Here is a 114,581-nt window from a genome sequence, read left to right as displayed (position 1 = left end):
ATCATACCGAAGGGAAAAAGCCTTGTCACTTATGTATTTTGGTCAATCTAAATATCTAAAATGATCTTCAATATCCAAGTTTTAGAGAATGTACAAGGTAACAACAATATTGTCTATGCCCAAATAAGCAATGCATATTTTTTAAATGCAGAATACTTTTATTAAGAGATTTGTTAACTCTCGATAACTTTCCTGGATAGCAGTCTGAAAATTTCATGAACAATAACAAACGTGAATGTTACATCCCTGTGGTTTCCATAGTTACAATGCTTCAAAAACACCAGGGTCCAAGGGGTACTTAGTTCGACAGGTAGTGTCACTTACTCATCAAGCTTGCACTGGTCTATTCCAAGTCGCCGAGAATAAAACTAAACAAAATGAAAAGAGGACTTTTCTTTTTACAAGAACATCATCGAAAGACATTAGTGAACATTCCTTCACCCGTATACCAATGTTCATTTTGTTCAATTTAAGGGGTTTAGTCAGTTGTTGTTTGACATATTATCGAATAGTTTTCTTCCAGTTTCGGAGGAAGTAAAAGTCAAAGAGTCTTGAAGAAGGTTATGATCTATTGTTGTAATTAGCTGGAGTGACAGACGATGGTGTCGTCTGTTAGACAGGTGATTCACCTTTAAACAAACAGTTGGCCCCTCGGTGAGTAGCAATCACAGTTTGGTCATTAAAAATCATGCTAATCTCACTTAGTCATCATGGCTTCAGGTTAATTTTATAACGGAGAGAATTAATCCGATGGTTGATTTTAAGCACGTTGTGGGTAGCATAATGATATAAATAATATCAATTAAACGTAATAGTTTATGGTTAAAGGTAATACAAAGTTTTGGGAAATTGTGAAAATTGGGTGGATAGTGATTCTTTACAATTTTAATATATTCGGATGGCCCTGTGGATGTATTATGAGCACTGGAAAATTCAGTCCCTAAAACACTACTGCTTTCGAGAAAAATTGAATATAAAAATTTACCGGTGCTCCCGGTAAATTTTGATGAATTTCAAATAGGGCCTACGGCCGTACAATGCTAGCTGCGACCATGGAAATTTCAGAATATGTAGTTGTGATATATAATTTCCAAACGGGAATAGCTAATCGGTTTATTTTAGTCAAGAAACATTGTTTTATTGCCTAATTAATATATTGACCTTGAGAGGGAGCTATACAACATAAAGAGTTTATTATTTACAATTTCATAACTTTAGACTCGATTTCAACCGCGACAACGATCACTGAATGCTGTGGGATCGAACATGTTTCCAATATATTTGAACCAAATTCATGACCCCATACCAAAACTTTGTATTACCTTTAACAGGGTAGACTAAAATATATGTAAACAACACCAACCACTGTATTGCATGATAAAGTGGTTCTGATTGACAAATGATGTACAATGGAAATTGAAACATAAATAATGCTGCGATGAATAAGTGTGTAGTTTTACCCGATTTTTTGTAAAGCTGCTTTAATAAAAAGAAAAGACGTAAAGAGTGATAGGTTTCTACATCCAATCTAGGGTCCCCATTTTTCCTCAGTAATCGTCCCACGCTTACCTGAATGGATAATGAATTGATTAATAAGATCATTCAATTTACTATTTAAGCAGTCGGTAACAGCCCACTCACTTCATGTTGAATATAAGGTGGTGTACACGCAGTGCGAGAAATAAATCGAATTTGAGGGAAAATTTCGAAACTATCTCAAGAGTCGACTGTAACTCGAAATGTGAAAATAAGCTGGCTTAAAATAAACTGTAATAATAACGGAGAGTTTGACCCAAAATGCATGCATTATATAAAATCATCTTCTCTTATCATAATTTTGAAATAAAATAAACAAATAACAGATTAAATATATCCAAATTTTGAGAGAGAGAGAGAGAGAGAGAGAGAGAGAGAGATACACTGGTATGGCTTCTAGGCTGATGGAGGGGGAGACTGAGGGAGGGAAGGGAGAAATAGAAAGATAATTTTAAACAGCATGACATGGATAAGTTGCCCATTCTTGAAGGAATACTTATGCCACTGACCAAACAAGTTTGCCTTGAACACTTTGGAGAGAGGTTGTCTGTTGGGAAATGATAAGACGGGAATCTAGTGTCAAGGTTTTCAGGCTATCTGACTTCTGGACGAATCGATATGATATCATTGCAATAACGCCGATGATTTTCCTGAAAATATAAAGGATATTTTGATTAAGATTTCAACAGGATAGTTTGTCTAAAAATGCCGTTTTTATCATTTTGACTAGTCTTTTAAAAATGTTTGTCGATAATGTTATCTCCCATTTCATATACATCTCATGTTCAATCTTAAGTAAAAACGTCGAATATTAAGGAGTTAGAATGCACGATAGAGTTGCACTTTCATTATTGCTAATGCCAATGTATCACCCTCATCGTAACCGAGGTAAGAAAACGTGTGCATTTCCTTGCTTAAAATGATACTTTGCATCTTGCCCCAAAATATCAACGACACCATTGACCTAAAACAAGTGTGTTATGTTTCCTACACTACATTGGTTAATAATTCTTTGGACGGAGACAATTTAATGGATTCTCAACCGTTTCAAGTTTCTATAGTCTCCGAAAAGAAACATCAATGTCCTTCTTTCTCCTACTTCGCAGATACAATTTTACACTTTACCTCATGAAATTTACCTGACAAAAAGTACAAGGCGCATACTCGCTCCGCTAACCTTGGGTTGAAAAAGATTAAAGATGATGACCTAGGAATCCCTATCTCTCTGTTGATCAATAATACCTAGCAATGTTACACCCATCTCAGTGGGTCACACTAAATCGTGTCATTGTTATTCAGTAGTCTAGCAACAACAATGCTGTTTTGATGTCTTCCTCCAGCCCACGTAAAAGAAGTCGTATTCGTCTCGCCCTGTCAATAACACCTTATCGTATAAACGTCCAGGGACCTCACCAACTAACATATAATCGACCCCAGGGATTGCAACATGACGCTGGCAAGGTATTATGCTGTCATGCTTTCTTCATATTTCTTACGTTTCATAACTTAAATTTCACTGATGAATATGATAGATGGCCTTTACATTTATTTTGATTATTTGATTTATCTCTGTACTTTCATGTTTCTAATTACATTGTTTTTGTATTTCAGTTGTCACATGTTGTGAAGTGAAGAAAAAACAAAACATTAATTTAAATGGAATGGATGTTTTAAATTCTTTTTATCTTGAAAAAAGAAGATTCAACCTTTAAATAAAAACCACTCACGGGAGTCAAGAAAATTATATTATATTGATTTATTTCTGCCCCCCCCCCCCTCTTCCTCTCTCTTTCTCTCTCTGAATCCATACAGTCTGTAAAAGGGGGTTCATCAGATACAGAAACAACGTAACTGATCATAATAACATTTATAACATACATGTAACATCCACAGTTATTTGTCCTGATCGTTCCAAATATATAAACCTTTTCAGACCTGACTGATTGTCTGATGTGAGTAAGTATATTCTCCAGCGATTTGTATCTATTTATACCCCACCGGTAACCACAAATACCACTCAGTTGGATATGAAAGTGTTTCTTTTTGAGAAGATAATCCAATCAGATTATGATGACCTCCACTGCCATCCTCGTTTTCTTACCACCGTCTTTACATTTTACATATACTTATACAAAGGATAATCCTCATCGTTCGCATTAACTCGATGATTCACTATCGTCATTCATATTGGTCATATTCATATCATTTGGGTCTCAGACGTATAAAGCGAGTTCTTAATTGATTGATTTGCATATCATAATATGGTTTAATATAATATCTTTGTAGAAATATTAATAACTTTGGAATGAATATATATATATGTTGTAGGCGTTATTATTTTGTTGAGAAACATTCTTCATAGTAATCTTCAAATTAATTGTCATAGCGTCTTCGAAACATGCTACAGAAGACTTGCAGGAGATGTGCTCTCTGATTGCGAGTTTCTTAAAATCAAAGGCAAGTACTGTTAAGAGGAATACCACTTATGTTACGGAATGCAATTGAAAGACAATTAAGATTTATCTGGAAAGAATCATCCAATGGGTGATAAAAGTTGACCAAAATAAAGATAATATTAATAAAAGTGAAAATAGGTATTGCTAGCCGTTATGATGTACCTGGTATTGACCTATCCATAGACCTCTCTGGTATGAGCTTGCTTCTTGTTAAGGAAGATCAAATTTTAGGCTGACACATAAACAAGTGAGGCTAATATTAGGGATGACCTTACGAATGTATCAATTTCACGGCTAGTTTAAGGCTTCCTTAGAATATCATAAGTCACTGACACTTTACCTATAAGTGCCACGAGTCCACGACCTATAATTTTTTTAAAGATTAACTGGTGACGAATAAAGAATTTGAGTACGAGGTGGCAGTCATTTAAAATAAAATATTGTCCATAAATCAATGTATCTTGTCTTCAAGTGAAATAAGGCCATCAGCTATTTCTTACATGACTAAAAAAGGCAGGTCCTTCATAGAATATCAATTCTGGCAATGGAACAAGTTACATTGGAAAGGTCTTCTAAACATATGTGCAACAAAGGTTTTTAAATATCATTTCATCATCCTGGGATTTTGAAAAGAAAATATTGCAAAAACTCTGCAAACGCTTTGCAATGAATCAACTATCAGTAATAATTTCCATGGATACTTAAGTCAGGATATCCTATTGTCAGAAACGATACTCAAGAAAGCTGTCCCTGAGAGCATCTGACCTTTCTCATTCCGAAGGCAAACTTCCGAACATATTCAACAGCAGATCAAATTGGACCCAGCTCTATGATTTCTAACGCCCACATCAGTGAGTCCAATCACAGGAGGAAGAATAAAACAAATAGACATGCTAGCCCCCTTTTCAAAAGTAAAAAATTATATGAATAGTTAAGGTCGTTGATTACGTTCAACTTGTAGGCCATTATTATTATGATCATCGAATAAACTTGCCGCCATTGGCATTATTCATAATAAAATGCTTCGCAAAACAAAAAAGATGGATGAAAGAATAAAAACATGTCACCATATTCCTATCCGATACAATTCATGCTATATACTTATCTAAATGTGTTAGCATTATTGTGTTCATTATATATTTCTCCCTCTCCAGGTCTGTCCGATTACACGGTTTAAACAGCCATTGCTGTATTATTTGAACCTATTGAAAGAATACTTTAAAAAGAAATTATCCTTGAGATTATTACAATGTCTTTCACCTAACCCATCCAACAATCACTGATGCATTCAAACATGAAGAACATGATGACTGATGTTCGGTATTTATCTAAGTCACCAAACCTCTATTGACTTGCCTGTCATGTTCTCAGACACTTTCTGGTTTTGGGTCGTAGATTTTGGCGGGTCTTCAGACTCCCATGAGGAGTGATGCGGTGTTGATTGTTGGATGGATGGGGCGTGGTTCAAGCAGGGAAGCATTTCCTGTTACCAGATCACAAGAGTCTTTATCTCTCTCTCTCTCTACGATTGAAGCACGAGATAAGTCATGGTAAAGTGGGACATCGCAAACGATGTCAAGTGGCGTACATTGTAGCTTCGAGGGGCATGGAGGACACGTCCTCTTAAAAAGACAACAAGGTAGACTACAAAAAAGAGACATGCAGAGAAAGAGAGAGAGAGAGAGAGGGGGGGGAAGGGAGAAGGGAAAGTCAACTCTCCGACCTTGTTCTCTCGCATTAGAGCCACCTGACATTTGTATTGCCCCCTCCTCATAAAACCTTTGCCACTAAAGACTGGACACACGCCGATGTCTGTAAAAGTAAAAAGTGTAATTTAAATTCCATGCTTCTACAGAGATAGAATACACAAACGATCGAAAGAAAATAATTGTTAATGATCGAGAGGAAATTTATTGCAATGAGAATCCTTCTATTGAAAAAATGGGCCATTCTAGTTAATAGTCAATCGTATTTGTTACGTAAGATGACTATAAGAATCCCTTCACCTAGTTGCAAATTATATTATTTGCAAATTAATGTATATTCGCTTTGATTAAATATATATCACTTATTAATAGGAATCTCGTATTCAAGACAGAATTTAGTGATGCTAGAAGCATCGAACCAAGGCTAGGGCGTTGTTAAAGTATGAGTGCATTTCCCGTTATCTGCACAAGACTTCCTTTTCACAACTTTCAAGAAACTTGCTAGGGTATAACTACTATTTTAGAATGTCTCATCTTTACTTCAAGATATATTTTCTAAATCTTTATGCTTTATGATTATCAACATTACAAAATATTTGATTATCCCTCCAACAGAAATTAAAGGAGGATTACGAAATAATGGGCTTGTTTAAGGCATTTTACATGTTTTTTCATCGTGACCCCAAACTAGAAAAGCATTATGTTAACACAAAATAAGTACTGCGGCGTTTTGTTTTTGAAAAATATGATTAATCTTTGAAACACTAATAATTGAAGAAGACAATTCAAACACAAAATAAGAAGATGGGATAGACTGCAAAAAAATTCCGTGTGTCATTCATGCATTTTCCAGTTAACGAATTCCCATACTTTTTGTGATAACCTATACTTACGCAATATCGGGAAGCATATGCTCTAAAATCATTTTCAGAACTGGGGCAATTCTTAGGCCAATTTCTGGGAAACAATATTCCTAGGAAAGAAATAATGGCCGCTAAACCATACACTGAATCTAATTAAATTGGACGGGTTGAAAGCAAATTTCGCGCTTGAGATGATTTGAAGTATCAGAGGTTGGGTCATGAGGCATTCTTTAGAAATTCGACCAAATTGTGGCTGTCTGGAAGAGAAGTGCCCCATAACCGCTACGTCATACTTTTCTTAATTCGGTATGAAGGACTATGAAGGACAGTGCACTGTTTCTTTACAGTTTTTAAATCACCATAACGTGTCCGTCTGACGTTAACAATAAACAAAAGACACTTCGTTGACAGGAATGACAAGACAAACGTATGATTTTACTTGTCGTTGTATTAATTCAATTCTTGTATCCTTGTATCTTGTTTTATATTTATAATATTAACTGAAAAAGTGAAGGGTGTTTGTAGATATTATGTTTGATTTCAATTCGATTTTTTCGGTTGATCCTTGCCAATTGATAATTACCCATAATTATTATAATACCTTTCCCTTACGTTATAAAACTGAATGTTTAATACTAAAATGTAGAAATGGGTGTTTAATTATTCAAAAAGAAGATGAACCACTCTTGATTCGATAAAAACTGCTATGGCTTTGTTCCTCAATATCCAGTAGTATAAACCTTTAAAAAAAAAAAAAAAAAAAAATTGCTCACTTGATGTGTACCCTTGTCAGTCCTTAAATCAAGTTCTTGAATATTGTAAAGAAAAACTTCCGGCGGTTAACCTGCTGGTTGTCTCAAGGAGGGTGACCATTAATGCCCAGTCATTTCATCTTGATACGACTTGAAGGACTCCGTAGGACATGTCTCTGACCCCTCACATACTGTGGCTTTCCTCTTTTCAAAGGAAGTGTTTCATAACGTATGGTGATTGTTCTCAGTCAGTAGTGAACTTCTGAACTAAGGATTAGAATTCAACAACAAAAAAACTTGAGACAGCAGCAGACATTGGGATTTAGATGGTGGAGTTTTGCATATACAGTGCGTCCCAGAAAAAACGAAACCGAGATTTATCGATGCTATATCATAACTTAATCACAATTATTATTAAGAAATGACACGTATTTGGAAAGCTTAGATCCTCCTCTTTCATTTGATGTATCTCATATGATGCATATTACACGCATGGGCGATTAAATCAATTTCCATGCATGAAGTCTTTCGTCTATGGCTGATCGTCAACGAAACGGAGTTAAGTCTTTTGTCGATTCTGTTTGTTGCTACGGCAGGTAGCCAGTGAAAACGAATTTGTTTCATAAAATTATGGAAATGCAAGCATTACTTTAAACAAACAAAACGTTTTTCCTAGCTCATTTTTCCTAATTGAGGTGTCATATGAAAGGGCAGAAAATAAATTTTCTAGAAATGTGACTTTCTCTTTGAAATTCAGATACCGTCCGCCAAATGACTCTTTGGACCCTTTCTTCAAATTAATTTTAATCACTCATGCGTGGAATATACATCATTATGCATCAAATAAAAGAGGAGGATCTAAGCTTAACAAATATGTGTCATTTCTTAATTATAATTTGTGATTAGGTTATGATAAATAATAATAATATAATATTTAGCTTTATATAGCGCTTAATACAAATGTCTCTAAGCGCTTTACAAATATACATAGATGATTCGTTGTTTCTGGGACGCATTGTATAGTAACGATTAGTTGTAGCCGCTAATTGTCGAAAATGTATATTCAGAATTATTATTTTTAAAACCATTGTCATGTCGAGATACAGGCCACAAATATATATTTTAAAAATATTGATGTAACAAGATTCATCAAATTATACTATATACATTTATGGCGCCATCATTTCTCCTTCCTTTTTGTGTCGTCCGGATTTTTTGTTAATTGCTTGTCTTGCTGAAATGAAGCTTTTAATAGTTTTAGCCGTAGAAATGCAAGTAATCCCAAATGAAACTCTACAGCGCCAATCGTGGTTACCACTAAAAGAGATGCGGTTAATAATTAGTTACCTCAACTTGTTCGTGGCGTCTTGCGGCTTCCGTGAGTATTGTGGCCCTCGTATTACCATACCCTCTCTTTCTTTCCCTCTCAGTTTTTCTCCTTTCTTTTATTTTTCTCTCTCTCTTACTTTTTAATTCTCGTCATCTATCATTACTCACATCTATTTCATTTCCATGGTAAATAACAACACTAGTAGTTTGATGTGATCATTCCACTTTCATCATTAAACACAATCGCAAAAACAGGGCAATTTCAGTATTATCTATAGTACGTCATAGCAGCTTAAAGTGACTAGGTAACATTGGTGACACGACATTTGCTCCTGCGACAATTGCTCCGGGCTTTATTTCGTCTAAGATGTAGGGTTAGGGTTAGGGTTTCAATAGGGTTTTATGTTAGGTTTAGGGTTAGGTTTAGGGTAGGGTATAGTGTTGAATCCAGGGTTGAAGTTAGCCATTCGATTAGTGTATGAAATTTACAGCGGAGCAATTGTCGCCGGAGCAAATGTCATGGAATCGGTAACATTGCCTCAGATTCTGAATTAAAATCCTGGATTTAGCTCTTGCTGCAATTATAATTATAAACCTTTAGGTCAGTCAGGAATCCCATGACTTTTACAAGCCGATCACCTGCCTGATTATCAAGCTATTTATGATTGACACTACAGTCTATTGGGGGAAATGACTATGGTAAGACCGGTCACTCAAGGATTTTTACTTTTCGAGGCACTTTGTGATCATTTTGAAGCGCAATTTGTTTAGGGCTTCAATATTACACCATATCACATACACTGATAAAACGTAGGGCCATGCATCTCAGATTTAACATTGTTAAACGATGCCTTTAATGTTCGCATAATCAGCTGATGCACAAGTATTAGCTTAGTGGAATTTCCTCAGCTTTTTGTATGGCCTTTGTGATCGTGTAACAATTTTCTTTATCCACGTACCCCCCCCCCCCCCTCACCTAAATAAATATAATGCTGTCATTGTAGATAAAAGTCATAGGAACCAATTTTTTCCTCAACTCACATGATTTCTTAAATTGTGGAGAGAAAAAAAAGAAACAAAAACATATGTACTTCATAAGTAGAAAAGTATGTACAGCATTTTATTCAATACAAGTAATACCTGATTATGATACATTCATGAAAGACTAGTAAAATTGTAATAAAGATAATGAAAAAAACAGATCTCTCGCATGTCCCCCCCCCCCCCCATTTTCTATTACAGAAAACTATACCATCGGAGCCTTCGGAGGAGTAAACTAGACACAATTTAGGTAGCTGGCTTTGGGTTTGACTAGTAAATTGCTGTGGTCGAAATAGAAACATATTCTACATTTCACAATAACTGTAACATGCAAGTATAATTTTGGCATGGTTATGCAACAATGAAATATCGATCTATCGGGCTATGTATAATGCAATGTTTATGTTATCAACGATGACACGTTGAAATAAAGAAATATAAATAATTGTTCACAAGGTAATGTGGAAAGAGAATTCTTATTGGCATTATCAATTAATTGAGTAGTCACTCTTTGTGTTCATAAGAATGTAATATTTGGAAGTAAATAATACATTTCATTTGATAAAAAAAGACGAGATATGTTTTATATTTCATCTGATACCGCCTAAAAATACTAAATAACATAAATATATTTAAAGGTATAGATTGACGAGTATGGAATTATCATTATAAAGTAAAGTAAAGTTATACTTTCCAAGAGGGAGGAACTTTTAAAAACAGGGGTTGCACCCGCGGTTTTTACTCTCAGTGACATGTTCATATATCAACAAATTGTTATCTTTGACAACTGTGGTAGTTTATTTTTTATTTTTTTACCGTTTTCATCGTGTCAGTTAATCCACTGAGATAAATAGATTACACCATGAAAATAAATGCGGAAACATTGAAATGACTTATATTCTATTTAGAAATGCAAGATCGAAACTATTACAAGTGAAATGCAAACATATTACCACACATGTATAATCATATAGCGATAGGTTTATTTGCAATCGAATATAAACTTGTATTATATGATAACCAGTAATATACAAAACATTTAGAAATCGACTTTGTGTTGAATAACGACTCGACTCTACTATCAAAATTGACATAGTTGAAGATGGTCCCGTGACAGTAGTCCTCTTTCAGTCTTCTCAATATCCTTATCAGATCCGGCATTGTTGATTTAACTTGTAGATATTGTAGATATAGGGCCATAAAGGGATGAAATTCCTAGTCAAATTCTCCTTAAATGAAGGTAAGTCCGGTGACACTAATTTACATTTCCCTCCTGTTTTTATATTTAGCACGACCAATAAATGTCTCATCAAATGTTATTTTCAGAGAGTACGAGTGAGTTCGGCTGACTTCTGTTCCTTCTCCTGGAAGTTGAATCACCCTCAGTCGGGTGGAATTTCAGCTTTCCGCTGCCTGGATATAAGGAGGAAATCAGGAAAATAAGGCGGTGAGGCGAGTAAAACTTGACCTGAAAGAGACTCATGAGAGAAACAGGAGCCAAGGATGAAAATATCTTAGGATGTGCATCCGTTGCTTTAAGATAAAGAAGCAGATTTAGTTCTTCATCAAACCATGACCGTAGACTTTGGAGAAATCAACTAAATGGCAATTTCATAGCTATTTTTATATTCATATAGGAATCATGTACGGTTTACGTAATATGTCTTCAGAGTCATTGTAACGTCATCACATTCCAATAGGTGTCGGACAAGGCTACTTGAGCCTAAGGTTGATGTTTCGAAAGAATTTTCGATAGTTTTAATTAATGTTCGTGATTGTAACGGATATAATAATACCAAAGATTGAGAACACAAATGGTTAATACTAAATGAAGAGATAAAGTTACCTCCTAACGATGTATACCACTGCGGACACGACTCCGATGAGGATAAGGATGATAATGAAGAAAGCATACCAATGCCGCTGTCCCCATGACTGTTGAGATAGAAAAACAGCATCGATATATCAGTATACTGAAGAAAAAAAATCTTATAAATCAATAAATCCGTCGAAAATTATACATTGATTGCAAATTGAGACTTTTCAAAGATAAATGATATTTGCGCTGCATATATTGTGAATAACACAAGGACAAAATTTGTGTATATTGATTAACTCTAGTCGATAAATGATTGACGGATTCTCCCCTCCCCCCTCCCCAAATTCAAATAGTATGCTCTGGTAATAGGAAGTCTTTAATTGACAGGGCAGGTAGCTATGACGATTAATATTCCCAATGTTAATACTCATCATGGTTCATCACTATAACGTGCAAAGGAGCGAGGTAAAGGTCAATACCTTCTGAGAAAAACAAAATAAGAGAGAGAGAGAGAGAGAGGGAGGGAGGGAGACGAGGGATTTTCTGTGACTATCTGTGTCTCATCAGTAAATTAATCCCACCCCTGTATTAATCTTTATATGACTTGCATTGCAGGGGGTAATTCTCATTAGGGGAGCATAAGGGTGTCCCGTCAAATTTTGCTCTTTCTGGGGAGCTAGGGATCAAGAAACAAGGAAGTTTTGTCTTCCGTTTCTATGGCAATTTCCTATCCGCATGTTGTCAATTTGTCCATAATGGTTTTAATTTGTATCCCCTTCATCATCTCATGTTACGGATCTGTAATGTCTTATCCTCCCACGTTATCCTGCTAGGTTTAACTTTGACAAGAACTATCAACAGTGAAGAAGGCAGGGGGTGAGGCTTTAGTAAAGAGAGAGTTGAGGGGAACATTTTCGGCCATCTTGTCGGAAACTTTAGTTCTTCACCCCTTCTCCATTTATAATTGTCTGACGACATACATACGAATATGATGCAAATTAAGCAAGCGGTTGTTGACTCCACAGAAGAAAATGTATCGAATGAATCAAACCGGGTACAGTTGTAGGAAACAGGAACATGGTTGCGACATGAAGTGTGGACTAAGTTTTACGATATGTTCACTAATGTTGCCATAGTTCTCATAACAAGAATAGTAATGAATGGTGTACTACTCCTTACTAAAAGTGAAATTGTGCCTTATGCCCCTCAATCATTCGGGAACGCTTTTACCGAAGAAAACACAAGAAATTTCGTTTTATGCAACATAAAGTTGATGAATTTACACTTTCTTAAATTGTATCAGGAAAATTTGTGGTTAGTAGTCATTGAATTCAGAAGTGTCTTGCATTGCCTGATACCGTAAATTCTACTCAGTTAGATTCATGCAAAGGTATTGCGTTGGGGTGGGTGTATTTGGATAAGTATGACAGCAGAAATCTCATGCAACATCAACCATGATGAATCATCAACCTAACGTCAAAGGTCTTTCCGTCTATTTCCCAATAGAACAATTCACAGGTAGCAAACAAACATTGAAATTTCCGGGACAATTACGAAATCTACGCTCCGTTTCTATGAGTAAATACTGAAAACAGCAATAGCAACATACAGCCATTTCATTTAAAACGAAGGTTGATCGATCGTCTTACAGGCAAATGAAATGGTTTATTTTATAACATTAACAAAGGATAGTTGTATACGCTCAGTGCTTGAATGAGTGGTTACCTTCGGGAAACCATATAGTAAAACATTTCCATATTCATGACGTTCTTCTGATTTTCATTTCATGAAATTAATATTAAATTTTACAAGCATATATTTAACCTTCGTTTCATACCTTCTTCTTATTATTTTTATTAACACTGATTTCTATCTTCACATCAGGTGGCATCTGCTTGTCGACAAAGAGGCGATAAGGATGGATGAGTTTGTTGACATGGGCTTGAGGAAGAGCTCTCAGCATCAGTGATAGAGAATCGCGATCGGCAGGCTTATCATCCAGCATGGCGTAGATTGTTACGTTCGTAAATTCCATTCTGTAAAAAAAAATGAAAAAAATGACATAAATCAAAACGATGAGCTAAAGTCTCTAATAATTAGATCATAGGAATAGCCATCTGATTAAAACGATGCAACTTTCATAGCCATTGCAGCGATTTACGCCATTATTTAAATCTAGGTGGTCTAGGAGAGCAAGCAATACAAAAGAAAAATATGTAGTTTTCCGAAGATTGAAGGATTGAAAGTTATTTTTATAAGTAAATTGTATACATGGTAAACAGGGTCGTTCAAAGGTTTTTATTTCAAAGTGCGCTATTATATCTTATTCGACAGATTAAAATGTAGAAGTAGGATGATATCCATTTTCACTCATCTAATGGATAGACAGGTTTCAAACTTTATATAGATATATTATGTTTCTTATGTTTCTCTTAATACAAATGATATCTTCAGCGCATCAGCTAGTCAGCAGCACTACATGACTGAGTCGTGATTACCCTGATAAGGCTCCGTTGCCTGTCGTCGTGTCTATTATAGCGATGTCCACATTGGAACAATTATGGATGTCCTCAGTCTTCCCCATGGCTTCCATTAGTACTTCCTTCATCTTGTACTCCAGGCCGCTCAGTTGTGAGTGCTTTTCCTCAATCAGCAAGCTAGCTGTGATGTTCAGTAAATCTAGAGCAAACAAGGAAGAGATGGTTCAAATTAATATGTATCCTCCGTCACCATCGTTCCCATTGTGGTAACTTCCTTCCAATACCGTTTTTTAAAGGTACTATATTCCCATTTGCAGGCCAACGAAATGAAAAGGTTAAATTCCAACGGCATTCGAAATATGATACTAATTTAGAACTCCCCCAAGACAAAAAGGCTTGAAAATGTTTTTTTGTGGAAAAATAACGACCGTAATAGTTGTCGAATCTAATTTAGCGATCGCGGTCGTTTAATTAAATAGTCGGACCCTTGTACTAAATGGTTGTAGTTTTTTGCTGCGCAAAGAATCAATCAGTTTAAATTTGGCAATTAAAAAAAGTGGGTTATTGATGTAGACTTTTGAATAGACAGGATAGAGTTTTATTTTATCACTTCGCTTGGTATTACTTACATGTCTGGCATTCAGTTCCAATAAATCCACGGTTGCATTTACAGCTATATATGACGTCATCGTCAGTTACTCTATCGATCAAACACTGACCGTCGAAGCACTTGGTCGACCCACAACCGTCCTCATCATAGTCTTCACAACCCAGACCCGAATATCCAGGAGGACAGAGGCACCTTGGAATGTCAAACAAATTAGGCAACTATGTTAATTACCATGCAGACTATTTTTGTTTTTTCTCGCTCAAACATCGTAAGAACCAATCTGAAATAAAACAACCTTTAAGTGTCTTTAATACATTACCCTAAATAGATATGGATGTTAGATTTGATTACCTGATGATAATAACTTTTCAAGGCAAGCTTGATTTTTAAAGCGCCCCCTATCCCATTGACATTTTCTTCAGGGAAACATAATCCTCATCATCCAGTTTGAAATTTAATAGCCTTTAAATAATTTAAGTAGGATTATGATTACCTGAAATCGTCAGTTCTGGTGACGCATGTAGCATTTCCATAGCAAGGATTGAGCTTGCATTGATCAAGAACAGCCTCGCATCGGATACCCGAGAATCCTTCTTCACATTGACAGATGAATCCCGCAGTTAGATCAATACAACTCCCACCATGAAGACAAGGATCACTTTCGCATTCGTCTATTTGTATCTCACATAACCAACCTTCAAAGCCCGGTGGGCAATAGCAATAGAAACTGTTCACACCATTTAGGCAGGTTCCATCATTTTTGCATGGTTGGCTGTCACATTCGTTGATTTCAAATTCACAGTGCTCACCTTTATAACCAAGAACACATTGGCATTCGTAACTGTCGATTCCGTCGAGGCAAGTTGATCTATATTGACAAGGGTCACTAGCACAGTCGTTAATGTTTATTTCACAATTGATTCCTTCGAAGCCAAGAACGCATTCACATGTATATTCTTTAAATCCATCCACACAGGTTGCATTATTTTGACAAGGATCACTCTGACATTCATCGGTTATGATTTCACAGTGGTCTCCTTCATATCCTATGGGACATTGGCAGTTATAGCCATTGATTGCATCCTGGCAAGTAGCACCATTAAGACAGGGATCACTGATGCATTCGTCGCGATTTACTTCACAATTTCTTCCATAAAATCCCTTAATGCAATGACAGCGGTATCCATTTAATCTATCAAGGCAAAGGCCATTTATGCACGGGCTACTGATACATTCATCGACCTCATCTCGACAGCGCGACCCCTGGTAACCAGATCTGCATTGGCACGTGTATCCGTTCAGGCCATCAACACACCTGCTGCCGTGGTAACATGGATCACTCTGGCACTCATCAATATCAATCTCACAATGAGCACCCATGAACCCTGGACGACATCTGCATCGATACCTATTCACCCCATCTATGCATCTTCCATAGCTTGAACAAGGATTGCTTTCACATTCGTTGATATTCGTTTCGCAATGGGCACCTTCAAAACCCACTATGCAGGTACAGCTATATCCATTTATAAGGTCCTGACAGGTACCACCATGCTGGCATGGAATGCTCGCACATTCATCGATATCTATTTGACAGTCGTTACCACCAAAACCCTCGACACATTCGCAGTCGTATCCATTGATTCCATCAAAGCATGTTCCACCGTTCTGACAGGGTTGGCTGTTGCATTCATCTATGTCAACTTCACAAGTGACACCTTCATATCCCGCAGCACAGTCACAGGTGAATCCATTTACTTCGTTGATGCACTGTCCACCATGACCGCATGGTGCGCTCACACATTCGTCTAGCTCAAACTGGCAATGTACACCATAATAGCCTGGGAGACATTCACATCCATACCCGTCAATTTTGTCATAGCAGGTAGATGCAAACTTACATGGGTCACTTGCGCACTCGTCGATATTGATCTCGCAGAAGGTTCCTTCAAATCCTGCATCACACCGGCACATGAATGAATTGATCTGATCTATGCAGTACCCTCCATTGAGACAAGGAGAACTTTCGCATTCATCGATATTCACTTGACACTTAGATCCCTCAAACCCTGAATCACAAAAACAATTGTATCCATTTACTTTATCAAAGCATGTTCCGCCGTTCCTACAAGGATAGCTAGCACATTCGTTGATATCTACTTGGCAATTGGTTCCCATGAATCCGTCCAAACACTCGCATATGTATTGGTCGATGTTATCCAAACAGTTGGCTCCATTCTGACAAGGTGAGCTTTCACATTCATCTATATCATTTTCACAATGAATACCATCATATCCTAAAAGACAGCCACATATGTATCCATTAATCTGATCTCTACAGGTCCCTCCATTAGCACAAGGCTCACTTACACATTCGTTGATATTTATTTCACAATGTGTACCTGAAAATCCTGGTCTACAATCACAAGAGTATCCATCCACTAAATCTATACACGGTGCCATGTTTTGACAAGGAGAGCTCGCACACTCGTCTATGTCGACCTCGCAATGCATCCCGTCGTACCCGACAGCACATCGACATCTATATCCATTCATACCATCTTTGCATCGTGCCCCATTTTGGCATGGCTGACTTGAGCATTCATCGATATCAATCTCGCAATGAGTACCTTCAGTTCCGGGATTGCATATGCAACTATATCCATTGACATGATCTACGCATTCAGAGTCATATTGGCATGGGTTACTTAAACATTCATTGATATTTGTTTCACACCCTACACCGGTAAAACCGGCAATGCACTGGCACTCATATCCATTGACTCTGTCCAGGCAAAGTCCCCCATTGTAACAAGGAGAACTAGCACATTCGTCAATATCAACTTCGCATTGCGCTCCATCGAATCCAAAAGGGCAAAGACATACATATCCATTGATCTGGTCCTGACATCTGGCTCCGTTTTGGCAAGGTGAGCTCTGGCATTCATTTATATCTATTTCACACAACTCTCCTGCATATCCAGGAAGACAGGAACACCTAAACCGATTCACTTTATCTGTGCATGTAGCACCATTAAAACAAGGATTGCTCTCACATTCGTTGACGTCCGTTTCGCAGTGAATACCTTCATATCCAGGTTTACATTGACACTCATATCTGGATATGAAATCAAGACAGTCTGCTTTGTTTTGGCATGGTTCGCTACTACATTCGTCGATATCTATCTCGCAATGAACGCCCGTGAATCCCGGTTGGCAAAGACACTGATAGCTATTAACCTGGTCAAAACACACACCAGCATTCATGCAGGGATCACTTGCGCACTCATCGATATTAACTTCACAATGGACTCCTTCAAATCCATCTTGACACAAGCATTTGTATCGGTTGACTTTGTCCATGCAGATGCCATCATTAAAACATGGCTCGCTGATACATTCGTTAATATTATTCTCACAATTCGCACCATTGTATCCTGCTCGGCACAAACACTGGTATTCGTTAATCATGTCATGGCAAGTCGCTCCATGTAAGCATGGGTCACTCAAACATTCGTCAGTATTAATCTCACAATAGGTGCTTTCATAACCTGGTACGCATTCACAGTTGTAGCCGTTCACATGATCAAGGCAGCGGGCATCATTTTGGCAAGGATTGCTAGAACATTCATCAATTTCAATTTCGCATTGTACACCTTCAAATCCAGCAGCGCATCTGCAGAAATACATATTGATGTCGTCAATACACTCACCATTATTCAAACATGGGTTGCTTCTGCATTCATTTATGTTTTCTCCACATAGTGTCCCTTCGAACCCTGGTACGCAACTGCATTCAAATCGATTTACAAAGTCAGTGCAACTTCCGTTATTCAAACAAGGTTGACTGGAACATTCATTGATATCAGTTGAGCACAAGGTTCCATCATAACCATCCTCGCAGTCACAAGTAAACCCGTTGATTTGGTCAATACAGAGAGCGTCATTTTGACAAGGCGATGATTGGCATTCATCAATGTCAATTTCACACAAATCACCGGTATAGCCTGGTTGACAATGGCATACATAATCATTTACGCCATCCTCGCATTGCCCGTCGTTCAAACACGGATTGCTAGTGCATTCATCAAAGTTGGATTGGCATTCCTTACCACGAAAACCAGCAACACAAATGCATTTATATCTGTCGACTTTATCCACGCATGTAGCATTGTTGTGGCATGGATCACTGGCACATTCGTTTATATCGACTTCACAAAGGACACCTCGGTAACCTGGAACACATGAACAGGTGTATCCATTAACCTCATCCATGCAGGTAGCTCCATTTTCACAAGGAGAACTGGCACACTCATCAATGTCTGTTTCACAATGGATACCCGTATAACCAGGACTGCATTCACACTGGTATCCAGCAACAGAATCTACACAATTTGCTGAATTCATACATGGAGAACTGAAGCACTCGTCAATGTCATTTTCACAGTGCACTCCTTCAAATCCTTCTTGGCATTTACACATGTAACCGTTTACCTTGTCTTTACATTTGCCATCGTTGTAACAAGGTGCACTAGCACACTCATCTATGTTGTTCTCACAGAGGATGCCATCATACCCATCTGCACATTGGCACATGTATCCATTGATCTTATCGAGACAACTCGCACCATTCAAGCATGGGTTACTTCCACACTCGTCGATGTTAATTTCACAGAGAATGCCATCGTATCCAAGGTCACAACTACAAGAATATCCATTCACTTGATCCACACATGTAGCACCATTTTCACAAGGTCCGCTTTCACATTCGTCGATGTCCACCTCACAATGAATTCCTTCAAATCCAGCAGTACACTCACAAACGAATCCATTGATTTCGTCCCGGCAAGTTGCTCCATTACTACAAGGATCACTGCTGCATTCATTGATATCAACTTCACATTCGTTTCCTTCAAAGCCAGGTCGGCATTTGCACTTATATTTGTTCACTCGGTCGATACAAGTTCCCGCGTTTTGACAGGGATCACTATCGCATTCATCTGTATCTATCCCACAAAGGATTCCTTCATATCCAGGTAGGCATTCACATTCGTAGCCATTTATCATATCTACACAAGTAGCTCCATGTTCGCATGGTGATGAGGTACATTCATCGATGTCAATTCCGCAGTGAATACCTTCATAACCTGGCCAACATCGGCACACATATTCGTCCACTTGGTCGATGCAAGTTGCATTGTTCAAACACGGACTACTATCACATTCGTCTATGTCATTATTGCAGTGACGTCCATTGAATCCCTCAAGGCATTCGCATATGTATCCGGCAACCAAGTCTACACATCTTCCATCATTAAAACATGGCTCGCTTGTGCATTCGTTAATATTTGTTTCACAAGTCACTCCTGCAAATCCTGGAACACAAGTACACTCGAATGCATCTATCATGTCGATACACGGGGCACCATTAAAACACGGGTTGCTGCCACATTCATCTATGTTAACCTCGCAGTGAGTACCCTCAAAACCGTCCAAACACCGACATTTGTATCTGTTCACTCGATCAACACAAAGTGCCCCATTCTGGCATGGGTCACTTTCGCACTCATCAACGTCTGTTTCACAGAATGTTCCTATGTATCCTGGAACGCAGTTGCAGTAAAATCCATTGATGTTGTCTATACATGTTGCTCCATTCTCACATGGTGATGACGCACATTCATCAATATCCGTTTCACAGTGAATCCCTTTAAAGCCTGGAAGACACTCACAGGAATATCTATTAATTTCATCGAGACATGTGGCATTATTCTGGCAAGGCATGCTACTGCATTCATCTATATTTACTTCACAAAGGATACCTTGAAAGCCAGCAAGGCACTGGCATGTAAATTGATTTATTTCATCAACACAGACGCCGTTGTTTCGACATGGTGAGCTTTCACATTCATTAATGTTAGTTTCACAGTGGATTCCTTCAAATCCTGGGACACATTTGCATTTGTACCTATCCACACGGTCTATGCAAGTTGCGTTGTTCATGCAAGGGCCGCTCATGCATTCATCAATATCCACCTCGCAATGTACACCTGTAAAGCCAGGGTTGCAAATGCATTCATATTCGTTAACGAGGTTGGAACAGACAGCGTCGTTCTGACACGGATTGCTAGAGCATTCGTTGATTTCTGATTCACAATGTATTCCTTCATATCCTGCTAAGCAATGGCACGTGTATCCATTCACTTTGTCTTCACATGATGCGTCGTTCATGCAAGGTGAGCTTGCGCATTCATCAATGTCAACCTCACAGTGTGTTCCTTCATATCCCGGAGTGCATTCACAAACGTACTCATCGATCCTATCCAGACAGGTGGCATCATTCTGGCATGGGTCTGAATCGCATTCATTGATATCAATTTCGCAGTGGGTACCAGTATATCCTGGTAAGCATTTACACTTGTATTTGTTCACACGATCAATGCAGCTAGCACCATTTTGACAAGGTGAGCTTTCGCATTCATCAACTTCATGTTCGCAGTGAGTACCAACGTATCCTGGATCACAGTTACAGATATAGTGGTTTATCTTGTCAGAACAAGTGGCTCCATTTAGACAAGGATCAGATCCGCACTCGTCAATGTCTACATCACAGTGTGTTCCTTCAAAGCCGGGTTTGCAGTCGCATTGATATCCATCGATACCGTCAACACACGTGGCATTATTCAAACATGGATTGCTTTCACACTCTTGAATATTCATCTCACAAACCATCCCGTTGAATCCTGGTTGGCACTGGCAAACGAAATGGTTGACGTGGTCTTCACAAAATCCTCCATTTTCGCAAGGGTCGCTTTCACATTCTTCCACGTTTACTTCACAATAAACACCTGAGTAGCCAGGTAAGCAATTGCACCTATACTTGTTGATTCGGTCTATGCAGGTTGCACCGTTCAAACAGGGATCACTATGGCACTCGTCTATTTCAATTTCGCAATGAACTCCTTCATATCCGGGACGGCAGTGGCATTGATAACCATTGATCAGGTCCTCACAAGAGGATCCATGTTCACATGGATTACTTGAACATTCATCAATGTCTACATGGCAATGTGTGCTTTCGAACCCTGGCAAACAGTTACAGGTGTAGTGGTTGATGTGGTCCACACATGTAGCGTTATTCTGGCATGGAGAGCTAGAGCATTCATCTATGTCAGTTTCGCACGTGACTCCCTCAAATCCAGGGACACAAACACATTCAAACTGATTGATTTGATCTAGACACGAGGCCCCATTCAAACAAGGACCGCTAGCACATTCATCGATATCCACTAAACAATGTGTACCTGCATATCCGAGGAGACATCTACACTTGTATTTATTGACACGGTCAATACATTCGGCACCATGGAAACAAGGAGAGCTTCCACATTCATCAATGTCATTTTCACAGTGTACCCCATCAAAACCAGGAGCACATTTACATCTGTAACCATTGATACCATCCATACACAAGGCCCCATTGGAACAGGGGTCAGACTGGCATTCGTTAACGTTTGTTTCACAGTGTATTCCCTCAAAGCCGGGAACACACATGCAGTAGTATCCATTTACCGAATCTGCACATATGGCATTGTTGAAGCATGGATTACTTGCGCATTCATCAATATTCTTTTGACATACTCGTCCGTTGTACCCAGGTAAACAACTGCAGCTAAACCGATTGATATCATCATTACAAGATCCTCCATTCTCACAAGGGGAGCTTTCACACTCATCAATGTTGGTTTCACAGTGTGTCCCTGTGTAACCCGGGACACATTCACATTTATATCCGTCTACCTCATCAACGCACAGAGCACCGTTGTCACAAGGGTCGCTTGAACACTCGTCTATTTCAATCTCACAGTTTGTTCCTGTGTATCCTGCCTTGCATTTGCATCGATATTGATTGACTTTGTCAACGCAGAGTGCACCGTTTTGACAGGGGTCGCTGGAACACTCAGCAATGTCCGTTTGACAATGTACTCCTTCATATCCAGGGTGACACGTGCACGTATACTCATTCGTTTCATCAACGCAAGAAGCACCATTCTCACATGGTGAGCTGGAACACTCGTCAATATTAATTTCACAGTTCGGTCCTTCGTAACCTGGTGAGCATTTACACTGGTATCCATTAACGCGGTCTTTGCAAGTTGCGCCATTTTGACATGGGTCACTCTCGCATTCATTTATATCAATCTCGCATTGTAAGCCAGTGTATCCAGGTGAACATACACATTCATACCGATTGATATGATCAATACATGTTCCGCCATGTTGGCAAACAACACTTGCGCACTCGTTTATTTCTACATCACAATGGACATTGCTGTATCCTGGACTACAACTACATGTATACCCGTTAACTTCATCCGTGCATGTCGCACCATTCACGCAAGGCAAAGATGCACACTCATCTATGTTGATTTCACAGAAGATACCGTTATATCCTGGTGTACACTCACAGATGTAACCATTCACTCCGTCAACACAAGAGGCATCATTTTGACATGGACCACTCGCACATTCGTCGATGTTAATTTCACATTCCAATCCTGTAAATCCTGGCTTGCAAATGCAGGTGTATCCATTTATTCCATCTTCACATGTTCCTTGGTTCATACAAGGTGCACTTTCACATTCATCGATGTTAATTTCGCAGTGAATTCCTTCGAAACCTTCTTCACATTCGCATACGTATCCATCGACTCTATCGAGACATCTGCCATCATTTTGACAAGGATCGCTGTAACATTCGTCGGTATCCGTCTCACATTCGGGTCCTTCGTATCCGGGAAGGCACACACATATGTATCCATTAACAACATCGACACACGGTGCTTCATTTTGGCAAGGATCACTGTTGCATTCATCTATTTCAATCTGACATTCTGCACCTTCGTACCCCGGTAGACAATCACACCGATATCCATTGACAAGATCATTGCAGGTGCTGTCATGAATGCAAGGATTACTTGCACATTCGTCAATGTTTAACTCGCAGTGTACTCCATTGTACCCAGGAGCACAACTACAATTGTAGCCGTTAACCCCATCTAGGCATTCCCCTCCGTTAAAACATGGATTACTTTTACATTCGTCCGTGTTAATATGGCAGACTTTTCCTTGATATCCTTGGTTACAAGTACATTCAAAGCCATTGACTTCATCAACACAGGTCGCTCCATTTTGACAAGGATCACTGGCACATTCGTTGATATTAACCTCGCAATGTTCTCCTTCATAGCCTTTGACACATCTACATTTATACTTGTTAATTCTGTCTATACAAGTGGCATCGTTGTAACAGGGATCACTTGCACATTCATCGATGTCAGTCTCACAATGAGTACCGGTAAACCCAGGAACACAGAGACAGATATATCCATCAATACCGTCGGAGCAGATAGCATTGTTGTGACAAGGATAACTGGCACATTCGTTGATATTGAACTCGCAGTATGTCCCAGTGAACCCTGGGGGACAGATGCAGGTATAAGCGGCATATCCATCGACACATGACGCTCCGTTTGTACACTCGTTCAGTTGACAGTCGTCGGGATTCGTTTGACACACATTGCCTGAAAATACAAAATCGGAAACAGTATTGTGTTTAAATCATTAGAAAGTCTGGAGTATATTTGACGTAGCCATTATATAGGAAGTTTATATAGGAGGTTTTTGCTATTTCATTGAAAGGTACATCAAGGTTCACTTAGACTTTTATGAAGTAAACTTTATTTTCTATACTTACCAGTCGTACCCTCTTGACATGTACACCAAAAGCCGTTCACCACGTCGTGGCAAGTTCCGTTATTTTGACATGGCACCGAAGCGCATTCATCGATTTCCTAATGGAAGAAAATGTCAATAATAGAAAATTGAAACAAGCCTAGACTGAAGTCTCATTTATAGTCACACTGATCAGACACATTATGATGGGGGATGTAAATAAGACAATGAAATGGAACGACATATGAACAGATTCTAACCGTACGCCCAACTCCTGCGCAAAATGAATCGAAAAAAATACTGTGATTAATGAATTAATATTTAATAATTAAGAGATTTCTCCTACCAGGTAGCTATAGACCTGGGTAGAGAGAGATAGTTATAGCATAGCTGAACACCTGAACCTATTGCCATTGTGAGTCAGAATTACTAATATCTCTACCGCTCTTTTCCTGGTGTGTACCTACCTCTGCACACCGGTGTCCAGTATAACCAGCATCACAAATGATACCTCCTGTTAGAGGGTCACAGTAGAAGTGATCGATTCCATCTCCTCGGGGTCGGCAGAAGACAGAACACTCTGGACCATAGTAATGTGAATCACAGTATAGTTTAACGTCTATAACAAGCCTGAGGGAAGAATAAAATGAAACACTATATTGTAGTAAAAACTCATTTCTAGGGGGAAATACAGGCACATAAAGACACAGTTGAGTTATTGAGAACTAAGATACTTCATGTATTATACAATGTATATTGAATATCATCCCTCGTAAACACACCACAAAAAAAATTCATGGGTTTATCCTTTTAGGTACCACATCAAGTACTCTTGTTCAGGCTCACTTTATATACTTCAAGCGTCAAGGCCAACAAACACAGAGTCCATAATGATGTTTCTCATATAGAATTTAATAAATTAATTTCCCGCATTTTACGCAGCTGTCTTCCCTTTTTGTATACCTTGGACTGAACTTTACAATAATCATTATGTAAATTATAATAATGTCTTGTTTACCCAGGATAACCTCTTCAGTTTTAATATTGTCTCACTGAGGGTCCTGCAATCGTATTATTAACCCGGCTTTAGCCAAGCTACCATGGTAACGCCCAAGCATTCAAGGAAAGTCTTCTTACCGGGTACCCATTTACTACACCCGGGTTGATTCATATCTTCCTAACGGACATTAGTGTCACGACGGGACTCGAACCACGAACCACGTGATTCGCAGTCAAGCGACGTATCCACTAGACCACGACACGACTTTATCATACACTTTCAAAAGATCAACATTTATATAAAAAAATATTTCAAAAAGGGGAAAGCACTGATAAATGTCACACTAACCTGGAAGAGCCTTCTCCATCAAGAACCATCCTGTTCTTACGAGCTCGTACCGGACTCCTTCCAGGTCGCATATGGAAGTTGCGCCTGTAGACATCGACCAGTATTTCCGGATCGTAGTAGGAGTTGGTATCCATAACATTCATTTGCAGTCGAAAACCTCCCTGTAAGCAAGATGTGAATATTTTGTTTGTGTTATACATATAATTGCGTACCTTTAAGATTAGCCGTCTCAGCAGACTTAACTTTAAAAAGGACGAGGGGAATTTTCAGATCACTAATGACCAACTGTATGATACCGCTGCTCCCAATCTTCTTTGTTTTAAGTAAAAGCGAGCAACTTACAAATAAATTCAAAACTATCTCTATAATCCTTTTATTCTGGTCACCAGTAACTATGTCATGGTCAAAGGAAGTGCAGTGGCTTAAAGTAATGTAAGAACGTCAAATAAACCATACCTTCCATTCTTCAATCCTGATGATCATCGGGTTGGGTACACCACCAGGGAGTGGAGTAGGAAAGAGGAACAGGTCCCGATCCTCGTGTATCTTCCTTGTTTTATACTTTCCAAAAGGACAGTCTTCAGTGGTAGTGTCGCTGAAAAAAAAGGGGGAAATGGTTCGAAGATTGTATAAAGTACTCGAATTAGTATCGGTATTATAATAGTTTTTCCAGAAACATATTGTAATTGAGTAAGTAAGAAAATAAAATAAAAGCGTAGTTTCTTAACCTATCATTAGTTATCACAATTCAATAGGTATCGTGACCACTTACATTTACTAAAAGTAAGTCTACCTGTAATGACCAATCTTGGGTCAGGTTAAAATATTCTCAAGTACGCAGACGTGGCTGAATGTTTGCGACGACAGACATACATAGGTATGAATGTAATTTTAGTGAAAATACCATGAATGGACAAAATGCATTAGGATTATGAATTGCACTTTTTTTAGGCAATCTTCGAACAGTTAGCTACATGTATATATATCTGTGTTTGTTTTACACCTACAAAATTAAACAAACAGCAGAAATTACAACCCAATATCAACAAACCCATACAAAATATATTTACTCATTCATTTTTTCTAAATGTCTTACTTTCCAAGAGGCCCGAAGCATATTTCAAATTTGTTGTCGCACTTGGTATCACATATGTCTGTAGAGATGCCATCGCAACAGACACCATCGAGCTGCTTACTTGAAGGATTCAGGTATGTTAGGAGATGAAACGTCACGATTACGGTCGCTCGGGTAGAAATTATGCCCTATGAGTGGAACAAAGCGAAGGAGACATGGGTAAAGTCATTCGTGTAAAGCCCACCGCACATTACAAGATCGTCCTGCGATCCGATTTTCGAGGTAATGGCAATTGTTTAGCATATGAAATCTAAACAAACGTCATCTTCCTGATTTAGCTTCTAAATAATGATAAGAATACTAACAACCTGGAGTTTAGTGCCTTGAACTCTTCTAGTGAGAATAAAAGCCGAATCGGCTTCACATCGTGGTCAATCGCACTACTGGTCTGACGTCACTACGATTCTGAGCCGATTTAGCCTTTTCTCTTCAAAGGAAGCATGAAATCCCTTGAGATTTAGATTTCCTCTATCATAATGTTTATTCAGCTCCTCGGTCATTAGGATTTTACTTTTTTGAATGTTCGTATCAAATGCTGTTGCTAATTCTCCAAAAAATGGATCGTATAGCTTAATCGGTGAGCTAAAAACCAAGATAAGTATTCAAAGGACACGTTCACTCTTGTTAACAGGAATTATCTGTATAAAATATTTATGTATTAAAATTATGTAGATGGTAATACAATATCAAGATGCCAATGTAGATGTAGATATGACATGTACTTAATTATAGATGCCCGGATAGATGCTACATGTAGATCCCTTACTTTTCCTGACATCAAACTGTCACACGTAGATTTAGATGTGCACTCAGACGTCACATGTTCTTGCTGGCTTAAATGCAACATTGGAATTACCTCATTTTCCCTAAGCAAATAATTAAAAAATGTTACTAGTTTTCTAGTATTCATAAAGAATCGCCCAACTTTTCCTTTCGAAAGTATAAAATATCAATACTTGGCAACCACAAAAATAAAACGATTTTCGATTTTAATAATGCTGTTGGAAATCATTTTATTCTGGATAATTCTCAATATCAGCGTCGACTGATGACTGAAAACTCAATCAGTAAAATCAACGACACATGGACTGTTGGCTCTGTTTGCTTTGGTTTGATTGAAATATCTTTTCCCTCATTGCCCGAGATTGTGATCACTGGAACGGTTCCAAAAGAATGCAGAAATGGCAGACCCAACTCAAGCGTTTCATAAGGAATGGCAGAGCTTAGGATGTTTGTTCAAATGTTTAGATGAGGAAGGAACTATTTGCTAAACATCATGCCTACTGCAGTCGAATAAAAGTTTACAGCTTACCGCTAAAATTAATTAAGCACTATTTTACGCCATGCCTTCTTGGCATTAACGTGATCCGTTAAAAAAAAAACATCTAGACCATCGGAGTTCAAGTGGCTCGATCATCTGGCCCTGCCCCAAAAATAAACCAGCCAAGTTCCGGAACCATAGGGCGACCAAGCTTTTCACTACCCTATTCTGACTGGTGGAGTACCTCCCTCTGGGGATACTTGCGGATATCAGGTTTGACAGATATACCCCCACACTGGCAATAAGAAGGAGGTAGCTTGGGGCTTCTACTTCCCAACCACGATCCTAAGATTGCGTAGTTTAGTCTGAAAATCATGATTTTTATGCCATCAGTTACATCATAAGGGGGAGAAAGGAAAAAAAAGTCATTACATTAAATCTATACAACATTTTGAAGTCCCCATGCCGAAAGACACATCGGTCTCTTTCTGTAAGAAAAGTACCGACATTTTGCCTTTAAAGTAAAGCGGAATTACTGTAAAAAAAAATAAACCAGCTAGCTATCGTCTACCATGTCGGATAGGGACGTTTGTCTAGTTCTGCAGAACGGCAAAACTGCAATTCTGCATTGCGTAATGCTTGCGATACATCTACCTTATGCACTGCACATGGATCAGTGCGCATCATTAAAGGATCACGCCTTCTTCGAAATCCCAGTAGCGATATATAAGATTCTAAATATTTTGAAAAAGTACGTCTGTTACAGGGGTTATCAGGTAACTGAAAGATCGTCTTCTGGTATTTGTGACATCGGTTTCTATCAAGACCTAACGGTTAGCAAAGTTTGTGTTAATTTGTTTCCATTACGTAATCTTTTAGTTTTTAGATACCCACATCCGATAGCACGCCACACTAAGTCACGATTCATCAATATATGCAATGTCTGTGAATATATGTGCCAATATTACTTTGTAAAAAGCAGTAATGAATTTGCAAAATATCTTCCAGAACTTGCCTTTGAAAAAAAAAATACTTAACCATGTTCCGTTGCCGTATAAAGATTAGAATTTATATGTTTATAAATTGTTTCCGATGGTTGGTCGTAAAGATCAAACACATAATCATTTTATGAGAGGTGCCTCGGCTAATGATTATAAAATCAATCAAAGTTATAGTATAATGTTATATAGCCTTTTATAGGGTTGCGTAAGGTCTCTTTGGGACCATCAAATTTGCCCGGGCAGACTCCATGTGACCTATTTTTAGTAGAGGTAAAAGAAAGGGAATTTATTATGGAAGAAAATTAACAGCCTACAGAAAAGAAAAAGTTTTTTTTTGTCTCCCAGATCAGAATCAATATTTTACAATACGGATATTACTAATCGCATCGGTTTATGTGGTATGTTTCCCACTGTATATGCACGAACATTCTGGGGGTAACGTAGGAAATGAGGATATTATCGAATTTGTTTCAAATATGATTAAAATAAATCGTGAATTTTTTTCGACTTCCGAATAAAAATTGCAAGTAATTTTGTTCGGTCCAAGTTATGTCTGTCAAGAAGTAATTCGCTTTGTCATCGATACCAGCCAAGAAGCCAGGGTTTGTGAGGCTTGCAAATCATGGTAATTTCGTCCGTATGACAAGCGTTCCCATTACACTATAATGGTATACATCAGGAAATGTCCAATAATAAAAGTAAAACTACTGAGGGAGAGCTGTCAGCTAGTTCCGTCCCCCGTTTTCCGGTGTACAGATATTTCTGTTGATCAATCACCTTGGTAACATGAATAAAATAAAACGTGAAATGTAACTCTGAATCCAAGTAATCTTTTTCTAATACATTTATCTTTAATATATGAAACAGGTTTCCACGATGAAAAATATTCATTGAAAAGGAAATTGTAAAGCGCTTAGAGACATTTGTAATAAGCGCTATATAAAAATTAAATATTATTATTATTATTATTATTATTATAATTCGTTGAACTTGTCGTCAAATCTTATACATGTAGACACACAAAGTGGGGTATTTAGCTGAAAAGTTGTGGATGTAGTAAAACATTCTAGTTCAAAGGATAAGCATGTCAAAGGGAGATAAATGAAAGAGGAAGAGACAAGATGAAAACGAGAAAAAGAGATATTACACAAGACGAAGATGAGAAGGAAGGAGGAAGAGAGAGTGAAACTGTTTAAGTGAGGGAAGAGGACAAACTTAAAGGATTACATAGTTGAAATGAAACCAAGATGTACTGGATTTCCGCGATAAAATTCTTGTGATTATTCACATCTTCACATCTGCGGGGGAAAGTTTACTACGAGTTACGATGCGAGAATATGACCTAGATGAAATTGAGTGGACATTTCCTAGTGAAAAGTATTGCTATTTTTATCAACACATCGACACCCCCAACGGATTCGGACGGAAGAAATTATATCTGTTTTGGATTATTTTGAAATTATTCAGATTCTGTTTTATTTCAGTAAAGGGTCAAGAAAAAAGATGACCAATTTTTGTATGATCAACAAAGAAAAAATATTTTAGTGCTAGCTAGTAAAGGGAATTTTCATGAATCAATGGTGGATGTACTAGACAACTCTTCCCTGGCATTAGCTCATAAATGTGTGAACGTTTTGTGAAGTCCTCTCACATTGTTGACGGTGAGTCATTATCAATTAATAGAATCTGTCAACTTATTGAAGAAACGATAATCAAAGCTACGTGAGAAAAAAAAATGCATATACATATCATTTTTAAGGCTGTATTCACTATCTATCATAATAATAATAATAATCCGTTTTTTTTTATAGCGCTCAATACACCGATCCAACGATGTACCTAAGTGCTTTACATATATATTATTACCCCGATCATCGGATTCAGGGGTACCCGCACACAATGTGTGCACATTTTCCACTCCCTGGGGAGCATTCCAGCCAGTCGCCATTTTACAAGCGCACACTTGCTCGTCCAACCACTAGAACGTTCGCATCCTATATCATTCATCATTTAATTGCTGTTTTTGTCTTGAAATATTCAAATTATATACTTCAAGTCCCAAGGGCAGTGTTGCTCAATTAGGTGATACCAAATGATATTTCCCCCATTAAGCCCATAATGAGGAAGCTCTTCACGATTCTTCATGACTGTTTATAATTGAATTATGAAGCCTACAAATTGTTCCCCAATCCGCAGCTGATCCCTAACTCTTAACAGGGTAGTACTAACATTTTCAACGCTTGATTTAAACACTTAATATAACTAACTGCAAGCGACAACTGTTTGCGTTTTATCGGGGAATTATGAAAGATTGCTGCATTACTGATTTATTTGGGAACATGATTAGATTATTCCCCATAGGTACCTCAGTCACACCGCCAGACCAACCCTAAAACGACTCAAAACTGACCCATTTTTGGCCTTTAGAGGTAACGTCATGTGTTTTTGTACTGGCTGTTGTCAGTCTGGTGTCTGTCTAGTTGATGCGAAAATAGGACCAGTCTGAGAATAATTGTCTGGGTATTTACATATTTCATCCTTTGTCCCCCATTCAACGGCTGAGAATGAACAAACAATATTCACATCAGCAAAAAATGATCATTTTGACACAAATTATTTATCTAACTTCACAAACCCATTCTACAAGAAGATTGTATTACTTTATACTTATCATCATCATTAATAGAATGCTTGGACATTTACTTTTAATTTACTATTTATTTCCTCCATCTGTCTATCCCCAACGATGATTCACCTGTGTGATGTTCATGACTAATCGTTATATATAGTTATAAAACTATACATGTGCTATGTGAAATTATTTCATAGTAAGGGATAGGGGCGGGTTCAATTTTCATCACGAAATGAATTCATACCCACTTGAAATATCGATATCGAACAAGTAAAAACAACCTGTGCAATGGTCATTAAAGTCCACTTTCTCTCTAAAGGTGATTTCAAGGCAACAAATATAATTAATTTAATTCTATTTGTGTACCCTTTAATGTTTAATCATGTCGCTTGAGTTTATTATATGGTGCTTATAAACCGATTCACCTCCCCCTTCAACCTTTGCAATGTTTAGTTATCATGGATTAATATCAGGCATTGAAATTGATCTTGTGTATAAGAGGTTGAGGTACATGCTTTTTGGCAAAGGAAAACTAAATGAAAGTAAAGCCATGTAAGTCAAGTGCATTAAAGGAAGTATTAATCAACTAGAAGCAAGATCATATAGGTGGTATCAACGATAAGGAATTGCTTTGAGCGCGTTTTTGAAATTTTGTTTAGATGATTAAAGATTTTATCTTACCCCGGTCAGAATTAAAAAGCCTTTTATTCTCGTTTAACCTCCTTAACATTGATTGATAATGATCAGTAGTGTAAGTTCGGTAATTATTATCTTTTTTTAAATTCTAAGGCAGATCAATTATTGTTCACCAATTCTCATTGCCATTTCAAGAGGTCAAATGTAACCTTCAGAAAGGTTATATAATAGAAGCTATGTTTTGAAAACCTTTATGGCGGGGGGGAGAATGAATCACACTACAACAATGATAAATCAGACAGGATAATCGTACTATCATCTGATCATTTGGCCAAACGGTAGATAGAAAAGAAAACAGCTGACTCGGAAATAAATTTTTCATTATCTCCTGGATCAAATCATTCTATATTCCGGTTGCCGCCTAGTCTACAATCTCACAAAAAACGTTTAAAATGCCACTTCGAAAAGAGCCTGTCGTGATGAACTAATACATTCACCTGTCAATATTCAATACCAGTATTACCGAGTACAGGTTGCAAACTATTGTTCTGTCTGCTATAAAATTGTTTAAAGCTGTGATTTATAAATTTGTTTGTGTTTTTTTCTTCATCATTACTTATTTGCTTAAAATCTGTATCAATATGAAATTATTAGAAAAGCAATATACACGTGGTTTGCTTATAGCCCGTTAATAATAATTATTAGGCATATTCATTGCATACTAAATATCCTTTCATCAGTCAGCTAGCTTCCTTTGTTTGGTGGAGAGAAAAAAGTTTGACAACAAGTCAAAGAGAAGAGAATTATTTCCGTCGTTATTCTTATCAAACCATAGATTAGCAAAACATCATGATATATGCAAATGAACTGATCACCTAGAGCTGTCTATGTTTCATTATCTCAAAGAAATGATCAAGTAAACTATGGCCTACTTTCCTTCTATAAGTGATGGTTTGCATGGTTACGCCACTAATATGCAAGCCAGACAACAGACAGATACATTACATGAAATGCAAAACATCTGATTCGTTGGAAAGAAAATGTGCATAGTCAGCTAGCTTTGACTCATCTGTATCTATGAACATGTCTCCCTTTTACATTTTTCTGTCTCGATAACCAGATTCGATTTATTCAAGATATTGACCACATTTCGTCGTCTGAAACCGATTTTATTCACAAAATTCTCCCCATTTCTGTACTTTTTTCAAATCTTCACTGTCTCGCTTTCTTACTCACATTCTCTTCCAAGAATCTCATACCCTTGTATATCATTGTCCTTTCATGTTTTACAGATATGATGTAAAAGACAAACGTTCATGATACAACAGATGCGGGGGTTTGCTGGTGAAAGTTGATGTTATGTTTTCTGTTAGAGCTAAGGTTAAAGACGGACAGAAGCAAAAGGAGGACACCTCTTAAGAACATGTGACTTTAGCAGGCAGCCTGTCACTTTACTTCTCCGTCTTCATTTCCCTTAGTAATTCCCAGAATTTCCGTGCAATAAATGTGTCTAAAGCTAAGAATTGGGTAATGTAAACACTGGGAACTGAAAGACATCGATCAACCACTCTAATCATCTGATTCATCTTATATTAAGGTCTGTCTGCGTTTTCTTAACGTTGAACTTGCTTAATTTCCCCATTTTCAATATTAAGTGAAGTCTTTAATTTAATTTTGTAGCTGTCGATTTTATGAACAAACGACAAATGTAAGGGTAAGTGTCGTTCTATGTTAGATCATGTTATGAGTCTTATTGTCCTACTGTGAAGCATGTTACCAAACTTGTTTAATCATAGCCATTTGAGTGTATGTACGTATGTACATTTGCGTCTCCAGTGGTTTTGGGGATCAAGCTCCCACCCCCCCCCCCAACACAAATATTAAGGCGCCCAAACCTTTTTTTTCTCATTATGAATGAACTGAAGCAAGGCACAGGTAGAAAATAAAATACCCCGCACCCCTGAAAAGTTTTTTTTTTTCTAGAACCGCGTCTGTGTAATAATGTGGTTGCGATGGGGAAAACAGAGGAAAAATAAACATCGATAATTATCGTCTAGAATTTGAATTCATGTTGGCTCGATCTCCTCATTACTCGATCTCCTCACTAATTGGTGCCATCTGCTAATAACAGTTGATAGTAACAAATTCTCATTTAATTTCAGAGAAGAGAGTTAGTCATGTACTTGGTGTGTCTGGCGTGAGGTGCATTTCCTGGCATCTTTGAGAGAAATAGGGTGCATCATTCGAATATTAAAGTAAACAACATAAAATCGGATATTAAAAATCAGTTTAACATCTCCAAACAGCTAAAAGAAAGGTTTCGAAGACGAGAGTATATATTAAGCTCCTAAAACAAATCTTCCATCCATTTAATTCATGATATTTTCATCAAGACTACATTTATCTCTTATTTCTATAAAAAAACAAAACAAGCGTATTAGTTCGTTTTTATATTGTTTTATTATAATATTGAGGGCTACTACCACAAAGAATTGCAGAAAAATATAAATCATATTTCCATCTTTTCTATATTTTGCAGATTATTATTATAAAAACCAACAAAAACTTGTTCATCCCCCTCCACCCCTTCTCTCTCCCTCCCTCTCTCCCTCTCTCTTTATATATATATATATATATATATATATATATATATATATCTCTTCGTCTTCATCTATCTATCTATCTATCTTTCTTTTTGCCTATCTATCCCATTCATCTCTCTCTCGCTCTCTCTCTCTCTCTCTTTCTCTCTCTTTATCCATCCTGTCTCTTCCCATTTCCCCGCCTTGCTGTCTGTCCATGTATGTCTTATTGTGTTTGTATGTCTCCCTCTCTTTGTACCCATGGTATTTAAGCTTGCCAATATAGCGTATCGAGGATAAGGCAAAAAGGAAACATCACTTTAGCGTAAAATGAAAGGGGCGCCCTGAGCAATGTTATATAAAATAAAGGGACTTTACTACTTATTGAAGGGCAATCAATCTCGATCAAACGGCTATAATATTATTATAAAGAGTTATAAAGAATATTCAAAATTAACAGTTATCAAAATATAGTTCATTGTACTGTATTGCATGGACATGCATCTTAAATTGGCCTACATTAAACAAATCTGTCGTGTATTAAATTATAGTCAGTCATGTCAGGACCAGGCATCGTCATCTTTATGACATGCTTATCTCGTGAATGAAGTTGACATTTTGGAATTCCCAACCTAGGGCAAGAGGCAAAATCACATGTCCCTTTGCGGTGGATTGTTCCCTTAATACATATTGGTGTTTTGGACAGGGAATCACGCGCACCGTCTTAATTTTTTGGAAAGAGGTCATTCACATTAAACAGGTGGTTCAATATTACCATCCAAATGACTTTGGTCCGTCCTTTAAAGTCTTCCTATGGAAATATTAATTAGTGTTAAGGTGACACGGCCTCTTTGTATCTTGACAGGTGAGATGTCAGGGGTGGATATGTGTTAAATATTCGCTCGAAATTCGCTATCCCTCAGGACATTATTTGGAGGGAGGGAGTGGCGTTGATAAGAGAAAGGAGCGCTCCCGCCCCCACCCCTGGCAAAGTTGTGCCCATACGTCAATGACCACTGTAACCGGAAGAGCCAATTGGAATATAGATTTTGGATCAAAGAATGAAGCCCTTTTACTTTGCTTCTACACGAATGCACAGGGGTACAGGTACAAATCTTAATCTCTACGAAGATGATACGTGATGCTGCGCAACCTTGATAACTTTGGCAGGCCTCAGGCTAGATTCATGTTTAAAGCGTACACATGGGTTGAGAAAACATGATAATGTTAATAAACGGAGGCGCAATGAAAGTGAAACAAGTATGTTAGCACCAGGACGTTAACAGGGTGTGCGTGGGGGGGGGGGGGGGGGGGGCAATGAATGTTCGGAGAGGTGTGGTCGTCGACTGAAGATGCAAATGTCATGGCGTAGGTCGTGTGTTCAGGCCCTGGGACCCGTTTTACAAAGCCATTTTTCAATGACAAATGACAAAAATCAGTGCCAAATTTGCTGATAACCAATCAGAAGCAAGGATTTCAGTAGCTTATAACAAAAACTGTCATTTGTCACTGATGACTAGTTTTGTGAAACACCCTCCTGGACTGCATGACTGGTGTCCTTTGGTAAGGAATTATTTCTTAATGCATTGCCTAGGATGGCAGAAAACAGAGAATTATGGGGAAAATTATGCAATCAACCTCCAACCTGGGCATAAATGGATGTATAGTAAGGAGAAATTGCCTGAAATTCTCTGTGGGCATCAAAATCGGTAGTTTTTCTAAAGCCAGGTTTTTATACACTTCCTTATTCATAATTGACAGTACATCTTATTGAGAGTTTCTTACTTTTGAATGCTTCTTTAGTTGCTTTGTACATGGTCATATTCTACATTATCCATTCAAGTGCTAATTGTGTTACGTAACATGAAGAGGGGAAAACTAAAAAGTTTTCAATGAATGCTTCCAAGTGCAGGATTGGATGCATGATAAGTTTTAACACACCACTTTATAACTCGCACAGTTAACGTTGTGAAATTTATTGATCTAATTAGGTTTCTTGATTCGGCCCTTGATAATTACGCAGGGGGAAGGATGTTTAATTCAGATTGATTGAAAGTAGGGAAAGGGTGCGTATCTTAAGTAAACCATTGTGTATGTGTAAGATCCTGATTGGTCATTTTGTCTCAGTCTCAGTGCCAAATGATTCTGACAGTTAATGCCTGCAGTAATGTATAGTCATTTGAAATTGAGTGTATGTAAATTACATTCAAATTGACGTTATTGGATTGTATTTATTCTTCTTTACAATGGATTAAAAAGTACACATGAACAAGGAGTCGAACTTTTGTAGTGGAATGTGGCGTAAATTACTTCACAAAAATAAAAAGCGCCATCTAAACTTTGAACACCAACCATGTACGTGGATATAATTTGTCTGGCTCCATAATAAGTACAACAAAAGTGTTCTTAATTTGTACAAAAGTTTTATAGTGTTCACGATAACATTTTAATTGAATTATAAACTTACACTTCACCAATTAAGACGAGGATGACAATGAGAGCCATAGCCTATATTTTATGTGGATGGATATCAATGAATGAAGAACAAGTTCATAACTTTTTATAAAAATCAAAGTTCAATAACCTTTTTCCCGTAATGATAGTTATAGGAGTGATGACGATGGGGACGATTATCCTACATTAAATCACTCCTCACCATGACATAGACGTTCGGTGCCTTTTGATTAGAAATAATGTCTCACGACTACAAAATCTTTCACACGTGTCTATGCATTAACAGTATCTCTGATGTCAATATCAATGGCGTCTGATCACGTAATGACAGAGCCAAAACAGATTTCTTATTTAAGGGAACATAATGCCTATCTTCAGATATAATACGTCGTACTTTGCAAACAATCACGACCGTAACGTTCATTCTCGTAACTCTGTAAACTGACTAGAGTTAATTATTAGACATTGCTAGATGTGTTCCTAATAGTTACACATATAAAACCGAATATTTCACACAAATTGTATTGTATTAGATTCTATCAACCGAAACAAAACTAATTATATTCAGTTATATATCAATCACCTGTTATTTGAGACAAAACGGCAGCATGTACTTACCTGAAGAAGTAGAAATAGCGTCACACGAAGGCCCCACATGTTTGCTGTCATTAGTATAACATCACGTATTCATCGTTGAATCCACACACTCTCGTGTCGTCTGCTACGGCAGGCCTTTGCGTGAATCCGTGGAAAAGCACCAAAGAACAATATTCCGTTGCCCTTCTCTCTTCCACGAATTAACAGAGGGTATTGCCAGTAATGGTATCGTACTTCAGTGCAAAACAATATTCGTAAGTTCTCATGTCATCTAATCGACGTATAGACAAATTATGATGAAAACTATAAATAGATCTCATGCAGATGGTAAGCAGCGTGACTGTCGTCCGTATTAAAAATCAAGAGAATCTTCCAAACCCTGCGTGAGTCGACGTAGACAAGGCGCAGTTTGGTTCGGGGCAAGGGATGTCACGTGACTCCCTGAAACTGACCCCCACTCTTTCTTGACAACTATTTCTGGTGCAAGATTGGCAGAGGGTTGTACCTCGAAGAGTGCAGAGGATGCTCCTTTCCCAGAATTGTTACAGCTAATTTGAATTTCGATTAAACTAAAGGAAAGACTTGCTAAAGGGCATTTAAAATCTTGATCAGGAACCGTGTTTATTGGTGCGCCTGAGACGAGTCACATTTACAACATAGTCAACATAACAAGAATGTCTTTATGCTGGCACGAAGTCAGAAGTATTGCTTCAATCAGATACATGTCTTCAAAATACTTCTAAGCGCATGTCACTCTCTCTCTCTCTCTCTCTCTCTCTCTCTTTTCCTTCTCTTTCTCTCTCTCTCTCTCTCTCTCTCCCCTCTCTATCTCTCTATCTCTCTCTCTCTCTCTATCTATATATATTATGCATTTACGATTATAACATGTGCATGGATACTCATAACATTACACATTACAAATATTGTTAGCTAGCGCAAATACTTTACAAACACACATTTTTATCATTTTACAAACGTTTGAAACTGTGATCTCCTGGGATATTCCAATTCCTCACAACAGTGAGACAAATGAAATGTTAAAACCTAATATTGGAATACGCATGTCCAGTTTTCATGTATTGCAACTAATATCAAAGTAACGAGAAGCTTTGAGAAATATTAGTGGGTTGGGCAAAAATGCAGTATTCTACATTTACATCCCAGAAAGAAAAAAAAGAAAAAATAGCGAATAATAAAACAGAAGATGATGTAAATATACATTAGGAAGTTCATAATAGATGCTTCAGCATCTGTACGGGAATTATGTCACGGTGCCAAGACTTCAACATTCAATATCAGATGACAAATTTCCAACTTAAAAAGTCATGGTATAGATTTTGCGAACTTTTCCTAATGCCAAAATATGTCCTTTATGCAGTCTATCAATAATATTATCAAGAAAAGTTGTGAAGTAGGAATTGTCTTTGTGATAGCTTGCTAAGTTTTTATATTTTCATGTCTTTTTTCCACGATAAGAACATGTTATAGGCCTAATTACATATTCAAGGAAGTTTTTTAAGCTTCTTAATGCATTTGCTTTCTTTGAGGAAGAGAGGGATAATTGGTGATAAATAGAGCAAGTGAGAAAGAGAGGCCGAAAGAAAAAGGGGAGAGGGAGGTGGGGGAACTTAACGAAGTGTGTATAATGGTGCACCTTATGAGGAAGATCGGATCAGAGAGGGCGAGGGTGGCTAAACATGCATTAATGAGGGGCAAAGGGAAAGGGGGGCCAGAGTGACAGACACCTAGAGACAGAGAGGGGGTAATATAGATAAGACTATGAGGGGAGGGGGGGGGGTTTAAAGAGAAGGTTGAGTTCTGGGGAGAGGTGAAAAATAGTGTGTGAGCTTTTTCATTGTTATTATGCAAGTGTAGGGAATAACTGTTCCCTGAAAAGCATGGCTCTTCAAATGCCTTCATATTCTAAACATGACGTGTAACAGCTCAAAAATGAGGACCTCATTTTTATGCCACATGTTTGTGTAGTCCCATGAACATCTTTCTGTGTTCAGTGCTTGTTATTTTTATACCAAGACTGGTTCAAATTTCTTATCATTTTGGTGGTTCCAGAACTTTGCTGTACACACCCATGCTTATATGCTACATGGTCAACTTTTTCTGATCGATTCCACACCGTTTCTTTCACAATGCAATTGCATGACCAGGGACCCGTTTCACAAAGCCTTTTTGCAATGACAAATGTCAAAAATCAGTAACAAATCTGCTGATAACCAATCAGAAGCAAGGATTTCAGTAGCTTATAACACAAACTGTCATTTGTCACTGATGACAAGTCTTGTGAAACGGGTACCAGAACTCAACTTTATCTTTAAAGATTCGGGACTACTCTTCTAAGAGGTAAGCGTATTGACAGCTTGTCTTCCCCCTGATGAAAGATTGACGCGACGCAAGTCCTCGTGAAAATTGGTCAATATATTGACTCATCTGTGCATTAGCGTCATGTCGACTGTCTGCTTTATCCATCGCCTCTTTGACCGGCGATTTCACATCATGACAATATGGCTGATATCTTGTTCTAACACATTATTTAAAATTGATAGCACTTGTCAGTTGAATTAATTCTCTACAACCCACAAGTTAAGCAGCTTTCATTTTAAAATCTTTATTGCTCAAAATAACTACATGAATTACACAAATCACACACACACACACACAAGATATTTTCAACATTTGATAAAGCTACAATACGAGTGTACAGCAGTAACAAATAAAAGGGGTTATCAAAACTTAGTTCTCTACTTGTTGAAATGAAAGGAAAGTGTTTTTCGAAATATTTTTTTCTCCAAATACTTGTTTCATTTAAAAATCTCTTTTAAAATATCCAACAAAAATGATATTTTGAAGCAAGAGAAATGTATTACCATGTTAGAAATTTGTCACAACGTATACATTCTCAACACCTTGAATGTCAAAACTTCTCTCAAAAGGGGAAAGTAAAAGATTTGTATGGTATTTTTGTTTTATACAAGACAAGCTCATTTCATAAAGTCAAACAATAAATGCATATCCGTGTTATCAATTCTTATTTCATTACGTCTTTGTTCAAAGTTATTCTCAGATTTTTTAAATACTGATCGCAAGGTTAATGCATAGGAAAGTAGCATTCTTTATAATTATTAGAAACAGAAAAACAACAAATGCTTGAAAATCCTTAGACTTCGCTTTTATGAGGAAGTCCCAGTGGATGAGGCCTCTTTCTAATGAGGGTGTGACGTCACTCCAATTTGAGATGAAAGGCCGAAACACACTTCCTATATTATATAACTTCGAGGATGCCATTGAAGGAGGCGAAGATGACGTCACACGCACGCGCACACACTAGCCCTCAAAAACCGCATAAAATAGAAAGGACAGTACTGTATATGCTTTATTCCCAATCATCATTTTGCCTTTATTTACTCAAGTATTACCGATACTATTCTTTTTAGATGACAATACTTGCATAAATGCAAGTTTTACAGAGTTGTGTAGATTTTTAAATCATTGAATTAAGATGTACTTTTACTCTAAAGATATGGGAGTGTTTAGGTGGAATGAATTGTACTCAGGTTTACAGTGTATGCACTTGGAAAGCAAAATAATTATTCTGTTTTATTTACTAATGTAAAGTGCTTTAAGCATGTTTTTGTAAAGGCGCTATATAAATATGAATATGTATTTATATATGTATTCATTAATATCAGCATATTTTGGACATGTCAGATATAACACGACTCTTTCAATGATTCAAATGAAATTCCCTATTAAATCTTAACTGGTGGTGGTGGTGGTGGTGGTGGTTATTTTACCTGACTGCTAAGAAAGCATAAATGCTTGTTAGTAAGCAACCATACGGCAGACGGCTTTAGGTCCTCTCCGAGGGGCGTGGTAATGAGGATTGATGCCTTACCAAAGGGCACTAGCGCATCGCATTGGTTTCGAACCCAGGTCACCAGATTACGAGACCACTGCTCAATACAGACTGAGCTATCGCGCCTCCTTCCTAAAAAGAGATGCGTATAATTATTGACATTTAAACAAATTAAGGCAAATGTCAAACATGTTAGCAATACAGATTTGTAAATTAAATCACGATGACAGGAATTCATGCATGTATGTTTTTTGTCATATTTTGATCCACTGCCTATTTTGTGTAAGGCTATATTTCAATGACATTGGGAATAAAATTGATTGATAAAATGTGTGCTGTTTGATTTGTACAGAATCTTGTTGGGCTGGACCTTTATTGAATATGAAAGAAACATGGGATAAACAAAATGGCTGATATGATCGCGAACTTTATGAAAGTGCATTAAGGGATTGATTTCATGTTTTGCACGTTTTTATTTTTATGATTTTTCTCCAATTCTATCTAAAAGGTATTTCATATTAAAAAAAAAAAATGATATCACTTCAAAACGACCAATTGTGTTCTTACTATGTTAAGTGTAAAAATATCATTTAACTGATCATCCAAAATGTATAATGTTAATACATAGAACAAAATGTAACTTCAGCACCTCCCTGGGACCATCAAATGATATTGGGTCACTGAAGAATCAACATGTCATCATTTTGTTTTTGTTGTAAAAACAGGTAAATGGTTGTTTTTTTACAGACGGCTTTCCTTACGAAAATATATTCTTTAAAAAAATGATTAAATTTCCCTCTCGAGTTTGGAGACCAAACTTTTTTTAATCAAAAGTAGATTGTAGATATGCATGTTACCATTTTCTTTTTGTGTATTACATATTTTTGTCTCGTATGTATCAGGTCAAAGACTACAAACTGTCATTTTTACTTAAATGTAACCTACCTTAAGTATTCTATCAATTTCGATAATAGAATCGTGCTGAAAGAAGTAAGGTAATGTGGTACATCATTGCAAATAGTGGAAAAGAAGTGAAATTCATGGCAAAATACGTTTTAGATGTTTACTATTAATAATAATAATAAAGACATTTTTATAGCGCGACATATCCACCCAGAGGGTGCTCAAGGCGCTTACAATGATCGAGCTACATAATATACTTAAATACAATTTTACTATTGTAGCAAATGATAATATTGATATGATACTACCTATTCCATAACACTTGAAACAATACACAATTTCTACAAATCGAATAGATCCGAGAATATAGGGCATCCCATGCCACCCTCTGTATATTAACAGATTTTTGTTGAGATTTGAGTTTGCATGAGGCTTTAAGTGTTAGTGTTGTTGTTGTTGGGATCGCCCATCACTTCCCTTTTCTCTGGAAACCATCCTGTAACTTTGTACACAGGCCTTATAAATAGCATCACCCGAAAATCTTATCATCCCGTGCCTGTCTGTATGAAACCTTGAAAATATTAAAGTGCAGTTCGATGGTTTACATATGGTTTTAAATATCCTTACTCCCCTATGGACCATCTTGTAAAACTTTGGGAAGAACGTCAATCCCTCGAGTAACATCTAATGAATAAAGAAACATTATGATCCATCATCTCATTTTCATCAGGTTTTGGTAACGGATAAATAAAACACAAAAATAAATTATGATACAGGCATAGGCCTAAGGGAACGATTTATTCCCTGAAATATTTTGACAGGCCTTTTAACCAAGTGTGCATCTGTCAAGATCTTCACACTTTTCTTTATATTCTAAGAAATTTGTTTATCTTTTGGAGAGCCCCCCCCCCCCCCATCTGAAAGACACCGACCTGGTTACAAAGTTATATGCATTTTTTTTTCTTTCTTTCTTTTTTACTCTCTCTCTCTCTCACTCTCTCTTTACCTCTCTCTCTCTCTCTCTCTCTCTTACTCCCCTTCTCTATCTCTCTCTTCCTCTCTCTCTCTCTCTTTCTCTCTCTCTCTTTCTCTCTCTCTCTCTCTCTCTCTCTCTCTCTCTCTCTCTTGGGAGGGGCAGGTGTACTCGGTTTTGCCTTGTATTGCATCAACGGTCTGAAATCATGTTGCGGTTTAATAGCTGTCGGATGCACATGCAGAAACCAAGCAAATTCGCGTGGGATTGATTCGAGTGTCAAAACTATAATGAACATTGACAGGAGATTACACGCGAGCTTCGCCCATTCTGCTAGGGCTCTATGAGATCCGACCCATCCCTGTCAATACACTAACACACTGATATGATATGACAGCGGCTGTACCTGTACCTGTAGGTGTGCACTTCTGATTCTTTCAAAGGCAGAAGCTTTGTAGTTGAACATGAGCACTTCTACGTTATGAAGGATTAAGAGTAGATGAGTGGACGGATGCAAGAAAGTAAGGCAAACGGATGTGAGGATACTGATCTATTTTGATAAATAATGTGTAAGATATTGTTGTAAATTCTAGGGATTGTCTTCGTGCAAGACACAAAAGAGGTAACAAATAATCATTTTATAAATGATTATATCATTTATTCTCTCAAAACATAATTGTTTGAACTTTGAAAGGCATGGTTAAACTGTTAAAAATTTCTTTAACAAGAAAGCTTAAAATTTGGGTAATCGGATAAATCTGACATAGGCCTATTTTCAGTGAAATCCAAACTTACTAATTTGTTAGATCCCTCTTTGAGTTTAGTTAGCAGTAACTGTCAGATAATAAATCATGTATAGCCAACAAATATATGGCAAACTAGTTTATTTATCAGAAATACAATTTTGATGACTTGACCCGAGGGAAAGCGCAGACCTCAAAGCTGGATGAAATATAGCGCGCCCTCTTCCTCCATCCTTCCTTCCCCCTAGTGGACTGACCAGACCGTTTTTCATCAGTAGAGAGGAAATCTTCCATTACAGGAAATCTCAAAGGCGTTGATCCAAATATTAAATCGACCATACCCATTGATCATATCGCATATGTTTACTTAGTGGGTGTTCTCTGTGCTTCTGCCTTTTCAAGATTCATTTTCGTCAATTAATACTGATGGGGGTTTTCCAACTAGTTTTTGGACTTTCGTGACCCGATACGCCTCAATGGGTTCTGATTTGAGCTATAATGCTGAAATAACGTCCTTTTGTTGTATAACTGATGGTTTGTACGAGGTTCATATTTTTTGAATAATATATTCGAACACATAATGACTAGGTTTTTGTATTAAATAAATGTGTAGCACTTGGTAGTATATGTCAAGGTTCGGATGGAAGTTTAATTAAATTCTTTAATTCAACAATAAAAACATTTGATGTATTCATATTCTTGATAGAAAGTAGTTAGATTGGAACCCATGAAAGCTTATTGGAACCTGGAGTATTGAATTTTTCTGATGAGTAAATTTGACACCGAATCAAATAACTTGTTCAAAATTGCAACACTTTTGTTGGAACATCATGAACGTTACGAGGAATCATTTGAGCAATGTCCTTGAATTGGTCCTTATCCTTTTTTATATGCTTCCATCGCAGTAATACAGACTATGATTACTCATAGTCTGCCCGGCCCGTTCTGTAACTATAATCATGATTATGTGTATGTGATGGGGAAAGGAAATCATTAATTGTTGCATTAGGATTGGTGTTGCCATTAATTTTGCAGTATCAGTTTTAGTAATGGTAGTAGGGGCGTATAACTAGGAGAAGTAGTAGTAGTAGTAGTAGTAGTAGTACAAGTAGTAGGAGTGGCAGGAGAAGGAGGTGCAGATATATATATTTGTTTTCATACAACTTTTTCCGGTGTTTATTTCTTTGATCGACACTTCCACTATGCGTCTTCCACCCAACCCACCTCTCTCTCTCTTTCTTTATTCAACAACTCCCTGCCCCCCCCCGTCTTACCCCCCCCCCCCCCTCTCTCTCTCTCTCTCTCTCTCTCTGCTTTCTTTCTTTTTAAATTTGTTTGATGATAATCTTAAATAATTTTACATGTAACTTCTGTGTATACACCTACAAGCGTTGTCCATGCAATCTCCACCTATTGAGTTTTCGCCTGTATTCCTAAATCATTAGAAATATAGGTACTATTATAAATAGATGGGTATTAGACCAATCAACAAAGTATACGTGTATTTTTCCTACAAAAGGAATACACGTTGACAACAAGTAATGAAAACAAAAGCGTACGCCATTTCTTCTTTGCATTTTATCAACTTTGATATATTTTCACAAATGTGCATAAGCTACGTACAGTTATCAGAACATTAGTAAACAATGAACATAACAGTGCATAGGAACTAAACAGTAACATTACATTATTCTACTCCCCCCCCCCCCCCCCCCTCCCGCTTGAAGTCCTTTATTTCGTTCATATTCCTCGTTGTTTTGTCGTTGATAAATGAGATGGCGCTATTCAATGCTTTAGACCCGTTAAACAGAGATTAGCCTTTGTTGGTTGTAGCTAAATACACAAGTCTGGACTGTATGTTGCTTTGTCGGGCAGGAACATGTTATACCCTTTGCTCACGAGGAGTCATTGTTTGATTCCCCGTAATTATTTGCGCTAATGAAGCCTTGTAAGGCAATTAGCGCATACACCAGAAAACAAAGCGATGTTTACACGGTTCATTTTGCATTAACATTTAGTTGAACAATATCACTTTCACCTGTTCACACGGCATTCGAAAAGCCTTAGTTGCTGACGCTATCCTGTAACCCGGTGGTGGTGTGATAGATGATTCTTGGACTCGATGCGTTGTCTACAGAGTGACATCAGTACAACATTTGAATGCAAACTGAAAAGTGCAGGCATGGCGCTGAATTACTGTCGCTTACATGAATAGGTTTGATTAGTCTATGTAATAATGCGACTGAAATGACGCCTCGTATTTATCAGGCTTATTAAACAGAGCATAACTCTCTCCTTTTCCATGGTTTTCCTAACAAGTGAATAATGGATTTACATAAATAAATCTACATATTTTACGTAGCACAATGCATTTCCCAGATACTAAATGAAGAAAAAAATGCATTCAAAACATTTACTTTACACCATAACAAAAGTGAAGGCTATCATATTTGCGGACAAAGCTATCCCTTTGCAACAATACACTCAATGTTTTCTACACAAGATATGAAAATAATTCAACACTTAACACGCAGTAAAACGTACTCATAACTGACCAATCAAACCTAACACACAATATTTGCAAACCCAGCAATATTATACAAAAATTCTACAATAAACATGGTAAAGTGATCCCATCTATCAATAAAACAAAATTTGGCTAAATACATATATGAACGTGTATATCTCTATCTAAATAGGTACAGACTACTCAAATTTTCCATATAAAATGCAAAGTAGTATGAAAGAAAAAAAAAAGATATTTGTTTATCTACTCTTGCAAATACATCTCTTTTCAATAAATACTGATCTATAATCTTTTTTATTTGGTCTCTTTACAAAATATTTCAGTTATTTACATATACAAAATATTTACAGATTATACTTTTTACATTGTATCTCGGAGAAATATGACATAACACATATTCTTGCAAAAATGAAAAAGTAAAAGTTTTATGTGTGCTAACATTTGCCATTTGTGGTCTGTTCTTGATTATTATTTTCTCTTTTCACTTTTCACTGATTACCCAATGATCATGAAATCACCTTTTTCTAGATTTAATCTAGAAAAAGGCGGAATCCTCCCGACACGGAGGGCCTTAATATGTAGACCTATTGCAAGTTGTATTGATTTTTCCTGCGCTCTCAAAGCGGGGATACACTGGCTTCAATCTTAAGTGGATACACCACTATAAAATATATGTAAGTTTACTATGTTTAGATACTAATCAATTCTCTCTCACTTTGGGTACTCAATGACAAGGAAAATATTAAATTGTCGGTAGAATTTCGTCCCTTACATTCATATATACGAAGAAAGACAGCTGGAATAAAAGCATTCTTTACAAAAGCACAACTAATTAATGTAAATTATACATCTCGATATAATTTGCACCAGGTCTTTTATCATATAAAAGGCTGCACTTAATTCATTGCATTTGGTATAATGACTTAAACAAAGCACGATGACTGAAGAACGAAGAGAGTGCAATATCCAGACTTCTCTGCTAAACCTGTCCAATCTTTTCTTGAGAATCACTCACTGCTTAAAACCTACTACTGGACAGGTTCTTTCTTTAATTTGCTGAAATATAGGGAGAGGATGAGAAACGAAATTGGACTACCTTCTATATATTTTTTCATTTCATAATGAAAGTCGTGCAGGGGAAGTAAGACATGATGCGAACTACTTACGAACCCATTAAACCAAAATAAAAAAAATAAACATGCAAGAAACAAACTTATATGCTTTACCAGATTTATATAGGAAGTTTGAGAACAAACACCTAATACCAGAGATTAAATCGGAGTGAATAGGAACTACCTAATAGCTTATAGACATGCTAAAGGCAAAGGTTTGGTTATTACCATGCAAGGCTGAAGCCCAATGTTGACAGTACTACTGACACCATACAATACTCCATATCAATTATGAAGCATATGATAGGGAATGTTGATCGTTAGTTTATTTTGATTTCTTTTTTGGAATGATTTATTCTTTTGAACATTTCAACAGTATTTCTGCATGCACTTTTGATACATATTAATGCAAATGGAAAGTAGCAGGCATAGTGCAAGTGTTTGAACCTTTAACTATCATTTAACCTATCTTCGAAATCCTTCTACTCGACATGAATATTTTACTATACATTTCTCTCTTTCTGTGTGTACTTTATCATTCGCCATTTTCTTTTCAGTATTCAGTCACCTTTAAATACAACTGCATGGCTGATTTCTCATTTCTTCTTCTTCCTCGATTGCAATTGAAAACATTTTGTCTCCCATCTGTTTTCTTTCCATGCTGTCGATTAAATGCATTCAAACTATAAGTGTCTTTTATATCATTAACTTATCAAAACGAAAAATATACATTTTCGTTCTCAAAATCATCAAAAATCAAAATGCAAACTCTTTTTTTAAAGATGCGTCGTTACGATAATGCATCATGCAGCATTGCCTCTCTACCTGATTATAATAGCGATGATGATGATGATAAACAGTACCGTGACTAACGGTAGCAATAAGAAGATATACCAACGATGAAGCGGCCAAGGCTATATCAAGAGCAAGACAGGACACAGACAGAAATTATGATGACAAATGTTAAATATTATTAAAAGGCGAAAGCATTATAAAGGGAAGATCTCTCCAATTAGTTATATAAAAACTGTCGAACGGCAAATATAAAAAAAAAAAAACGCAAAGGAATTGTGTACTATCTGGATATTACACATCCGATGACGATCAGTAGGAATATGATGATGGAGACTAGGGTGACTAGTATCAACCAGTTACTCCAACCCCATCCAGCCTGAAAAGGAAAGCAAAATAATTACAAATACGAGTGTTAGTCTCTCATAAAATTACGCAATGAGATATTAGTCAATAAACACAGTGCAATGTATTCTACTTTTTTGTTTACATCAAGTATCAAAAATATTACTCTCGTCATTTTTTATTCGGTTGATAAATATAATCTCTTATGATTGGTTTTACAAACTATCCCGCCATTAATGGTAATTATAAAAAATGTCTAAAAATGGGATTTTTTTAGAAAGAGTGGATAGGAATTACTCAAAAGATAATTCGTCATTTTAGATTGCACCAAGGTATTTTGTAGTGGATAGTAACATAATCACAGACACCAACTCCTTTTCAAACAAACCAATCCTTACCTACAAAAAGTATGTAAAGAATCATATATATTGATCCAATGTATATTACCTTCTTTCCGCTCTCTTCTGGCACTCTCGGGGTATCTTCAAATACTTCGTATGGAGTCATGATAACGTCCTTCTCCTCGTTTGGCATCGAATTCAAGAGTCTCTCCAGCTCGTCTTGAGTAAGTGGTTTGTTGTTCACCATCGTATAGAATGTTGTGTTTGTGTATGGGCTCCTAGAATCATGAAATAACATTGAAACAAAAATAGTTTGCTGGATTTATAATTTACATTTGTACATTTGAATAAACTTCTTTAGTTTAAACGTTGGACATGTAATGTAAAAAATACACCTCATATTACAGCATTTTCGGAGTTACATGCATCGATTCACCATCACTGTCAATCAAAAGGTACATAATCATCTGCTAAATTTCACCAAAGCATTACGAGATGGAGACGGGTTACGTCGGGATCGCCAATTAATTACCCATCTCATCCCCGGCAATAGTCTACCTCACTTGGTGTCACGACCCAGGTTGGTGACCACTGCTTTACGGAATGACATAGTATTTCAATTTTAGCGTTGAGCTGGTAACCTTCCTTTTTACAAGTTTATTTTAAGGAGTATCGATATATGGATGTTATGATGGCGTAAAATAATACACGAACCCTGAAAGTTGGGAACTTTCGTTCGAAGACGCAATGATGACTACTTCGATGTTTTTAGGCTCTTTGAGGCTATCTCCATATGACATCTTGAAAATTTTGCTCAGCATCGTCGCTACATCCACCATGTTGTTTGTAGGATGATGATTCGTGAGGAGGATGTTTGAAGAGATAGACATCACTTCTGTTGAGTAAAAACAAAATTGGGAAGCGAATGAAGAAGCATTTTGTTTAAAAAGTAATGAATAGTATTGATCGAGCAACAGTACATATCCCATAAACTCTGAGAATAGAACCAGATATATATTTATCTTTGCCTTTTGTCGGTGGTTTTTTTTACTTAAAGTTTATCTGTACTAGTATATAGGAGGGATTAGACCACACTGCAAGGTCACTGGACAGGTGATTATCTCATCAACTCAGCTCTCAAATAAAATAAGAAAAAGAGGATCATGGGGGACTAATGGTCACCTATTAGGCATTGTTTTCTATATAGAGGGAGGAAGTAGCTACAAGTAGGACAGTGTGGCTTTAATGAATAAAAATCCCCTTACTGAGCCTTTGCTAAAACAGTTTACCGCTTGTATACTTATCAATTGATAAAAACCAAATTTCTTCACTTTACATTCATGCCTTACCCATATCGCAATCGGTCCCTACGAAGCCTTCGTCACACAGGCACGTGTGGATAACTCCTCCTTCAGGACTAAACGAGACTGCACACCGGCCATTAACACAGGATGTGCCACACAGCCCAAGATCCAAGGATTCGCAGAACACACCGGTGTAGCCTAGAGGGCAGATGCAACTGTAATACAATGTTTGTAATGGACAGAGCTTGAAATATCATATCAAATTTTACACATGGAAACTGAAATATAAGCTGTTAATTAAAAATGGCTTTTAATTCCATCAACATTAATGTAAAGTAAATGGCACAGCATCACTTGTATTTAAAAGCTAAAATTCGCCAAACAAGTAAATGCCCAGTTGTTTTGTGAAACAGGTATAGTGATTCTGAATTATTATATTTTAATCGATTCTAATATTATGTGGAACAGAACATCCAGAAGGCTTGCCATTAGTATTGGAAAATAGGAGCAATTATATTTTATTGTACAAATTAGGTGTGCTTATCAGTTTTAGGTTTTACCTCGTCCCATTTTCAGTGCTTGAACACGTTGCGTTGTTTGAACACGGATGGCTGATACAGAAATCCAAAACAGTCTCGCAGAAGTTTCCAGTCGTACCATATGGACAGGCACAGGTGAAGCTGTTGACATGATCCAAACACGTCCCTCCGTATCTGCAAGTGACTGACATGCATTCATTCGTCTCCACCTCACACTGAACACCTTCGAACCCAGGAAGACACAGACAATGATAACCGTTGATCTCATCCACACACGTATGGTTCTCACGACATGGTGACGAGTCGCATTCTTGTATGTTGATTCCACAAGTGATGCCCTCGAATCCAGGTAGGCAACGGCATTGGTATGAAGCGATTCCATCTATGCAGAGACCTTCATTCTGGCATGGTTTAGGCTGGCAATCGTCAATGTTATTCTGACATGTAGGTCCGTCGTAACCTTCCTGGCAAGAACACTGGAATGAATTGGTGAGATCCTGACATGTACCTCCGTGTTGACAGGGGATACTGCTGCATTCGTCGATATTGACTTCACAGTTCATGCCTTCAAATCCGGAATCACAGAGGCACTTGTATCCATTAACTAAATCAGTGCAATTGCCACCGTTCGAGCAGGGTATGCTAGCGCATTCATCGGTATCTTGCTCGCACAATTGACCCTCGTATCCCGCCGTACAATCGCATGCGAAATTATTCACTTTGTCAATACACGTGGCGTTGTTCAGGCAGGGGGAGTTCAAGCAATCGTCAATGTCAGTTTCACAGTTCTTACCTTCATAGCCATGTCTGCATAAACAGATATAGTGATTAACATCATCTAGACATGTTGCATCATGCCTGCACGGGTTAGGTGAACAGTCGTCTATGTTTTCTTCACATGTTTTGCCAGTGAATCCAAGTGTGCAATGACATGTGAAACTATTGATACCATCTTCACATGTACCATTATTTAAACAAGGGTCCTCTAAACACTCATTGATGTCGGTTTCACACGTTAACCCTGTAAAGCCGAGGTCGCAAGCACACTGATATCCGTCTACTTGGTCTCTGCAAGTACCTCCATTTTGGCAGGGGTTACTAATGCATTCATCAGCGTCGTTGTCGCAGCGAGCTCCTTCCCAACCATCCATGCAATTGCATTCATAAGTATTGATCAAATCTACACATGCACCTCCGTTTTTGCATGGATTGTTAAGGCATTCGTTTATATCAACTTCGCAGAATGTGCCTTCATAACCTGGTGCACATTGACAATGGAATCCATTTATTTCGTCCATGCATGTCGAGCCGTGTTGGCAAGGAGAACTTTCACAATCATCGATGTCAATCTTGCATCGGCTGCCACTGAAACCCAGAAGACAATCACAAGTATAGTTATTAATTCCATCATGGCATGTACCGTTATTGAAACACGGCTGACTCGCGCATTCGTCGATGTTAATTTCGCAGAGCGTTCCTACAAACCCTGGAGTACACTCACAGTTAAAGCCATTCACCTCATCAACACAGGTAGAGCCATGTTGGCAGGGTGTACTTTCGCATTCATCAATGTTATGTTCGCAGTGAACACCATTATATCCAGGAGCACAGTTACATCTGTAGGCGTTTGTCAAATCATGACAAGTAGCCATGTTGAAGCATGGTGAACTACTACATTCATCAGTGTTAACGTCGCAAAGAGTTCCTTCAAACCCGGGTTTGCACTGGCACATGAATCCATTGACCTTGTCGACGCAAGTAGCACTATTCTGGCAGGGCAAACTGCTGCATTCGTCTACATCGGTTTCACAGTGAACACCAATGAAACCAGGGATACATTCGCATGTGTAGCTGTTGATTTCGTCATGACAGGTTCCGTTGTTTAAACAAGGATGACTTGTGCATTCATCAATGTTAACTTCACACATGGCTCCCTGGAAACCCGCTTTGCATTGACAATGAAATCTATTAAACGCGTCCACACAGGTGGATTCATGTTGGCATGGCGAACTTTGACATTCGTCAATATTAAATTGACACTCAATTCCATTGAAACCTGGAGTACATTCACATGTATAGTTGTTGATGCCATCGGTGCAGGTGCCGCCATTTTGACAAGGTTGGCTTGTGCATTCATCGATGTTATTCCCACATGTTAGCCCGTCAAATCCACTAGGACAAGTGCACATGAAGCCATTAACTTGGTCAAGGCACGTGCCACTGTTTTCGCAGGGATTACTGGAGCACTCGTCGATGTTATTTGTACAGTGAATCCCATCGAATCCTTCTGCGCACTGGCAACTGTATCCATTGATGTCGTCCAAGCAGGATGCTCCGTTACTACAAGGGTTACTTTGACATTCGTTAGTGTTAACCTCACAGTACATACCCTCGAATCCTTCCGTACAGACGCATACAAAGGCATCGATCTTGTCAACACATGTTGAATTATTGATACAGGGATTGATGGCGCAGTCGTCCGTGTTGCTCTCACAGAGCAAACCGTGAAAACCATCTGGACAATGACAAGTAAATTGGTTTATGCCGTCGTCACATACGCCACTGTTTAAACAGGGCTGACTAACACACTCCGCAATGTTTATCTCACAAAATGTGCCACTGAACCCTGCCGCACACATACATGAAAAGCCGTTCACCTCATCGAAACATGATCCTGCGTTTTGACATGGGGCACTGAGACATTCGTCAGTGTTTGTAAGGCACAATGCTCCTTCGAAACCTTCTACACAGTCACAAACAAAATCATTTATCAAATCCCCACAAGTGCCGCCATTTTGACAAGGATTTCCAAGGCATTCATCGATGTTGTTCTCGCAGAGGGTGCCGTTGAACCCTGGTTGACAGATGCATCCAAAGGAATTCACCATGTCCTGACAGGTACCTTGGTGCGTGCACGGACTACTGGCACATTCATCAATATTGATTTCACAGTGGACTCCTTGAAATCCAGGGTTACACTCACAGGTGTAGCTTGCTATACCATCAATGCATGGGGAATCATTTTGACACGGTGACGAGAGGCATTCATCAATGTTATCCTCACAGAAGATGTTCTCATAACCAGCAGCACAGGCACACTCAAAGGAATTTATGAGATCGTTGCAGGAACCACCATTCTTGCAAGGCATGCTATCACATTCGTCCACGTTTACCTGACACAGGTCTCCCACAAAGCCTGGAACACATTTACACTCAAAACCTGCAACCTTGTCTTCACATGTTCCCCCGTTTAAACATGGAGAGCTCGTGCATTCATCGATATCAATCTCACAGTCTCTTCCTTGATAACCCGCAGCACAAATGCAACTGTAATCACGAATACCATCCTCGCAAGTAGCACCATTTAGACAAGGATCACCGATGCATTCGTCTATAAGGACCTCGCAGAAACGACCTTGGAAATTCTCTGTACAGGTGCACTCAAAATCATTGAGTTGATCTTGGCAAGTGCCACCGTTCTCACATGTTACACTGGTACATTCGTTATGGTTGTTTTCACACAGAGTACCTGAAATTGAATCATGGGAAACAAGAAATGAGTGAAATGGCAAAGCAAAATACATCAACTACTCCTTACAACTCCAATAGTCCTTTCCATTATGTTTTGAAATGTGGGAACATTACAATGACGTGATCATGCATGTCAGGTAATCAGGGACAATTTAATTTTGAAGTACCTGATGTAATCCGAACATTATTTCCGTCCTAAAATTAGGCAATATTATGGGTATTGATATTGCCCCGTGAGTTAATGTCTTGAAATTCTTTCCTTGCGTGATATGAGGAGGATTCGATCGTTTTAGTTTACCTGTATCGGAGGTAAAGGCAGTAATACTGCTATCATCATTCTTAAATTGCCCTTTCTCACATCGTGTTAATAATTTGTTAATGATTTTAGTTCCCTTCAGGTGGTTCTGCGCTATATAAATCTATTATTATTATTATTATTATTATTAAATAAAATATTAAAAAAGCAAGATACCACTTACCAAAGGTCCCTGGAATACATTCGCAACGGTAACTGTTCACCAGGTCGATGCATGCACCTCCTTGTTGGCACGGGGATGATGCACATTCAGCTATGTCCTATAGAAGATATGCAGCGAAAGAAATAGCAAGAGAGAGAGAGAGAGAGATAAAGAGGGAGATCATTACAATAAACTAGATTACCACTTCGATTAATTAACAAGAAACAAATACTTAAGTTTGAAATATAATGTTTCTGTAATCATTGTTTCCATGGATTTTCCAAATTTTTCATATTCGTTGTTATACCTATCATACCAATGTTTTTAAAACAAAATATTCATATACCATATGATTGACGTTTCCTGATAGATACATGTACAATTACAAACGTCATGTAAATCCCTGATTAAAAGCAGATTCAAATGTTCATCAAATTGTTGCTATGTCTGATATTGAAACATAGGCTATACATGTAAATTTCGATTCCTAATGATACCAATGATTATTTTCTCACCTCGTCACACTCTTTGCCGCCGTAACCTGGTACACAAAGCTTCTTACCCGTGAATGGTTCACAGGTGTATGTAGCACTATCCACACAGTAGATATGACACCGAGGGCCAAAGTACCCATCTCCACAGTATACTCTCATTCCTGTCTTCAACCTGTTGAAAAACATAGCATTACGGTTAAAAGTTGGAATTAAACCCGGACATCTGGGACGGCATTGTATTTATTAAAAAGATAAATGTGTTGCCAAAAGCCATATTGTTAAATGTATCGTGCTTTGTTGATTCTGCATGGAATATGGATAAAAGCAACCCATAAAGCTGTGCGATGTCGGGGCCCGAACCCACAACCTTCCCATCTACAATCGAGTGTTCAAACCACTCGACTACAAATCAAATATATTAATGGGTCATAATACTGCATGGTTTAAACTATCACGTGCGGGATTTTATTTTATTTTATAGAAAGCTTTCATCAAAATTATTCTTTTTACATTTTTCTTTATAATTCCTATTCATTCATTTCACATCAGCCGTTTGTGGATTCATTGCTCGCATAAGTTGATGGTAATAATCATCCCTTTTGTTCCATTTTTTATCAGAGAGCAACACAAAATGAAGAAAGAAGGGAGGAGTAATTCGAAAGGAGGACACCTTACCTTGCATCTTCTATTCCAGACAGCGTGGGTTTCCATTGGACAGTGTACGCAAGGTTGGGGTCTGGGTAATAATTGATATTTTTCGTCAAAATATCCACTTCTTGCTCACCCACTACGTCGACGTCCCAGACGCGCACCTTGAATCGAACGCCTTCCTGAGATAAACACACATACAACATTGTCATATTAATATACAAATTATTTTGTGATATAAGGCACCCATATGCACATAACTTACGAAGTACACAGGACAAGCTGCATTTAAATCTACCTTACACAAACACAACAAAAAACTGTTGGAGATTGCGAATTTTCTTTTTCTTTTTCTGTAATTTAAAAAAGGTCCAGCTGCTTAATCAAATTTCTGCACGAGAAGAAACAGAGGCATTGAAAATGGTCAATGCGGTCAACGGTCCATCCCATCTACGACTGTAAAGTGTATTTGAAAGTCAGATGAAAGTATTTTTTTCAAGATCGCCCTCAAATGAGATGTTTTGCACTTTCGCCTTCGTGAAATTTATTTGAATGTAATACACCTCGTAAACGTTCGTCGCATCTTTGTTATATATTTCGTATATTCTACATCATTACGCCTGGCGTTTTGAGCACACTTACACAATCGAATTAACTAATCCAGGAGATGCAATTTGTGATAAGACCACGGAACACAAATTCTATAATTCAACGTGCATATCATTAACGAGATTGCTTTAGTGTCTTGCAAAATGTACACTTCTACCCAAGATTACTGTCTGTCTTTGTAATAATAATAAAATGACGTTCACAGAGTAGACATCACGTGATCATTAAGCTGTAGGCATTGGGCTGGCAAGACATGAGCTCAGTTTACAATTTGATGGCATATGCACATGGAAAATGAGGCTGTATCGGGGCATACTTGAGCATAGCGTCTCTTGGGACGATTTCGCAGCATCGATTTCTTTCAAAAATAATGCAAAATATCGACATGAAAAAAACATTACAATTTTGAATAGAAGTTTAGAATTTCAAAAATAAGATAACATGAGGTATTTACTTTCATTGCTTCCAATAGATCATATTTTGACAAAGGAAATTGGCAACAACAAATTTGTTCACGTGACGATGTCATTTGAGGAAAATTACTACCAGTATATTTATGAAGGTAGGGTTCACATGGCTTTTTGTGTACTTCATTACAAAAGCTCCTCAATTACTAGCTCTTTCCGTTCTCTCTCTGTATAAAAAAAATGTGACTCATGTTGCATATGATATATTTTTAATCCCCCGTCCTAATTCTGTTTAAAATCAGAAGCTAGCGAGGTGCTGCGTACCCTGCGGACCTAAAGGTTTCTCACTAACAACAGCACATCAGGTCTGAAAGACGCAGCGTTACATGCTGGGTCTATGTCATTGTCCTTTCGTAAGGTTCTCCTCTCCCCGTTAGCGCCCTTAATCGCTTGCCAACTCTTTTGAATGGCATAGAGGATGGGATTAATGAATTCCTTGTCTAACGAGGAAACTGAATAAAGTTTATAATATTTGTGTCCAAGTAAAATGAATTGCACTATGTTTAAGGTTAATGTTTTTTGAGTTAGCAGGTGTCATCTTTTTTTCCCTTCATTGCAATGTAATTTAATGAACACTCGTGTTATTACAATAAAGGAAAACAAGCTACTTCGTTGTATCCATTCAGAAACAATACAATAGACATGATTATTCATGGTTGTACATTCGATCCTTTAACATCACTCACAAGTCCAGTAAACCGATGGTCGACAAAACATGTGATCCGTCATCATTTTACTTGGGCGAACAATTACGTTTAAAAGGTATATGGTTACGGTTAGGGTTCCAATCGGGTTTGAGGCTTTACGTTTAGGGTTAGTGTAAGGTATAGTGTTTAGTCCAGTGTTGAAGCTAAACATTCAGTGATTAGGAAATTGACCGCGCAACAATAATTGCTGGAGCATGTGTCGCACATCCACAAAGGTTGGCCATTCTTGATAGAGTCTTTTTTTTTCTGTTGTCGGTCCGGTTATCGGTCTGTTGTCGGTCTGTTGTCGGTCTGCTATCGGTCTGTTGTCGGTCAGGCGTAAGCTTCATCGGAATGACTGAGATACAGCGATATATTATGACCTACCCATGCATCAGGTATGGAGATAGTCAATGGATTCGGAAGACTGCTGCCATCTTGCATCAGTAAGGAAGTAGGAAACGTGATTTCATCCGAGTTGTCCACTATCTTCGTCGTATTCGCCGAGAAGAAAGAGCACAATGTCATGTCGACGTCACTGTAATAGATAAAGATGAAAACACAAACACATATGAGATTTGTAAGTAATAGCAAATGACGCAAGGCGACATTTCGATTGCATTAAAACCTATGCTTTATTATACACCATAATAAAGGAGTGGTCTTGCTTACGAAACGCGCACCCCCCCCCCTTTAAAACACAATTTTCTCTTCCCCTGCCGTCTCCAATTCTCCACGATTAGGGTTTAGGGTGACCTTCCCCATCCCCACGATTCGCCTTCGATTATTCAAATATTACATTATTTAGGACAATGTGATTTTGTTTTCTTCCTCATAGGCTAGTACTGAGTAGAGACATAGTTAGGTCATTGGAAGTTACACCAGTTCATATTTAAAATTCCTGGAGCATCGAAATATTTCCAAATTTTTCCTCAGCCACACAAATGAGACTGAAATCAGACCGACTACAGACCGAACGAATATTTACATCATCCACAATGGCCCAACCCTGGTCGGGTGCCCTTGACCTCAATATTTTAAAGTGATTATCGTCTCATTTCTTTGGTAATATATTAATTTGCTTGCTGTATTTGCTATTTTTGCTATTTTTGCTTGTTTCACGTTGTATAACATCTTATGTCAAGGCCTTCTTGCCCACCTATTATTACCGTTACGTCTTCTCCATTACAACCACTTCAACCAAATGTTAGTTTTATTTATGAGAACCTATAATCTACAAGCTGAGCTTTTTAATAGGTTCCTCACATTTTACTCTGTATAACCTTCTTTCATTACAATTAATTTCGACGTCTTTTGAAAGAATTAATTATATAAAGTGACACTTTTAGTATATTTCATATTATGTTCTAATTTTGTCAATTATGTAAATTCTTGTTTTTGTGAAATGTGAAACAAATAAACTTGACTTGACTTGACTAGTTTAGTGGTGTGACTGAGACATCAAAAAGATTGTATGGGGGAGAAAATATGAAGATCCATGCCAATGGACCTCTGCGAGGAGCACATCCTTGCGCTTAATTGTCACAACCATCTCCCATCAATACGCTATGATCATTCTTACCTCCCCGGACGAGAGACGCAGATCTCGAACCTGTTATCACACTTGTCTCTGCATACCTCCGATCCACCGGCATCGCAGCAGTCCCCTCCACTCAGTTGGCTAGTGGGATTATGGTAGCTCAAGAGTGACAACTGAATCATGGTCACCCCTGCTACCATTGAGAGACTCTGTGAGAGGAGAAACGAGAGGATTGGACATGGTGAACTGAAATCATGAGACCTAACTCTTTGATAATAATTATTGAACAATTTTCCCGTTAAAACAAACATGTTTTCAGGAAAACGAAATATAGAGAGCTAAAGAGAAACAGTGCAATACGCTCAACTTTTTCTTTTTAAATTGTTACATATTAAATCCCTAATAAATGGTCTGTTGTTATCGACATAGTAACTATGGCCATTTCATTTATGATCAAGAATTTTCCCGAAAGAGTGATAACTTTATATATTATTACAGACGATTTTTGTTTTAATCCCTGATTTAATACAACTTCCTCTTACCGATGGCTCGACGGTGGCTCAAGGTTTACCTAAAGGCCGACAAATGAGGCTTTCGCGGTGCGGCTTGTTCATGATGATCTGACGATTGACAGGATTTCAGTCGCAATTGTTTGTTTGTTTTTTTGTTAATACCAGTTTGCGTTTTTTATCAATCTGCGGTACAAATCTATATTGGAAGATAACCGATGATGAATTGACCACATGACTTGTTAACTTTTCATGGCTGACTCAGGGACAGGGGGTGTGCATATAATTATAACCCCTGGCATATTCGTATCTGGTATACCCTAGTACAACAACGTAGGCCCTTATTTGTGCCCCCCCCCCCCCGGCAGCAACCTTAGATCCCCAAAAGGCACTTGTTTTTTTGTTTTATCCGTATGTCGCAGATTTTACTGAATTTTTCAACCCCTCCCCCAGGAATTCTGGATGAACTTCACTGCGGCATTGTTTTATCTTCAACGTGATGTGTCACATTGTGATGAATCGTCTCACCGTCTACCCATGGTCTATATCGTGTAAACGTAGACGTGTGAATATTGATTTTCTCCATATGTTGAACTATGTTATATTGATACTATGTTGTAAATATGTTTGTACTCCCATACCCCGAAAGGGGGTCGATAGAGTCAATAAAATCTAATTAGATTAATGTCTCTAATGATTACTACAAAGTTGGGTAGATGGTTACCTGGAATTCAAAGCACAGTTCTGTCACTACCGTAGACAAATTGTTTAAATTTCACCCCCCCCCCCCCCCCCCCCCTCTAAGTTACGTCTTTCTCTACTGCTACGGTTTTTCATCTACAATGTCTATTCATCAGGAACCAATAATAAATAAACATTGTTTTTCCATTGATTCCTCACATTACTTAATCTATCATATGAATTGAGTTTCATTGAGACGTGCTCATACTACATGTATATTAGTTAGTTCCTCTTTTCTCGTGCTATTTCCACTATATTTATTCGTTTCATTGCATATGTGTTGTGATATTATTATTTTTGTATTATGTTTTGCATGAGAAATAAAATCATTTGAATTAAAAAAATATAAACATAATTTTTATTTTATATGTCTGTCTATATTTTTGGTAAAATGTGGAAGAAATCAACTTGAAACTTGAAACGGACGGGCATATAATTAATAGGAGTCAATCTTGTTGTAACATTAGTGATCCAATGGCTTGTTCTCATCAAACAACAGGATTATTATAATAATAATAAAGATAGATTTATTGAGCGCATAATAAACCGAAGTTTCTCTATGCGCTTTACAAAGTAAAAAAAAATCAAGTACAAGTATATTTAAATAGTTACAAATTAAGAACGAAATATAAAGACCTTAAACTAAAGACATGTAGCTAAGAGAATTCATTGCGAGCAAAGTTAATACAAATAGCAAATACTTATGACAAATCAATTAGAGTAGCATATTCAATTATAATACATAGATGAAAAGTAATGTAATTAGGAATATACCCTTCATTATCCTATCAATTAAATTCATTTTATTCACTGACCATCTTTGAAATTTATCAAATGCAATACTACATGTTTGCCTGCTACATCAGAGCCATTTCTAAGAGGGGACTTGATATATCACATTTTTATTTGATATTATCCTAAAAGCTCATACCAAAGGTCTATTAATTGAAAATGTACATCAATTTGTAAGATATCGTTCTTTGTCTTATCGAATCAATGATTGTTTTCAGTGTCGGTAAGTGCTCTGACATAGCGTTTCCAGACATTTAAGATAGGTCAGGCCAAATGTAGATAATTCATCTGTTCAAATGATCACTGTTTTTAAAAGAAATATTAAAAAACGGAGACTGGCAAACTATTCCGAGGTGAGAAATATCCGTTGTACTTTTGAATTTGTTTCCATTTATACCAGCCGCTCTATATTTTAATCGCTTGTATTTCCCGAAACAAAGGAGTGGTAACATGTGCAGCAGCCCACAAGGTCTGTGCATCCAATATTTCCGTTTTTGCGGTTTGGGGGTGATTTGTTCTTTTATCGACCCCTTTCCGTCTGTACTTGAGCTTGAGTTTGGTTGAGCAGATAGTTCATGGGACAATATAGATTGTGATGTTCAGAGTAATTGAAATAGACATCGTAGTCGGAGATTATAAAGAAGTGATTTTATTTAATTCAGTTGTTTGCATCACTTCAAGTAGGCCCTAACTAAATATATCACAACATGGACAAGATGTTCACAAATCTATTCTTGAACTCTGAAATATTGTGACAACATGATAGTTGGTCCTGCATAATGATAAACATGTGCTTATTTGGTAAAATTCGGGATGTTCGGCATAGCAAACTTAAGGACCGTTTAACTTCCGGGTGAAGGAACTTTGCACTGGTAGAGCTATAATATGTGCCAATCGGCGTTACTACCCTTAAAACATGACTTTGCAAAAACTATTTCAATGAATTGTTATCAAGCAAAAAACCAAGATGCATAACTACATGCTGAACATACAGATATAGAGATTGGATAAAGGATAATATTGAAATTGCTGGTACTTAATTAACATTCTTTAACAGAAGAAAAAAAGCACACACCAAGGCCATGTAATACACATGACAACCTTGCGATTTTCAGTGCTGCTATACTGCTGCTATTTAGGTGGGGGTGGTTCTTTGGGGGCCTTTTTGCCGCCAAAATATTAATCGGAGGATAGGTCCATGGTTGGATGTTCATGTGAAACAAAGTCGGGCCATACACTACCGTCGGTAACTTTCTTCGTTCCAATGAAGTCATATCATAAATATGACGACAAAGGGTGGGACTAGGTAGGTCCCGTTTAAACACGCAAGAATGATTTCGACATGAATATAACACGTTATTAGTTCACGCTTGACATCCTATGAAGGTGATAATACGCAAGACCTGTTCTGGTCTCGTTATTACCACCGTTTTATCAGACATGGTTGAAATATTTCATGTAATAAAGCGAAAATGTGCCCTCCTAATGTTTCGCAATCCATACGAAGTCCCCTCGCGCAGCATTCTCAACATGAACTTGAACATGGCGTAAGAATTTAATTTGATGAAATCCTCTTCGCTGCCAATGATGTATGGCAAGAAAAGTGCAGGAAACAAAACACTTCCGGTTAAAACCTCGAAGACGATGACGAAGTCTTATTGTCGTTGATTCTCTTTGGAATTCAGAATAATAGCATCCTAGAAAAAACATGCCTGCAAGCCCCTCCTGGTTTACATTAGTATGTCGCAATCCTACTGAGATCGTTTCTAAACATTAAACATACGACAGCCAAACTCTTGGAAGATTAATCTATCATGGCCTTTGTCGAATTAAATAATTGAAAAGGAAAATCATTTGAATAATGTGAGAGACAAGAGATGCCTTGAAAGGATAAGACTTTCCTGTGAAACCTACTTTCGATCTGTTATTCCAAGAGATGACTGACAGATTCACACATGAGATATGTATTATTGCTCACCTGAATCCATGGTAAAACAATAGATCATTGCAGTCACGAAATTATTACGAAATTATTATGAATCATAATTATGGACATACATCATATAAATTGGACATACTTTTATTCCGATAATAATGATCAGTAATGTAATCGTTACGTATTTAATGTATTCATTATAGCAAAGGACATTGTACGAAACAGGGAATAAGGATGTAGGAGGAACAGTAATAGACCCGGTTCACAGTGTAGCAATGTTAAAGGCCCACTGTACTATATGTAGCTACTTGCTCCCTCTATATAACAAACAATCCCTAATCGGTAACCATTGGCCCCCATGATCCTCTTTTTCTTATGTTAATTGAGAGCTGATTTGATGAGATAGCCACCTGTCCAGTGACCTTGCAGGGTGGTCTAATCCGTCTTGTTCACTAGTACAGATGGGCTTTAAAGTGTAATAACACGAATATTACCAATATATCCAAAGCCACTTTATTACACGAGTAAAATGGAAAGGTATCCACATTAAAATGTGTCTAAAGTTGCTCGTACAAAGTTGAAACTGGGGTTAGAGGTCTTCATATTCGAGCTTTGACAATACTGGTTATTACCTTATAGATGTATGTTTTGGTGAGTCACCCCCCCCCCCCTCCCTTGAATGTGTTTAAATGATGCCCCAGACCTCAGCTAGACTCAGTACAAACAGTTTAATGTCGGTCAACATTACACTTGACACTTTGTTTCCCATCTTCTTATTCTTATTCTCCCTTCTCCCCCTTTTTCTTTCCTGTCTTTTTCTCATCCTTTTCCCCTCCTCCTCCTAGTATCATTAGGTTAGTATTTTATACAAATTGTACTACTCAACTTTGCTTGTTTAAATATGAGAGATCCGCTCAAAAATTTAATGTTGCGACATATAGAATATTTTTCCCAGTATTGACTCGTTAGTTTTATTTTTTCCTCTTAAGAAAAGAAACGTTTCCCTTTAAAGACTTTACCTATTGGAAACAGGAGATAGACGCTTCGTCGTTAGGACTCTACGGGATAGGATAAGGTAATACCACATTTCCGTCTCCCAATACTCGGGCTTTAAACTTGCGCCATTTTTGATGCAAAAAGAGCCCTACATTGTGCTCAGGTTTACTCCCAAGATTCTAGGACTCCTAATCCACATCACTCGTGGATGGATTAGCGCGGATAAGCGCATTAGGATGAAGGAGGAGAAGAACTAGCAGAAAGTATGTGTATATTATATTGATACAGTCTTTCGAGGAAACGACTAGTACAAGGAATATCACCTTGAGATATTGTCAGGTGGACATATCTCAGTTCAAAGGGTCGTGTCGCATTTATTGGCAATGCATGCATTGTGATGGATATACAGTTAGAGATTTCTTCATGCTTACCTTCGTTTCTGCTTATGTTTGCATTGAAGGAATAACCCCAGAGAGGGATGTTCTATTTGTTTTATTAATGTTTCACATTCCACATAACAAGATTGTATCATACATATAATTTGAGAAAATGCATTTTGAAAAAATGATAGACATGATTGTAAGACAGAGAAATAATATTGTGAAATATTAGGAACCTAGTAAAAAGCAAAGCTTGTATATTATGGGTTCCAGAATGAAATTCAAAAATATTTTAACTGACTTCGAATAATATACCATTAACTATACCATGTTTACAAAGGATGATGATCGAATATTGATTTTAAGTCATCTCGGCAACACATTAAAAAAACATATAAAAATCAACTGATATCAGTAGAGCATGACCAATAAAGGCTCGTCAACAAACAGAGGATAAGCCAGCACGGATTACCTCAAAGTTAGAATAATCATCCAGCAAAATATTAAAGGATTTGTGATGTCATATCAGACAAGGTGTATTATGTTTGATGTATCCATAGGATGTAGTAAGTATTATGGTTTAAGTATCACATCCAAATACTTGGGTACGCTTAATATAGTTTGGATAACACCAAGTCAAGTCATGGTTGTTGACTTGAGTTATTATCTTTGGCATTTAGAAATGGAGCACACAGTTGAAAATACAATCTTGGCAAGGGAAGTAGATAGGAACTGATTTCCATTTAAAATCCACGTTCCAAGTTGAACATACGTCAACACTCGGTTTCCTGCGTGAAGCGATGTCTTTATTCAAAGGGATAAACACTCTTCTGGCTTTGTCTTTCAAAGTAATCTTATACAATGATTTAAGCGTACAAGGAACTCGATACATAAGAAATGATAATTCAAGAGTAATTAATGCCAAAATCTATTTTAAAGATATCGATGAAAACCGGAATCGATATCTTTAAAATATTTCGTTTTCTTTCTTCATGACAGGTATATAGATAGATGTATCCACTGTATGTATTTTTGTTAGAATTATAGGAGAGACCCAAGAGTTATAGCGATTCTCCAAGTCAAAGGTGACGCCAAATAAAGACTTGTGAATATGGTTATGTTCATATATTCGATTGACCACATTACAGACACGGATCAGCGGATGGTCACGGCTGGACAGCCAACCATTGCCTTGTAATTATCACCCCTTGTCTTTCATTAGATTCGGTGATAATTGCATCTACCAAAGAGACACAGTTAGAGACACCCGATGTCATCACTTCAACCATCAACGCTGCTCTTGTATTCGTGAAGTTATGTTAACGAACGATAATCATCTATCTGGTGATAATCAAAGATTGTTGGACAGCGTGACAGATAGAGAGGTACGGAGTGCACCTGTAATCATAAACAGTCTACCGTGAAGACACATACCCGTCTTGTCTATCAGTACGGTGTACAAAGACTGCTCTATTATCTAGGTCACATCCATGGAAGTATGCGACGCGAAATTGATGCGCAGATCGAACAACATCTTCACAATGCCAAAAAACTGTCCATTTCCATGTAGTTTTTCTTTTATGAAACTAAGTTTTGTGTGTTTTTGTTTGTCTTAGTTTTCAAATCAATAAGTACCGCTTAGGTTTCAGTTATGTGCCTGCAAAGGAAACAATATAACTATGATAATATCTCTGGCACGTACATACTCTCTAGTGATATGTACTTCCACTCACATCTGGGTGTTGTGATATTCACATACAACTATGTGAGTTTGAAAAGTATCTATTGTTCAATCTTTAAAAACCTGGCGAGTCTTAACATTCAAAACTTCCACACAAACTTTACCCTATACTGTCTTAGTAATCAAGTAATATTCTTAAAGATGTCCTAATTATTCAAGAATACTCGAAACCAATTAGATTAACCGCATTTATATCAATCTCGTTTTGGTTTTGTATGGTTTTAGTTCAAGGTGACATCATTATGAGTTTATGACACTCCTATATATACCACGTATATTCCACACAATATGCACGAGAGAAAACAATAATCACGTGTTTTATATTATAGCTTACAAATCTGAATTATGACTGAGGGGCTACTGTATGGTTGATATATAACGCCCACGTGTTCTCATGACATTGTAAATCGTTGGTCTAACAGGAAAGGGGGTGGACCACACTTGCACTATAATCCCACGAGAAAATTGGAACACACCAGGGAAGTAGACAAGACGAGTTCAAATTTTCATTTTTAGCACACCTCTTTGTCATAATAGATCGTCTAGAAAGAGCTGTACAAACAAAAAGTAGCTATTGAGTTTTTCCGCTCATAGTAGAACAGGTGAATGACTTCCTACAGAGCGCATCAAAATAGAACAAAGCAGCAAAAAACATGTCTTCGATCTTGAATATCTTCCTAAGTATTAAATCTTTTGTTTTAGGGAGAAACATTATACTTATCACCGCTCTCTAAGCATATTGAAATTGATTATATTCTCACGGTCATCTCTGACATGTTTTCGTTTAGGCCTATTATATATGCGTTTATAAATTCGCCTAAACATTTTAGTTGTATCTCCTGACAAATCTTTCCATTATAAAAAAAATGTGTGATTTTATGAAAAGGGAAGAGAGACAGATAAAACCGTATAGAGAAAGAGAGAGATGGAGAGAGAGAGAGAGAGAGAGAGAGAGTGAAAGAGAGAGAGAGAACAAAAAGATGCAGGAAATTACTCGATAAGGAGTGAGTGTGATAGAAAGAGAGATATATATATATATATATATATATATATATATATATATATATATATATGTAAACGGGGCGAGTTGAAATGCGTTTATCAGCTGACTCTTTTAATTGCATGTATCTTCCATCCACTGACCGTCACAGTGATCTTCAACCTTGTGTCTCCCGTATATAAACATGTTAAAATCAATACATGATAGCTGGTCTATTCACCCATTATTTATTGTATTTACATCGAGGACGTACACAGTGGAATCCACTATTTATTGTATTCACATCGAGGACACACTGGAATCCAGGCATTTGTATATTCTACTAGTGGCGCCTTTTCATTGTCAGTCCGTAATGGTTCGTAGCAATGTGTACATAAGCGATAGTTCCATATATAGAGATACAGAGGCTATTCAGAAAAATAAAAAAATGAGATAGCATAGCAGATGCGAATAGGTCTTGAAATGGAGAGGCTTTAATTGTCAGTTATTTTTATTTGTGTGAAATTAATTTGTAGTTCTAAACCGTAATGAAAAATGTAAAGGCAATATATATACACACACAAACACAAACACACATAATATATACATATTCAGTTAATCAAATGTCAAACAATAACTGTCAAAAAATACATAACATATTTTATTCCTCAGGGACAAATTTTGAATACTACCTTGAGATCTTACATACACGTACTTAAAACGTAGGTCACGTTTCTAGTGTCGATATTCAGTTTGGAGATTTGTTTGTATGCGCTTTATTACACAGTCTCATCAAGGTAGCTCAATGTAGCATGAGCAAGTACCGCCATTTATTGTTGTTGCTATGAGTTTAATTATATTTAAAATACAATATCAACACGAGAGGAAAATTCAATCTCATATTCAATTACGAAATACCCATTTCGAATCTCACAAATTCTCGAATTATGAGTGATATCAGATTCCGCTAGGACCTATATGTTATTTGCATTGTGTTTGTATTAGAAAGCAAACAGCCATCAACCTATTAGTAACGCGACGTTACAAGCGATCGCCCATCACCTTCGAATGCAATTTTTTCTTCAGGTTTTCAGCGGGAAACTCAAGAATTATTATATATATAGGTGCAAAACCCATCAGACCATCAACAGATGGTTTTCAAATTAGTGACGATACTACGTACGATCGGGTTCATTAGCGCATGAGCTCGCTACGATATTCGCAGGAAGCATCACCAAATTAAAGGTGATGGCATCAATCTGCAAATAATATGCATAGAGTGGATAGTTTCTCACATGAAATGAACACTATCTTATGTGTCATCATGAGTGAATTGTCCTATTAAAGAAAGTTTTATCAATCTATAACATTGTTAAATCAACCCTTCGCTGTTAAAAAATGAAATGAATTGAAGTCGATGGAACTATTATCAAATAATTGTTGTTTTTATTAACTCTTCTGACCAATGGACCGTCCAAACAGTCATAAAGGATCTTTCAAAGAAAAAGGTGATTTCATTTTGTTGTCATCTATTGCTTTCTTTATTCATTTATTTTCTTTCTTCTCTTTTAAGAGAGCAAATAGATGTGCTGCCTCTGAGCAGGCTATGAGGCGCTGAATACTGTAATTGGTAACATACATGATCACTGCCGATGCATTATAGTCACTTTGTCCCTGGAAAAGGCTTACTGATCAGAAACGAAAACTGTTTCATCGATACATCATTGTAAATGTTGAAATTCATCTGAATCAAAGCAAATAAAACATTGATATTATGGCATTTTAATTGCAATACATACATTTTTTTTTTTACTTCTGTGAGTCTTACTCATGTGGAAGCGATAATAAATGTGAGTCATCTCTCTACTCATTTTAGCAGATATCCCAAGAATCTTCATTTTGCCGTCATCTAATGATAATAATCCTGAGGATGGGCCGGTGATTAAGCTATTAATAATGGATTCAACGTAGATCAGCCCCTCTTCCTGTAAATTAGGTTAGAGGACCACATCTGAATTCGACTCATCCTCTACTCTTGATTTTAAACCATGTTTAGTTTCTTCTTTTCTTAGCTCTTCTAGATATATTTTCGGGAATACGTGGTTGCAATGTTTGAAGAAGAACTATTTGAGATGTCGGTATACAATCTTTCAAATATTCGGTTAAAACCCCAGGAGATCCATCGATTAGAGAGAAGATCATGTGCATATAATTATGGAGGCGTATGTCTATTAACTAAGATGAAATATTGTAAGTTCCTTCTAAAAGCAAAGAGGAAATGATAGCAAATCAATGCGTAGAATAGTTTGCCAAGTAGAAATATCAAATATGCAAATTTGCTCTGATCATGCGCGTAACAGCTGCACTGCTAAAGCCAGGGTAATTATGCTGCATTATTGTAGAGCGCTTAGAGACTTCTGACAAAGTAAGTGTTAGGCGCTATATAAGCACTGTAATTATTATTATTACAATTATGTAATATGACTAATAAAATCCTATGAAAAAAACCTCGTATGGATAAAATCTTTAAATTTGCAATATCATCTGTCAACGGGGAGGGGGGGGGGGGGGTACACGGCATTAATCAAGGATGGAAATTGATATAAAAAAATATATGACAATATCATCTTCATTGTTAGGTTCGTACTAACGCTGAAGCTATTTCCTATTTCCTATCGAGGAACTATAGGTGACGAACAAGAATTCGAGTAAGACACCCGCTGCATTTCTTTGATATTTTTTCTCCAATTCGTAGAAAAAATTATTTTGTGGATACACATCCTCTTCAAGAATTCAATCTGCACCATGTTATTATCTTTGACATTCTTGTAACACGAACCTATGATTTATTATTAAGCTTTTTCGTATTTCCGTTGTGTGGTTTGAGATTTCCTGGCATTAAAATATGTAAGTATAGAGTTGGTATGTCATGTAAAGCTGATACCAAGACCTGGTGAAAATGAAGCGGTAGGAAATGATATCAAATCCTCTACAAAACTATGCTAAATGGTATTACCTTCAAGAGATCATGATAATGAACGCCACCTCTTAAAATGATTGAAGATTCAATAGTGAATAGGTTTATATGTCAAATCTGAAATCTAATCATACCCTGTCATAAATGCTATATAAATAGCTGAAATTTCAAGATAATTATTGCACCGGATTTCTGGAAAGTTTTTGCGATCGTGATGTTTGTAGATCTACTGATTTCCACCATGCCTTCTTTTAATGTAACTAATTGCTACCATATGTGAATACAGGGGCTAAATGCTAAAAATAATGAAAACAAACTTTTTAAAGGTAAGTCATCTTGTATTTAGGAATGGATCATTGCCAGATTGGAGGAAATCGCTTACGAAAGCTTTCAAAATCACTTCCGTGTAGAAGTGCAACAACATAAACAAACAGAAGGTCTGCCCATCACTAAGCTAATGATTCATGTTCGCCTTCACATCGGTGCAAAGTTCCCGCCTGATTTCCTATCAATGTTGATGTCTCATTATCTTGAATGCAGCATTAAGAATCTTTTGTTTCAGAGCGCCATGTTTGATGCATGAGATTGCCCCTGGTATAATGAGTAAAGCGTGTAATGAGATGCATAGTACGGTATCATCACACATTGTATGGTCTTTCTATTAACTCTCGCTAGGTTTAGAATCTTTGAGGCACTTTGCCAAGTCAAGTGACTGCTGACTGACAATGCTAACTAAGATATATCGTCAAAAAGAGATTAAAACGTTAATATTCATCTAAGTAGCGTGCCGATTGAGTAGAACATTTGTACGCTTATTCAAATACTTAATAACTGGATATCACTATATTCATGATCCTTAACATATAGATGTTATTCTGGTAATTCTGCTGCCACAATGCAATTCGAATGGCGTTATAGGTTGGCTATCGTACCGCATTTATTACTCCATAATTGGTTGGTAAAACAGCTGTATGGAATGATGATACCAGGTACACATCAAAACCCCAAGACGCGACTTTAATCATCAGGAAATGTTAATGAGTTAGAATGTTTGGGCTTTGAAAAGCTAAATTTAGATACCACATCGCTGATGTATTCTGCATGATACTGCCTGCCTGCCCGCCGATGAGACAAAGGATCTTCAGGATACAGGATGAAATGATATCGTCTTTGAAAAGTCATTTAGATTAGGATTGGCATTTCAACATGCCGTTATGTTTGACATTTTATCATACGAACCGAGTTGATGTACAGAAATGATGGAAAGAGTCATTGTGATGATTGATTTTTTCGTCTCGTCTAGACAGAATCTGTATCGAAAGTTTTGTTTTAACCTTTCCTTTTTTTAAACTTGAAATCCAGTGTGAAAAAAATGGCAGGACTTTAGACCAAATATGTGAAAGAAAAGTAAAACAATCAGTAATTTATATATATCTAGTAATCTTTCTGAATTCTCCATTACATACTTATTCCAATTCATATGTTTCAACCACTAGGATTCGTGAATATTTACTCTCTTAAAACGTACGTGAACATGAATTGAAGTGGGGAAGGTCGCTGTATCTACAAATATTTCGTTGGACAATATTTATGAAATATTCTCCAATATTACTAGCTCCAGTTCGATTCACTTATAATGAAATGTAATGCACAATTCCATCCAAAATATTTCACCAATGTGTTCATAGAGTCAAAATAAAACACCAGCAGGACTAGATTGTTTGAATGTTTCAGATCCCAGGACCTTGGGCGTTTCACATTCACTCTGTCATTGTCAAGTTCACCAGCTCAGTAGGGGGCAACTATTATGTCATCGATCCGGGAAGAGTTTAGCCAGGGGTTTTACCAAATCCCTCCAAATGTTCAGAGGGACCTGCAAAGCTCTCGAACAAACGCTGTCTGGATAGAAGTATTAAATGTCACGCGTGTCGTGCATCAGAAATGAACATGATGAAGGACAAAGAGAAATTCTCTTTTGCTTCTGCCGGATTATACCTAATATGATAATGTGGCGAAGGGTTTTTAACTTACTAATGACCAGTTTGTAATGGATAAAGAGATGAACCAGGGTCTTCCTTGGATGAAAACTGTTCTGACAAAGGAACAACTGGTAGAGGGATAACAGTTGTTGATGAGTGCGGTGATGAGCCCTGAGTCAGAAGTATCATGAGTACTGTGTAAGGGCAAGCTAAGACACAGATTAGACTAATTTTCTCCATGACTTTCATCACTTTACGTATCATTAGCACATAGTTTTTAAGAGCCAGATCTCCATATACTAATGTCTAATAGCAAGACATTTGGCAAACGACTGATGCTTGTATTGTTTTGCTGGTTCTGTTTTTACAATTCCTAGTTCCTGATTCACTGGGAAATTAAAATGGATAACTTTATGTCAACATTTCCTTCATTAAGTCCGACACCACCCTACGAATGAACCTTTACCTTGATCCTGGTATTGTTGTATTCTAGTTCAAGAACACCACATGTGCATGCTAGTTGTGTGTCGTTTATGACTCCATTCCCAAAGATTCAAATTATGACATTTCCTTCAACTTTATCTTACAGGAAAACGATTCCCACTTGTAATAAAAGACACCGAACATAATGACAGCGATATCAAAATACAAGTATTATTGTTTGCTTCAAAGATACAAAACCAAGGACATAAACACAATGGCATAAATGTTATTGTATATTGAACAATTTAGTTTTATATGATTATGTGTAAACATAAACAACGTTTTATAACGACCCGGAAAGATATAAAAATGTTCACCTAATGTGCTGTAAATTAGTGTCAAGATTTTGACTACTGTATGCATTATACTGTGTAGTAAGAGGAAACAAGATGTGTAAATACTCTACAGTATTTGGATTCAAATATACCTTGGTAATCAGGAGGGTCACAATTTCAAGATATATGTTTTTACATTTTCATGGAATTTAGTTCATTCAGATGTAACTCGTTAAACGCAATTGCGCAATTGGATATGATAGTGTAATTATGATATGTAATGAAATAAGAATGACGTTGACATATGTGTACAATTAATTTACAACCAATTGCAGGGATGAGAATGATAGACACATTAAATTAAACGAAAGAGCGATAAAAGGTGAGAAAATGATTAAAGCATATTGATTCATCAACAACTTTTACCTATAATTCTATATTTCACCAACCTAGACTAGTATCTTAAATAATTTTTTTAAAGTGGAAAGACGGTTACTAGTATTAAAAATATATCATTATGTGCACGTAGAAATGTGTGAATTTATCACAGCAATCTTTTATTTCATGTTAGTGAATTGTAACATTACAGTCATCTATATCTAAATCGTTTCCCTTTAGCTTTGTCAGTCTGTTCGAGGGTCTACTCCCGGATAATGGGAGTATATGGGGGTAAACTTATATTGCCAGCAGAACGTATAAGTGGGGCAACACCATAAAAGCTATATCATATGAACTTATATAAACCCATCATGCTTATCAATCGAAGGTCTTCTCAGACTATAATGATGTCAGAACTTTGATGTACACACGATTAATGATCAAATTTACAAAATTACCGTCATATTTACCAAGGTAATTTCTTAAGTGTACGAAAGCCGACTGAAAGGTTCAATACATGGGTATAAAAGGCAATTCGAAAATCTATTTTTATGAGATTTTCTCACTGATCGGCATATTTAAAGTTCTTAAGGAGTTATTGTGGTAGTGGTTATTTTACCTGACTGCTAAGAAAGCATAAATGCTTGTGAGTAAGCAACCGGACGGCCGACGGCAATAGGTCCTCTGCGAGGGTTCTGGTAATGAGGATTAATGCCTTACCAAAGGGCACTAGTGCATCATCGCCTTGGTTTCGAACCCAGGTCACCGGATTACGAGACCACTGCTCTACCGACTGAGCTATCGCGCCTTGTTATTTATAACAAGTTTTTATGAAATGGGGGCCCTGGTTTAGGACTACCATGACTACAATACTGCCCTATACTAGAATGACCTTGACAAAGTGAAAGAGGATATAACCCTGTAGGTGTTTCCTTTGGATTTTTTACACATTAATGATGCCCGCATGTCTCTTTTTTTGTAATATGATGTTCATTTGTCAAGTTCATTGTATTTTTTAGGCCCCTTAAATCAGCCAATTCACACGTCCTTAAATGGATTATTCTGCACGTCTTCAGTGACTCTTTTCATTTCATTTTCATGTTGGGAAACAGGCAGTGCTGATCTAGTATATATTTCATCGTTTTATTTATGTGATTATGAATAAATCAAACCAAAGTACACTTCACAACTCAAAAGGTCGATTACTGTATGAATTCTGTACATAGTGTGAAATGAACAGACAGAAGTAAATAAGGGGCACATTTTTAAAAATAATTATGATAAGTGGTAACTCGAACTACCAAATAGTAATAGAGACAATCTTTGACATTTTTCAGTCTCCAGCTATACATGATTCTACACTGGATTAAAAAAAAGACTAATCGGAAAGTTTCAAGCGAAGCGATTATCTATTCAACTTGCTAAAGTTTGATCCAGAGGTTGTCTGTATGTAACTTTTACTATACTTTAAAGAGGAAGCTTGAAATTCGCCGCAATCATATACATATATTCTTCTTTGGTTTGGAGGATGCTTTACTTGGAATTTGATCTAATCCTCCTTTGGCGCGTTTTGTGTTTAAATACAACAATAAATTGTTCCAAGATTACTACAAATACCATGGATCATGCTAAAATTACAAGATCGGACCCCCAACAAGGCACTCGAAATGCAGCCGGATTTCCCACCAGGGAATATATACCTTATCCTTCATCACACGTAACCTGACAATGAACCTAGAGAAGGAATTCGTGAGAACAAATCGAGGGATATAAAATACATTCGTTACCATGGACAACAAACACCTTTCCTGACATTTTCTTTAGCTATTCTAGTGAATCTATCCTTGGTTTCAAGATCGGTAAAGAGAAAGAACAGCTGATCAGGCATCTATCGATTGCGATAATGATGAGTAATAGCTGGTGTAACATGCCAAACATTCGTGCACATTTTGTTGCCGTCAAATCTTCTATGGCTACATTCGTAGAATATATTAAATATTCATAAACGAGGCTGTAGTAGGAAGTGTTGAGCCAAGGCAGTATCGAACCTTAATCATGTAGCTAATGAGACGGACACATGTTAGAGTGAATCAGAAACTAAAGAAATTCATGTCTAAAAATATGTGATCCTATGAGGTACTCGAGCACAAATGCAAGTTATAACGCAGATGTTTTGGATTCGCATAAAGGGGGTGTTTCCTGTCCGTAGAATTCCACATCCTCTTCATTTCTTAGTAGAATTCAAACGGGATCACTATTCCATCATTATTCCATCTAATCAATAAAAACATTTCACCCGCGACAACATTACTTCTTTGCAGAGAAGGCTTTTTTGCTCCTATGAGGAAGATTATTATAGTAAGAAAATATATAAGTTTAAAAGATCGTGCTTAAAAATCATTCGTATTTCCAAATATAACAATATATAGTTTAAAGGTTTATAACAAATTGTGATGCTTCATGTACGTAATGTCATGTATCCCATGACTGTGGGCAGTTCTTTTCGCTGTATATCAACAACACTAAGTTAAACTTCCAGTTATGTTGTTTATTTGAGAAAAAACAAACATTTATTCTAATTGTATTACATAATCTTTTCTTTCCCCGAGAAAAATGTAGAAAGATTTCTCTACAATTCAAATGCAAGACTAAACATTCTCTCAAGTAGGGCATCTCCTGTACACATAATGCCACTCAGACACCTGGAATTCATCACATCCACATTGAAACAAGTCATCTATTGTGAACAAGAAATACAAGAAACAAAAACAGCCCCTCCCCCTCCCCCTCCCCCCCCCCCCCCCCATAAATGAAACTTGAACTTGATATGCTACAGATCCAGATTTTCTTTTATATTACAATAATCGTCTGAATTTTCATCAATATGGTGATCGAGCACTAAAATTGTTCCCCGACTCATCAATGAAAAAGGTTGCAGCACTGGTGTCAAGTATGCTAAGTAAACAACCCTCCCCACTTCTCAGTATTATATTGATTTGTGTATCAAGGATGGAAAATGAACATGTGTGTAAACTGGTAATATTTGGTTGGGCTTTGTTCGTGCGTGATTGCATCATTACATTCCATTGGAATCTTTCAGATTCTGACACCGTAGTAATGATTTGTCTTTCCAGACTTCGGTGATCACTACAATCCATCCTATAGGGCGTTTGAACATTTTTTTTTTGTGGTAAAGTGTTCTTGCAAGCGTAACACACTTACACCTGAATATATAGGAATAAATGATGATAATGTAGACTAATTTCATTATATTAAACAAAGAGAGATACGGAAATTAACAGTGGAACAGACGCCGACCGTTCTTTTATAGTTGCAACAGAGATAATTGGCTGACGAAATAATGCGAAGGTGCAATATATCTCAATGCAGAGGCTCAAAATCAAGAGAGTACGTTAAAAACCTGCTGTATACAGACTCTGATACTTGTTACTTTTAAATCAGGAACGATATTGCCAAATAGAACCTAAAAATCCTTTGCTTGCTTTCCTGCAAATGATCATAATCATTCAGAATCGCCTGTTGTGCAAGGATGACGAAAGGCAGACTTGTTTTTCCCCATTCAACGTCCTATTCGAGGGAAAGAGAATTTACCACTATATTTTAAGTGTTTACTCACCAGGAAAGCTTTCGTCAACTTGAGTGTTCAAGCTTAAATCGAGTCTTTCCTTCGCTACAACAACACTCTACCAGGTCTAACAATGACCTACAGTCCTGGCAAAAAACACCTAGCTTTACAATGACCTTCATTATAGTATAAGTATCATTATTTTGAAAACTGATATACTAACTTTGGTAACTATATATCCATATTTTAGGTGCACCTTCCATTCACATACCGTCATCCACCCAATTACATCCTCACTTAGCTTGAGGCTTCTTATCTTTGATTGGTGTTTCCTACAATTTCCTAGACACGTCTTCATCGCCTTATTAAGATATATGTATTTCTATAAGAAAAGGGGCCATTGACACCGTCAGGTTAATCTTGTAATTAGTTCGAGGAAGTTCTATCCATTAAAGAAGTTCTGAAAGGCATTATGTAAAAAATAATTTTCGTGGTAAACGGTCCGCAAAGTTCTGAAGTCACATTTCTTGATAACCTTCCATTGAACTGAATATACGGAACATTTAAATTCACTCTCTTCCTTTTATTATTTCCCTCCTTTTCCTTCTGTTCCTCTTTAGAACAGACTTTTGGGCTGTATTCAAGTTTGCCATGAAAAAGTAAAATGAAGTTCAACTCATTTCGTACGATTCAATCTCAAGACCGTGAGGCCCGACCTTGAACATTCCATTCTTAAACTTCCTCTTCTCTCTTCTCATTCTTCTTCTGACTCCCATTCTTTACCTTCTCTTCCTACTTCTCTTTTTCTTACATCCATCATCAACATCATTTAATTGTTTTTGTCTGTATATTTTGCTATACTTGATACTTGCTTCTTCTTTTTTCTTTTCGTTTTAATTATTATACTTCTACCTGATTATGAATGACACTGTGTCAAATTGATTTTGAGGAACATAAACTCTACCAGCTATGCTTTTTATTAAGTTCCCCTTTTCACATGTAACTTAGAAATTATCTAATGTAAATGCAATACAAACTTATGTTGTGTAAATGTCTTTATTATTCATGAATATAAATTTTATTAATATGCTATAAGTTTTGTTAATGAATTGTTTTTCGTGTGAAAATAAAAATAAAATAAACTGAAGTGAAGATTTGTGAAGGCTTGTCTCATAGGAAAATCAAAAAAAGTACTTGATTTACATAGACCAGTCTATATTGTGTGTTCTCTACGGCTACCTGAACGCATTCTACCCGATGTGCGGAGATAGTTCGTTCTTCTCTAGTTTGATATGAAATCATTTGAATCTTGGGTTTAAATGCCTCTACTTACGGATATAGCAATCCTTCCTGGGATGGGTTTGACAAAATATTTTTTTTTTCATCCACAAGATGAAAGTCATGACGTTTTGACCTTGAGCGTATGGACAAGGAATGAACCCAAGAGAACAAACATCTCCCAGGTTTCGAAAATGACAACGTAAACATTTACATAACACTAACCAAGGAGAAAAAGTTATCACTAGAAATTCTTGACAATGATCGTTATCTAGGTAATGAAAATATGCGCTTCACGCTACACCTTGACGCCCTTACAGAGTTACCGTGTAAGAGCTACACTTCGAGTCCAGTTTGGCGAACTTGATCATGAATTTAATAGACATAAATATTATTTTTTGCTGCAAAATATGAATAATTAATTACTCACCACACAGGACAAGGCTATTCTAAACAAAAGCTCCATATTTCTCTCTTTGTTTGAAGCAGTGAAGACAATGGAGAGAGTATGAATCCAATATTAAAAACCGCAGTGTACTTTGCCAGATCTCCCTTCTTCGGTCTGCTAGTGCGCATCAATAATTACCAATGTTCCGTCTCCGTATGATCTCCGAAAAATGCCGAACGTGTGAGTGAGTCGTACGTTCTCCACCTTCTACCGGACGCGTTAGCTAGCACCGACTAATTTGGCACCCTTTGTCTCTTTGCGCTAATACCTCCAGCTCCTCCGGAGGAAAGCACCGTAGTCGTTATTTCAAGCACCCGCACACATCGCTCTGAGGAAAAGTCAAGTTCTTGCTAGATATAATTAGTAGGTCTGACGTCATCGCTCATGAGCATGCGTAGAAATGCAATGTAGATACAAAAACAATATCGAGCAAAAAATCGTCATTGATCCATTGGTTGAGTTGCAACACAGATGTTTTCGTTGCACGCCACAAAATTCAGGAAAAGTTCGTTTGTGGGAGAGTATTTAGGCAGCAGTGAGTTGCCATGGTTACCATGAACGGGTCGTCAAGGAAATAGACTGAACCATCTTTTCACGATGATCATGTGATATTTCCTCCTCGTATTAGTATGGATAAGTTGTAATATCTGGTTCAGATCGTCTCTTATTCTCCCTCTCTCTGTCAAGATTTAGAATTCTTAAAAACAAACAAAGTAATGTAGATTTACTGGAAAATTGAAATGATTCCCTATATACTTTTGCGATTGTTTACAATGTTGATGTAGTCGTGCTGATTTGTATACCTTTGTGTATGTTCTACCCATGGATTAAAATAAGATCAATTTCTATATTCATTCAACCATAATATGCAAATTATGATACGTCTATATATGACACACATGAATAGCGTACATGTATAATGTAATGACGGGGAAAAAAGAAGGTATACAAAATTAATGTGTTTTTGTTTAATTTTTCTCGAACGCTTTTTCAATACCAAGATAAGCAACGAGTAAACATATTTTAAAGCTTTAAATCATGGCTTTTGCGTTTTGTTTTTAAACGAAATAGCCGTCTTGACTGTCTTTTTCAAATTGTTCGAAATAATCGTCGTTTATTTACCTTGAACAAAATTCTTCTTTCGGATAAATTTTACAACCTGCTTCCACTTGCGTTTTACACAGGCCGTTCACTGTATTACAAAGTTTGTCAAACTAAAAAATCATTGATTTTTAGATAGCTTACCTACTCTATTCTATTTTGTTGATAACTGACAAGTACTTCATCTTAAAATTAATTTGTTTTATTATTTATAGATTAGCGTGTCAATCATAGGGCGGAGACGTTTACACTCCCCCCCCCCCCCCAACAACAAAATCTGTCGTTTTATGTCCTTGTTTTAATCTTCATTACTTACCTCACTATAGTACACTAATAATAGAGTGTGCATCTCATTGCAGGATAACGTGATTAACTAGTTCAAATTGTCTAATTAAACATGCCTCTAGAACGTTGTTCCATTGCCATGGTCCCCATGGTACACTGTATCGACACGCCACGTGGCTGTTCGATGCTTTATGAAAGGTTTTAAAAAAGGTTTCGTGACCTCTATGCAATCAAACTTGACGTATGCATGCAAGTTTGTTGTAGTCGCTGTTGTTGTTTGATTATCGGTTGTTTTTGTGTTGTTCGTACTTTCCTTGGAAGTGCTAAGGTAAATGCATTTACTTAATAGTCTTACTAAATAATCACATTTGTACATTTTTACTTACTAACGTCTAGTGCAATTGCCCCGAACTTTGAAAAGAACAACTATGAGTATTCAAAACAAAATTATCATAAAAATTTGCTAGCCTAAGGGTTTCCTGCGTTAATCTTGTATAGTTACCGTGACCTTGTCTGGTCTGTCACTAAAGGAAATTGATAAAGCAAAGGCCTGGGTACCCGGGACACTCTCCTCGTTATGCCTAGCTGTTTACAGGAAACCCTCAAACTAATCAAACGAACTTCAACTTATGCACTTTTTTCATCAGCAAACATCATAAGAGTACAAATTATCCGATAAAAGGTTCTTTCACGCGACCAAGAACAAGCGTTTTCCATTTTACATTTTTTAGTTTCGTTTTTACAAACCCCCACCCCTTCTATGTGATTCTACAATCTTACTACCGGAAGTCATAGTATAGCTTGGTTATAAGGCTTGGTTGCGTCTACCTGAATTGAAGGATCTATATTGTTTCCTCTCTTAGTCGTGATTGATGAGCAGATGTAGTAGCATACTAAAGGCCCGGTCACACAGCCTTTCGCGTCTGTATCGCGGGTAAAATTTCGCGATTTTTTTTTGCCCGCGGTTGCCCGTGGTGGAAAATGTGCAAAATTGGCTTACCTGCGGTTTACCCGTGGTATGCCCGCGGAACAGACGCCGGCGACTGTTCCGCGTCCTTATCGCGGGTGAAGCGCGGCGGTACCGCGGCCTACCACGCTTACACGCGGTACACACGCTAATGCACGTGATAACAACGCGGTACAGACGCGGAACAAACGTGCTATGACCGTGCTCCACCCGCGATTACCCGCTAAAATTTCGCGTCCAATTCCGCGTGTAACCACGTCTTAACCGCGGCCGTAGCACGTCCTAGCACGTTCGTTCCGCGTCTGTACCGCGTCTTTACCGCGTGTGTACCACGTGTACCGCCCGCGATTACCCGCGGTCTAAATTTTTGGGCAGCCCAAAACTTTTTCGCGCGGCCAACCGCGTGTGAATTTCTTACCGCGTGTAACGACGGGTAAAGTACGGCTGTATCGCGTCTTTATCGCGACCTCAAAGCGTCCAACAGCCTTAAAGGCCCGGTCACACAGCCCCTTCACGGGCGTATCGCGGCCGAATCACGGCCAAAAATTTCTGCCCGTGAAGCTGACGCTGTTGGACGCTTTGAGGTCGCGATAAAGACGCGATACAGCCGTACTTTACCCGTCGTTACACGCGGTAAGAATTTCACACGCGGTTGGCCGCGCGAAAAAGTTTTGGGCTGCCCAAAAATTTAGACCGCGGGTAATCGCGGGCGGTACACGTGGTACACACGCGGTAAAGACGCGGTACAGACGCGGAACGAACGTGCTAGGACGTGCTACGGCCGCGGTTAAGACGTGGTTACACGCGGAATTGGACGCGAAATTTTAGCGGGTAATCGCGGGTGGAGCACGGTCATAGCACGTTTGTTCCGCGTCTGTACCGCGTTGTTATCACGTGCATTAGCGTGTGTACCGCGTGTAAGCGTGGTAGGCCGCGGTACCGCCGCGCTTCACCCGCGATAAGGACGCGGAACAGTCGCCGGCGTCTGTTCCGCGGGCATACCACGGGTAAACCGCGGGTAAGCCAATTTTGCACATTTTCCACCACGGGCAACCGCGGGCAAAAAAAAATCGCGAAATTTTACCCGCGATACAGACGCGAAAGGCTGTGTGACCGGGCCTTAACAAAGGACGGTGTCTTACTACTTCCTACGTTAAAGGGTAGTCTGTCTTTGAAATATATAACTATAATATGACATAATGTTCTACAGATCAGGTTATTTCAGTTTGGAGCACTGAGCCTATTTCATATTTGACCAAAAAATAGAAGGAATACAAAAGTAATTCAAGAGGGAAAAAAAGTCCTACATCTTTTCTTCTTCTTTTCCCCCCTTTTAATTGTGATTATTTAAACATAACCCGATACTCAATAGACTGCTCTTATTTATAACAGGGAATCTACATTGTACAGCTTAGCTTTTTACTAGATTCCCTCATATTTCACCACATATATTTGTCCAATTTCTAATACCATGCAATTATTGTATATATATCTCCGTACGTTAATTCGACTTTTTTTTTTTACTTTCATTGCCTGATATTATCTTGTTTAAAGCCCATTGAAGGAACAATTCTTGTCATTCTAATTGTGTATTACTTTTGATTTATGTCATGAATGTGAAAGTGAAATATGAACTAAACTAAGAAACTGGAATCATGTTACAAACTTCACCATACGTTATACCAGGCAAGAAATTGGTATTTGGTTAATGTGTGAACGTTGTGCAAATCGTCAGGTGCTTATATTCTGCCTGAAAATAGTTAATGTCATAATTTATATTCTGTCCAAAAAGAGCAGATAGCCTATGATCATTGTACTCCCTGTATCGATTAATTGAAGATGATTTATAGGGCTATTTTCTGATGAAAAAAAAACGTGCGTTGTATTTAGGGCCCAGTCTCTGATTTCTGAATTGTGCTTGTAAATTGGGGCAGACGTGTTATTTCATCGTACAATATCAAAGGACGAAGATATATAAATCACAGACTGGGTGATCATCAGGTCTCAACGGCTAATAGTTCAGTTTTTGAAGCAATTGAAACGTTCCGCTGATATCTTCATTCATAAATAGTATCGGAATAAACTTAAAAAGGGAAGAAAATGATACAAATTGACTCATAATAGAATAATTTACAGCACATGTTTTAATACCGACGAACAGCAATAATTAAAGATGTATCTAAAGAAAGGAAGGGGGGGGGGGGAGTTGGGAGAGAAACAAAGGCAGAGAGATGTGAGAAGAGGAACCATCCTTTAAATCTTTCACAACTTGTTCTTTGAAATGTTCATGTTTTTTTTTCTTTCATTAACCCAATTAATTTTTTTTTTTCAAAATATTTATTGAAAACAAATCTCATTCATAATAATAATAAAACCCAATTACTTGGAAAGCCATTATTTCTAGCCTCCTTTTGATTACATGAAATGCATTCAAAATGTTCACCTACGAATGACATTTTAAGTGTTTGTCATCTGTCACATTTACATAACATGTTACGAAGTAACTTAACACCAAAGTACAAGCCATACTTTTGCAGTATATTCAATAACGTTTATAAGTATAGGTCATAAAATATAAGCTACTCAAAACAGCCTATTCGCGTCATCACAAATAATTTGCATAAGCATATTCTTTTTTATTTAAACAATACAAATTACAATTGATTTATGTTATACAAAATATTTTGAAGGTCTCAAATTCCCAATTGGGTGTTTTATAGTTTTTATTCAATTCAAGAGTTCTTTATTCGCTTTAAAAAGCACATATAAAAAAAATTAAAAAAAATATACAATATATTCTACAAATAGGCACATTTACAATATATGTAAAGACAAAAAACAACATCAACAACAGAATACATGTATAACAGGGTAAGATCAGAGTGTGCATAAATACAAGATAATTTCCTCGCACTCCTCTCGGTTAAGGAAACCCTTACATAAATAATCATCCCTCGAGTTGATCAATTCCTTTACTTGTTCAACTATGCGTATTGTCTCATCATTCACTTGGCATTGCACAGCCCACTGCTTTTGAATTTCATTGTTATCCATGAAGTACTTATCATTCAAGAATCTTATGTTACCTCCCAACACAGAATAAACTCCATACCTGGCCATTCCAGCTATATGTGCCACTGTAAAATTTTTGGAATTCATAGCTTTCACAACAAAAGATAAACATCTTTTTGCAAACCATAACTCTGGATCCATAACACCTGCTAAATAAGGCAAAAGATGACAGTGTGTCTGCCATGGAATTTTCCAAACCCTTCTTATTGCAACCCGCCATTGTCTACAAATATTATCAAAACATTTATCAAACAGAGGATATAACTGTGAGCCATAGAAACTCGGACAATATTTATGAAACAATATATTTCTTATGTGAGAGTTAGCATATTTGAAATTAAACAAAAACATATTACATTGTCGATTGAAATCTCCAACACACTTTGAGATATCAAAAATCATTTATATTCTTAGAAATATCATTCCCTAGATGAGTTACTTTTGATGCAATATCAATATGTCTTCCATTTATCGTGATTCCTGGATCCATAACTGGTTTACCATTACAGCTGAAAACTATTAACTGACTCTTTTCAGGGTTAAACAGAATATCAAATTTAATGGCATAATCTAAACAAGTTTTAATCATTTCTTGAAGAGCAGTCACGCTAGGTGACAGCAGTGTCAAGTCATCTGCATAACCAAATGCTCCTGCAAAAACATTGCCCATAAAGCACCCTATCCCATTGTCACATAACTCTTCTATCAGCCCATCTAGATACAAACAGAACATGCAAGGAGAGATAACTCCACCCTGTTTAACACCATTTTTAACTGTAAAATAATCAGAATATGCATTGTTCCATTTCAACCTTAGCCTTTGATTCTTATACATATTAAGCAATAGCCTGCATATCATTGGGCAGACCCCTTTGCTCAGCATAATGTCAAACAATTTCACATAATTAACTCTATCAAATGCTTTACTAGCATCTAGCAATAATCCATACACATTACTCCCTTCATGATTAAAGTACGATACAGTTTCTTTAACCATAGCAGTACATAGTGTAGTTGATAACCCTGCTTTGAATCCAAACTGTAGGTCATTAGTCTGCAAGTTCCCTTCTTCCCTTTTCATAAATACATAATCCAAAACTTTACCAATGATACTACCAAGTGTTATTGCACGAAAGTTTCCTGAATCGCCCAATTTTTCCAACGACCTTTAGGTATTGGTACCATTGTACTTTTGAGCATACCATCTGGCGACACTCCATGCCATAACATGGCAGTAAAAAGCATTGCTAAATATCCACTGATTATTTTCTTTCCATGTATAATATGATCAGACATCACACCTGTTACACCATCACTTTTGGAATGATTTAACCTAAGTATTGCTCTAGATACTTCATCTCCTCCTATAACATGGTCATTCTGTAAACACTCATTACATTCACATTTCTCCTGTGTAGTGGAGTTTATGTGATTCAATAACGTTTCCATATTTCCTTCATCATATCCAATACTTTGATATATCCTTCCAAATTTCAATGCAAACAACTCTGCTATATTTTCTTCCCCCTGAACACCATCCACTCTGTTTGGGTAACCCTTAGGCTTTTTTGAATGTTTCTTCACCTCTTTCCAAAAATTTCTGCTATTCTTCTCTTTTAATGCATTTGCCATTTTATCACATCTAACTGACATAGATTTGTTCAGCATCAATTTCAAAGCTTTATGATACTCAGACCTAGTTTTCTTTCTTAATCCATACAGTAAATCATACATCAATATAGAACGTTTAATGGTGTTGACAAGGGATTTGATTCAAGGAGGCAGTGTCGAAAGAAAAATGAGAGTTGAAATGAAGAACCAAAAAATACATCCGGGGTATATCTTACTTGATAGGTATTGTTACAAGTATGGTACCTTGATTTTTTCCCTTTGCGTAGAAATGTTTCCCATTCTTAGAATTCATAGTTTGGAAGTGAAACAAGAGCATGTAAACTAATACATTCAGCTTTCGAACCACTATTTTTTTTTTAAATGTCTGTACGAAGGCTTTTGTGTATTACTTCCTCGAAAGGTAGTTTACTGTATCATTAAATGTATGCGTTAATTGTGAAAGACTCATTCTACATGTATAATGACCACAGTTCTTGGTTCGCAGTTGATGGTAGGGTATACGCACTTACACTACTGTCTTCTAGAACACCGGACTCCACAGAAATTAGGTTAAAGAGCTGCTATGTGAGTCATTTGGGCATTGTTATCCAAGGGGGCTCTAGAAAATGGGGTATAATTGGAGGAAACTTGGTTTGATAACTCTCACCTTGGCTTAGGGGGTAAACAAAACCACGCCCATTTTGTTTTCATTGGACAAGTGAAATTACTTGTTCATGATTTTCAGTATCTAACTTTCTCACCTATGGAATACCCTTTTCCCTCCTGATACCTTTTGTTTAAAAAGTCGTCTTTTTTACTTTAGGTATGCCATATATCCTATGTTGAAGAAAAAAATGACTTCGGCTTGCTTTGACTGAAAAAAAAATGCAATGTTTTGCTTTGTTTATACATCAACGTGACTACGCACTCAGTTGACCTCCCTTCTCTCGGTGAGGATGTATTGTAATTTATTGTCAACTTCACTTCAAAACTTAACCTAATCAATTGTTTCCTGAAATACCGTTCTGACCTGCGTGTTCCCCTCGTCCTTTAGGATGTTTTAATACACACCCGTAGATTCAAAATTTCCTGTTTCGATGGCCAACCGCCTTGATCTTTAAATTATATAAGTAATGACCCATAGGGAAAGGTCCCTTGTCATCCGATCGGTATTTCCTTACGTAATTGGTCATCCTAAAATACAGTAGAATACAGTTATGCTATATTAGTATCGATATATCACGTCACTATTCGTCTACGATATTCGATTGTCGAGATAAACAAAGTATGCAATTGTTTTCTTGGATTTACAGGGAATTGAACTTATTTTGTTATCGTACAATTAAAAAAAATACTCGATATGATTACCAGCAAACTAACTGAAATAGAGTTATTGTAATGTCTTCTCTCCTATATCAGTCAATCAGTCATCATGTATTTCTCTCTTTAACTATAGGCGTTGTGGTGTGCGCCTGTAATCCAGCTAAAAGTGGAAGTACCAGACTGATTCAGCCGAGGACACAGGTTCGAAATTGAGTCACGCCTTTCGGATGGTCACGTTTAAAGGTTGGTCCCCAGACATAAATGATTATCTGATTGATACACGTCTGTAAAAACACACATACACACACACACTCTCTCCCTCTCTCTCTCTCTTACTTTCTCTCTCTCTCTCTCCCCCTTAGATTGGGTAATGAACCATATTGAACCCTGGTATTCACAGTTCAAGCCCCCCCCCCCCCCAAAAAAAAAAAAAAAAAAAATCGAATTTAAAAGAATCAGGAAAAAAATGATTTTACATGTAATATAAAATATAGATACAAAAATGAACAGTAGTAACAAAATTTACAGTTTGTGTTTACTATCGATATCCAGACATGCACGACATGATCGTTCATATAAACTTGTTTCGTGTTTCCATAATAAAACCGTAATGTCAATATAACTTGCAGCATCATTACCTGAGCTATTAGTAGTTGCCCCTGGTAACAACCAGAGCGCATCGTCGGCATGTGCTTAGACAAATCTAGCATGGCCTTGGCATTGAGCACATACAGGAATTAAGCACTTGACTGGCCCTCTTCCGTCTTCGAACTTTATTAGGCAAAGCATGCCGGAAGATAGAGCTATAGTGAGAATTAAAATTGGGCCTGTGAAATATGTGGGATTAATCGAGAGCAGAGTTTGGTCATGGTCCATGGTTCGGTCTTATTTGAAAAGGTGATGGTACTTTCATCTAAAGAATAACGAAGATCGAATTCCACCCCTAGTCGACATTTTTGATGGTGTTGTCATTATTTATTCCTACATTTGCATTTACAATTTATTTTCTTCCTCATAAAATGGCATTTCCTCTCTTCCGCATTATCAAAAGCTTTATCATTATGGTCTTGCAACCGTACGTGCAATGTCATCAGCAGCAGCAGCATCATCATCGTCATCATCATCATCCTCATCTTCATCATCATCATCGGCAGCAGCAGCATCATCATCGTTATCATCATCAGGCATGCATGCCGTTACCTCTATATTTTATTGTAATGAATAATGCCACGGAACAGCGCTTGTAATTGTGAATATTCTGGGAGAGTGTATTATGCGAGCGTCTTACAGTAATGTTCATAAAGTAAGTAACAAAGATGACAAAGTAGTACAAATTAAGGTATCACGTCCATAAAATATATTGATTTATTAAGATATGGTCTTTGAACTATACTCAATAGACAACAGTAGGCCTATATACACATAAAACCAAAAGCGAAGTGTCTCCACAAAGATATTGAAATAGATTAGTGTTGACTGGAAACAAAAGAACTCTTATATGATGGATGTAAAAACCTATTATGTTTCTCATGCCATTCACTAATAACTGAGACGCAAAACGAACCATTAACACGAGCTGCGAAGGGAATTTTTTTTTGTGCTCTCAATCAAACTTGCTGAAATTCAATTCTCTAAATGAAACTGTGTTGTTAAGAGTATGTTATTAGGAGTTTAAAAAAAAATATTTAACAAGTTTCAATTCTTTTATCCGCTGAATAATTGTCTACTGAATGATTATCATACATTAGATTAAACACAACTCATTAGAGGCAGTGAAACCTCATTAATTTCCGCTTAAAAACATGGATGGGAAACGGGCTACTTTCAGAACTCATGCTTTAATATCGTACTAACACTGCAACATAGGAAATGCTTTGACTATGAAATAAGAGTATTCTTGACTTCATTTCAATCACTTTTAACAAACGTAGCAATATTATGACCCTCTCCTTTTTAATCGTAGCAAATAATCGGGAGAGAAAAAGTATGATATTACTTTCAAAGACACATTTATTTTATCTGCTTATTCAGGTGTACTTTTAGCTGCCAGGAGGGCTGATACACGCATAGCATAATTGCCTACAACCCCGCAGCAATACATTAATCATTTAATGCCTCTTTTCCTTCGATTAATTTTGATGCTTTTCCCCTGCTGTTTCCTTTCAAAGAAAAATTAAAGACAACCTAAAAGTGTGAGGCAGCAGTAGCAATCAACAATAGACAGGAAGTTCCAAAGGCTCAACATTTAATTCCCTGCTGCATGATCATGCTCATGGTCATGTTCTGCGAACATTTGGAGATTAATCACCAACTGATCGTGTATCATTCGTCGATCACCTGCCGACCTTTTCTCAACCAAATATCGCTAGGTAATAGTCGATACGCACTGAGGATAAGTCGGAGATAAGGGGGGCGGTTCATGAAACAATTAGTCGGTGGTTTTCATTGACTAATATCATTTTCACCGACAATTCTATTGTCAAAGACTATTTTCCAGGCCTCTGATTGGTCAAATTAAGTCAGTGCTGACTAAATTGTCGGTGAAAATGATATTAGTCGGTGATAACCCCAGACTAATTGTTTAATGAAATGCCCCCCCCCCCCCCCTGGCCGAGAATTGTCGCCTACACTTTGGAAAAAACAAGAAAACTCTATCCACGACCAGCAAAGGTTTTCGATGCAGTAGCGTAAACCTCCAGCTGACCAAAATGCTCTGGATATCAATCGCCGACCACTGACAACCTTTCAAAGACTGCCAAACACCTTTCTACGACCTCTGACAACTAATTACCCACGAGTGGTAGTCGGGAGTCGGCGACAGGCCGTACCTCTACTATGACCTAGGTTTTACGAATCATTTAGAAAAGTCTAATCTATTTGCTTTGCGTTAAGTGTATGCTAATCAAAGTGCCAACGTATACTAAATACCCCAACAAAATCGCTAGAATAATGAATAATACAATAAAATACATTAAAAATCGTCTAATAATCAAGACATGTGTAGATTGAACAGAAATGTCACAATTAACATATTCCAATCTGAGTCTAAGGCAATCTAACATATAAAAATAGATACTACCTCCTTGAACTTATGAGGTCTAATTCTGATTCAAAGTTATTCATCTTGATGATAAGATTAGATTCTTGGTCCGTTAAATTCATACATTTTTACACATGTATATACAAAACCCAGATAAATATATACATATTCACAATTCAATACATTTACATTTTATGCAAATAAATAAAAAATGGACATAAGTGTTCATTTATGTACTGTTACAATGATCAAGATATTACCGAACCAAAATCCCAAGAACATATTTATTTTGCAGCATTCAAAAAGCATTACGCACACGCGATGTATGAAAGGAAATTGTATTTTTAACCTCAATATACACACCCTGTAGTCTTTTCAATTGTGTTTATGATAGGTAAATAGTGATACATTATCATAAAAATAAAAAAATCGGTGACTGCTACGTTGAACAAAAGTCCCAAGGTTTAGCTCGCTTCGTTATTGTATTATACCGTATGCGGCAAGAAAGACAATATTCAAGATTACATCATGATAGCAACAGTTTTCAAAGCTTTTAAACAATAGCACTAATGATAATGGCTAAATTTTTATTGCACACAGACATATCCATCCTGAGGATGCTAAAAGGGCCCTATAAAATTACTTTTATTATCTTGGCTTTAGCCCAGCTGTACTTAGGCGTTAAAATTGCCTATTGACTACACCTGGGTGGAGAGCAACGAATGTATATTAATGTCTCTCCAAATGATATTAGTGCTGCGACGCGAATCGATCAAACGCGGACTATTTATTAATGACTTATAATATGATGATAAAGCGTCGCGGAATGAAAGGAGGGGGGGGGGGGCGCATTGCCCTACACCTTGATTTAGCTGGTCCGTGGGTTCGGTAACCTAAACAAAAATTATGAATAATCTATCGAGTTGATAAAATGTTATGAAATGAAGATCCATGGGAAGGAGCTTCGATCATACTGCTCAGACCTCAACTTCAGTAACGGGGCAAGCTATGACGCTTGTCGATGCTTCCGCAGTTAACCAATAAGTTTGTTGAGAGCCTTTACCCTGCAATGAGTTGGAAAAGTGATCGAGTGTAAATAATTGCAAGGATTTAAAGAATCAAACACCATTCTATCCATGGTGGCATTGTGGTGTTTAGGGCATAGAAAATGTAGAAACACCTTGACCACATAAATCATACAGGGCAAAATAGATATATAAAAACAGATGGAGAGGGAGAAAGAGAGATAGAGATATATATATATAGAGAGAGAGAGAGAGAGAGAGAGAGAGAGAGAGATAGAGAGAGAGAGAGAGAGAGAGAGGGGGGAGGAGAGAGAGAGAGAGAGAGACGAAAGAGCGAAAAGGGAGACCAAAAGGCAGAGGAAGATGGATAAAGAGACAGAAGGCCTTCAATTTAAAAGAGACAGACAATGGATTCGTCGAAAATGAAATGACTGATTATCAGTTTGCGTAAAGTGTCAAATCATTCTCATTATGCTAAGCACTTGACGTATTACTAAATGTATTATCATCATTCTGTATCATCTTCTCGAACTTAGTTTAAATGAGTTAACCATAAAAGCATGGAACCATTTGCTACTGTAGTATGTTAACGAGATACAATGGTTCCTATGTCCAGAAGTTTTGAACAAAAACGTTCACTTTTACGAGCGACGAAAGTGTGCTAATTGTGTTTTCAATAAAAACAGGGGCATGTCTTGTAGATATAATGGTTTCGGTGCGACCATGGGTCATCCATAGCAAAAGTTATCATGTCTAATGCTTCTTCACGGATCTCCAATGGTTATTTTTCAAATTTCTGGTACACTTCATTTAAAATTCTCGTCTATTGCTCAAAACCTTGCCAAAAATGTTCAATAATGTTTGCGAAGGTTTTTTAATATGACATCGGCATTCGTTACATCCCTTTCATGAAAGACAGAAAAACAACTGTTACCTTCAAGACTACCTCACCACGGGGTTCTGTCTCAAAGTTCTTAAAGGTATCGAGCAATTTCTTCGTTGACTCACTGATGTGAACTTTCATTGCTGCAAAATATAAAGGGTAAAGAATAGTTACCATAGCAATATAATGATTTATATCACTAACATACAGCCTAACGCGTCACCTATACATAGTTGAATGATAGACCGCAATTGCACGAAAGAATAGAGGAAATATGTTATTGATAAGTCTAACAGACGAATAGTATTGAACTTGAGCGACCGCTACCCTTCCTCCCCGTTGAGTTGTTGATGATTTCAAATATTTATACATCTTTCCTATTTATGATCATTCATTATTCTAATCATTGAAATAATTACAAGTCACGTGCCTTTTTATTACATATTTGGTGTCATCATTATCTCTATCAGCATTCTTATCGTGATTTATTATCAATTTCTTTTAAATTTCATTTCAAATCAACAACAGCAGATACTAGCTCCATCAGCCAACTGTTGTTCTTCATCGATTCATTAACTGCAGTTAATGAGTTAGTGACATTTAGTGGTGTGACCATTGTTACTTATTAAAGGGTAATCCAATCTTTGTAATACGTTCGTTTATATGAAAGCAGAAAAATAAGTTAAATAGAATGGCGAAAGTTTGAAATATATCGGACCAATAATAAGACTGTGACGTAGTCGCGGATAACTCTCCCTTTTCTCTTGGGACACTACTCAATATAAAATGGAAAGCATCTAATGACCGGGGTAAAAGCGCTTAGAGACATTTGTATTTAGCGCTATATACAAATTAAATATTATTATTATTATTATTATTATTATTATTATTAAGGTCCTCTAATAAGAGAAAAAACTCTCCTGGGTCATACATTTTTATTCAAAAACAGAAATTGGAGTCCATTTGTGTGTTGAACGAATGGGAAAGTTGTCCGCAACTTCATTGCGGATACATTACCGATTTCTCCAATTTGAAGATTCCATACCTATAATAGTTACTTCTCTCAAAAAATCATAACTTGCTAGAAATTTGGACCGATTTCATTCAAACTTTAACCAGTCTACTTCTCTGATTGTGTACGATTGTAGTCTAAAAGTATTTTGTTATCAAGGTTGGATCATGATAATAGGAGACACGATGATGATATCACCTTGTCCAGTAGACTCCATCCGCGATGCTGTATTCACCGTATCTCCGAACAGACAATACCTTGGCATTCTCAGACCAACCACACCTGCCACGCAAGCACCTGTAATTCAAGGAGATGTGGGATGGATTTTGAAACACACCTTCTTCCAAAAGCTTTCTTTAGTTGTTTTATTTCCTCTTTTGATCAACACAATGACTGTATTAAGCTTCCTTTTTTTTTCCTTCTTTTTTTTTGCTTGCTCGAGAAGTGGGACAAACTTTTCTCACCGAAATTATTTAATTTGATTTAACTTTTCGGTTCATCTATCATAGAACGAAAAGTATTTTTCCAAAGGTTTAACAATAGCAAAGATCATGTTAAAGCAGAATGATATATAACAAAGAAGGGTAAAGGGGTGTACAATGACAAATAAACATTGTGTTGATTACAAAACAGAAGTAACAAATACAAAAGAAGTTTCAAGGAAGTTACAAAAACCAATGTGTGTCAGAAACTAGAACAGGAAAAGGAAATTCATCTAAATAACTCTTTTCAACGCTCTCCTATAATGTTGGATAAACGGAATTTATGTTTGAGCACAGCCCCCCCCCCCAACACTATCACCTCACTGTAGTACTGTCCACGATATAACATAGGGTATAAAAGAAAACCTGAATCTCGCCCGGCGAGATATTGTCTTCCCTCGCCTTAATTCGAGTTTGGAAGATAATTTCGCCCCCGAGATCACCGTAATATATCCTTTCACCATGTCCTTGTTTCATTGATACCATGAATACTGCTCATTTTTCCTATTTCTTCATCACTTCTTCTTTTTTTTTTTACAAGTCAATTTTATACCACAAAGCTTTCTGCTCCTTTCCATGATTAGAATATCTACACAGTCCATTGCTCTTGATTATTTCGGGTGTGGTTTCGTGAAAAGGATTAATTAATTCTTTACTTACACCATTAAAAGGAAAAGTGAAATTCAATCATTCTTAGTTTCCTTTCTTCAAAATCGCGTCGAATCGAATTGACAAAATTGTTCCCTTGATAATTTCGGGTGCGGTTTCTTGAAAGGGATTAATTAATTCTTTACTTATATCATACAAGAAAAGTGAGATTCAATCATTCTCAGTTTCCTTTCTTTCAAATCGAGTCGAATCGAGTTGACAAAATTGTTTTCCCTTCTGTGTGTTACAAAGTTCTAGCATCCTGGGCCCCGTCTTATAAAGAGTTGATATTAATCGCAACTATGTACACAAGAGGTAGGAGACTGCAAACTTGCGATTGATTGGAGGACTTGCGATTGATTTGGATCACTCGTAACTCTTTATAAGACGAAGCCTTGGTTGCTACAGCTAGTGGTATTGCTATTATTTATATGCAAGCTGACGAGGCCATGTTAATTAGGGTGTTCAAAAGAGTTGTAACGCTTTCTTTCCAAGTTCACTTCCCCTCTTCACTTTAATATCTCCTTATCTCCATTTTCTTTCTTTCTCTTTGTCACCATTTAATAAGGGCACGTGCCACCGTGTGCTCCCCCCCCCCCCCCGTATCCACGCAACTACTAGACCAACGTAACGGTAGTTCTCAGAAATAGACAGACCTGACCTGTACCAATTGATAGAAGACGTTTAAATATGATTCCATAATTCTTTTCGATGTTCTTTACCTGAGTGAACTCCGACCCTGAGGAGGAGTTTCTCTTCAGGTTTATGTCTGATTCTGAATTTGTATGCTTCCCTGACAAGAGACAGTGCCATGGAAGCAATCTCCTTGACATGATGAATCCCGTTCCTGATCGGTAGACCAGACACAACCATGTATGCATCACCGATCGTCTCCACCTACACAAATAAAGCAATCTTGTCAGACAAGGGGTCACATACATGTGCAATCCTCACAATTCATGTTTCCACGTGCAGATATGAAAAGGTCAAATATTATGCCCTCTCTATAGCTTCCAATGGAGGTGTTTGAAATTGGAGATCATGAACATCGATTTGAAACCTGAAATAAATGTTATGTCACTTACACCTATTAGGCGGATCTAGGAAAAGCACTGCGAGGGCCTCGCCCCTAGACACATTACATTAAAAATTATGGCGGGGACATTTGCCCCATTCCCACCCACATCTCCCCCCCCCCCCCTCTCCTCCAAATTAGTGAGTCTGGGAAGACTGACGGTACTAATGTTTTAAGGAGGAGGGAGGGGATCCAATTGCAATTTCAAACATTTAGCCCATCCCCCCCCCCCCCCGCGCGCTCCTCCCCTCCTAACAGCATTGAATCAAGTATCGTATAATTATAAACATCATCATATTAATACCTGTAAACTTATTAGTGACCTGGTCTGTGGTATTTAAAAAAATGAAAATGGATTCAGCACAACCCCATACAAGTTGTCTTCTTCAGTGGCTAGAGCTTGAAGAAGAAAAAAACGAATTAAATGTATTAGTGGATGATTCTCTATTTAGTTGCAGACAACATGATTTGTAGTATGTGTTTGAATTACCTTATAGACGTCAAAGTTTCCAATTGTGCCATCGAAACATGTGTAGAGGTCATTCAGCAAAGTCACCACCTAGATGACAAGAAATAAATGAAAATTTTACAGAATCAGTAAATGGTGGAATAAGAAAGCAAGTTTTGCCGAGCGATTATCCAGTCGTACATATATGTAATATCTAGGTGTTTGAGACACAGAGTGTGATTTCCAGGAAAACTACAATTCAAAGATTTCAAAGGGATAATAATCAAGGTCAAATATCATCGTCTACTCTGTTTATGATGGTTTCAGCGTGTACCTCCCTTGAGTCAACATTTGCGGAAATTCAAGAGGTCGAGAAAAAATAATAATAGTGCCATTTAGTGACCAAGTGATATCTGAAATATACCTGTCAAGTGTTGTTGTCATCATTCAGCATAATATGAATCTATTTTAACATTTAATTGCCATAACTTTAATCGTACATGTATGAGTTTCTTTGATAATCACGTTCTCTAAAACAACATTTCTTGAAATGTTCTGATTTTCTGTTCTTAAAATGATATTGAAATAATGGCGCATTAGCAAATAACTCTTTTAAAAAAACATGGTGAAAAAAGGAAATATCTATACCTAGCTTTTTTGTTTTACGAAACAACATACTTATACATGTATGTGATAACATAATATAGACCATTCCTATGGCTGTTCCATACTATTAAAACTCTATCCACCGGGGGCTGGTTTTATAGAAAAAGTTTCCTACTTACAATTAGCTGCCAAATTATTGACGGTTTCTGGTATTTACATGGAATTGATCAAGGACCTTTGGGGGAAGGAGTGGAGGGCGCTCTTTATTTTTGCGCTCTGAGCGAGATGTAGAGGTAAGCTCATCAAAATTATTAAAATGCCAAATTATTGACGGTTTTCTGTTATGTACATGTAATTGACCAAAGACCTTCGAGGAAAGAAGTGGAGGGCGCTCTTTATTTTTGCGCTTTGAGCAAGATATAGCGGTAAGCCTGCATTTACGTCACCGAAATGTGGAATAGCTATCACATTTAATGCTTAAAACCTTTAACTTTTTATTGTGAAACACCTGGGACCTGTTTCACAAAGCCTTTTTTCAATGACAAATGACAAAAATCAGTGACAAATCTGCTGATAAGCAATCAGAAGCAAGGATTTCCATATTTTAAAACAAAAGCTGTCATTTGTCGCCGATGACAAGTTTTGTGAAATGGGGCCTATAGGTGATGAAATGGAGTGTCAAGTTTGACAGACATGAGCGCTATACAAGAACTGACTATTATTATTATAATTATTATTATTTGATTCCATCTTGTACATGTCAGTATTCACAGCCTGTTACCTGTAGTGGTGTGCTATCAGCAGAGATAGATGTAAAGCCTACGATGTCGCTGAAGTAGATAGTCACACTTTCATAGGATTTAGGACTGACCGACGATCCTTGCTTGAGCTGCTCAGCTACAGATCTATGGTACAATTCAGAAGACTGGCTCTTTAAAGAATCGTGACGCAGTGGTCAGTTGTTCTCTTTGATCAAATGATTCAAGTGGTACCATTACAACGTTTGATCATCATGCCTTAAATTATCTTAACGAACATGAGCTACCTCCGTAAAGAAATATCATAATCATAAGCATTGATAATCCAAGCTTGACTAGCATGTGTCACACATTTACACAATCAAATGTCAACACTTGATATTGCGAACAATAAAAAAGTAACATAGTTCAAGTGGAATATATTTTCAGCTTCGTAAAGATCCGATGACACACGTCAAACAAAAAGTATAGGCCTACAGCCTAAAAATCACATTGATAAAAATTATGACACGTAGCGAATCGATATCAAGCGAATCATTCATGAAAACTATAATATTTCTTTTCGAATTTTTTTTTCTCTCTCTCCTTCTCTCTCTCCTTCTCTCTCTCCTTCCCTCTCTCTCATCTCTCTCTTTTTTTCTCTCTCTCCATCCTTCTTTCATTCTTTTTTCTTTCTTACTTACCTAGGCAGCACTTCATAGAGCAGTGTCTCTGATCTCTTCTTCTCCTCTAAGAACGCTGCCGTTCTCTCCTCCACCAGTGTCTCCAAGTTGGTGGCGTACTGTTCCATGCGACTCAACAAGTTATCAAGGATGTTGCCACCAGATAAATTCCTGAAAGAGATTTATGATGCAAAATATATTTTTTTTGAATCATTTAGTTACATGTGTATTTAAATAATGACTTAGATCAATCTCATCCGATCTAGGCGACAAGCTTCATACTTTTTCATATGCAGTTAATTGGTTCACTAACGCTTCCTAGGGGAGATATTAACGATTGCATCAGTAAGATGGAAAACTGTTCTATTATTTGTTGCCATCATGTAAATCAAGCTTCACTTTACCTCTGTATCCTGCAGTTGTTTCTACTATAAATCAAGGTATTATGGGATACAGTATTCCATCATATAGATGCAAACGATGTCTGTTTTTCCAGAATGTATTGAAAGCGAAATCAAAATCAAAACTTTTGGAAGCATATCTTTACAAAGGCGGTGCCCCAATCAAACATAATATTTGTATCGACATGTCCTTTTTAGTTTGAATTTTTATTAAACAAAATATTTAATAGAATTAGGTCTATTTCGGTTTACTTGTTGATTTTCTTCATGCTTGAGAGTAAATCTGTAGTAGCTGGTCTATTCTCTGGCATTTCTTCCCAGCATGCTTGTATGATGGACCTTATCTCATCGGTGCATAGTTGAGGGTCTATCTCCGGGCGGAAAGGTGGTGAACTCGTCTCTGTCAACTTCTTCACGATTTCTGAAAAATTGAAATCAAGTAGCGATAGGTGCTTTTCCATGAAAATATAAGAGTGAAGGCTGGGAAAACTCCAATGAATGATACATAGATATAAAAGATAAACTCTACGTTGCGTTTTTATAACAACGCGCGGTTAAGGTCGAGAAAAAAACTTTACACCTTTATCAACATGATCAATAACACACATGGAAAATGCTTCACATGTCAAACCTCGGATATGGCTTGAAATAGTTCCAAAAATCAATAATAGACCGGTTTACGAAACATATTCAAATTGTATGCATCATTTTTAGACAAAAGGTTGTTCTTGAGAACACGAAAGCGTGCATGAGGCTTGTCCGGCATAGCAACACGTAATGTATGCAGACTGATTTCCTAGTAGTGTAGTTCATTCATTAATAACTGGTTAATTAATTTCCTCGTTACTGGGCCCGACGAAAGAAACATCCATAAATGTATATGTATTTGTAAACTAGTCTATCAAAGAAGACATATCTTCTTCCATGTTTCCAGGTTCTGCGATCACCCTCTAGGATATTAAGAACTTTTAGATTGAGTGGACGAGAACGGCGTTAACAGTCCACTGATCATGCGTGTCTATGGAAAGCCGTTTTAACATTTATTCCTACTTCTTCATATCAAGAATTACCATTGCTTTACCGAAGCAAATCATTTCTTGATATCAAGAAATACCATTGCTTTACAACAGAAAATCATTTCTTGATATCAAGAATCCAATTCTCGATATCAAGAAATAGGAATAAATGTTAAAACGGCTTGCCATGGACACGCATGATCATTGGACGTTCACGTCGTTCTCGTCCACTCAATAAGTCCTCCGTTTCTAGTTCATATAAATTTTAATGAAAGTGACATCAATTATAAAAACCCGCTTTTTGTAGTACTGAAGCGCATAAATAATGTGTCTAAATGCTCCCGAAGGGCTTTTGGAAATCACTACCCGGCTTTAGCTCTGACAACCGAAGCACTCAGTACATTCAAGGAATAAATCCTATCAGGTATCCGCATACTACACCTGGGTCGATGTGGCAGATATAAATTAATAATTCTAGCCAAAGGGCGTTTAATAGTTATGATAATACAATACCATCGATCTCCATGGAGCTTCTTTCTTCTTCGAAAGGGCGTGCTCTTGTGACGATTTCTTGCATGATGATACCCACACTGTAGATGTCGCCCTTCTGAGTTGGCTGTTGATTGGCTGATCGCAGTGTCTCCGGGGCTTGCCAGAGCATTTCTGTCACCCAAACATAGAGAAATAGTGACGCATTCTCCTGATAAAATTCACTTTATTACGAATTATGAATATGTTTGGCTTTTCTTATTATATCGTTTTGTACACATGTTTTTGAGTAATTCAAAGGAACGATGAATATAAACAGTCTTTCGCCTCATTTAAAGATATTTTTATAAATATTGTCTCAAGGGTCAAACTACGTATATACAGTAGAACATGTTTTTTAGTATTGAAAATGGACGATGAATATCCACGGTTCTTCCCTTTATTTAACGACAATAATTTTCAAATGTATCGTCTCGAGGGACATACTTCGTTATTATAAAAAATTCAGTTATACTAGTAATGATAACAATAGCTACTTTCTGAGTGTGCACAAATCTATCGCAGATTACGCACGGGGCGCCAAGAAAATAATAGTTTTACCCTTATTCCCACTTCCCAGTTCTCAGTTTCCCAAAGACGCGGAAAGCATTCAAAGAATTTCTCAAAATAAGCATTAATGGATTACCATGATCTGGATTGAATGGGGCAAATGCAGACTAATGTCTTGCTAAAGGACAACAGTAAAGGCATATTTTCAAGTGAATAAAGTTTACACTTTGCATAAATTATGAAAATAGGTTAATTAACTAACTCAGTTTCAAAGTTTGCGCTGACCAGTCTCGAGTAAGCTTAAACGGACTGAATTATACACCTACTCTGTTCGTTCTTTGAGGTTTGTCTTTCATTGCTATCGGTGTCTCTGAACTTGGTCAGCCCGTAGTCAGTGAGTTTGAGAACGAATCGGCTGTCGACCACGCAGTTTGAAGATGACAGTCTACTATGCAACATGATCACACTGCTGTGAAGGTAGTGCAGTCCCTGAAGTAATTGTAATTTGTTTTGAAAGTATATCAATGGCCAAGTACTACATTTAAACTGGAAATATAACTTGCTTTAATGTCACCAATATTCGCCTAGCGCAGCTGAATATATTTTGTATAAAAGCTGCGCTATATAAATCTATTATTATTATTATTATTATATATATGTATATCTTAATATTATTTATAAGACTATAATATATTTATATTTATTTCTTCAGATGATCTAAAGAAATAAAATTGAAACGGGTTATAGTGAAGAAGTGAACTTTCAAAGACTTTTGTTTCAATTGTTTTGTTTTAATTATTGTGTTGAGATTATTTACTCTCCAAATAAAAATCAATATAATAAAAATGCAGATAGGTAAATGTGGTTTCACGAGCCTAAGAGGAGCTCTTGATGCCTTATAAAATAAACAATATTAGAATATATCGGTACCATGCTTTACAAGAATTGCGCGCGTTCCTTCTCGTAGTAAAAGGATTCACTAACTTTCAAATCACAATTTATCATAAATTATCATGCAAGTGAGAGAGAGAAGATATGATTCAATATGTCTATCATGCTTTGTTTCTGTTAGTCCATAAATTACTAAGCAGTCATACTTACCCTCATAACGTCAGTGATGAGAGAATTCTTGAACATGTTGTCTAGTTTTAAAGCATCATTTTCAACTATGTCCTGAAAAAAGAAGAAAAAAAAAGGATTCGGTTAAACACAAAACGTTTGATTTTTTTAAAGAGGCCATTGAAAAAAAAAAAAAAATGTTGTTTTTTTAATTCCAAATGATAGTAATCCCCATATTAAACGTTAGCTATATGTAATATCAGTCATGTCCCGAAACGAAAGTAAGAAATTAAAATCATATATTATCATCAATAACTTTAAAAAATATATTTATTTCTACACCATAGATATAAAAAATTATGACAAATATACTGTTTATAATAAAATGGAAAGATGAATTTTAAGTATTACCTGAAGACTTCCTTTAGGACAGTACTCAGAAATGATAGATATGTTGGGAGCATCTACGCATGCGCCGACGAAACGAACAAGGTTGTTGTGTTCCACTTGACGCATCTGTAAACAAAAATGATAAAGTAGTGTATTTCGATAGAAACCATGAATCAAAGAATGCCAATATATTAATTGAAATAATGATAATTATGCTCATGAGCGGAATATTTGAACTTCCATATTTCAAGCTAAATACAAGAAAGAGCACCGGTGGGTTAATAATCAGATATACAATACGTTTCCCTTCTATGCTAAACAAAAAATATATCGCTTGCTATTTTTTCAGAATTTCGATAATCATCTTAACATTCGTATCTTGGATGATTGCATATAAAACATTGGTGGATAATTCGTGCTTTAAAGAAATCACATTTTGCCGATTCTATGGCTAATGCCAAACGAACAACAACGGCATTACAGGCATTTGAGAAAGGTAACATTCATTTTCCATGTGCGTTTAGTCGCATATGAGGTCAAAGTATACATGGCATACATCTATGTTTGCTCGTTGCAAATAAAAGGAGAATGGTCATGATGGATGTGCTGCTATGTTGCAGACATTTTAACCTTTTCTTACTTTTACACAAATGAACAACGAGAACAAAATTGAGAAGAATTATTTAATTTAGTTGAACCAAGTGCACCTCGCAATCTAGTTTCCATTGATTTCAAAGATTAAGAATCGCAAAAGAAGATGAATGAGACCTTTGAGTTATGTCCCACCCAAGCACTTTAGCAAATTAAATGAATCGTTGCTATGAATACATAGATTATTGAAAGGAAATTACCGTTCAATCTGAGTTAGGGAATCGCGTAATGTAATAATAATTGCAAAGCTTTCGCTAAAATTACATCGTTTCCAACGACCCAGCATTTTTCAAAGAGAAGATTTTGACAAGACGCTATGAAAACAAAGGTACGTCGACATTGTGTATTGGACGTAAACGAAATCATAGTCACGAACAGAAAGTCCCTTTGTGACGAGCTACCACATTTAGGTATAGGTTTGTGCATTTTTTTAAATGGAACATAAATACTTTGTCCATGTGAAGCATAATTTATAATTCATGAAGAACTTACATAGTTTAGTTCCTTCAATACCTCGCGAGTTAAATCTAGTTTAGTTTTCTCAATCCTTCTGATCACTACCAGTCGACCCTGTTCGGAAGAAGTGGCGGAAATAAATGAAAGGAAGATGATTATTCCATAGAAATCAATCGATTGAATGAATAATTATTGTGGAAGAATAAAAAAGCAATGGCAATTATTTGAAGAAGAAGAAAAAAACGCAGCGTTGTATATACATAGAACTTGGTTTTAAATTGAAATCATCAAAATTTTTATTTTTGAATAAAAAGTGGAAAATGATGCTTAAAAGCCCCACTGTACTACTTGTAGCTACTTGCTCCCTCTATATTGAAAGCTTCCCCAGTCGGTGCCTGTTGGTCCCCCATGATCCTCTTCTTCTTATGTTAATTGAGAGCTGGGTTGATGAGATAGCCACCTGTCAGTGACCTCTCTGGGTGGTCTAATCCCTTCTAGCCAAAGTAGTGCAGACGGCCTTTAAAACATCAAGGTGTCCTGTATTCGTCCTAATATAATTATGACTGGTAATACATGAGATGTACCTTGTAGTTAGCCACAGTGGCGAACATCTGTCTGTGGTGTGATGTTCCATGGCCGATTGACGTCACCTGTACGAAAATAGAATAAGCAGAAGGCAGGCAAAACATATATATAGAGATAACTAAAAAGACAGAAAAACTGAGCAATGAGCTTTACATTGTATTTCTACACTGAACATGCGATTACTCCGAACCCGGTGCCACTCTACGAGCGAGCGAAATGATCGTAATCCAACCACAAATTTTGTATTTATTCAATTCATTTATTTATTTGTTTATACTTATTTATACACGGTATAAACAGTCTAAACAGTGAAAGGACTGGTTTTCATAAACATTGCGAATCTGATAACATAAAATGACAATGATATATAGATTCATGTAGTTAAAATTAGATAAAAAGTAATGGCATAATCATGGAACAGTATATATCACAATGAAAGCTTAAATGTGACTGAGCACCGATAAAACTTAAAACACCAATACTCACAAGATCGAAAAAGAATTAAAGGTTTAAAAGTTTAAAATTTTGAAGAAGTCTAAATGTTCAAATGTTCAAAGTTTTTTTTAAGTTCAAAAGTTCAAAAGAAGTATAGCAATACTAAATGAATATGATATAACATAATGCATATAAAGAGATTGAAAAAAAACTTTAAAATGGATATTATAACTATAGAATATATTAAGAGGTAAATCAGAAAAATAAATAAACTGCAGACCTATACTTATTCCCATCAACTTCTCTCTTTCTCTCTCTCTCTCTCCTTCTCTTTCCCTTGCTCTTTCTATATCCATTCCGCTTTACTTCTCTTGCATTTCTTCTCTTTCTCCCCCTCCACCCTCTCTCTCTCTCTCTCTTTCTCTCTTCCATACTGAGAAAAATAATCAGATTAACTGTAGTCCAATACGTCATATGAATTATTTGTAGTTTCTTTAGATTTGACATGAGTGTAGAAATGAATATAACCCTGAAAATGCATAGACATTAAATTGGCCACGTCATGTGCATGACGTTTTTTTTTTAACATGCGACGTTCTTTTGTTGAAAGAACATTATGCGCGTCGTGCAAACGCAAGTGCAAAGAAAAGGAATTTTTTCGTTTATAATTTCTTTCTCATTACGAGTCTTATCTTGTCAAAAAAATCATTATCAAGGTCTCATGAGAAAACACCACTTTGCAAGTCGAATACAGAAATGAAAGAGACAATAATTTATCATCTATAAATATACCTGTTTTCTTCTTTCTTCTATTGCACTACAAACATGACAAAACCGCTTCTGGTGTATTATTGTATCATTTATTCGCAAAATCGGGTGCAATAAAAGAATTCTTAAGTATATTTTTCAAGTCTTTAGTTTTTTTGGGGGAGGGAAGTTTTCCACTATTCATTTCTGGCTTTTCGCGGTCAAGGTGCATTTCCAGTCTTATCTACTTTAAAAAGTAGCAAAAATCGTTGTCAAGGTCCCATGAGAAAAGAAGAAATTGCAAGTCGCATACAGAAATGAAAGAGTCAATAATTTAGCATTCAACGTGCCTATTGTTTCTTCTTCTGCTTCCATTGCACTAAAGACATGACAGATGTCCACCGGTGTATTATCGTACGATAGGTTGCGAGGTCGCGTGTAATAAAGAATTCTTAAATATTTTAATTTCTTTAATTTGAAGTTTTTAGGTTAGTTTTCCACTATTTATTTCTGGCTTCTCACGGTCAGAGATGCCTTTACAAAAGGGTAGATTTACTTTATATATTTGTATGTACTTACGAAAGAACCAGAAAACTTTGATTGGCCAGACTTGGTTTCTTCAGGAAACACGAGTTCATCCCAAGACAGCTTCCAAGACATACGGAGAAGTTCAGCATCTAGACGTATTTTCCTTTAAAACAATTGCGAAATGAGCTCATTATTCTCTCTGTTCGTCAAATTCATTAAAGACATCAATTAGTATAAATACGTCAATGACACAACAAATTTGTATCACATCCAAAATAAGTAACTTATTTTTCATTGGGACATTGTTATAGTGACTTCTCTCATTCCTAGTTCAATTAATGTTGTTGTTGTTATTGTTGTTGTTGTTGTTGTTGGTAGTAGTTTTATGGCGTTCATTCAGTACGGAATATATACGCCATATCTTCACTCATATAAGAAAAATCAGTTATCCGTAGAGAAAACTGAAAAAAAAAATTGTAAAAATATAATGTATCAGTGTTATTACTCCTTGTACTTCTTAAAATCATCGTTTTATAATTTTAGCACAGTGATAGTCCAGCTTTTCTACCGTTTGTTATGAATCATAAATATATGTTTAGATACCTGTACACGAGGACTAGGATAAGAAATGATAGTAATAGTACTGATGCTGCAGCTATTCCAGAAATGGCAAGAGTCGAAAGCCTCCCTAAGACAAACAAACAAAACATATCGAATTTAACATTTATTACTTATCAAAATAAATCATTTTGCTCTATACTGTATTGCATATATTTCTCTGTTTTCATGAAAGTTTCATCGGCTTTGCAATCGACCTATCGACAAACTATTTCAGAATACAATTAATCAACGTGCCATTCCCGATGAATTAACATCAAAGCCAGTGCGTCCTACATACACGATTCTGATATGTTTGAAATAAAATTATGTTTGATATTTTTTGTGTAGCGTTGAATCGCAGCATTCGATGCAAGAGGCCTTAGCAGCTATGACAATTTTGTTATCTTCAGAATATTGCAGTTTTCTAACAAGTCAGTACAATTTATTAAAAACATCATACTTCTGTTTGTAAGGAAACCGGTAAATATCTTTAATGATTTTTCTGATGATCATATGGTTACACACCTCATTTGCAAACATATTTGGAACGTTAAATTTCTTTCATTGATTAGAATATTCATTATTAATTGGAATGGTATAACTTTAAAATAGAAAACTTACCGTCTGGTTGGCATTCTGGGTTTTCATTATTGAATCCACAGAATGGAGTATCACGAGGAGGACTAGTGGCTCCTCCAGGCCACTTGATTGGTTTACCAGGGACAGGCGTGTACTTCAAACCAGACGATGTCAGGTAAAAATTACCAACCACCTTCAGAAAGAGCAGGATAGCAGTTTTAAAAAAAAAACAGTTAAGAGACACGAGAGAAATGTAATTATATTTTGACGGCGTGGTCATTGTGTTTCATTTAAATCGCATGCGTAAACAAAAAATAGAAGATTGCATGCCCTTCATCCTTCGTGTTGTCATTTGCAATTCTTTTCATTCACGTTATTCGTTGCAAGGATTCGCCAACTACTTTAATTATAAGAATTGTTCAAATTTCATTAAAATTATTCATCGTGAGGAATTACTGATTCATCCATATACTCCATTCATTTTGCACAATCATGACTATTGTCGCTGATGATAATGCACGTGGCCTCTGTTTCTTTCTATAGAAAGAAATGAGATTGGGCTTCCGCTATTAAAACTGCTATTTCTTTCGCTTTAACTTTTTAAAATATAAATATATTACATGTATTATATTATCGTAATTGAATTATCCAAATTGAATTATTTGTTCTATATTTAACTTAGATACGTATATGTAATGAATGGTACATTTGATAGTACATTATGAACAGTTAGTACACAACTGGTAGGAAGAAATGAAATGAATATTTACACTATATAATGGCTGCTTGTAACTTTTCATCATGCATATAAATCTTTAAAAGAAAAATCGTTAGTATCTGCTTCACGTTACTGTTAAGTCTAATTTATCTTACAACTAGGCATTTAAAAACAAGATGGCAGTGAGATGAAATATTTACACTATAATAATGGTTGTTGTCATCATGCGTTTCATCATGCATATAAATCTTTAAAAGAAAAATCGTGTGCATCTGCCTCATGTTATATACAGTTATGTCTACTTTTTAGTACCACTAGGCCTATTTGGTAATGAATTATTTTGCAAGGATAGCTGTCCTCTTATTTGATGACCATTCCTGAATGAAATCTTACGAATGGTCAATTCAGGAGATCTTTGAGAATTGGGTTAATACCACTCGGCTTAAATCACTCATCCTCTTGCATTTTCTTGCTATTGTTGTTACTTCCGTATTACCGATTCATGCTTCTTGGTTTGGCATACTAGTCAGAATGTTTACTTCTTAGAAAAATATAAGTGAGATATATATGTACATGTACTAAGATATGAATAAATCTTTCTTCGATATTAAAGGTATTTTTAATAAACGGGGTTTCGTTTCTGTTCCCATCCAGTTCGTGTCACTATTTACGGATGCAAGAAGTAATTTTGATTGAAAATTTACAGATCTAAATTAATTTTTTTATATATGAAACGATTGTTCACTCTATCCTTGAAAGCAGTTGTCCACGTTGACCTTTTCATGTTGCTAAAATGTCTTCAAGTATCAATAAATTCATGCGGGCAGTAACAAAAGTACTTCGAAATACAATTATTTTCCTTATAACGAAAGCATCTGACATTTGTGGTGAATGAGGCAGGTGGTATATCGGATTTTACATGTACTGATGGGTGAATTGGGAAAAGGTTGTAACGATACAAACTCCTACGACAAGAGTTCCTCGGTAATTTCCTATAAATACACTAAAGGAACTTCTAACTTCAACCTTGGACCCCGCAATAATATAGCTAACGCTAAGCCTAACCCGAAATATTACCTAAAACTCCACTGCAACTCTAACCATAATTCTAGCCATATACTTTGGACGACATAGAGCACGGAGCAATAATTGACTTGTAGCCAGATTAAATGTCGGATCGCCGATTTTAAAAAAATGATCATTCGTGTGGGAGGATTGGATTAATAATGTTTGTTATTATAGTGGCAGTGTCTTTATTTTCCAATGGAGACTTTGGTGGTAAGCGGCTTATAAGCACCGTTTTATTATCATTATTATTATTATTATTATTATTATTATTATTATTATCATTATTATTATTATTATTATTATTATTATTATTATTATGTTGGGTTTTTTATCGCCGTAAAATCAATTAAACTTAGATCAAACTAACCTCAAATGTACCGTTCTCAGTATCTGTCATGTCCCAAAGAGAATACTCTGAATCACGGTCACCATTCTCGTTGATTTTCACCTTACCGTATAATCCTAAATCAAACAGTACAGTTCATTATCTCACACACAAATTCATCAAACATTCCTACAGGGGTAATTTTGTATCAAGCATACATAGTAAAAAAAGGAAGTCCAGCAGAAATAACTATTGAAAGTTAAGCCTATCTTTGGTAACGAATGCCCAAAACCTACCTCTTCTTATAGTCAAACATATACACATCATACTTCGATTAATAATATAATCATGCCTGCATATTGTCTTTATATTGTCCTCATGGTCAATGTACACTTCAAAACATATTATGTATTTAGATTGTTTAAATTATTATGTATTTTAAATAACTCTGTGTTAAGTGCCCTATGCAACTGATGTACGATTAAGCATCGTGACAAAATGAAGTAGTATCATAAATCCATGCAGTATAACATGGTACATGTATAAGGCAAAACAAAGTATACACAGGAAATAATGAAGACGATTATCTAATAATAAGTGGCTAAACATGAAGCAATAATCACTAAACCATTTTATCGCAACAAGTGAGGATTAAACAGTCAACCTCGTCCCCCATCCCACACATGAGCACACCCACTTAAGACAAATTAAAGTCTTAAAGTCTAAAGAAACACTAAATACTGACCATCAAATGTTCTGTTCCACATTTTCTTGGTAACAGCATGCCCGTCATATACGTCTCCTCCCTCTGCGATCGTTTCATTAATCGCCAGAGAATATAAGATCATGACGTCATAGAACGCAGAGGCCAAGAAGATGTTCTGTATCAAAAAAAGAAATATTTGGATGAAGAAGTATATAAAATATCCTAGAATTCCGACCTCGGAGCTTACAGGCAGAAAACAAATCACACAACCCTACTAAAGTTAACTGGTTACGCATAATTAATGGTTGATTCATTTCTAAATTAAGTTTCTTTTGACCCATCGTGGTAAAGCAAAGACCGCTTCATTAACCTTTATAAATATTATGTAGAATATCACTTCACTCACGTATAAGTCATCCGGGTACTGCGCTAAAGATATTAAATACACTTATTTATTGCACCACTTTGAAGCCTTATATAGATAATAATTTAGCATAATCCTTCTAATATAGTTATCATGTTCCTCTCAATATACTTTATCATATCCCTTCCAATATACTTAAATAATCATGTTCCTTATAATATACTTTATCATATTCCTCCTAATATACTTTATCATATCCCTTCCAATATACTTAAATAATCATTTTCCTTATAATATACTTTATCATATTCCTCCTAATATACTTTATCATATCCCTTCCAATATACTTAAATAATCATTTTCCTTATAATATACTTTATCATATTCCTCCTAATATACTTTATCATATCCCTTCCAATATACTTAAATAATCATATTCCTCCCAATATACTTTATCATATCCCTTCCAATATACTTAAATAATCATATTCCTCCCAATATACTTTATCATATCCCGTCAAATATACTTAAATAATCGTGTTCCTTATAATATACTTTATCATGTTCCTCCCAATATACTTTATCATATCCCTTCCAATATACTTAAATAATCATATTTCTCCCAATATACTTTATCATATTCCTCCTAATATGTCCCTCCAAACAGGAACAGTGTTATAGTGTTATATAGCAATTTCCCTGCTCCAAACATAATTTAATTACGACTTCACACTAAAATCTATAAATTAATTTTTATTTTAGTGCTTTACCGTTTCTATAATCAGTGACCTAAAAATTCTCTTTTATTTCGCTTGCTTAAATTTTAATAACTAGAAAGTAGATATTCTTGAAGAGGTTCAATGGGGAACTGCTTGTGCTATTTCATGAATCGTTCCAACTTCCTTGCATGGCAGAAGTTGGAATACTTTAGGGATGCTATTTTTCTTCTTAATATAAGAAATTTTCAGAAATCTGAAATTAAAGCTAGCGCGGTTTAATACATCGCATGACTGCTTCTATAAATGTAATACGGTAGAAGAGTGATCACAATTATTGAAGAGATGCAGCTGAACATTTTTTTATTATAAATCAATTTTGGTATGTGCGATTTATCAAATTATTTTGATGCAGATCGAAATGCTACTGCTTGTAAATAATGATCTTTTGAAATTTCACAATATTGTATGATCTCTTTATGTTAGACGTGTACGGAAATGGGTAATGGGTTCACTTCACTTTCTCTTATGACTGAAAGAGAGCAATATAGAAGGACAATAATTCTCTCAAGATAGCAGACGCCTCAATGCCAAAGATAACACCATGATAAAGAATAAATTTTGATTGCAACTCCTATTTTAGCTGTTCATATTTTCACACCTCCTCGATACGGACAAAACTAATGTAGCCTACACAGCATGTAATAGACGTATCAATCTAAAATGCTTGTTGAGGTGTGAATAATCTTGTTTATTAGCTTCACTTACCGAACCAGCACCTGAATCAGTGATGTTGAAATCTCTCTTTTGCCTTTCCCTGACATTTTCTTCAAACTCTCGGTAAGCTTCTGATGTAGGTTCAAAGACACGGATCGTCATCAAAGCTTGATAGGCGACCTTGGCCTCTTCATCGCGATTATCACCCTGATCAGCTCAAAGAATGGGATCACGAATAAGAGGAAATAAGCAGAAATAGATGGGAAGTACAGAAGACAGTGAGACAGAGATGAAAGTAGGGAAAGCAAATAAGAAGAATTATAAAATTGAGAGTTGGAGAACGATAATTAAAGTGGAGAGAGGGGGAAAGGGGGAATGTGATTTAGGAGAGAGAAAGGGGTGAAAAGAAAAGGAGACGGAAGATAAAAAAAAAATGAGAAACAGAAATGAGCTACGATTTCTCTACACAAACTACAGAGTTTATACCTTGTAAACATGATTTTTCTCTAGAAGTAGTTACGGATCTGATGAATGACAGGCGATATCATATTGTAGCCTTCATAATGAAAGCGCTTAAAATGAAGGTCACAATAATGATACCGCCTGCTATTTATTATTCAGTCGATTTCATTTTTCTAAAAAAGAAATCAGTGTTTGATCTACGGTAGATGTCAACATGCTAGAATAGTTTTAAATGAAGGCTGAATGGAATTTAAGAGCGTTTCCATCAAATAATTGTGAATTGTGCTGAATTAAGATAATGACAAGACGTAACTAATTGAAGCTCAACTAAATGTGTCATTGATAGCTACACGTAGCGCATAGATACAAATATTCAAATACCGTCTTAGATTATTATGGTTGACTTACAGAGGCGAGTTGATATGAATACTAAAGATCACTTACACGCTCCCATGAGTCGTCCCCAAACAACTGCTCATCTCGAAACGGAATGATGTTGATGAAGGCATAGTCGCCATTGATAAGATCTAAATCATAGGCATGAAGCATGATCTCACGTAAGGTATCGCCATCCACAGCCATGAAGATAACTACACGTGAGCAGAAGATGCGTATATAGAGGGTATACGTGATGGCATGGGCGAGTTCGGTCGATGAGAACGAAATGGAAAGAAAAGAAAAAGTAGAGTGAGAATTTAAAAATCAAAACTTGACATTACTTTAAGTAATAATCAATCTTTTACTCAAAATTGTATGATTGGCAATGTTTTATTATAATACTAAAACGAAATAAATGGTAGTATTTTGTTCGTGTACCCGCATAAGAGTTGGAAACGTTTCCAAACCTCTATCTCTCTCTCTCTCTCTCTCTGTTTCTTTTATCTTAGTTTATTCCTCTATCCTTGTTGTTGAACGCCAAACAGGGTAGCAGCAACTTCCGTAATGGGGAGGGGGATTACGACTAGGTCAGCAGGACTTGTCAGGACATGATAGAAAACAAATGAAATCAAATTTCTTACTTCTCCCCACTTTAGAGGCATTGAGAAGTGCCAGGAAATTGTCAGAAATTGCCCTCATTGAGAAATCGTGGTAGTCAAACTCTATTCTGTCAAGTTCCCTCGTTGCTGCTTCTTCAATGAGCGACCAGTAGTTTATACCCCCATCCCAAATCACTGATGCCACACCCCATCCGAAATGCCGCAAGACCTCCACAATCGCATAAGCGTATCCACTGGCAATTATTTGAGTGGTTCGAGTTAAGGTGCTGTAGATGGCCTCGTTTTCGAGATCTCTGCTAGACGATAGACCCGATAAGACTGGAATGTCCCAGGCAGCAGCCAATTCGGCCACGCTGTGCATTTGATTACTGCACGGTGGACCCATGATTGCAGCCAGAGGGCGTTTGAAATATGTCTCGGCAAAGATGGCGCCGGCTTGACGCTCACCACCGAAACACCTGATCGTAACATCCTCGAGAGTTAGCGAAATATTGACATATTCCCCCTCTGTAACTCTGCGACGAATCTCTTCAACGGCTATATCTATAGCTGGATCATTATACTGATAGCTCATTAGTCCATAAGTCCCGTGGATCATTAGAAGATGTAAATCGGTACAGGATGAAAAACCAGCAGTGGTTATACCACTGATAAGTACAATGATTATTACAGAAAAAAGAGAAGTGAAGATCAGCATTTTCTCCATTGCTTTGAGGATTTATTTCAGCTATAGAGTTTAGCATTTCCCTTCAAATTCGCCAATCTGGAGCCATTTAACCTGTAAACATGGTAGCAAGTCTTTTGGCAAACTATTTGGTAAAAGTGTTCCAATTTGTCTTTGCAGGAAATGATAAGAAGAAGAAGTGAAACATTTTGTCCGCTTACTGAGTTTGGATGCTTCATGTATGCTGATCTTATCCGTAATTGTACAAACGCAGACTGTTAACATGATCAGATTATGTTTACCCCATACTTCAGTCGTAGGCCCCTGATTGGTTCAGTCTTTACGGTCAATTTCGATTTTGTCCAATCCGTCTTATTTCAAATTAAAGTTACTCCGTTTTCTATGTGAGTGGGCGTGTGTGTGTATGTATGTGTTTGTGCGCGTGTGTGCGCGTGTGTGCGTGTGTGTTACAGATCAAAGCAATACTAGGAGGAGCATGGACTTCCAACTAGCACGTGCCGAGAAACGCTCTGAAAAAACTCTTTGATCATTAAACAATCTTACAAGCGAAACGGTAATTAGATGATTGGTATTGGGTGTAAGGTAACTTCATGGACCAGACATAAACTTCACGTAGCTCGAGGAAAGAGACCATGTGCAGACGGAGGCATGTACTCTGAAAGCGCAATGGGGTTCGTGCTCACTTTTCTGTTTTTGTGGTGCTGTTTTCTTTTTTTTCTCGATGCATTTCGTCTTGTTCTGCGACGTTTTTCATCCAATTTGCTAAGTGATTATATACGTCTTTAAAATGCTTACCCATCCTAAGACTCTGTTTAACAAATTTACTCGAACGCTAGGAAAGAAAATATGTATGTGGTATGACAAAAAGGGTCCAGTTTATTCAATTTGAACTTTTCTATGTATTGGGCTCTGACTGCTTCCTAATAACATTTGATTTTATCAATGAATTGTAAAAGGAAATCCGCCTAATGCTCCGCGACTTAATTACAAATATTATGTTGAACG

At 36.9% G+C, this 114,581-nt stretch overlaps 3 protein-coding genes across 4 annotated transcripts; all 3 read right to left on the bottom strand.

Annotated features, from left to right (window-relative positions):
• Positions 1-9,737: 9,737 nt before the first annotated feature.
• LOC575027 (fibrillin-1) lies at positions 9,738-38,435 on the bottom strand. The gene is made up of 12 exons (XM_030972406.1): positions 37,995-38,435; positions 26,772-26,938; positions 26,132-26,270; positions 25,676-25,836; positions 24,795-24,957; positions 24,350-24,446; positions 15,086-24,176; positions 14,612-14,784; positions 14,001-14,181; positions 13,340-13,538; positions 11,530-11,618; positions 9,738-11,096 (listed from the first exon to the last, which is right to left on the bottom strand). Exons 1-12 carry the CDS (start codon positions 38,043-38,045, stop codon positions 11,066-11,068), a joined length of 10,542 nt encoding a protein of 3,513 aa, XP_030828266.1. The 5' UTR covers positions 38,046-38,435; the 3' UTR covers positions 9,738-11,065.
• Positions 38,436-47,888: 9,453 nt separating this feature from the next.
• LOC100892166 (fibropellin-1) lies at positions 47,889-79,635 on the bottom strand. 2 transcript variants are annotated; one of them, XM_031000451.1, is made up of 12 exons: positions 79,317-79,635; positions 59,899-60,065; positions 58,704-58,854; positions 56,582-56,736; positions 55,928-56,078; positions 55,434-55,530; positions 51,445-54,952; positions 50,930-51,099; positions 50,295-50,475; positions 49,687-49,858; positions 48,928-49,016; positions 47,889-48,046 (listed from the first exon to the last, which is right to left on the bottom strand). In XM_031000451.1, the coding sequence occupies exons 1-12, from the start codon at positions 79,350-79,352 to the stop codon at positions 48,019-48,021; spliced, it is 4,905 nt and encodes a 1,634-aa protein (XP_030856311.1). In that variant the 5' UTR covers positions 79,353-79,635; the 3' UTR covers positions 47,889-48,018. The 2 variants fall into 2 exon arrangements, with proteins under 2 accessions (XP_030856311.1, XP_030856312.1); XM_031000452.1 differs by having other exon boundaries at positions 47,889-49,273.
• Positions 79,636-90,298: 10,663 nt separating this feature from the next.
• Positions 90,299-112,567, bottom strand: LOC115919393 (atrial natriuretic peptide receptor 1-like). The gene is made up of 21 exons (XM_030973055.1): positions 112,338-112,567; positions 111,483-111,638; positions 109,674-109,809; positions 108,971-109,065; positions 106,860-107,010; positions 106,242-106,326; positions 105,690-105,801; positions 103,928-103,993; positions 103,380-103,457; positions 102,258-102,362; positions 101,889-101,960; positions 101,114-101,276; positions 100,263-100,412; positions 98,986-99,154; positions 98,354-98,503; positions 97,694-97,817; positions 96,349-96,417; positions 95,506-95,680; positions 93,852-93,950; positions 92,693-92,784; positions 90,299-91,797 (listed from the first exon to the last, which is right to left on the bottom strand). Exons 1-21 carry the CDS (start codon positions 112,473-112,475, stop codon positions 91,711-91,713), a joined length of 2,472 nt encoding a protein of 823 aa, XP_030828915.1. The 5' UTR covers positions 112,476-112,567; the 3' UTR covers positions 90,299-91,710.
• Positions 112,568-114,581: the final 2,014 nt, after the last annotated feature.

The sequence above is a fragment of the Strongylocentrotus purpuratus genome, unplaced genomic scaffold (genome assembly GCF_000002235.5).
Source record: "Strongylocentrotus purpuratus isolate Spur 01 unplaced genomic scaffold, Spur_5.0 spur5_scaffold_6, whole genome shotgun sequence".
Taxonomy (NCBI): Eukaryota; Metazoa; Echinodermata; class Echinoidea; order Camarodonta; family Strongylocentrotidae; genus Strongylocentrotus; species Strongylocentrotus purpuratus.
The sequence above is the reverse complement of the archived record's forward strand: the minus strand, read 5'-3'. Positions and strand labels throughout refer to the sequence as shown.

Coding starts and splice junctions, on each gene's coding strand:
- LOC115919393 (XM_030973055.1), bottom strand. CDS start 112,475: ATGGCTGTGGATGGCGATACCTTACGTGAGATCATGCTTCATGCCTAT. Junction 109,066..109,673: donor GTGGAACAGAACATTTGATG/GTCAGTATTTAG, acceptor TGTTTGATTTAG/GATTATACGGTAAGGTGAAA. Junction 99,155..100,262: donor AAGCTCCATGGAGATCGATG/GTATTGTATTAT, acceptor TCAATTTTTCAG/AAATCGTGAAGAAGTTGACA.
- LOC100892166 (XM_031000451.1), bottom strand. CDS start 79,352: ATGGAGCTTTTGTTTAGAATAGCCTTGTCCTGTGTG. Junction 58,855..59,898: donor TGCGTCTCTCGTCCGGGGAG/GTAAGAATGATC, acceptor TATCTATTACAG/TGACGTCGACATGACATTGT. Junction 55,531..55,927: donor GCGGCAAAGAGTGTGACGAG/GTGAGAAAATAA, acceptor TATCTTCTATAG/GACATAGCTGAATGTGCATC.
- LOC575027 (XM_030972406.1), bottom strand. CDS start 38,045: ATGACAGCAAACATGTGGGGCCTTCGTGTGACGCTATTTCTACTTCTT. Junction 24,447..24,794: donor CTGGACACCGGTGTGCAGAG/GTAGGTACACAC, acceptor TTCTTCCATTAG/GAAATCGATGAATGCGCTTC. Junction 24,177..24,349: donor ATGTCAAGAGGGTACGACTG/GTAAGTATAGAA, acceptor TTGTATTTTCAG/GCAATGTGTGTCAAACGAAT.